Source organism: Syzygium oleosum, unplaced genomic scaffold (genome assembly GCF_021117445.2).
Source record: "Syzygium oleosum isolate NSW1041296 unplaced genomic scaffold, Sole_v2.1 Sole_v2.17, whole genome shotgun sequence".
In the NCBI taxonomy this organism is placed as follows: domain Eukaryota; kingdom Viridiplantae; phylum Streptophyta; class Magnoliopsida; order Myrtales; family Myrtaceae; genus Syzygium; species Syzygium oleosum.
Window position 1 is genome coordinate 6660182 of NW_026607501.1, and position 113670 is coordinate 6773851.

General features: G+C 40.8%; 8 protein-coding genes and 2 pseudogenes across 14 annotated transcripts; 3 read left to right on the plus strand and 7 right to left on the minus strand.

Moving 5' to 3' along the window:
• Positions 1–10285: 10285 nt before the first annotated feature.
• LOC115678939 (pentatricopeptide repeat-containing protein At1g08070, chloroplastic-like) lies at positions 10286–12034 on the plus strand. The gene has a single exon (XM_030602456.1). It carries the CDS (start codon positions 10286–10288, stop codon positions 12032–12034), a length of 1749 nt encoding a protein of 582 aa, XP_030458316.1.
• Positions 12035–12383: 349 nt separating this feature from the next.
• LOC115678762 (uncharacterized) lies at positions 12384–13907 on the plus strand (annotated as a pseudogene).
• A 577-nt stretch (positions 13908–14484) lies between these two features.
• On the minus strand, positions 14485–16628 carry LOC115678995 (uncharacterized). Its single transcript, XM_030602513.2, has 5 exons — positions 16394–16628; positions 16108–16157; positions 15761–15884; positions 15548–15646; positions 14485–15264 (listed from the first exon to the last, which is right to left on the minus strand). The coding sequence occupies exons 1-5, from the start codon at positions 16569–16571 to the stop codon at positions 14645–14647; spliced, it is 1071 nt and encodes a 356-aa protein (XP_030458373.1). The 5' UTR covers positions 16572–16628; the 3' UTR covers positions 14485–14644.
• Positions 16629–18490: 1862 nt separating this feature from the next.
• Positions 18491–45498, minus strand: LOC115678822 (protein IQ-DOMAIN 31). Of its 2 annotated transcripts, none has more exons than XM_056319234.1 (7): positions 45475–45498; positions 22258–22390; positions 21764–22045; positions 21354–21548; positions 20600–20677; positions 19453–20488; positions 18491–18906 (listed from the first exon to the last, which is right to left on the minus strand). In XM_056319234.1, the coding sequence occupies exons 2-7, from the start codon at positions 22342–22344 to the stop codon at positions 18884–18886; spliced, it is 1701 nt and encodes a 566-aa protein (XP_056175209.1). In that variant the 5' UTR covers positions 22345–22390; positions 45475–45498; the 3' UTR covers positions 18491–18883. The 2 variants fall into 2 exon arrangements, with proteins under 2 accessions (XP_056175209.1, XP_056175208.1); XM_056319233.1 differs by lacking the exon at positions 45475–45498 and adding an exon at positions 23443–23548.
• On the minus strand, positions 27298–33262 carry LOC115667513 (probable disease resistance protein At5g47250). 4 transcript variants are annotated; one of them, XM_056319231.1, is made up of 7 exons: positions 33085–33262; positions 32806–32994; positions 31997–32708; positions 31421–31894; positions 30906–31121; positions 27601–30795; positions 27303–27483 (listed from the first exon to the last, which is right to left on the minus strand). In XM_056319231.1, the coding sequence occupies exons 3-7, from the start codon at positions 32691–32693 to the stop codon at positions 27428–27430; spliced, it is 4638 nt and encodes a 1545-aa protein (XP_056175206.1). In that variant the 5' UTR covers positions 32694–32708; positions 32806–32994; positions 33085–33262; the 3' UTR covers positions 27303–27427. The 4 variants fall into 4 exon arrangements, with proteins under 4 accessions (XP_056175207.1, XP_056175206.1, XP_056175204.1 ...); XM_056319229.1 differs by having other exon boundaries at positions 27305–27483; positions 32849–32994; XM_056319230.1 differs by having other exon boundaries at positions 27305–27483; positions 32849–32994; positions 33115–33241.
• LOC115667518 (probable disease resistance protein At4g27220) lies at positions 38106–43841 on the minus strand (annotated as a pseudogene).
• Positions 45499–51608: 6110 nt separating the features above from the next.
• Positions 51609–54948, plus strand: LOC115678915 (uncharacterized). The gene is made up of 6 exons (XM_030602414.2): positions 51609–51784; positions 51987–52077; positions 52795–53152; positions 53712–54174; positions 54259–54311; positions 54604–54948. The coding sequence occupies exons 1-6, from the start codon at positions 51745–51747 to the stop codon at positions 54646–54648; spliced, it is 1050 nt and encodes a 349-aa protein (XP_030458274.1). The 5' UTR covers positions 51609–51744; the 3' UTR covers positions 54649–54948.
• A 1850-nt stretch (positions 54949–56798) lies between these two features.
• On the minus strand, positions 56799–96024 carry LOC115678813 (ubiquitin-conjugating enzyme E2 2-like). Of its 3 annotated transcripts, none has more exons than XM_056318954.1 (6): positions 95892–96024; positions 60566–60698; positions 60423–60448; positions 59122–59211; positions 58929–59017; positions 56799–57198 (listed from the first exon to the last, which is right to left on the minus strand). In XM_056318954.1, exons 2-6 carry the CDS (start codon positions 60688–60690, stop codon positions 57070–57072), a joined length of 459 nt encoding a protein of 152 aa, XP_056174929.1. In that variant the 5' UTR covers positions 60691–60698; positions 95892–96024; the 3' UTR covers positions 56799–57069. The 3 variants fall into 3 exon arrangements, with proteins under 3 accessions (XP_056174929.1, XP_030458115.1, XP_056174928.1); XM_030602255.2 differs by lacking the exon at positions 95892–96024 and adding an exon at positions 61181–61339; XM_056318953.1 differs by lacking the exon at positions 95892–96024 and adding an exon at positions 61144–61330.
• Positions 91904–96024, minus strand: LOC115662202 (ubiquitin-conjugating enzyme E2 2). Its single transcript, XM_030584376.2, has 6 exons — positions 95892–96024; positions 95011–95143; positions 94869–94894; positions 94418–94507; positions 94225–94313; positions 91904–92301 (listed from the first exon to the last, which is right to left on the minus strand). Exons 2-6 carry the CDS (start codon positions 95133–95135, stop codon positions 92173–92175), a joined length of 459 nt encoding a protein of 152 aa, XP_030440236.1. The 5' UTR covers positions 95136–95143; positions 95892–96024; the 3' UTR covers positions 91904–92172.
• Positions 96025–98059: 2035 nt separating this feature from the next.
• On the minus strand, positions 98060–101553 carry LOC115662201 (WRKY transcription factor 72A-like). Its single transcript, XM_030584375.2, has 5 exons — positions 101367–101553; positions 101062–101148; positions 99836–100447; positions 99573–99686; positions 98060–99413 (listed from the first exon to the last, which is right to left on the minus strand). Exons 1-5 carry the CDS (start codon positions 101457–101459, stop codon positions 98463–98465), a joined length of 1857 nt encoding a protein of 618 aa, XP_030440235.2. The 5' UTR covers positions 101460–101553; the 3' UTR covers positions 98060–98462.
• Positions 101554–113670: the final 12117 nt, after the last annotated feature.

A 113670-nucleotide genomic window follows, 5' to 3' on the forward strand; every position in this document is an offset into this window, starting at 1 on the left:
GAAAGTTTTAGGACTTAATTGCACATAATAAAAGTTTTAGGACTCAATTATACTTTCGTAATAAGTTTTAGGACTTTGAATGCACTTATCCCTTCTTTTTATTTTTTATTTTTGGTCGAACGTTCACTCATTTTTGTAAGCGGTACAAGCGATCAATTTTAGGAAAATGTTTTCCAAATTATTCATTTTTTACGAAACGGACGGAGCTTTGGTGTTTTCTCTAGGTGGCAGCTAATAGGGAAGAAATAGTCCTCACTAAGCACAAGTTCCAATTTAGGGAAACAAAACTGGAGTCGAATTGGTAAATATTCAATATTAGGGTCCGGTTAATTGGGCAGGCACATAAGTGGCCTCGAAAAAAAATGGTAGGTTAGTGATATTTTGCCCCATTCTCTTTTAAAAGCAAAGTGGTGCGGCGGAATGTTCGATTTGAGTCATGACCGTTTAGTTGTTTTTGTAAAGTGAATTTGTGTTACGAAGTGTTCGGTTTGAGTCACAATTATTCCGCAACGCCCCCAACCCGAAGGTACGAGCATGGCCATAGTCATAAGGTCGCTCCACACAAGATATGCCGTAAGTAGGCAGATCACACGGCACGAGCCGTTCATAGTATTCTCATGACATAAATCGAACTCGTGATAGACGAACAACTCCTTTACCAATCGCTTCAGTGTTAAATTTAAAGCGCTGTATCGAATTTAATTTGGGAATTTCTTGATGCTTGATCTATAAGGAAAGAAATCCAAATGCTAGATCAAATATCGGGGTGACGTGTTCCGTTGCTCTCCTTAAAATTTTTAATTAGTGCGATTTACTCTTTTTGGTTCGAAATAAGTTAAAATATGGGTAGCTAATAAGATTTAGCAAATCACTGAGGTTTGTCTTAGTAACCACCCTTCCTAGGTGGAGAATTCGATTCCGCACCTTCTTAGGAAATTAGGGGTAGGGACGTTTAGTTTCAAATGTGAGTTTCGACTCCGCAAAGCAAAAGTTTGAGAGTTAGAGTAGGACAGATAAAAAAAAAAAATTTAGCAACAAAATTAGCTCCACAAATCAAACTCGAGGTATAGTCTATCTAGGGAAAATAGTCTTTGCTTGTAAGCTAGCACACAAAGGCATCTTCTTTTTATTCATTCTTCGTGAAATAAACGGAGCCTACGAAATTATCACGGGTTCAACACCACATAGCTACAAACAGTTTTAAAGCCCAATGGTTATGCCACACCTATTTTTAAACAGTGATTTCTCATGTCTGAAAATAGAAATATGCAATCAATAATTAGTAGATCCACTGCTTCTGCTAAGCAATTTGTCCCTATGGATCTTCTAAACGTTGAAAACAACGTATCAATGATGACTATATCTAAAATTGCGCTACGCGACTTTTTTGCCGAGCAATCTTTCACGCGCTAACTAATCGGTCTCTGTGAAACTATATCCGACAGTCACGCTACGCGCCTTTTGCTGAGCAATCTTTCACGCGCTAACCGAAATCGAAACTATCAACGACCAGAGATCCGACAGTATCGAGCCACCGATTGTGAGGAAAGTGCGACGGTTATGTAAATTGATTGTCATTTCGTAAATCAAAGAAAGATACGCCAATCATCAGTCGAGCGATACGATCACGTCGAGCATTAATTCGCTCTAATCTTCTTCACATCTCATTCTACTTTTGGTATGTGGGTGAAAATTTGAACGTTGAACTAAATCCCTAAAACTAAGCTTATAGGTATTAGTAGGATCCTTTCACAAAACTTGTAGTTGCTAATGTAGTAAGTTTATAGCTGAAATTAATGAGCAAGGTTAGCAACATTTATATATTTTTTTAAAAAGGGAATATTTGCACATTCATGCAAATACAATTAATTCAACCAAAAAAAATGGGCAAAAAAGATTAGAAAAGGGGAAAAATATAGACGTAAAATGAACTTAACCACAAACAAGCCGATTGACTTTCGGGCTCAACGTGCAGTGTTACTCTAAACACTAAACAGCGGTCTCATTTGAATTGATAGTGACTGCTTTTTTATCATGCTCTTTGCAAAGCTTTTTAATGCTTTAAAAATGCAAGAAATATAAAATAAAAAGCTAATAAATTAAAAAAATTGTGAAAGAGGGTACTGATATAAAAGGATAATAAATTATAAAAATGTTTCCTTCTTTTTTTATTGGAAATTCTTCTAAAAAATTATATATATTACCAGTTCGGTCCAGGTGGGCGGGTGGGTGGGTAGGCAGTTCCACGCCTAAAACCGGGAATCGGACCGGTCTCCATGAGAACTGCCGGTTCCCGATGGTGCAGGCGGTTTCCGGTTCCTTTGCACACCCCTACATCGGGCGGCAGCGGAGGACGGCAGGTGGCGGGCGTCGAGCGAAGACAGCGGCGGGAGACGGCCGGCAAGTAGCAAGGGCAAACGATGAGAAGAGTTTTTATTTCACATTTTTGTTCCAAAAATAGAAAAATAAAAAAATTTTACTTCTCATTTTTGTTTCAAACCTATTTCTGAAATCAAAATTTGTTCCAGAAATAGAAAAAATGAAATTGTGTTATTCAACGGATTTCTATTCCAAACATGTTCCCGAGAACAGAAAAATAGAAAAACGAAATAATTATCATGTGTGCCACAAAAATCCTAAAATTATGACGCTCTTGATAAATCCGCCCTCCATTAGCTTTTTAAATTGCAGACGTGAGAAAACCCGTGGTTAACAACTTGTTTGATCGGCGTGGGACATAGATCGGACTGTAGAAATTCGGCATAAATGGGCCGGATAAAAAGAAAATGAACCAAGATTGAAAAAAACTACTTTTGCCCTAATCGCTTCTTCATGTTTCGAAAATCTGCTAAAATCGCTAATTTTGCCACAACCTTACCTTAAGATTGTGATAGATCTGTCACAGATGCATTAGTTTGGAATTTCTTATGACACGAAAATTAATTTAAGATGAATGTCAGGGGTATACAAGTTTGAGATCTTTTTGTGGAGCGAAAATTAGTTCGGCGGTAAATGTGTCACGGATATATTAATTTGAGATTTTTTGTGATACAAAATTAATTTATCTTGATATGGCACGATTAGAAATTTGGGATTTATGTGTCACGGGTGTACCAAAATAGAGGAGATTATGGCGGGACAAGGGAGCCGCGAAGGGGGGAATTGAAACCGGTAACGGCCGTTCGTGCACGTGTTGCGCCCAAGCCCCCCACGCGCTGCGTCCGGGGGGGGGGGGGGGGGGGGAGTGGCTGTTGCTTTTTGGTGAATTTTTCGGTTTTTTTGGCATTTTCTTTCTCTCTTTTTTCTTCACTTTTTGCATGCAGGAAATCCGAATTGTCATTTAATAGCCAAGAGAGAACCGGAAAATCGTGAAGCGGTGGAAAATTTTCGTTTGAACGTGTGGGTTCACGATTTTCATGTTCTTTTAGGGTGGGAAGTTTCTTTTTTCTTCTATTGGTTTTCTTTTTCTCAAAAAAAAAACACAAATCGGTGTAATCGAGCTCTTTTTGTTTCCGAAAAAATGAATGATTTGTAAAATATATTTTTTTTTCTAAAAATGATCATTTGTATCGCTCGAAATAATTGATCTATGGAAAATATTTTCATTATCAACAACGATTTATGTCTAAATATTTTCGTGGACTATAAGTGTCTGCCCAATTAACCGTACCCTAATATTGAATATTTACTAATTTGACTCCCGTTTTGTTTCCCTAAATTGAAACTTGTGCTTAGTGAGGACGATTTCTACCCTATTATCTGCCACCTAGACAAAACACCAAGCCTCCGTCTGTTTCGTAAAAAATGAATAATTATGAAAATTTTAGGACTCAATTGTACTTTCGTAATAAGTTTTAGGACTTTGAATGCACTTATCCCTTCTTTTTATTTTTTATTTTTGCTCGAACGTTCACTCATTTTTGTAAGCGGTACAAGCGATTAATTTTAGGAGAATGTTTTCCAAATTATTCATTTTTTACGAAACGGACGTAGCCTTGGTGTTTTCTCTAGGTGGCAGATAATAGGGAAGAAATTGTCCTAACTAAGCACAAGTTTCAATTTAGGGAAACAAAACAGGAGTCAAATTAGTAAATATTCAATATTAGGGTCCGGTTAATTGGGCAAGCACGTAAGTGGCCTCGAGAAAAAAGGTAGGTTCGTGATATTTTGCCCCATTCTCATTTAAAAGTAAAGTGGTGCGGCGGAATGTTCGATTTGAGTCATGACCATTTAGTTGTTTTTGTAAATTTGTGTTACGGAGTGTTCGGTTTGAGTCACAATTATTCCGCAACGCCCCCAACCCGAAGGTCCGAGCATGGCCATAGTCATAAGGTCGCTCCGCACAAGATATGCCATAAGTAGGCAGATCACACGGCACGAGCTGTTCATAGTATTCTCACGACATAAATCGAACTCGTGATAGACGAACAATTCCTTTACCAATCACTTCGGTGTTGAATTTAAAGCGTTGTATCGAATTTAATTTGGGAATTTCTTGATGCTTGATCTATAAGGAAAGAAATCCAGATGCTAGATCACATATCGCGGTGACGTGTTCCGTTGCTCTCCTTAAAATTTTTAATTAGTGCGAGTTACTCTTTTTGGTTCGAAATAAGTTAAAATATGGGTAGCTAATAAGATTTAGCAAATTACTGAGGTTTGTTTCAGTGACCACCCTTCCTAGGTGGAGAGTTCGATTTCGCACTTTCTTAGGAAATTAGGGGTAGGGACCTTTAGTTTCAAATGTGAGTTTCGACTCCGCGGAGCAAAAGTTTGAGAGTTAGAGTAGGACAGATATAAAAAAAAAATTAGCAACAAACTTAGCTCCACAAATCAAACTCGAGGTATAGTCTATCTAGGGAAAATAGTCTTTGCTTGTAAGCTAGCACACAAAGGCATCTTCTTTTTATTCATTCTTCATGAAACGAACGGAGCCTACGAAATTATCACGGGTTCAACACCACATAGCTACAAATAGTTTCAAAGCCCAATGGTTATGCCACACCTCTTTTTAAAAAGTGATTTCTCATGTCTGAAAATAGAAATATGCAATCAATAATTAGTAGATCCACTGCTTCTGCTAAGCAATTTGTCCATATGGATCTTCTAAACGTTGAAAACAACTTATCAATGATGACTATATCTAAAATTGCGCTACGCGACTTTTTTGCCTAGCAATCTTTCACGCGCTAACTAATCGGTCTATGTGAAACTGTATCCGACAGTCACGCTACGTGCCTTTTGTTGAGCAATCTTTCACGCGCTAACTGAAACCGAAACTATCAACGACTAGAGATCCGACAGCATCGAGCCACCAATTGTGAGGAAAGTGCGACGGTTATGTAAATTGATTGTCATTTCGTAAATCAAAGAAAGATACGCCAATCATCAGTCGAGCGATACGATCACGTCGAGCATTAATTCGCTCTAATCTTCTTCACATCTCATTCTACTTTTGGTATGTGGGTGAAAATTTGAACGTTGAACTAAATCCCTAAAACTAAGCTTATAGGTAATAGTAGGATCCTTTCACAAAACTTGTAGTTGCTAATGTAGTAAGTTTATAGCTGAAATTAATGAGCAAGGTTAGCAACATTTATATATTTTTTAAAAAGGGAATATTTGCACATTCATGCAAATACAATTAATTCAACCAAAAAAAAATGGGCAAAAAAGATTAGAAAAGGGGAAAAATATAGACGTAAAATGAACTTAACCACAAACAAGCCGATTGACTTTCGGGCTCAACGTGCAGTGTTACTCTAAACAGCGGTCTCATTTGAATTGATAGTGACTGCTTTTTTATCATGCTCTTTTCAAAGCTTTTTAATGCTTTAAAAATGTAAGAAATATAAAATAAAAAGCTAATAAATTTAAAAAAAATTGTGAAAGAGGGTACTGATATAAAAGGATAATAAATTATAAAAATTCAATTTTTTTTCTCGATCGCTATTTAGTTCCCTTGCTTGCTTATATAGTTGTGAGTTGAGTTGAATTTAGTCGCCTGTTAAAATAAAATAATATGAATAAATATATTTCAAAATTTCGGATGGAATTGCTCGGTCACCATTCGAAAATGCTCAAAAATTTGAAATTACCCAAGGTGATGTTAACTTGATATCTTTTTTTTTTTTTTTCAGTCGAAGATGTTAACTTACTTAAAATCCATAGAAAACCCGATTTAAGGAAATTTCCTCTAATAATTAAAATCTAAATTATTCTGATTCTTGCATTTTAAGAGGTCCCCTAGACACAATCAAACCCTAGATCACATTCACTATCAAATCCCTATGCACAAAGAATCACTTTTTTTTTTCGAATGTCTAATATTGCATCTGATGCTAAGGGGCCAAAAAAGAAGAAAAATTTAGATTTTGTGAACTCTATTCGATGGCAACAGAGTATTTTCTCAGACGATCGATAATGCTCCTGCCAGCAGAATAACATGCAACTTTATTGTTAATTATTCATTATTTAATATTATATCCCAAAATGTACATAATAACAGAATCGAATAATTTAAGTTCTGGAGATTTGATTGATTTTATTGCCTTTTTGTCATCTCATGCTTAGGTCATTTTTCACATCATCTTATTCTCTTTCATTAGTGTTGGATGTCCCAAAAAAATTCAACTATACACTTTTTAAGAGCAATGCTTTTTGCAAGGAGCATTCTCAAGTTGACACCCAACCCACTGGAATCCAGCTTTGGGGCAATGATTTAGGATATCCACAAGCACACTAATTTCACTTAAAGGAGACGTGGAAAGTTTATAAAGATTGAAAAGCCATTACATTGCACTTTAAAAATTCTCCAGATAAAGATCGCGATTTTTGCATGAATAGGGTTGGCATTCAGATATAAAAAATGTGAAAATAGGAATAAGAAGTGCCAAAAGGGGGCCATATTGATTTTAGGGCTAATACCACGAAAAACCCCAAACTGATACATCTGTGACAAATTTACCAAAAACTAATTTTTTGACCACCAAAAACCCCAAACTGGTACACCTGTGACAAATTTACCCTATGTTAGTTTCCACTAAATTTTGCCGTTAAATTGCTGAATTAAATGACGAGTGTACCAGTTTGGGGTTTTACCCCTCTGTTTGTCACATGTTTACCACTTTGTGATTTTTCATTATATTAATCCAATTTAATGGATGATAAATTTGTCACAAGTATATCGGTTTGGGATTTTTTGTGGTCAAAAAATTAGTTTGGGGTAAATTTATCACATGTGTATCAAATTAGGGTTTTTGGTAGTCAAAAAATTAGTTAAAGATAAATTTGTCACAAATGTATCAATTTGGGGTTCTTCGTGGTATTAATCTATGATTTTATTGATCCATTACAATCACTGAGCTAATTCCCACAAAAGGGTTTTATTTGAATTGGTGAAAGAAAAGTTTACACCCCAAGAAGAAAAATCATGGGGGGAGGTCTAATGATAATTAAATCATGAAGATGTCTCTCTAAAATGCATTTGGTTTCTATTCTTTATAAGCTGATGATGGTTTTCAGAACATAACAACAAGAATAAGAATAAGAATATTTCTAATAATAATAATAATCATATTTTTATTAGTATTATAATTATGCTAATGATGATGGTAAGACAGTCTTGGGCTGATTGCTATCACTGTCAATGAACTATAGGGGCATCATTCATTAATAATTTTCAGCCACCAGAAGAATAGTTGTCCTTATGTGGAATTGGTTAAATAAAAAACAATAATAAAAATTTCCTCCTTTTTTTTTTAAGATTCATGGACAAGAATATTCTACATTCCCTCTTAATTATTTAATCATCTACACAGCCACTAGGTCACTGACAGCCGACTTTTCGATTAATAAATCCCCCATAAATCAGATGAGCGAAAGGCAAATGGACAGAAAGAAGCACGTAGGAAAAGCATCACCTTTATTTAATTAAACAAAAAATAAATAAACTAATAAATATATAGTTTAATTTTTTTTTTTTGCATTTTGATTGTACCTTCAGAATCTTTCTGAAAACCCTAGTGGTGGGAATTTTGCAGTTTAGTGAAGCGCAATTGGCTGCAGCAGAAGTGAATTTTGCCTATGCGGGAACTAGTCATGGTCAATATCATGCGAGAGAAATTTTTATTATTTTTCAGAATTTTTGTACTACAACTCTATTCGTTTCACGAAAATGAATAATTTAAAAAAAATTCCTAAAAAATGTCATTTGAAATAATTAGTCAATAAATAATATTTTCATTAAATATTTTTTATACATTCATTTATTAAAGCGATACATAAATAATCATTTTTAGAAAAATATTTTTCAAATCGTTCATTTTCCGTGAAACAAACGGAGCTTGTTTGAAATATTTAACAAAAGAAAAATATTTCCATGGACGGTGATAGTATTTTTCATTCATTCATTTTTTGAAAGAAATATATAAGCGATTATTTTTGGAAAAATATTTTTTAAATTATTCAATTTTCACGAAATATATAAAGCTTAAGATTTTCGAACGGACATTTTTTGGGTATTGCACTTTAGGATCAATCAATCTGGTCTAGTCATTTAAAGTACAAAAGGCAGTCGTAGGTTTGCACTATCTATTATTGTCTCAGACCACATTATCATGCGACCAAGAATGCTGGAATCGGACACACCAATGGTCTTTTTGCTAATTATTGTTTGCATGTTTCAATGAATGATTGAATCTGTAAGTCAACGTGTGATTTCATTGTGATCAAAAGCATGGCCAAGGTAATTTGTTGTAGTAAGTGAAATTTGAAGACGACGGCATTCACTCTTTGGCTCAATCGCTGTCCTTTCTCATTTCCACCGTCTTATCGACATGGTTTTTGTTATCGAGCTCGTCGAATCCATTGCCCAATAAAAAGTTACATCAGGACATGAAAACTTCATATCGTTGTAGAGCAATTCTTGATTAATTGGGTATTATATTCGATCAATACTTCGACTTGTCATTTTCTTTATTACGTTTTTCGTCGGGAAATGCAATTCGATTTGAAACCTATGTCATATCGGTTATTCAAGAAACTTCAAATTGGCGTCGGTAAATTAGCAAGCGTTTTTTTATGCTACGTGAACTGCATCTTGTCGTTAGCCACGAGCAAACCGGGCTTCACTCGTGGGGGGTAGGAAAAAGAATGTTCGAGATGAAGCGCTTCAAAAAAATCATTGCTGTCATTGACGTCATCGCGGAAATCATTCCTTTTTTCCCGTTCTAAACAAATCCAAAATCAGCCCAAATCGTACCTTAACCCTCATCACGAATTCACATTGAATTTTTTCTTGTTCTTGGTCATCTAATTCGCGTAGATTGAACATTGAATGCAAAGAATAATGAGGAAGAAGATGAATGGGCCGCTTGAGAAGCCCAAAGCACCATCGATCCTTCCTCAATCGCAACCAACCGTTAGGATCCGTTTCTTCATGGGCTCGGGCTCGCTTGATTGTTTGCCCGAACCGAATTCTACTGCCGGTTTGACAAAATTTGCTTGCTTATGAATAGTGGCCTCGTAGGTTTCATCATAGAATCGCACATCTTGCTGCCCCATTCAAAATCTTAGCAAAATATCAGATATGGCGCGACATATGACGTGCCGGGTCGGCGATTCTCGTCTCGGATGAGACGCTAGCGTCGCGTGTTGGTCTATGCCGGACTTGCTCGGATGGGCGAGCGCCGAGCTAGGTCTAAGGATGATCTCGAGGAAGCCCAGCCCGTGCAGTTTTGTTTGCTCGAGGCGGCGATTTATGCGTGCTTTAGCGGTCTCAAGACAATTTCCTTGAAAAATTCACTCGTTCCTGAACTCGGGACATGACGGATTCCTATCTAGATTGATTTTACCTCTTGTTTTTGTTTCTTCTAACTTTTGCAACTCACATGTTTTCACCCTTTTATTTTTAAATCAAAGCTCCGGAAACTTTCACGACACTTAATATCAGTACGCAAATTCATATATAATAATTTCTTGAAATTCAATTGATATTTTATATTTCGTGGGAGAAAAAACAAGCAGTTCTTGAGTCTTTCTAATTTAGGAAAAATGGCACAAATAGTTAATGTCGGTCCAATTTGCAATATGTGATTCCTCAACTTTGACATTCTATCGTGTCTTTCCATTCATTTACCCTTTGGACCTGATCGGCCGAGCGCATCATGGCTCAATCCGAACTCGGTCTGTACCGTCGTCTTCCAGAAGTCGAAGTAGAACGACCCAAGAAAGAGGTGGAAGCCAAAGAAATGAGGGGCCGACATGGCAGGTCGCCTGAATCCTGATGCCACCGAAGCTGCCGTGCTCGCGCTTCTCCAGACTGTTGAATCCGAGCGCCGTCAAGCGCCTCGACCCGTTTCAAGAAATCGCCTCCCGCCTGCGATCATGCAGGCACCCGACCCGCCTCGGCCAAATCCACGCGCACCTGATCACCACGGGGCTCATCCTCAGCCCCGCCATGGCGGGCAAGCTCGTCGCGGCTTTGTCCTTGAGCCCGTCTCCGTCCGCGGCTTCCGCGGCTTATTCCGTCGCTCGCGGAATCGAGGGTCTCGACTCTTTCACGTGGAACGCTGTCATTAGGGGTTACCTGGAGAGGAACGATCCTAAAAATGCCATCTTGGTGTATACCCAGTTGAGGGGACTGAACGTGGCGGTGGACTCTTACACTGTTTTGTTTGCGATCAAGGCTTGTGGGTCGATTCCCGCGATTGATGGAGGGAAACTGATGCATGCCCAGATTTTTAAGCTGGGTTTTGCGTCGGAGATCATCGTGCAGACCGCCCTCCTTAATATGTATGTGGTGTTCGATGAAATCCAGAGCATGCAAAAAGTGTTCGACGAAATGCCTCTTAGAGACGTAGTTGCTTGGAACTCTCTTATTGCCTCATATATTGGACGGAACTACCCTAAGGAAGCGCTTGAAGTTGCTCGCGCTATGGTCTGTGACAATGTTAGCGTGAATGAAGTGACTGCAGTGAGCATTCTCTCTGCTTGTTCAGCGCTAAAGGCCTCGAGAGAAGGGAAATCTGTCCATGGTTATTTGCTAAAAAACGATGTCGATCTGGATGTCTTTGTTCAGAATGCCCTGATAGGGATGTACTCCAAATGCTGCTCTTTATCGAATGCTTGCAGGATTTTCCATTCGATGGCTACGAGGAATGTTGTTTCGTGGACTACAATGATCGATGGCTATGCATGCAACGGTTATTTTAATGAAGCATTGTCTGTTTATAGACAAATGGAGTCTGCCAATGTAAGACCGGACGAGGTTACTCTGTTGAGTGTTATTTCGGTGTGCTCGGAGTTGGGAAGCTCTGAACTCGGTGAATGGATTGCTCTAATAGTTGAGAAATGCGGACCTAAAAGGGAGAGGACCGCTCTGGCTAATGCACTTATGGGAATGCATGCAAAATGTGGTAACGTCCTGAAGGCCTGTCAATTGTTCGATGGGATGAAGGAGAGAACACTAATAACTTGGACCACTATGATTCAGGCTCTAGCAATGCACGGGCACGGCGTGGCTGCTTTGATGAGGTTCGTTCAAATGCAGAGGCAAGGCTTAAAACCTGACGGGGTCGTCTTCCTCTGTGTACTATTCTCTTGTAGCCATGCCGGTTTGGTAGAATATGCAAGAAAATGTTTCGATCTAATGATAAAGGAATATAATATCAAGCCATGGATGGAGCACTGCGGCTGCATGGTGGATCTATTATGTAGAGCTGGGCTAGTTGAGGATGCATTTGACTTTGTGGCGAATATGCCAGTTGAACCAGATATGATTCTCTGGCGTATGCTCCTCCTGGCTTGTCAAAGCCAAGGACGCCCCGAACTGGTGAGTCAAATTATGCATCATGTACATGAATCGAGGCCTAAAAGTAGCGAGGACTACGTGCTAATGTCGAATCTGTGCGCTTCGGTGGCTGAGTGGGATGTCGTGAAAGAAGTAAGAGAGGAGATGAAGCAAAGAGGAGTTACTAAGGAGGTTCCTGGTAGCAGTTTTCTCGAAGTAGACGAAAGTGTGCATAGATCCTGATTCCTGACAAGATTGAAAGCTCGACAATCACTTAAAAGATGAAAAAAAAAAAGCCTGAAAATTTGGCTGTGTAAAGAACATCGGTTTAGGGATTGCAATTCGGAACATGGATGCTGTTTTGTAGTTACAGCAGAATTAGTTCCTTTTCTTTTGTGTTTACAGATGCAATTGGCAAATGAATTTACTCAGAATCTCACTCGTTCGACACAACAAGTCCATTCTTCAAGATCATATGGTTCCCTCCCTCCATCAGTGCCTTATGTTCTTTCTTGGCCCGCTGTAATTCTAACACCAACCAGCAGCAAAAAGGGCAAATGCGAAAGAAAAGAAGGGTCAAACATTGTGGAGAGGGGGGTCAATGCTCATCCTGAGTTTCTTGTTTCTTTTTCGCCTTATTTCACATGAATTACCTTATTTCTTGCTTTTCACGTATATTTCTTGAACCGCATCCGACACGACCATGCCCATTCAAGAACTCTGAAAGGCAGTAAGAAACCTTTCCTTTTTTTAATGCCATTAAAATTGGTGAAATATCAGTCAACCAACTCAATTATGAACAGATAAGTGGAAGTCAACGCCTACCAGAACAAAAAAAAAAAACAAGCAAGATTCTTTAATTTAACGACATATTATAATCGACCCTATCAAATTGCGTGATTCTGTTCCATGTTATACCCCACTTTTATTAAATTGTTGGCAGAAACCAAAGAAACAGATTAAAACTCGGTCTGAAAGCGACGGTCTTTCCGAATCCAACACCAACACCAACTCCAACACCAACACCAACATCCCTAACTGGAATTACTACGTTCTCCTGCTTCACTTCAAAGTCACTACTTACCTGTCTGATTGGTTGATTAATTTCGACCAAAGTAATGCTCCCAAGATCCAATATATACCGTTCACTATCCACAAGTGCCTAAAAAACAATTCTCTCTCTCTCTCAAGAAAGATGGCAAGCACAACAATGTTTCCACATCTCTGTGAGGCATGGCAGCCTCAAGTTTCTGTGCCCGAGGAGACCCTTTCGCAACGCGATGAGTTCTTGATCGAAATCTATGCAAATTTCGTGTATGTAAGGATCGGGAGTGATGATGCTGATAGCAGCAATAATCCACATATAAGCCCCACCACTTACAAGCCCTTCAGGCACAGCCGTGACCATCTGATACGAGACGCCACATCCTGGTCGACCATCTCCAGCATGCTCTCCCAGGTGGACGTGCCATACCATGTTCAGCCGCTCATGATCAGGAAAATCCATGAAGCAGCTCGGTCGATCGCCAATGCGTCAGTAAACAAGGACTTGAGGACTCTTCCAATGGTAGTGTCCATAAGGGTAGTTCAAGAAGTCAATGGAGAGACATTGCCTGTTCCTGAGGCACAGGCCGAACCGATGAGCGCTAGTGCAGGCGTATTGGGGGCTGCGAGCTGGTCATCGATCCAGGCTTTAGAGAAAGTCAAAGTTGGAGGGTCGGAGGAAAAATGCGTGATTTGTTTGGACCGCGTTATGGTTGGATCAGAAGCCGTTCAGATGCCCTGTTTGCACAACTATCACGAAGAATGCATTGTGAATTGGCTGCAGAGGAGCAATCTCTGTCCATTGTGTCGGTTTCCAATGCCTATGTCATTCGCAGCCTTTCTTGACAAGGAGTAGTGGCTTTAATCAATTGTTTGACATTGATTTGAATTCGGGAGCAATATCTGCACGTATAGTCCTTTTCAAGTTCCCGTTAGGTTGCTTTCGACCAAAAAAAAAAAAAAAGTTCCTGTTAGGTTTCTTTTCTTGCAGTAATCTCTAAGGTCAATCTCAATCATGAGGTTGTTGGCCTTCATCTTTAGTAGTTGTTCAACAGACAATTAAAGTTTAGCATTATTTCTTTTTTGATTGGCTAAGGTATTCCTACACACAAGTTTTTCATTGTATTCTGGTCCGTATGGGCAAATTGAAATGCTTTATAAGCCTTTTCTTGCGGTTCTTGGTCTTCTTAGTTTGCGAGAACAACAGTTCCCTCTGATGAATCCGATAAGGAGATTTTCGAAGTCCCGAGATCCTGACAACACAGAACCCTTGAAAGGTTCCCTTTTTTCCGTATGATAAAGAGACTTTGAACATCCATGTTTCTGGCAAGTCTCATACCAAAACGAAGACTCGTTATGAAGTCTGTTCTGCTATGTGATGAGATATCTAGTAACCAAGTTCTCTTCTCAATCATTTAGGTAGTTAGCTATCTATCTGTCTAGTCTCTTTCTACTATTATCAGACCAATAAATTGGTTGGCCAGTTCCATCATGGCCTGGTGATGTTAAAAGATTGGCAATTGGATAGACTATCTAATATAGACAGGTGGATCTAATTCAACAAAAGCTTCCATGCTGATGTCAAAAGATTGATAAGTTATCAATACCAGTTTTCTGAAATTTCATAAATTGGACCAGATCAGTGTGCATAGCAAATATTCTTCCTGAATGCATATAACCATCGCTCTCCGCCAGAAATGAACATAAATATATGGCTCGCGATAGGTCGATAACATCGACAAGGAAATAATGGGAAAAGTTACTGGTCCTGAGAATGTCTCAAAAAACAACTTCTAACCAAGCTGGATTTTAATAAGCTGTGAACCTATAGACCATGACATTCTCATAATGCTGTCCGGGATTCACTATCTGCGAGGGGAAATTTGGGTGATTCACTGCATCTGGGAAGCCCTGAGTCTCCAAGCAAAGACCGGCGTATTTCATGTAAACAAATCCGCCTTTCCCTACCACGTGATCAAGCTGATTGCTTGTGTAAAACTGCACTCCGGGTTGATTGCTCCACAGTTCCAACTTCCTCCCTGAGAGGTTATCTTGCACCACGGCGACCTTCTTCAAGTGCTTGGTTCCGGTGTCATCTAGCACGTAGTTAATGTCATACCCATAGGGAAGCTCATTGATCCGGCTCCCGATCGTGCGAGGTTCTAGGAAGTCGTACGGCGATCCTCGGATGTCGCGGATTTCACCCGTGGGTATAAGAGTATCGTCAACTGGACTGACTTTCGACCCGAAAAGTTGGATATCGTGAGAGAGGATGTTGCCGCTGTTTTGGCCTGCGAGGTTCCAGTAGGTGTGAAGGGCGAGATTCACCGGAGTCGACTTGTCGAGTGCCTTGGCCTCCAGTTTGACTCCTAACTTGTTGTTCCCAATGAGCATGTAGGTGACGTATACAGACAGATCACCGGGAAAGCCTGCGGAGCGAAAAAAAGTCCAACCACATCTCATTTGATCTCTTTAGGCATAGCCTTTTCAAGGATATTGTACTAAGAACCAAACTTAGCAGAAATTATGGATTGGAGTTCAGATCATTCATCGCCAGTCACATAAACAATATGTATATCAGCACCTCAAATCGGATAAAAGCAAAACAAAAGTAATGATTTGGTTGAAAAGCAGACTAGGATTCAAGTTAAGTGGTTGGAGAACATACAAAACGTCTAGAACATCATAGAAAAATTGAGAAAAGGATTTTACCTTGTTCACCATTATAGCTGTCATAAGTAAATGTAACATGACTCTCTGTGTCATAACTATGCACACTCCAGATAACATCGGAGAACCCTTTGCTGCCACCTGATATTCAATTGTGAAAAAGTTTCAAGCCCGAACAACAGTTTACGCCAAACTAAATTAAGAGACAAATCACGGACAAGAGAGTACAGTAGGTGAGGGAAAGATATGAGCTACCATGAAGAGTGTTATTGCCATCATTGGCTACCAATTTGTAGACAGTCCCATTCAGAGTGAACCGAGCCCCTCCGATCCTGTTGGCAACACGTCCGACTACGGCTCCAAAGTAGGTAGTATCATTCTGCAGCAGATTCAACAAATATGGACCCGTCAAAATAGTATTTTCTATCGATCCGCCAGCTTTCTTGACTGCGAAGGTTCAACACGAATGCGCAGTAATTGAGTTGTTGAAAATTCCGTGCCATTTAGTATACACTGATTTTGGTCAATCCACACAACTGATCTTATCAAGTCACTGATGCCAGAGAAGTCAGTGATGCAAAAGACGATGGGCAAGGCCATACCTTGTAGCTCTCGAGCGAATCGAACCCAAGAACGACATCATCCCATTTACCTGAGAAAGAGAAGGTGTGAAAAAATTGTCTGCAGCGCACCAAAAACAACCGGCAACATTCGAAACAAGGCACACGGCCCGGACCTCGGAAGGCCATGTGAAAGCAATTACAAGAGACAATGGCAATGGCGTATCAATGCCCGCTAAACACACGGCAATACGGCATTATTCAAGCAAGAACGATGAACCTGAACACGATCAAACTAGAGAGAGGAAGAGGGTGTGGTAAAAGGTACCGTTCTTATCGGGGAGAACAAGAGAGAGCATGGTTGCGCCATAGTTCGTGAACTGCACGGTGAAGTACCCGCTCCTGAGCTCATACACACCAATGCCCTGATGGTCATGTGCACACACACCACCAGCAAGCAGGAATGCCACCAGAAGAAGGGAAGACAGAAAGTCAACGTTGCCCATCTTTGGAGACCGTAGAAAGGCAAAAAATCAGAGAGATAGCATAGAAAATTCTTATGAGTGATACACTGCTGATGATGAGGAGGAGATAGGAATGAATAAATAGTGCGGGTGAGTAAAGAGATAAGAGATGGGATTCGGTTGAGGTAAACATTCGTGCTCTGGATAAGGATAAATAAGCAAACTTTATATGGTAATCTAATCGAAGCGCGCACGACGACGACGACGACGACGATTAAGTGCGTGGCAGGATTCTTGCGATAGCTACTGCCTACTGGCCGGTCACGTGTTTTTACTTTGGCAAGAGGAGGCATTGAAAAATCGTGATTTGGATGGGGCCAAAAAGCATGTTCCGGAATGCAAATCATTGAGTCCTTGTTCGTGCCTTTTTTCTCCGAAGGATGATGCGTTTTCTTTTCTGTCGTGACACGTGATACTCCTAGGACCTCGAAGTTCAAGAATTGGGTTCGCAACGACATTATCAAGCGCATGACAAGTCGTGTTTTTTCCCGAAGAGCACGTGCAATGAGATGAGGAATGAATAGAGAGAGATAAGCACACGGAGGAGGGTCCGGCGATGTCGAAAAAGGCAGGCGCCTCGAGTTCGATCCCCCCCGCTCGGCACGTTCTCTTGGATCGGGTCTAGATTAGGAAAGCAGAACGGAATTTGGTGAGCAAAAATTGGCTTGAAACCCGTATCTCTCGAATGGGTTAGGACTGATCTATCGAGAAATTGGAATTTGCACGTTCATTGTTCGTGGACATGGATGGCTTCAGGGCAATTATCACTCATTGATGATTCGATCACATCTCATGTTGCATCTTCAATGTTTGGATTACGGCCTTAATTAGCCGATAACCCATGAACACTCGGCACAAAATCCTTTTGATTTTTCTTCCATGCTCACCGAATTTCAAAGTCGAAACACACCAATTTGGAAGATTCAAGAATTTCTTTGGACGAAAAACTTGAAAATCTCAAGAGGATAGGGTTTGATCTTAGTGCAATTTTCAATTGTTTGACCGGATTTGCTTAAAAAAGAACAGAAATCTCAGAAGATACGGTTTAGACAGCTGTCTCTAACTCCATGCGTTTGAATATATGCACACATAGAATTTATACACGTAGGCTTATGTAGCATGAAAGGTGCCCTAATTTTGAAAAGGCAAATGTTTGCGAATGAGTAAATTTCAAATGTAAATGTAAATCTAAAAGATACTCCAAAGTTAGAAAAACTAAACAAAAAAAGGAGCGAGCACGCACAAAAGAAAAATGAAAATTGGGAGAGACTCGTCGTTATTGTCGTGAATCTCCTGCATTAAGCTCTGTTTGTCTCACGGAAAATGAATAATTTGAAAAAATATTTTTCTAAACATGATCACTCAAGATAATTCGTCAATGGAAAATTTTTCATTATCGACGACAATTTATGTCTAAATATTTTCAAGGACGATGAAAATAATTTTTATCCATTCATATTTGTAAACGATATAAACGATACTTTTTTAAGAAAATGCTTTTTGAATTATTGATTTTTTGCGAAACAAACAGAACATTGAAGTTTTATGGATCCAAGACCAACTGTTCCAAAAATTGTTAGATAAATGCATGATTTAATATTTAAATATTATAACACAACACTAACGATGAAGATAGATATAGAATCATCGAACAACAATATTAATCCAATAAGATTTCTAAGCATGAAAAGTCACTAAAAAAAAATTTCTACATCATCCGACAAAGGTAACCGAGGGGTGGACCTCGCTACAAGAGCCTCCCGACCCAACTTAATGCCCCGCTCGGAGTCATATGCCCCCAATGATGTCCTATCGACATTGCCTGTTACAAGGATCTAAGTCCGGACTTCTCACGAGATTTTGCAAGCAAAGAATGTTTAACAGGTGAAAAGAGAATCTAATTTCGAATAAACCAAGCACAATAGAAACATCAGTAGAATTAATCATCAAGCCATGCCACACGTTACAGACGAAAATGTTCGCGATGCCTAACATCAGCAGACCAACAGAGGTAGCTAAACAGATGCACAACTATACAAATATGCAATGTATAGCACCATAGTACAGACCAATAATGAGTTCAACACTAATTTGAGACATTTAACATGGTGAGACTCCAAAAACCATGATGTTACCTGCACTAACAAATCCAACTCAAAAGTCTAGAGAACCAGGAAACCAGACGCCGTGAATCAAGCTTCAGAACTAATACTTCTTACACCAGAGAACACGAACCGAAATCTGCACACAATGTTGCTCCTCAAGTTAGATTTGAACCGCAGTGTTTCTGAAAGTCACCTTCTCCACTCAGCCTTTCCTGTGAAATTAAACAATAATTACTATCCCAGATAAGTAGCTAAGGAACCAAAAAGAAAAGATTTCTAGTTTCGGAGTTTAATGATCCATGCATTCAGATAAGTGTTTAGGGGGTGGGGGGGAGTTCCCTAGGATCTTTACTATTCACCTGGCTTTCGACAGGCTGATTTCACATAGATCAGTAAAGGACAATAAGAGAAGATTGCAAGATTAGTTTCTCTAGAAATCCTTCTTATCAAACCAAGCAAATATCATGAAAATTTAAGTCTGTAAGGGTGACATGCATTTGGGACCACTTCTCCCTTGCCATCTTCACTAGCATAATGTGATTTCACTTAGGTAAAAGATTTGGAAAGTACACAGCCAACTTCACTGATAGGATTGCCTTACACAGAGAAAATATGTAGTTCCAAAAGAGAGTTGAGAGCAAGCATTCTTTAAATTGCTTCATCTATCCTTCAATCAAATCCAGCATTCCAACAAAACAGAATGAGAAACAAACTACTCGAGTTGTCAAAGAAATAAATAGTAATTCATAGTTTCATACCATTCGCATCTCTTGATGATCTGTCGCTTTTATTTCCACCTTTGCCACTTCCCTGATTAGGTTTCTGGGTTCTCGGTGACTGAGAATTGATTTTACTGTTAGCTGGGGAAGGTAGAGAGTGACGTCTTGACAGATTACTCTTCTCTGCCCCGTCCTGCCCAAACATCGGAGAACCTTGCGCTTTCAGTTTGGCCTTTGCAGATTGAGTTGCTGCCATATAACTTGGAAGCGCTGGACTGCTACGTGAGCCATTCTCCTCATATTCTTGCTTTGAGGGTGTGGAAGACTTACGGCCTGATCTACGTTGCTCATTGCTCACTGGATCATCCCTCTGGATGGCGACTTCTTGGTTTTTGGGTTCCTGATGCCCATTCGTTACAGGACCGCTGTCATCATCTACATCGTTCTCCATTGAAGCATTTGAGTCATATACTGCTTGACCATCAAAAGGAATATCAGCTCTGTCATTTATTTCCAATGGTTCCTGAATCTTTTCTGCATCAGGCAAATTTGATGAGGTCAAGATTGTCTCACTCTCCATTTTCTCATCAGAAGTTTTGTTGTTCTGCTCAAAAACATCATCTCCTCTAGTGATGGATGGCCTTTCCGAACTGTCCTTGGGCTTTACACTTCCAATTTCAGACTGGATTACAGTATTCTCTAAAACAGGATTATGGACCTTTCTCAAACTCCGTTTGACCTTTTGGATCTCATTTTGTGGACTATCCTGCGAAGGATCCGTAGAATGGCCAGACACCTTCCGTACATTGCGTTTGGGCATCTCTGTGGTTGCGTGCGCTGTGTCAACATTGGAAGCAGGAGTTTTCTGGACACCACGCTTCGTCCTACGAGTTTCAGTTTCTGAAATTTGAGAGAAACCCTGCTTTTTCTGAGATTTGGAGATTCTTTTCGGTTGGGGAACTGGTTTCCAGAAAACAGACGCTGACCAGCATGCTAACCAACTCGGAATTGAATTTGGTTCCGCAGAATCATAATTGAGGTGCAGAGGCATGACAGTTGGTGATGAAGCAACAAGCTACAACATCATGCAGTGGTTGCTCAAATGGAGAGCATATGGGAACGAAATCACAAGAGTACTTGAAAAAAGCAAACTTGCAATTCAATGCTATACATGATGCCGTATTACCTTTCGAATGAAAGCATTTGCAGAAAAATTGGCAAGCTGAGTACTTAAATCAACTTTGGCAGAATCCCCAGACATGCCCTGTCAGATAATTTATGAGGATGTAAGTCAGTCATCTATCATCATGAACGCAGGAGAAAAATAAAAAGGCAGCAGAGGAGATTCAAAAGTAATGTACTAAGCATATCTCTCCCGCACCCCCCCCCCCCCCGGCCTCCTTCCTCCTCTCTCTCTCTCTCTCTCTCTCACACGCACATACAGTTAAATCCTTCCAAGCAGGCACTTGTGTCACACATGACTGTTCAAAGAAAAGACAACTTAAAGTACCTCCAACTAACCTGAGAAGTGACAAGACAGTAAACAAGTAGCAGACACCCAAAGAAGCAAGTTGCAGACATCACTGTTTGCTATAATTATGTACAGCTATACAAGACTGTTGGCATATTATCATTCAGCAATGCGAAGTCAGAAATAGGCAGATATATCTTAGAGTGAATGATCCAAGCAGTTCACAGGATAACAAAGATTTTAATCTGACTGTCATGACACGTCAATTTTACTGATAAACACTATGTTAACTTCTCTTTTGTCTATACTGGTTATTAAAGCCAACCACTCCAAGGCATGTGAGGCATAAAGCCCCAGAAACAGTATAGTCCGATAGGATCCATTTTTGTCACGAGTAAAAGACATATCCAAATGAAGGAAAAGGAGCTATTCTATCATCCGTTACGGGCATTGCTTCACCCTGAAGTACCTGAGATATCAGTAACCTGTGTACTTCAAGCCCAATGCTAGATTGCCTGACATTTCTCCCTCGAACAAGTGCCTGCAATTTAACTATTCCCAGCATGCAGCACAAAGTAGCAACTGCCTGTCTCCGAACCAAATGCCCACGGATAAGTGCTTGCAACCGAATGATGCCCTTGAGAGCTCGGAATGCACGGCGAGCCTTCATCATGACAGCAAAACAAAATCCATAAACAAGCCTTATCTAAATAAACAGTGACTATTAAAAATAAAGGAAGTTTTATTGAATAAATAATCTATATAGAATCCAGACTACGTTTCATATTCAGATAGTTATCCATTCTTCAACTGCAACGAATGTCTACAGACAGTAGGGATGACCGGATGAGTAGAGAAGACAAATGTCAGAAAAGATACCAAATAACCCCTGAAAGCAGCTTGCGTCTTTGTTGCTGCTATCTCTTGCCTGATTATTTCTGGATTTTGAGGTGCATCCTGAGTTATACTTAGTTGAGCCATGTCCATGTCCTCGTCGGTCTCAATCCCTCGATCTTGGAGTAGAATTTCCTCATTCTTTCTCTCTGATTCTTGTTTCCTGCTATTCCAATCATCACTTTCAGTATTAGGCTGAGAAACCACATGATAATCAGCTTCAGGTGCCCTAGCACCAACCAGGACCGCTGCGTCATTTGTAATTTTCTGCACAGTATGGTAGCGGCATAAAAGTTCAAAAGAGAAGAAATAACCAAGTTACTTTAGTCAGATGAAAAGAACACAAGTTTGTGGCAGGAACTGACGTGTAACTATCATTCTTTTATTTAAAACACACAAGAAAGTTGGAACATAAGGAAATAGGATTTTCAACAGTTTAACTAAGAAGTTACAGGATTTGTTGTAGCAAAAAAGAATACCTCTCTTTCTTTAACATTGTGTTTTGATGTTTTTTTCCCAAATAACAATGTCTTGATCCATCTTCCAGGTGATTTAGCTCTACCCATGGCAGGAAGGCAGGAACCGATGCAGCAATAACCTGAACCTTAGCTCCTGCACAATTCGAAGTAAAACAGCTCAGGCGTGCAGAAATATTTGTGATACATGCCGGTTTTCATAAAGGAAAAGCCCCAGCTGGAAAAGTTGACGTTTCTGCTCATCACTGAACAAGACGACCAGAACAAACCAAATTACTCATCACGAAGAATAATGGTCGAGAAATTTAAACTAGCGTGCAAAACAGGGACCTACTAGGACTGTCAGCACTACAATCCCGACTCCCGCTTGACCTTAAAACAAATCCCAAATCCTGACTCGAAGCTTTGCTCATTTTGCTTTGTCGATTTCACTGAGCGGCCACATATTGTAAGACACTTGACACAGTTAAAAATGGGAACATACTAGATCTCCACCCATCACCATGACCTACATCAATTCGTTCTGCACTCCCTTCCACTTTCAAAACGGATCCGAATGATGGCAACCTAATCGCCATGCCCTTCGAGGACTGTCGATTCTTTTGCAGGGCCGCCACCATCTTTGCCCCTATTCTATTAATGGGTCTAAAGCCGCCGAACTTAAAACAGGTCCACCTCTCACAAGCACAGTTTCTCATTTCAAATTTAATCACCCCAGACCAACCAACAAATGCACCTGTCCTGGTGATCTCTCAGGCAACATCGAAATGACTTCGAAACAAGAAACACACAAGTGACCCCTAAAAAAAGGCAAGGACGCACCAAACGGAGCTCGGCAGAGCGCAACCCAGCAAAACCCAAGTCAAACCACGCACCGGGGGACGACCAAATCAATCGAACGAAACTGCGAATCTAACTCGGAAGCCGAAACACAAGCCCGGAAAACCGCACACTTCCGGCTCGAAACCCGGAAACGAAAATGGCCAATGCAGCTGAAAACCAAGCCAGATCTGCACTTACCTGCCCGTCGCGCTACCCCAGAGCGCACCACCAGCACCACCTAGCATTCCTGATACAAAGCCACAACCAAAATCAAGAAAGACGCCGCAACCACCATTTTTGACGCCAAGAACGTTTTATACAACCGCGTGCACGCAGAGATAAAGAAGGGGAGTGAGTGAGTGGTACCATGAATGGCTGAGCTTGCAAATCAAGGAAGCCTGCGATCTAGCTGCAGCATCAGCCCCACTTTCGCTTCTCTCTCCCTCTATGTCTCAGTGAAGCTGGTGGAGTTACTACTGAAATTTTTTGAAAAGAATATCAATAAATAAAGGAGCGGTCCTAAGGTGGCCTCGCGCTCACGGTAAGCCCGGTGTGCTCCCGCGACCTTCCCCGCGTGATGGCCTTAGCCGCGGGCCCCCCGGCCGGAACAGGCCAACCGGGGCACGACGCGTGGCGGTTGCGGCGGATTTGATCTGGGCTCGAGCGCAGGGGAACGACAGCCCGGTGCTTTTAAAGTGTGTGCTTTTTGTTTCGGGACACCAAAGTGCAAGTTACTTCGGCGCAAAGTGTTCGGCTTCTTCGGTCCGACGGCACCGCGCGAATTTACGTGTCTGCCCCTTCGCCGCGGGGGTGGACTCACTTCCGCCCGACTCGCGCTTCGAAGGGCGTGGAGGGCACGCGCGGCGAGGATTGCCGTGGGGGGGCGCGCGTGGGAGAGCGTGTCGCGGAGGCGATGGTCGCTGCGAGTGGGCCGAGGAGTTCGGTCAGGACGGAGATTCGCAGCGGCGAGGAGCGCGTGGGTGGTGATGATGACCGGCGTCAACTGCCTCGGTCGGGTGCCGGGTCAGATCGGGTCGGGGCATTATGGTCATCCGTCGGCCTCTCCTCTCCATTTCCTTTTCTTCTTTTCTTTGTTTTTTTTTAAATTTTTGTTTAACAATAATATTTTTTTGCTTTGTATTTCCACGTGGATTGTGATTAGGGGATCATGGAATTTGGTTTTGAAGATTAGATGTGTACGGTGGAAAATGATGGATTACTTTTGAGAGTCCACTGTGTGTGCATGTTATTGCTCGTTGTATTACCACGAGATCTTTTGAAGTTACGCAAATAGAAGATTTGTCATTATTGTCGCGCTGGATGAACGTGGTCATCGAATATACATACATATAAATATATATATGTAAGTTTGACTCGAATAATTGGATTACCCAAGTAATTGCATTTTATTTTCTCTGTTGGAGTATAAAATATTATTCAAAGTTTAAAAATTCATGAAAAAAATTATATGTGAATCTGCACATGAAGACCTATAAATTGAGAGAATTTCAAATGCCTAACAATTTTAAAAAGTCATTACGTAAACTGCAAGATTTGCAAAACAAAAGAGTCAAAAACTAAAAAAGTAACGGTCACTATAAACATGCGCGAAACGCATTATGATAGCTATACTCTCAAATCACGTAATTCTTAGGGATGGGTACGTGGCGGGGTGAAAAACATGCCCCCCTTTCCTGTTAGGGCCGAGATGGGTGCTGAGGTAGTTTTCTCTTCTCGGGACACTGAATCCTCACGGAGCACCGTATTATATTTGGCATTCGTCTATTATTATATTTGGCATTTTTAATTATTATTATTACAATAATTATGTGAAATGATAGAGTAATCATAAGAAATGGCTTCATGGGCAGGTTTTGAAAAGGAATAAACTCATGAACTGATTTTGTAGAGTCAAACAAGCTCTAAATATCACAAACTGTGGATGCGAAACAATTTGAAGACGGAATACATGGGAAACGATTGTCCCGCGTTGCTTACCTAGAAAACATTCAAGCTTGCATCTCCCGTGAAAACGAAGGCTCGTATGAAGAAGAGATTATTCTTATAAGTCCTTTTTATGTCTATATTTGTTTTTATTTATATACAATAAGAACTACACAAACAGGGCGGATTCATGGGACAGGGCAGAGCTAATGCTAGCTCCACCTTGCCTCTTGTCCCGCAGTGTATCCGTAGGCTCGTCAAACAAGTGAGTAGGGCAAGATTGGGGTTGGGTCATAAACAAGTGAGTAGGGCAAGATTGGGGTTGGGTCATAAATGATCCAGCCCAAATTAACTCATCTAATTGCAATGCACATTTCTTGACTCATACTCGACCCTAACTAATATCCGATTGATACCTGAGCAAACTCGGGATTCATTTTTTTTAGCGTTTTCTCTCCTTAAATTATTACCTTTGTAGAATGAGCGACTCCAAGAACGGACTCGTCGAGTTAGTGAGAGAGTTCGAGTATCGGGTCATGAACAGGAGTGTGAAAGGGGTGGTGAAAGTTTGGCCCGGGCCATATATAAATCATGAAACGAGTTCGAACTCTGGTTTTGGGTCGTAAACTTATTGATAAACAAAACCGCACCATAGATTGCTCTCCATGTGAATATGGTTGCATGCATAAGACGAGCAAGTATTTGGACCCAAACTAACCAGCATCTTGAACAGTGCGAAGTATCAAATATATTCTAGATGCTGAAATAGGGAGGCTTTATGAACATTCTGATTTACGCAACTGACTTGAACTATATGCTGAAACTTTCAAACTCTCAAGTCACATTCCTTTGAGAAATTTTCACGAACACTTGGCGGTCAAGTACGACAAAGTTGAAACAAATTTCATCTTCCAGCTCTAGTCATCTTCTCTGAACTGCATAGTCAAATTAACCCAAGATAGAGTCGAAGAAATATTGTCTTCCTATACCAGCCATCTACTCAGAACCCACCTTCCAGACCCAGAAAACTAGCTTAAGAAAAACCAAAGCAAGCTTGATCTACGGAAATCTCATGGTTGAATAAGAAATAATCCAAACTAAAACAAAGCAGCGATACCACGTGGATTATGAATACATATCAATCATCAACAACAACCAAGCACACATGCTATGAACAAACAATCAATAGCCAAGCACGCTGCTGACTTAGGAATTTCATCAAACACATTATAGGCGCTGAACTCTCTCCTGACCTATCACACTTACAAGTTTCACAGATTTATCTGAGAGGGCTTAGTTGAAGAAAAATCACGAACCTGACGACCAATGCAAGCGATTCCCAAATATCAACAGTTTGATTTCAATTTGTTCTCAATAACAGGACGATTCTAGCTGTTTTTTTTCCATATCAATAAACTGCAACAATGCAATTTTGAACAAAGCTCCTACCCTTGGCCCGAATTTCAAACATACACATCATTAACAAATGGAAGAGAAAGAACGTGAAGCTTGCTCATGGAGTCACAGACAGGGAATTAAGAAACCTAATACGAACTCAAACTCAACGTCAACACACATGAATCTTTGAAAACCATATCTGTATAATACAAAATGCCATATCCGATCTACTGAATCATAGATCGGAGTTGTGAGCTCGCGATGCGTGTGAGGGCAAAGCAAACTTCGATCCTTCAATTTTCTACCATGACTAAATTCGCCGAAGCCGCCGTCGCCGAGCTAACCAAGATCTCCTCCGAGAAGGCGGCATTCGGCCGCTCCTTCAGCGCCTACTTCCCGCACTCCTTCGCCCAGGTCTAGCCCCGCCCGCCAAACATCTCCGAGCTCCTCCGCCAGCGCGGGCCGCGCCTCAAGACCGAGCTTCTCGAGCACAAGCTCGTCCGAGAGACGGCGTCCCTCATCCCGGTGCTAAAGGGCGTGATCTGCTCCAAGAACGCCAAGACTGCCGAGTCGAACGAGAGGCTGAGCACGAACGGAAGGTGTCCGGGGCTCGGCTTGACGAAGAGACAAGAGGGAGCAAAGAGCGAGAGAGAAGAGACGAACGAGTCCCAAACGGGTTAAATGGTTCATTTTAAAACCCATTTAAATCCATTTATTGTAGGCCTTTTTAATTTAAAACTCATAACCCATATCTTAATTTTAAGTTGACCCATTTATGATCCACTTCCATAAATTTGGATTAAAATACGGGTCGTGGATCATCTTGACAGTCCTAGATGTAACTTTATTCCATTTACTAAAAGTAAAATATGCGACGACATTCAAAATACCGCGCGCTATGGTGTCCCCTTTGGCAACGAAGTACGGCATACGAAGAAAGTAATTCACACGGTGACTTGAGTTTGCAGGAAAGCATGCTTGAATAATTAAAATAGCAGCTGAAGGCCTTTCAGCAGACTTCTTCGAAGGCAGCATCGGGGGATTCACTTCCACTCGTGGTTAATTCTGCAAAATCCAGTGTTAGTTCTAATCCTAGTCTCTATAGTTGCGTGACTATAAAAAGAAGAGCCACATCTTCATAACGATTTTTAAGGAATGAAGTAAATTATATTGATTACTCACGTGAATTGCGTTGTCTTTCTAGAACACAGGTACTACCACGGAAAAGGAGATGAGATTGAAGAATAGCCCGAGCATCGGGATGATCCCATATCAGCGTCTTCCACTTTTCCTCACCTTCCACCTCAATATACGGAAGGTCCTTAATATCACGTAATTGCAATTGCAAAGGAATCATGTTCAATTCTGGGCAATTGAACACCACCAAACTTTCCATGGAATCGCAAGTTATTGGGACTTCACATATGCTCTTCAGCCGGGGTAGATTGCGGAGGCACAAGTGCTTCAGCTTTGGGAGTGAAATTGAAGATTGGATGGATGAAGGGGCGTTGTTTACAGGAGTCATTATACTTCCTACTTGGCCTTGTCCCGCTCCGCTAATCATCTCCACCATTCCTTCGCAGCCAATGACTTCGATAGTTTGAAGATTTCGAAGATGGGGCATCCACTCATGCGGAAACAGCTTTCTCATGTTATCACAACCTTCTAGCACTAGAGATTCGAGAGAAATATCTTCGACTGGCATGTATGGTGGAGGACCTCCAATTATCTCCTCCACATTCTCACAACAGAATACCGTAATTTTTCTTAGATTAGGGAAGTCAGGCAGCCACTCAGATTCCACCACTCTCTTCATTTTATCACATCCCCAAATAGAAATCACTTCTAGACTAGGGAAGGCTGGGGGCGGATGTGGTGGTGGTGATGTAACTGCAACCGTTATCCCGACCATTTCCTCACAATTACTTATATCAATCTTTCGTAGATGTGGAAGGTAGAATTTAGGCCCATGCCCAAAGAGATACTTCAGTTTCGGACATTGATATATTTTCAAATCCCTAAGGCTTGGGAAGTAGGGAGGGGTAGGGGTTGGGGCAGGGGCAGGGGCAGGAGAGTCATGGATGTCGATTATTTCTTCATCTTGCCCTCCACAAAGCACCCGCAAGTTTTTCCAGTTTATCATATTTAGCTTCTCAAGGTTTTCAAGCAGACCCATGTCAAACAAATTTGTTGCACCATCGTATTCGATCGCTATCAATGTCTGCACATCCTGGGGAATCAAAATACAAATGCCACTGTATTCCCCTCCAGCGCTCACAATAGCATGACTCCACGTATCAATGTAAACACTCCTCTCACAATTCCCAAATCGAGCATCACCACTTACTTGCACATAAATCTCCGTTGCTTCTCGAATGACGTCGAGCCTGTAATAGCGAGCATTATTCCCCTGCTTACTAACCACCCTCGCAAACTTGTTGAAACCATCCACATCTTCAAAGCGGCACAAAAGCGTCTCCAATGCCCACAATTCTGTAATGTCTTCTCCATTTACCGTCTCGACTTTAAGATGTTGCAAGTTCAACAAAGCCCCCAATGTTTCTTTGGGTAATCTCTTTATTTTTGTATTAGATAGGTCAAGATATCTCAAGTTCACCAACATTTCCAGACCCTCGAGCGCTTGAACCTCGAAACAGTTACAAAGGTCCAACTTTATCAAAGATTTGAGCTTCCCTAAATAAGGAATACGGCGCAATTTCACACATCCTCGAAGCAATAGTGCTCTCAAGTTTACCAAGTCTGAAATGGAATCTGGAAGTTTTCTTAGGTAGTAACAACTACTCAGGTTTAGAACCTTTAGCCCCTGTAATTGTTTGAAGAAAGAATCGGGGATGACCACATCACACCACTCGTTTGCATTCAATAGAAAAGTTGATAGTTTAGGACAATTCGGTGATATGTTCAAGGGAAATTGTCCAATTTCATTCTCCATTAGAGAAACTTTCTCCAATGCATCCGTCCAATATTCCTCGGATGGTATCCTCTCCAACCCCTTTCTTGCTTTTACAAGCGAAGTCGCACTCATGACGTGCAATGCCATGTCTCTAATCAAATCGTGCATCTTCATCTCACTCCCATGATCTTCCAATAGGCAAACATTTTCCAGTTTGTTCAGTATGGTGAGGCCTCTATCGTATTGTTTCTCCCTCGTATCCAATCGATCAATCAATCCTTGGTCAATAAAGAGTTCTATTAACTCGAACTTACCAATCTGTTTATCTTCTGGATAAAGTGCACAAGATAAGAAACATTGTTGAACTTCATGATTACTAAGGCGATTGTAACTGAATTCTAGTTTCACTAAGACCTCCTTTTCCATATCCGTTTGCCCTGATTCTCTCAATTTCTCCAAGCAATCCTTCCATTCAAACACGTCGGTCACTCCTTGCATGCTTCTTGCCATCGTGATGACGGCTAGTGGCAAGCCTGCACATTCTTCAACAATGGACTTCACAATCGCTTTAGTTTCCAAATTAAGGGCCACTTCATATCCAAGCTCCTCCAAAAATAAACTCTCGGCTTCTATATGAGATAGAGGTTCAATTTTTATCATTTCTTGACAATGCATCTGACGGCATACCTCAAAGGATCGAGTGGTTAAGACCAACTTAATTCCATCTGCTCCTACTGGGATTCCCACCTCTTTAAGATCAAAGCGTTGCCACACATCATCGAGGATTATTGTAGATTTGCCTCTTTTCGTTAAACAATCGTGCAACATTGCTGCTCGTTTCCTCACATCCTTTTCTTGTAGTATGCCCAAACCTAGTTCCATCCCAAGGGTGTCCTGCAACCTTTGTGTGTTGAGATCTTGTGACACGGTAATCCATAACACGTGGCCATAGTTTGCTTTTTCGAGGAGTCTATTATGTATATGCACCATAATAGTCGTTTTACCAACACCCCCCATTCCATAAATGCCTAATTTGGATATTTGATTCCCTACTAGGTACTCCAAAATCTTTGTAGTATTTCTCTGAAATGCCTCACCCACCATCTTTTCTTCTAACAATTTACTGACTTTGGTCTCTCTTACCTCAAGTAGTCCTTTGCCTTGTCTTTTCCGGTCTTCTGCTTCACGCATCAGTATATCCACTTGTTGATGTAGTAGCAAACAATCCTCATTTGCTGCTTCAGTACAATCATTTCTAACCTTATCCACAATCACCAACCAATTCGCAACTTCCATTCTCAGCTTCTTTAGGGATAGAGATGCGGCAAATTCTAACTCATCCCTTATGCTCGCTTCTTTTCTATAGAGTAGTTCTAGTTTTCTTTTCAAAGCTATATTCTCTTCAAAGTTGTTGCTTGTGTTTGGATGACTCGTCATTGGCGCACCGTCATTCCTATCTAAGTCTGCAATTTAAAATTTTCATTAGTTAGAGCCTCATGATAGCATTCTTGCTACCCCATAATAATGTAACATTGTGATACACAAGCATTAATTTTTGTAAAGAACCATGGACCTGCTAATGATGATGGGCCACAAGGTAGAATCTGAGGTGGTGAAGGAGCATTATTTGGAGCTTGGGATGATGATGGCATACATGGATCCATGTCCATTAGAGCTTGACATGTGACTAATTGGTTTTTCCATAATGATGGCACGGTTGGATTCTGATGTACTGTCTTGAGATTAATGGATTGATGTGGAACACTTTGACATTGAGGGGGCACCGAAGCTGCTTGCAATAAAATATTCAATTGTAAGATCAATCAACAATTGGGACTTCCAAATCAAGCCATGGGTCCAGGTAAAACAAAATATCTACAGTGAAAATCAACATCGGCAAAAGTTAAATATTTTGATGAAAGAAACGGTGCAATAAAAAGGAAGTGATATTGGACATATGGAGATTGGAGAACCCCCGTTGATATCTTGCTTAAAAACACATCATATGTTAGATTTCGAAAAAATAATCTGGGTATATCTATGGATCTAACGAAACCATAGTAGCAATGTAGAATAATCCAGACACACCGTGTGATGATGATGGGCCTATTGTATTTGTAGACGCCTCTGGAACTAGCGAATCAACGATTGTCGCCTCAAAAATGTGAGAGTCACTTGTATGCTGTGATGCAGTGGAGGGATCTATGTCCATTGGAGTTCGCACAGGAAACCGACGAGTATCATCCCCATCTTCCTTGTCACACCTTGGGGGAAGCTGACCAGGATGCTGGACAGTGTCGGTCGGACTTGTGTTGCTGCGTACAGGAATCACTTCCACTGCACACGATTGACCACAATCCTGCAAACGATTTGCACCGTCCACATCAAGGGATGAATCAATTTGTAACGATGATCCCACGGTTGGATTATGCAGTTCATTCGTTTGTATTTCCTCGGAAGTGTTTACAATTACATCACGAGATTCAGGAAGATTCTCTGACGGAGAGTGGAGAAGATATGACAAGCCTGTTGAATATTGCGGTGAATCTGGAGTGATTCCATCTGCAAATTGTTCGTCAAAGCTTATTAGATATTGTTCATTTGAATATTGGGGAATGCTGGTCGGAGTTATGTTACTGAGTAGAGGAGTGGGTAAAACATCACCTCCAATGAGCTCCTGCAGCCTATTTGACATACTGCTGTCGCCAAGGACCTGATCATTTGGGAACGATGATAGCCCTCTTGAATTTTGTTGTTCCCTCCCTGATTCAAGATTAGTTAGTTGCTCAAGAAGGGCTGGTAGCTCACGTGGATCAAGAGAAGATAAAGCCGGCGAGTACACCGGAAGTTGCTGGAGAGCTGCATCAAACCCATGGTTCGATAGATCAGGTTGCTGGGTGGTATCTAGATTATCCAGAGGCATATAACCAGGAGGCAAAGACACTTGATACTGAGGGCATGCTGAAGCAGTGCCGGTTCCGGTTGGCCAATTGCAAGATGGTTGCTGTGGTGCGCACCCGGGTTGATTCGAGTTCTGCGTGTCATTGGGATTCGACGCGTCGTCACCTTGGAATACAATTTGACTAGGGCCAAAAGCTGTTCTTTCCGTTTCTTCCCCCGATGTGCCTCCCGTGCTTACAGCCAACATGCTGCCTTTACCATTAAATGTCTGCCGGGCTTCTTCTTTCACACGATCATCAACTTTCTCACAGTCTTTGATACCATAGCCCGGCTTTCCAGCGAGGTGCGCCCGGATCCTTGTAGCACTTCCGCTATACTTGTTGCCGCAAAACCTGCACTCCCACTTGTTGTTCTCCACGGCATCCACATACTGACGAAAGGGATCCGACTCTCTAGGCATTCTTTTTGCTATTACCTACCGAGAGGACATGACATGAAAAACAGAGACAAGGCCAAGCAAAAGCATAGAACGGTTAAAAACAGACAAGATCGATAAAAAAAAAGATGGATACAGAAACACAAAGGATTCCCAAGTCATGTTAACAGTTAGCTGACCAGATAGACTTGATACCGATGCAAAATCCTTGAATCGTCCTCCTAACAGAGCTAAACCACCTGAGTTGTGTATGCCCAAAGTACAGAGATCTCTCTCCTTATTTCCACCAGGAACAACAGCACAAGTAGAGAGAGACGCACGGGATCTACACGGAGGAAATTAACAAAGGAAAATTAGATTATACTTATCGAAAAAAGGAGGAGAATTTCTGGATTATCTGAGCAGGAGAACGCACCATGGAAGGAGAATCTCAAGCGGCCCTTACACATTGAGCATGGATCCAGAGGAGCATCAAGAGGACTGCAGGGTAATGGTCTTCCATCTCTTTGTGGTCAAAAGGAGTGGGCGACGGTCTTACTCAAGAAAACGCGTTCGCTTTTGAGTCCATTCGAGCTCTCGGCCGTAAGGAAAGCGACGTGCAAGTGCAGCCAAGAAACTTCGGAGCCCGAAATAGTACTAATTATACAAAGATTTTAAAAAAGCAGTGTACAAATGAGATGGAAAGCTATCATTGAACGTTAAAATATGGTTATTCGATTAAAAAAAGTTAAAATTTGGCCCGGGTGATTTAAAAAGAAATATTAACTTACTAATCTTTAAGGAAGATTATCGGGACACCTACATTTTTCGCTCAAAGGCCTCGTGCGCATTTTCATGAAAATTAGCGATCAAATCCGCCAGTAATTTGACTCCTGATAAAAGTACATTTATAATGCCGCATTCTCAATCTCTATCGTATTCTTTCGCGTTCAATATCGCAAGTCCTTTATGATGAGATGACGAATTCTTGTGAACCGACCGGTTACTCGACCGCGACCCCGGCCCTGAATTTTCCAAGGCAAATTTAAGCGGGGAAATTCCCATAAAAGTTTTTGGACGCGGTCCGCTCTCCGAATTCCAAGTCCTCGCCGCTCCCTCCTCCCGGTTGACCGAAACGGTGGACACGGGGCCACTTTCAACACGGACATTCATGCGTTTGTGAATGATGGAAATTAGCAGTGGGAAAACACACGCGAGGAACAAAAAGGCGCGCCACTTTTCACCGAGTTGCTTTAATAAAGACTCTCGCCTCTCCATTTTTTTCTTTACTTTTTTTTTTACTTTTTAACAATAATATTTTTTGCTTAGTATTTCCACGTGGACTGTGATTAGGGGATCATGGGATTTGCTTTTGAAGATTAGATGTGTCCGATGGAAAAATGATGGATTACTTTGAGAATCCACCGTCTACACATGTTATTGCCGTTGTATTCCAACGAGATCTTTGGAATTACGCGAATAAAATATTTTGTCATTATTATCACGTTGAGTCATCGAATATATATATGTTTGATCCGAATAATTAGATTACGCAATTCGTGTCTAAGTAATTGTATTTTTATTTTCTCCACTGGAGTATAAAATATTATTCAAAGTTTAAAAATTTATGAAAAAAATGATATGTGAATCTGCAAGTGAAGAGCTATAGATTGCGAGAGTTTCAAATGCCTAACATTTGTAAAAAGTCATTGCGAAACCGCAAGATTTGCAAAAAGAAAAAATCTAAAAATAAATAGTAATGGTCACTTGAAACGTGTGCCAAATGTATTATGATAATAATAAGGGTTAATATCACGAAAAACCCTAAACTGGTACACTTGTGACACATTTACCCCAAACTATTTTTTTTACCGTAAAAAACCCCAAACTGGTACACCTGTGACAATTTTACCCTGAACATACCACAAAAAACCCCAAACTAAACACACATGTGACAATTTTACCCCGAACTAATTTTTAATATTATTTTTTTATTTTTTTGAATTTTTTCTTTTTTCTTTTCTTTTTCTTTTTTTTTCCTTCACCTTCAACCTTTGGCCGGTCGCCGGTCCGGCAACCGACCAGAGGCGGAAGCCGGCGAGGGCCGCCCTTGCCGGTGTCGGGCGAGGGCCGCCCTCGTCAAATCCGACGAGGCTGCCCTCGCCGGATCTAGCGAGGGCCGCCCTTGCCGATGTCGGGCGCCCGCTCGCGAGGCTCGCCGGGCGAGGCCGCGGCCGTCTGCCCGCCGCCCAGCGTCGGCGAGGGCGAGGCGAACCCTTCGAGGCCCCGCGAGCTCCCAGGCCGGCGAGCAGGTCGCCTCGCCGGATCCGGCTCGGACGACCCTCGCGTCGGGCGAAGGGGCGTCTCGCCGGATGCGAGGGCCGCCCTCGCCGGCGGGCGTGGCGCCCGGCGCCGGGGCGGCCCCGTCGCCGACCCGAGTAGCGGTCGCCCTCGCGAGCCGGTTCGCCCGAGCGGCGCGACGAGGTCGCCCTCGCCTCCACGGCTCCCCGGGAGTTTGAAAATGAAAAAAAAAAAGAATAAAAAATAAATAAAAATTCGAAAAAAAATAAAAATAAAAATATTAAAATTTTAATTCATGGTAAAATTGTCACATATGTACCAGTTTGGGGTTTTTTGTGGTAAGTTCATGGTAAAATTGTCACAGGTGTACCAGTTTGGGGTTTTTGGTGGTCAAAAAAATAGTTCAGGATAAAATTGTCACAGGTGTACCAGTTTGGGATTTTTTATGGTCAAAAAAATAGTTTGGGGTAAATGTATCACAAGTGTACCAGTTTAGGGTTTTTCGTGGTATTAACCCTAATAATAATACTCTCAAATCATGTAATTCCTAGGGACGAGCACGTGAAGGGACGAAAAACATGCCCCCGTCCCCATGAGGACCGATGTAGTTTTCTCTTCTCGGGACATCGAATCCTCGCGGAGAACCGCATTAAATTTGGCATTCGTTTTTTTTATTATATTTGGCATTTTTCATTATTATTATTACAATAATTATGTAAAAAGAGTAATAATAAGAAATGCCTTCATGGGTAGGTTTTGAAAAAGAATAATCTCACGAACTGATTTTATTGAGTCAAACATGCTCCAAATATCACAAGTTGTGGATGCGAAACAATTTGAAGACGGAATACATGAGAAACAATTGTCCCACGTTGCTTACCTAGAAAACTTTCAAACTTGGACATCCCGTAAATACAAGGCTCGTAAGAAGAAGAGATTGTTCTTAAAAGTCCTTTTCATATCTATATTTATTTTTATTTATATACAATAAAAACTACACAAACAAAGCGGATTAATGGGACAGGGCAAGGCTAATGCTAGCCCCACCACACCCTACCTCTTGCCCCATGGTGTACCCTATTCCCGTCAAATAGGTGACTTGGGTCGAGTCATAAATGATCCGATCCAAATTGATTCGTTTAACCCGTTTTGACACATTTATTTGCAATGTAAATTTCTTGACCATACTCGACCCGACCCATATCTTATCCATACTCAACCAAACCCGACATCCATTTTTTTTTAGCATTTTTATCCTTAAATTATCGTCTTTGAAGAATGAGCGGCTCCATGAACCGGCTCGTTGAGTTAGTGAGGGAGTTCGGGTTGGGTTATGAACATCGGCGTGAAGGCAGTGGTGAAAGTTTGGCCCTAGCAATATCGGGCTATGGTTTTGGGTTAAATATAGACAGGTTTTGGGTTAAATATACTGATAAACAAAACCGCACCATAGATTGCTCTCCATGTGAATATGGTTGCATGCATAAGACGAGCAAGTATTTGGACCCAGACTAACCAGCAACTGGAACAGTGCGAAGTATCAAATAGATCTAGATGCTGAAACGGGGAGGCTTTATGAACATTCTGATTTACACAACCGACTTGAACTATATGCTGAAACTTTCAAACTCTCAAGTAACATTCCTTTGAGAAATTTTCACGAACACTTGGCAGGCAATTACGACAAAGTTGAAACAAATTTCATTGTCCAGCTCTAGTCATCTTCTCTGAACTGCAAAGTCAGATTAACCCAAGAAAGAGTCCAAGCAATTTTGTCTTCCTATACTGGCCATCTTCTCAGAACCCACCTTCCAAACCCAGAAAAATGGCTTAAGAAAAAACAAAGCAAGCTTGATCTATGGAAATCTCATGGTTGAATAAGAAATAATCCAAACTAAAAAAAAGCAGCGATACCACGTGGATTATGAATACATATCAATCATCAACAACAACCAAGCACACATGCTATGAACAAACAATCAATAGCCAAGCACGCTGCTAACTTAGGAATTTCATCAAACGCATTATAGGCGCTCAACTCTCTCTCAACCTATCACACTTACAGGTTTCCCATATTTATCAGAGAGGGCTTAGTTGAACAAAAATCATGAATCTCACGACCAATGCAAGCGATTCTAAAATATCAACGGTTTGATTTCAATTTATTCTCAATAATAGGACGATTCCAGATGTTTAAATGTATCAATAAACTGCAACAATGCAATTTTGAACAAAGCGCCTACCCTTGGCCCGAATTTCAAACATACACATCATTAACAAATGGAAGAGAAACAACGTGAAGCTTGCTCATGGAGTCACAGACAGGGAATTAAGAAACCTAATACGAACTCAAACTCAACGTCAACACACATGAATCTTTGAAAACCATATCTGTATAACACAAAATGCCATATCCGATCTACTGAATCATAGATTGGAGCTGTGAGCTCGCGATGCGTGTGAGGGCAAAGCAAACTTCGATCCTTCAATTTTCTACCATGACTAAATTCGCCGAAGCCGCCGTCGCCGAGCTAACCAAGATCTCCTCCGAGAAGGCGGCATTCGGCCGCTCCTTCAGCGCCTACTTCCCGCACTCCTTCGCCCAGGTCTAGCCCCGCCCGCCAAACATCTCCGAGCTCCTCCGCCAGCGCGAGCCGCGCCTCAAGACCGAGCTTCTCGAGCACAAGCTCGTCCGAGAGACGGCGTCCCTCATCCCGGTGCTAAAGGGCGTGATCTGCTCCAAGAACGCCAAGACTGCCAAGTCGAACGAGAGGCTGAGCGCGAACAGAAGGTGTCCGGGGCTCGGTTTGACGAAGAGACAAGAGGGAGCAAAGAGCGAGAGAGAAGAGACGAACGAGTCCCAAACGGGTTAAATGGCTCATTTTAAAACCCATTTAAATCCATTTATTGTAGGCCTTTTTAATTTAAAACTCAAAACCCATATCTTAATTATATGTTGACCCATTTATGATCCACTTCCACAAATTTGAATTAAAATACGGGTCGCGGATCATCTTGACAGTCCTAGATGTAACTTTATTCCATTTACTAAAAATAAAATATGCGATGACATTCAAAATATTACGCACTATAGCGTCCCCTTTGGCAACGAAGTACGGCATACGAAGAAAGTAATTCATATGGCAACATGAGTTTGCTGAAGACCTTTCAGCAGAGTTCTTCGAAGGCAGCATCGGAGGATTCACTTCCACTCGTGGTTAATTCTGCAAAATCCAGTGTTAGTTCTAATCATAGTCTCTATAGCTGCATGACCATAAAAAGAAGAGCTACATCTTCATGACGATTTTTAAGGGATGAAGGAAATTATATCGATTACTCACGTGAATTGCGTTAGCTTTCTAGAACACAGGTACTGCCACGGAAAAGGAGATGAGATTGAAGAATAGCCTGAGCATCGGGATGATCCCATATCAGCGTCTTCCACTTTTCCTCACCTTCCACCCTAATATATGGAAGGTCCTCAATATCACGTAATTGCAATTGCAAAGGAATCATGCTTAATTCTGGGCATTTGGACACCACCAAATTTTCCATGGAATCGCAAGTTATCAGGACTTCACATATGCTCTTCAGCTGGGGTAGATTGCGGAGCCGCAAGCACTTCAGCTTTGGAAGTGAAATTGAAGATTGGATGGATGAAGGGGCGTTGTTTACAGGAGTCGTTATACTTCCTTCTTGGCCTTGTCCCGCTCCGCTAATCATCTCCACCATTCCTTGGCAGCCAAAGACAATGATAGTTTGAAGATTTCGATGATGGAGCATCCACTCATGCGGAAACAACTTTCTCATGTTATCACAATCTTCTAGCACCGGAGATTCGAGAGAAATCTCTTCAACTGGCATGTATGGGAGAGAACCTCCGATTATCTCCTCCATATTCTCACAAAAAAATAACTTAATTTCTCTTAGATTAGGGAAGTCGGGCAGCCACTCAGATTCCACCACTCTCTTCATTTTATCACACCCCCGAATATAAATCACTTCTAGACTAGGGAAGGCTGGGGGCGGATGCTGTGGTGGTGATGTAACTGCAACCGTTATCCCGACCATTTCCTCACAGTACCTTATTTTAATCTTTCGTAGATGTGGAAGGCAGAATTTAGGCCCATGCCCAAAGAGATACTTCAGTTTCGGACATTCATATATTTTCAAATCCCTAAGGCTTGGGAAGAGGGGAGGGGTAGGGGTTGGGGCAGGGGAGTCATGGATGTCGATTATTTCTTCATCTTGCCCTCCACAGAGCACCCGCAAGTTTTTACATTTTTCCATTTTTAGCTTCTCAAGGTTTTCAAGCGGACCCATGTCAAACAATTTTGTTGTACCGATCATTTTCGATCCATGTCAATGTCTGCACATCTTGGGGAATCAAAATACAAATGCCACTGCATTCCCCTCCCGCGCTCACAATAGCATGACTCCACGTCTCAATGTAAACACTCCTCTCACGATTCCCAAATCGAGCATCACCACTTACTTCCATATAAATCTCCGTTGCTTCTTGACTGACGTTGAGCTTGTAATAGCGAGCGTTATTCCCCTGCTTACTAACCACCCTCACAAACTTGTTGAAACCATCCACATCTTCAAAGTGGCACACAAGCGTCTCCAATGCCCACAATTCTGTAATGTCTTCTCCATTTACTGCCTCGACTTTAAGATATTGCAAGTTTAACAAAGCCCCCAATGTTCCTTTGGGTAATCTCTTTATGCGTGTACCAGATAGGTCAAGATATCTCAAGTTCACCAACATTTCCAGACCCTCGAGCGCTTCAACCTCGACACAGTAAAAAATATCCAACTTTATCAAAGATTTGAGCTTCCCTAAATAAGGAATACGGCGCAAGTTCATACATCCTCTAAGCAATAGTGCTCTCAAGTTTACCAAGTCTGAAATGGAATCTGGAAGTTCTCTTAGGTTGTAACATCTACTCAGGTTTAGAACCTTTAGCCCCTGTAATTGTTTGAAGAAAGAATTGGGGATGACCACATCACACCACTCGTTTGCATTCAATAGAAAAGTTGATAGTTTAGGACAATTCGGTGATATGTTCGAGGGAAATTGTTCAATTTTATTCTCCATTAGAGAAACTTTCTCCAATGCATCCGTCCAATATTCCTCGGATGGTATCCTCTCCAACCCCTTTCCTGCTTTTACAAGCGAAGTCGCACTCATGACGTGCAATGCCATGTCTCTAATCAAATCGTGCATCTTCATCTCACTCCCATGATCTTCCAATAGGCAAACATTTTCCAGTTTGTTCAGTATGGTGAGGCCTCTATCGTATTGTTTCTCCCTCGTGTTCAATTGACCAATCAATCCTTGGTCGATGAAGAGTTCTATTAACTCGAACTTATCAATCTGTGTATCTTCTGGATAAAGTGCACAAGACAAAAAACATTGTCGAACTTCATGATTACTAAGGCGATTGTAACTGAATTCTAGTTTCACTAAGACCTCCTTTTCCATATCCGTTTGCCCTGATTCTCTCAATTTCTCCAAGCAATCCTTCCATTCAAACACATGGGTCACTCCTTGCATGCTTCTTGCCATCGTGATGACGGCTAGTGGCAAGCCTGCACATTCTTCAACAATGGACTTCACAACCGCTTTAGTTTCCAAATCAAGGGCCACTTCATATCCAAGCTCCTCCAAAAATAAACTCTCGGCTTCTATATGAGATAGAGGTTCAATTTTTATCATTTCTTGACAATGCATCTGACGGCATACCTCAAAGGATCGAGTGGTTAAGACCAACTTAATTCCATCTGCTCCTACTGGGATTCCCACCTCTTTAAGATCAAAGCGTTGCCACACATCATCGAGGATTATTGTAGATTTGCCTCTTTTCGTTAAACAATCGTTCAACATTGCTGCTCGTTTCCTCACATCCTTTTCTTGTAGTATGCCCAAACCTAGTTCCATCCCAAGGGTGTCCTGCAACCTTTGTGTGTTGAGATCTTGTGACACGGTAATCCATAACACGTTGCCATAGTTTTCTTTTTCGAGGAGTCTATTATGTACATGCACCATAATAGTTGTTTTACCAACACCCCCCATTCCATAAATGCCTAATTGGGATATTTGATTCCCTACTAGGTACTCCAAAATCTTTGTAGTATTTCTCCGAAATGCCTCTCCCACCATCTTTTCTTCTAACAATTTACTGACTTTGGTCTCTCTCACCTCAAATAGTCCTTTACCTTGTCTTTTCCGGTCTTCTGCTTCACGCATCAGTATATCCACTTGTTGATGTAGTGGCAAACAATCCTCACTTGCTGCTTCAGTACAATCATTTCTAAGCTTATCCACAGTCACCAACCAATTCGCAACTTCCCTTCTCGGCTTCTTTAGGGAAAGAGATGCAGCAAATTCGAACTCATCCCTTATGCTTGCTACATATCTATCGAGTAGTTCTAGTTTTCTTTTCAAAGCTATATTCTCTTCAAAGTTGTTGCCTGTGTTTGGATGACTCGTCATTGGCGCACCCTCATTCCTATCTAAGTCTGCAATTTAAAAATTTCATTAGTTAGAGTCTCATGATAGCATTCTTGCTACCCCATAATAATGTAACATTGTTATACACAAGCATTAATTTTTGTAAAGAACCATGGACCTGGTAATGATGATGGGCCACAAGGTAGAATCTGAAGAGGTGAAGGAGCATTATTTGGAGCTTGTGATGATGATGGCATACATGGATCCATGTCCATTAGAGCTTGACATGTGACTGAATGGTTTTTCCATAATAATGGCACGGTTGGATTATGAGGTGCTCTCTTGAGATTAATGGATTGATGTGGAACACTTTGACATTGAGGGGGCACCGAAGCTGCTTGCAATAAAATATTCAATTGTAAGATCAATCAACAATTGGGACTTCCAAATCAAGCCATGGGTCCAGGCAAAACAAATATCTACAGTGAAAATCAACATGGGCAAAAGTTAAATATTTTGATGAAAGAAACGGTGCAATAAAAAGGAAGTGATATTGGACATATGGAGATTGGAGAACCCCCGTTGATATCTTGCTTAAAAACACATCATATGTTAGATTTCGATAAAATAATCTGGGTATATTTATGGATCTAACGAAACCATAGTAGCAATGTAGAATAATCCAGACACACCGTGTGATGATGATGGGCCTATTGTATTTGTTGACGGCTCTGGAACTAGCGAATCAACGATTGTCGCCTCAAAAATGTGAGAGTCACTTGTATGCTGTGATGCAGTGGAGGGATCTATGTCCATTGGAGTTCGCACAGGAAACCGACGAGTATCATCCCCATCTTCCTTGTCACACCTTGGGGGAAGCTGACCAGGATGCTGGACAGTGTCGGTCGGACTTGTGTTGCTGCGTACAGGAATCACTTCCACTGCACACGATTGACCACAATCCTGCAAACGATTTGCACCGTCCACATCAAGGGATGAATCAATTTGTAACGATGATCCCACGGTTGGATTATGCAGTTCATTCGTTTGTATTTCCTCGGAAGTGTTTACAATTACATCACGAGATTCGGGAAGATTCTCTGACGGAGAGTGGAGAAGATATGACAAGCCTGTTGAATATTGCGGTGAATCTGGAGTGATTCCATCTGCAAATTGTTCGTCAAAGCTTATTAGATATTGTTCATTTGAATATTGGGGAATGCTGGTCGGAGTTATGTTACTGAGTAGAGGAGTGGGTAAAACATCACCTCCAATGAGCTCCTGCAGCCTATTTGACATACTGCTGTCGCCAAGGACCTGATCATATGGGAATGATGGTAGCCCTCCTGAATTTTGTTGTTCCCTCCCTGATTCAAGATGAGTTGGTTGCTCAAGAAGCACCAGTAGCTCACGTGGATCAAGAGACGATGAAGCCGGCGAGTACATCGGAAGTTGCTGGAGAGATGAAGCAATTTCATTTCCACGTGCTGCATCAAACCCATGGTTCGATAGATCGGGTTGCTGGGTGGTATCTAGATTATCCAGAGGCATATCACCAGGAGGCAAAGACACTTGATACTGAGGGCATGCTGAAGCAGTGCCGGTTCCGGTCGGCCAATAGCAAGATGGTTGCTGTGGCGCGCACCCAGGTTGATTCGAGTTGTGCGTGTCATTGGGATTCAACGCAACGTCACTTTGGAATATAATTTGACTCGAGCCAAAAGCTATTCTTTCCCCCGATGTGCCTCCCGTGCTTATATCCAACATGCTGCCTTCACCATTAAATGTCTGCAAGGCTTCTGCTCTCACATGAGGATCAACTTTCTCACAACCTTTGATACCATTGCCCGGAACTCCAGCAAGGTGTGCCCGGATCCTTGTAGCACTTCCGCCATACTTGTTGCCGCAAAACTCGCACCTCCAGTTCTTGTTCTCCACAGCTTTCACATACTGACGAAATGGATCCAACTCTTTAGGCATTCTTTTTGCTATTACCTACCGAGACGACATGACATGAAAAACAGAGACAAATGCCAAGCAAAAGCATAGAACGGTTAGAAACAGACGAGATCGATAAAAAAAAAACAAATGCATACAGAAACGCAAAGGATTCCCAAGTCATGTTAACAGTTAGCTGACCAGATAGACTTGATACCGATGCAGAATCCTTGAATCCTCCTCCTAACAGAGCCAAACCACCTGAGTTGTGTATGCCCAAAGTACAGAGATCTCTCTCCTTATTTCCACCAGGAACAAAAGCGCAAGTAGAGAGAGACGCACTAGATCTACACACAGGAAATTAACAAAGGAAAATTAGATGATACTCCTCGAAAAAAAAGGAGGAGAACTTCTGGATTATCCGAGCAGGAGAACGCACCATGGAAGGAGAATCTCAAGCGGCCCTTACACATTGAGCGTGGATCCAGAGGAGCATCGGTAATGGTCTTTCCATCTCTTTGGGGTCGAAAGGAGTGGGCGACGACCTGACTCAAGAAAAGGCGTTTGCTTTTGAGTCCATTTCAGCTTTCGGCCGTAAGGAAAGTGATGCGAAAGTGCAGCCAAGAAACTTTGGAGCCCAAAATGGTACTAATTATATAAAGATTTTAAAAAAGCAGTGTACCAAATGAGGTGGAAAGCTATTATTGAACGTTAAAATATGGTTATTCAATTAAAAAAAGTTAAAATTTCGCCCGAGTGATTTAAAAAGAAACATTAACTTGCTAATATTTAAGAAAAATTATTGTTGAAACCTAAATTTTTCGCTCAAAGGCCTCGTGCACATTTTCATGAAAATTAGCGATTAAATCCGCCGGTAATTTGACTCCGGATAAAAGTACATTTATAACGCTGCATTCTCGATTTCTATCGCATTCTTTCGCATTCTTTCGCATTCAATATCGTAGATCCTTTATGATAAGATGACGAATTCTAGTGAACCGACATGTTACGCGACCTGACCCCGAATTTTCCAAGGCGAATTTAAGAGGGGAATTCCTATGAAAGTTTTTGGACGCGGTTGTCCGCTCTCCGAATTCCAAGTCCTTGCCGCTCCCTCCTTCCGGATGACCGAAACGGTAGACTTGGGGCCACTTTCAACACGGACATTCATGCGTGTGTGAATGAAGGAAATTAGCAGTGGGAAAACACGCAAGGAACAAAAAGGGAGGCCACTTTTCACCGAGTTGCTTTAATCAAGACTCCCGTCGAAAGCATTCACACCGTGTGAATCTAGAAACCTAATACGAATTCGGACTCAATGTCAATACACACGAATCCCCGAAAATCATATCTGTATAACACGAGATGCCATATCCAATCTATCGAATCTGTGTACACCGAAAAATGACCAAGTCGTCGGCGTGGATGAGCATGGGGCTAATGCATGGATATTACCGTGCACGTGACGCATTGTCGACAATTATTAAGATCGACATCGATATTAGTACACGTCGATATTCACCCTCGATCGGTTGTCGATATACGGCGACGAGTGATTAACAACGATCGGCAAGAGTATTGATATGATCGTAAGTTGTCAAGGTGCTAGAAGCAAGACTGAATACATATGGAGCCTCGAAATATGGTTACCAGTTCGAAGTCATTGGGGAACAAGGCAATTGAGGCCGTGGAACAACTGGCATGCGTTTTTGGAGGAGCATCCGTCCGAGAATAGGATAGTGGCGTCGTGAGAATATGGGCACGGAATCCACAGAGATGGAAGAACGTGGATATAGGGGCTGAGAACTGCTCAAAAGCAGTACTATCACTCATCTACCGAAGAGCTCGCCGCACATATCAAACAAATTTGCTATCTTTCGTGCGATTTAGAAACCAGAAGCAGACAAGTGACCCCTAAATAAGGCAAGGATACACCAAATGGAGCTCAGCAGAGCACAACCCAGCAAACCCAGGTTAACCACGCACCGGTGTCGACCAAATCAATCAAATCGAAAAAGCGAATCCAACCCAGAAGCCGAAACACAACCCCACAAAACAAAGATTCCAGCTCGAAACCGCGAAACGAAAATCGCCAATGTAGCTAGAGACTAAAGCCAGATCTGCAATTACCTGCCCAGCGCGCTACCCCCGAACGCACCAGCACCACCTAGCATTCCTGATACAAGCCACAACCAAAATCAAGAAAAGACACCACGACCCCCATTTTTGACACCAAGAACGTCTTTATACAACCGCGGGCACACGCAGAGAGAAAGAGAGAGATAGAGAGAGATAGAGAGAATGGTACCATGGCTGAGCTTGCAAATCAGGGTAGCCGGCGATCTAGCTGCAGCGTCAACACCACCTAGCATTCCTGATACAAGCCACAACCAAAGTCAAGAAAAGACACCACAACCACCATTTTTGACACCAAGAACGTCTTATACAACCGCGTGCACGCAGAGAGATAGAGAGAGATAGAGAGAATGGTACCATGGCTGAGCTTGCAAATCAGGGTAGCCGGCGATCTAGCTGCAGCGTCAACCCCCCTTTCGCTTCTCTCTCTCTCTCTCTCTGCGAAGCTGGGGGGAGCAAGAAAGCTACTGAAATTTTTTAAGACAATATCCTAAATAAGGAAGCGGTCCTAAGATGCCCTCACGCTCACGGTAAGCCCGGCGAGCTTCACCGCACGATGGCTTAGGCCGCGGACTCTCCCAGCTGGCGCCCAACCATGGCTGGACGCGTGGCGGTCTCAATGGATTCGATCTGGGCTCGAGCACAGCGAACGACCTCCGGGGCTTTAAAGTGTGTGCAAATAAAAACGTTGTCATTATCGTCGCGCTGGATGAACGTGGTCATCGAATATGCATATATGTTTGACCCGAAGAATGTGGTCATTATTGTATTTTTATTTTCTCCGTTATAGTATAAAATTTTATTCAAATTTTTAAAATGTCGTGAAAAAAATGATATGTGAATCTGCGCGTGAAGGCGTATAAATTGCGAGAATTTCAAATGCTTAACGTTCGTAAAAAGTCATTGCATAAACAGCAAGATTTGCAAAAAATAAAAGTGCGCCGAATGCATTATTATAGCTATACTCCCAAATCACGTAATTCCTTAGGATAGGCACATGGCCGGGGCAAAAAAGCATACCCCACTTCCCTGCAAGGGCCGAGGTAGTTTTCCCTAGTCGATACAACGAATCCTCGTGGAGCACCGCATCATATTTGGCATTTTTCATTATTATTATTACAGTAATTATGTAAAAATACGATACAGTAAGGCTGCGCATAACAATTTTGAGAATCAATTTTTTTTTCTTCTTCCTTTTCTTGGTTTTTAATTTAGCTTCTAATGTCCGGCCCGAGGACCGCCCTCGCCGGATCCGACGAGAATAAAATATTTTAATAAAAAATATTATTAATAAAAATATTTTACTGGCCATTGGTACCACTGTGCCATGGCCATAAAAAAAAAAATATATTTTTAATAAAAATATTTTAATAAAAAAATTATTAATAAAAAAAATATTTTACCCGCCATGGCCGGTGACTGTGCCATGGCAAAAAAAAAACAAAAATATTTTAATAAAAAAAAATTTTACCGGCCATGGCCAGCGACCAGGCCATGGCCAAAAAAAAATAAAAATGTATATTTTTAATAAAAATATTTTAATAAAAAAATTATTAATAAAAAAAATTTACAGTGCCATGGCCAATAAAGAAAAAAATATATTTTTAATAAAAATATATTTTACCATCCATGGCGACGATCGTGCCATGGCCAAAAAAATAAAAATATATATTTTTAATAAAAATATTTTAATAAAAAAATATTTTACCGGCCATGGTTACTAGTGCGCCATGGCCCAAAAAAATAAAAATGTATATTTTTAATAAAAAATATTATTAATAAAAAAATATTTTTTGTCATGGTTGGCGACTGTGCCATGGCCAAAAAATAAAAATCTATATTTTTAATAAAAATATTATTAATAAAAAATTTATCGCCATGGCCATGGTAACCCGCCATGGCCAAAAAAATAAATATATATATTTTTAATAAAAATATTTTAATAAAAATATTATTAATAAAAAAATATTTTATTGCATGGCCGACACTGTGCCATGGCCAAAAAAAAAAGAAAAATACTTTTAATAAAAATATTATTAATAAAAATATTTTACCGGTCATGGCAAGCGAGTAGGCTATGGCCAAGAAGGAGGAAAAGAAAAAGAAAAGAAAAAAGAAAGAAATATTTAAATATTTAAAAATATTATTAATAAAAAGAAATTTTGTGGCATTACCAAACCCATTTCTGTCTTTTTCTATTCCAGGGATGAAATTTTGGCCGTTAACAAACGCCTTAAAATGCTCGAATCAATTCCGGTATGTAATAAAAAGAATCATTTGGCGAGAATAACCGTTCGCCGCAGTAATCGTTATCAATGCGCATTAATAGTAAGAAATGGCTTCATGGGTAGGTTTTGAAAAAGAATAAATTCTTGAACCGATTTTATTGAGTCAAACAAGCTCTAAATATCACAAAATTGTGGGTGTAATTCTCTAAAAAGCCCCAATATTAGGTCCAGCCCTAATTATGTCCCGAACTTTTTTTTTGTTTAGAAAAAAACCTCAAACTTTATGCTTAGTCCAAATCTTCCCCGAACTTTTCTTTTTTTAAAAAAAGCCTCAAACTTTAAGTTTATTCCAAAATCTACCTCGAACCTTTTTTTGTCTAAGATAAAAATCACCAATTTTTATTTCAGTCCCAAATCTACCCCCATAGCACTTGTCCAAAAATCATAGTTAGTCGCCTTTAATTTTCATATCCTTGAACGGTTTCATTTTTTAGATAATTTTCCATATCACCTTGCTGATGTGGATTTGTTATCAATGTAGAAATGTCACGTCAAGTTGAAACCAAACCACAATGAAAGATTTGAGAATGGTTTGAAAGTTGGTGATTCTTTGTTGGACGAAGCAAAATTCATGGCAGATTTAAGACTAGACCTAAAGTTTGGAGCTTTTTTCTAAGGCAAAAAAATATTCAGGGCAGATTTGTGACTGAACCTAAAGTTTTGGGTTTTTTTTAGACAAAAAAAAAGTTCAGGGTGGATTTAGGACTAGACCTAAAGTTTAGGATTTTCTCTTAGATAAAAAAGAAAGTTCGAGGCAAAATTAGGATTACACCTAAAGTTTATGATTTTTTTAGGGAATTAGGCCCAAAATTGTGGATGTGAAACAGTTTGAAGACAAAATACATGGAAAACAATTGTCCCGCGTTGCTTACCTAGAAAACTTTCAAACTTGAATCTCTTGAAAAAACAAGATTCGTAAGAGGAAGAGATTGTTCTCAGCTTCCGTTTTGTTTCGCTAAAAATGAATAATTTAAAAAATATTTCACTAAAAATGAGCCTGCATCGCTTACAAAAAATAAAAAAATGAAAAAAAATTCATCGTCCATGAAATTATTTAGACATAAATTATCGTCGATAGTGAAACTATTTTTCAATGGCTAAAAATCATTTTTCACATCTAAATTTGTTTTATTTATGTACAATGAAAACTGCACAAACAGAATAGATTCACAGGGCGGGTTGGGGCTGGGCTAGCCCAACCTTGCCTCTTGCCCCATAGTGCACTCTAGGGGTAAGTGGTTCCAGATTTCTTACAGGTTTCACCTGAAATCTACTTTAGAGTACAGGTTCCTCATTTTTTGGAACTTAGAACCTACCCGTCGGAACCTGGAACTTGGAACATACCCTATCACAAGTTCAAGGGTTAATAGGTTCCTTTTTATTTTTAATTAAGCAATTGAATAAGCTTATCATTCACTAAAGAGAATATAAAATACTAGTTTTCCTAGCATTACGGTTCAAATAAATACAATTAAAATGAAAAGTCATTATGTGAATCAATGCAAGGGGTGAGCAGTTCTATATTCTGTATAGATTCCACCTGGAACCTACCCATGAGAATAGATTTATTAGTTTTTGGAACTTGAAATCTACCCTATCACGGGTTTCAGGATCTATTCAAGTTCCACCTTTATTATTAATTGAACAATTGCAGTGAATCATCACTTTTAGTGACCACCACTTGCTGCTATGATCCACTAATCATAACTTATATTTAAATACACAAAGAATATGAAACATTAACAAGTCATAAAATAAAAGCTCAGACTAGTAATTCTAAATTATACACTCATCATCTAACACCATGAAACATTGCAGGATTATGCGAAGGCATGGACCAAGAAAAAACACAAAAACTTGTTTGGGTTTCAGGTTTCAAGTTCCACCTACCTAGAACTTGGAACCAACCCGTTGAAACAGATTCCCAAATTTTTGGAACCTGGAACTAGATGTGTCAAAATGGGTCTTAAACCGATATATGACCCATTTAAAAATAAATGGGTCATATATGGGTCACTTTAATTTTAAAGAGTCAACCTTAAATGGGTTTTAAATTTTAAAGCTTAAAGATAAATGAGTTGAGTTTGGAACCCATGTCCAACCCACCTACTAGACCCATCCACACACTCTCTCCCTCTTTACAAAAATGTTTAAAAAAATCGAAATTTAATTATTTTTTTCTCTTTTTTTAATTTTTAATTTTTCTTTTCTCTCTTCTTTCTTTTTTTTTTTTTTATTCCGGCCGGCGGTCGGCCATGGCGACCGGCCATTGGGGCGGGACGACCTCGCCGAGGCCGGCGAGCTCGAGCTCGCCGGCCTCAGCGAGGCTCGAGCCTCGCCGATCCCGCGAGCCTCTAACTTGCCCGATTCCGGCGACCTTGAGGCTCGCTCTATCTCACGCGAGGCTCCAACCTCGTCGACCCGGCGAGACTCGAGCTCATCGGCCTCGGGCGAGGCTCCACCTCGCCAGATCCGGCGAGGTCGAGCTCGCCGGCCGAGGCCGGCGAGCCTCGAGTCTCGCCAGATTGGCGAGGCTAAAGCCTCGCCTCGAGGCCGGCGAGGCCTCGGCCTCACCAGATCGGCAAGAACGAGTTTCGCCGCCTCCGGCGAGCTCGTCCTCGCTCGTGGTCGGTCGCCTGGCACGCGGCCGGCAATCGGCCAAAAATAAAGGAAAAAGAAAAATAAAAATAAAAATAATTAAAAATTCGATTTTAAAAAATATTAATTTTTTTTTAATTTTCTTGGATAATGATTTTATGGAAAATTTTTTCTAGAAATGTCGCATTTTTCGTAAACAAACAAACCTCAATTTTAAAAAAAATTATAAAATTTTTTCACTAGCTTTGTATTGTATAAAATGTTTTAGCAGTATAATTTAAAAAAAATCATAAGAAACAAGTATTCCTAGATTAGGTTAAATATAAAAGTGTTTTAGCAATATGGGTCGCATTGTATGGGTTGGGTATGGATCGGGCTGGTCGGGTATGGGTCGAGATATTTACACTATGAATAAATGCCATCAAACGGTTTAATGGGTCAATTTGGGTGGATTTGGCGACCCAACGTAAACCCGACCCGACCCACCCGTTTAATGCGCCTACCCGAACCTACGCCGCATACCTGGAATCCGAACTTACATGTTCCCATCGGCCAATTTTCGTGCTCTACCTGAATCACGCTCACCCCTAATGTATTCCACCCGATACTTCGCGTTGCTCTAGGGGAAAATTTGCCCCGTTCGGGACGATGCCCCCACGGGGTATGGATTCCCCTTACGCCCCTTGCCGTCCCCTAGCAATCCGTTCGCTGACACGTGGAGACATCACGGGCCAAAATGGGCCTAGCACAGCCCACCGATGCCCTCAAACGGGCCCCCAAAAACCGCAAGCTAACTAAAAAGTCCAAGCCCAAGTTCCAATCCAACGGCCGTCCGACTGGCCCACAGCGAGGAAAAAGGGATCCAACGGCCGTGATTTCGAAATTTGAATTTCGAACTTTGGCGAGCTTTTCCTCTCTCCCGGGCCCTCCATCGAAACGGCACTCGGGGCCCCATTTGAGCTCCAGCAGTCCAACGGATCACTTCCGCTAAATCCTCCCGTAACGCCGTTTGAGGGAACCCCCCACCCCGTCCCAATCCACACGTGTCGGCAGCGGATTGGTCGTGGGAGGGCAAAAGTAGGCGTGTTCACACCACGGGGCATCCGGAGCGGTTTTTGACAGGAGGGACAAAAACTTTCCCGCCTAAAAATAGGAAAAAGCGTTTTCCTATTAAATTTAATTTTGAAAAAATTTGATTTAACAGAATTGTTTTTTACTTCTTTTGGTTAGTTCTGGAGCGCCGAGTTGTATAAGAAACCGCTCGTTGAAACCTTCAAGCAAGCACAAAGCGACGCGATCATTTCTCAGTTCCCCCCGTCGGAGCGAAAGAGAAGATCCGATCGGAGGCTTGCCGGAGAGAAGAGTGAAGGAGCCGGACATGGAAGAGGCTGCCGCCAAGGAACAGTCCGCCGGTTCCGGTGATCTCTCTCTCTCTCTATCTCTATCGATCTCGTGTTCTTGCGACGGCGGTGAAGTCGAATCGCGGCGTTCTTGCGACGGCGGTGAAGCCGAGTCGCGGCGTTTCCCGGCGGTCCTTTTTTGCTTGTTTTTTTTTTTACTTTGCGTCGGTTGGTGACGGCGGCGAGTTTGTTGCTTCTTCTTCTTCTTCTTCTTCCTCAGGGAAGCCGAAGCTGCTTCGCTACGGGCTGCGATCGGCGGCGAAACCGAAGGAGGAAAAGCAGGAGGCGGCGAGTTCTTCTTCGTCTCGGAGGTCAGTTTTCCCATCGATCTCCTCTCCTTTTTCTGTTCGGGGCTTTGACGGTAGTTTGGGGGTGTCTTCTCTGTCTGTGTGTGGTGTGTTTTGAGTGATTGATTTTCCAGAATCGGACCGAGTCTGAGTGCGTTCGCCGCGCGTGGAGATCGAGCTATCGTTTGCTTTTTGCTTGTTTCGGTTAGGTTTTCTGTAGGATGTACGATTTCCGTCAGTTTGAGCAGGATCGTTTGATCTTCGAGTTGCTTCGTTTGCGAACGGGCCGTGCGGGGGCTGGTATGCTGTGGCGCGTTCTGGAATTGCTCTTGCGCTCGTCGCGACGATGGAGGGAGGATTTTGAGTTACGTGTTAGATTGAATAGCTTGAAAGGATGGGAGAGTATATTGCATGAGATGTTACAATTTAATGGTGCCCGAGGACTAGTCTTTCTTCAGACAGCGTTCGCATGATTTTCTGGGCGTTTAAGTTACATATGTGCTGGTCAAAAACTTAATGAGTCGGTTCGTAAAATTACTTGATACTTGATCATCAACTCTCTTGCGTTTGCTAGGAATCTTGATTGGTTCATTTAATGCTGATTAAGACATTTTAATGGGCGACAACCATGATAAGCAAAACAGAACCATACAATATGCTTACTTGTAGCTGAATTGAAACTGCCGCTCCACCATCTACGTAAACTGCTTAGTGATGATGCTGCGACTGCACTGTGTTTAGGACTAGACCCACACCCTCGGTGAGTAAAAGCATGGGCATTCTTGATCTCTCTGGGAAGGAGAAATCTGCGAAGCCACCCAGAAGGCTCTCCATCCCTGCTAAGTCTGGTGTGAATCCAGCTCCTAAATCGGGTGGCAATGTGACTCCGATCTCCGAGGCAAGGGTGAGGAGACCTGCGAATGGTCAAGCAAAGAATGAAACGCCGCTTTCTAGTGTCTCCCGACCATCCGTGCGGAAGAAGTACAATCTCCTCGCTTCAACATCATATTGGCTATCGCAGATCAATCTCTCGGAATCTGATAACAAGCACTCCATTTCTCTTGGCTTTTTCAAACTCGCTTCTGAGGCTGGATGTGAGGTATGCTATCTTGCGTTATTTGGTCATATAAGGACTTTCAGATATTCTTTTGATTAGGACCAATAATTTCTGCCAAGGTGTCTTTAAATGAATCCTGTAACTGAGGTTCATTTCAGGCGATTTGACCCTTGCAATGCGCTTGATGCTTTATTGATATATGAATGCAACTGGTCCAATGAGGCTTTGTCATCTATTCCAATCTGATAATCTGGGACTAGATAATTTGCACAATGGACAGCAATTGACGCTAGTGATTTCTTCAATAATATGACATGCAGCCACCTGGCGCGTACCATAAAGCTGCAGATGTCAGTCACGGACTTTTTTTAAGGAAACATAATTTTGACTGTGTATTCGTATTAGTTATATCTATCATCTTTTCTGATTGGGACAATTGCATTTTGCCGGAAGAAACACATTTTAATGTAGAGTAAACCACTGCATCTTCAGACAGTAGCTTGCACAAATGAAAGTTTTATTTTTCTGGATGGACAATCAGAGGGCATATTTAGATAATTTTGACAAAGTTGACCTTGTTTGTTGATTCACAAATTTGCAGCCCGTTCAGAAAATGCGGGAAGAGCTCAAATCTTATGCACAACGTCACAATCTGGCTGAATTTGGAGAATCTCTGAAGGAGTTATTTGAAACTTACAATATTGGGGAGAGTATAGAGCAGATGCAGGTGTCTCAAACCTGTTCTCAGGAGCCAGAAGAGGAAACTAGGATATCTGATGATGATGTCAATAGCTCTGTTTCAGTGACGGGGGCTAGGAAGCTTAAACCTAAGTCTTTGAATGATGAATCTGCTCAAACTTCCCCAGTAGCAGATTCAGCCAAGGACTCTAAGATCAAAGCTGCCACTAGGATTAGAGAACCTGTCAGCAAGAATTCTGCTAACTCCAAGACTTTCAGAGATAGAGAAACTCGAAACCTGCAGAAGAAGCCCCAGAAGTCAGTTAAACAAGAACTCAACAAAGAGAAGGTGAAGAAGCCAGGAAGAAAATCGGCTGCTGAAGAAGGTGAGAAATCTCAAGACTCGCCATTGCTTTGAAGTTATTTCATACATGAAAAAAATTTAAAAAGTCAGCTTGCCTTCTTAACAGGTCAAAATAAGGGTTTACCTGCAGAGGACAATGTTGAGAACAAAGAAAACGTGGTAAACTTCTGTTAATGTTTGCCATCAGTCTTGCTCCATCTGATCTTATGCATAAAATGATCTTTCTCGAGTATTTGACAGGCATTGCTAATGCTTAGATTGTTCCAAAAACATATCATAGTACCATTTCGGTCTGATGATGAATTAGGCTTCTGTTAAATAGCTTCCCCTTTTTCACTTGATGAAATTTTCTGTATGTATGTTGAATCTCTGGGATTCGAGGTGCTCTTTGTTTCTTTGTTTTCTTTTGATCTATCTTTTTCTAATGATGAGAACCATGCTTCTGTTTTAGGACACAGCTTCGGTGAAAGAGGAGGGTCTGTCCGAGGCTGTTTAAGCAATACATCGCACAGAAGATGCTTCACTTCATGTCCAATCATCCCGCAACGCGGAACTCTTTGCTTGTATAGATAGAAGTTTCTACAACGAGTGTGTCAGTGTGGTTTGAAAACTGAAATCATCTTTCCTTTTGCTGATTTTATATGCAATTCCTATAGGTGATATCTAAGTGTATTCAAACATTCGGACCGCTCTTGTCGCAGTGTGGTTAACGTTTGCTGGCCTGAGGCCTTGTTTGAGATGTGGTTTTAGATTCGTTGAAATGGCAAGATGAGAGGAACATCTTGCAATTCTTTTATTTTTCTATTTTCAATGTAATAAAAAATATAGTGTTGTTCCTAAAGGCAGTTGCGTGGTTTCGAGAAAATATTTTTCATCGAGAAATTCATTTTCCTAACTTTTGAGTATCATATATTTTTTAATCACAAATGTTTTTTGCTGACTGATCATTTTTAGCAAATTGAATATGTAAAAGTTTAGAAAGCTGATTTGCAAAAAAAAAATTTCACTCAAACATGCCCTTAGGGGTGTACGACGGGAATCGTCCTAATTGAGAACCATCCGAACCAGACCGGACTGGCCAAATCTGGACAGTTACAGTGGCTTTCACTCGTGAATTTTTTTTTTAAACTCAAACATGCCCTTAACTTAGCAGGCTCTCACCAGATGTTAGTCAACAAGAGCTACTCCAGGTTGCGTAGAAAAGGCAATAATTTCATGACATGAAGTAGATCTTTGAAAATTAACAGCGAAGGAAGTTACTAAGAAGCGGCTCGAGTTTTTACAGACTCAAGTGCTTGCTACAAGATACTTCTTGAAAGTACGTCTTCTTTTTCAGAGCAGAAGATTAAAATGATTTTTCGTCTTTGTTAAATTTTTTTGGTTCTCAACACAATATATGCTTGATAGAGTAGCTATAATGACGAATGCCATTACTAATAAACTAAAGGAATGAGGGATGTGTTGTGAATAAACTTTTTTGGATTATTGACGTCATTTTTCATAATATATCGGACCAAACTTTTATCTCATGAAAACCCTTTTATTTGGAAGAGGAAAGTTATAATGACCAATTCCATCGGGCCAGACTTGACTGGTCATTCCGGTCCTCGGTTCCCAAAAACTAGGAACTAGTCATCCCGGTCCGATTCTCGGTTCCTAGGTGGGATTGGACCGGACCAAAAACCGATCACCCATATACTACACTCGATCCCAAGATCTACAGCTTTTGTTATTGCCAAATATTACTTGAACAGTACCTATTGTTTTGTTTAGGCTCCATGGAAAACAATTTTTTTTTCATTTTTCTGCGTTTGGTTCGTTTAGGAAATTGAGTTTGCGAAAAATATTTTCTTAATTAACAGAAAACCTATGCTTAAACTAAAGTTAATGATTTTCTCTTTAAAAAATAAAAAATGACTAGGTATTAGTGCTTGATTCGAAATTTTACGCTCGGACACAACAACCCGATTCCCGAGTCCTTGTTGTCTAGGATCTAGTCTCCAGCACTCGAGCTAGGGCCATCAAGGTTGAGCCCATGACTCTGGTGCCGATGCTTGAATCCGCGGCGCCAATGCCCAAATCCATCAAGGCTAAACTCGAGACCCCGGTGCCCATACTCGGGCCCCTGGCACTCGCGCTCGGGTCCATCAAGGTCAAGCCCGAAGCCCTGATGCCCATGCTCGATGCCCTGACACTTGAGCACAGGTCCCACCTAATGTGAGATCTTGGTACACGAGCTCAAATCCCCAACACTCGGACCCTGGTCCACAAAGGCCATACCTAGGTCCATCAAGGCCAAGCCCGGGACTCTAGTGCCCACGCTCGAGTCCATCGAGGCTGGGCCAAAGACCCAAGTGCTTGTGCCCCAATCCTCGAGGCCTAGGTCGACGTCCATCAAGGCCAAACTTGAGACTCTAGTGCCCGTACCTAGTTTCCCGACTGCCCGTACACAAGTTACTAGTGTCCGAATAGTATATATCTATTTAAAAAAATTAAATCAAATTTTCCATACCAAAGGTCGGAAATATTTTCCAGTTCATTTTCAGATTTAAGCCAAAACACCGAAAAATATTCTTCCTAAAAACATTTTTCAGAAATTTCACATTTTTTGTCAAACAAAGGAGCCTAAATATTACTTCAAACATCTGCAATCAAATAAACCCATATATTACATTACCTTCACCAATACACTGCTGATAGTTCAACTCTACCTTTTACAAAATTAAAATTCTGGCCAAGCTTGGAAAGACAATAGCACCACAATAAATGATTTTTCAAACAATGACATAACAAAGCATTGAAGTGTGGCATTTTACTATAGGATACAAGTTACACACCCCTTGTTTCGATTGCGGATTACAATCAGCGAATGAAAACCCCAAACTCGACCTCCTCTACTGCTGCCCCTGGATCGAATTTAATCGGCAGTCCAGCTCTGCTCCACTATCTCCCTTACTCTCCGGTTGTATTCACGCTTGTTCTCGCTGAACATTCGAGCGGCTTCTGAGTTTGCAGGAGAGTTCGGATTGGGATCACACAGTAAAGACTGCAACAAAGAACAATGATATTACCAAAAAGGGGCATTGCTTGAGGATAACCGAGTAAATTATAGATGAAGCTGTAGCATTAGTAGAGGGAGGTCAAAGCAGAAATATATTGGTGATTCTAAGCCAACCATGAACCAGAACCTTAAGAAGAATCTTGACAATGGTTTTACCCTTTAGCAAAGTATTTCAACAAAGACACGGCCAGCTTAGACCTACTTTTGGCTAATAATGCCAAGAAACAGATGTAAGTTTCATCATTCATCAGAATAATCAACTTAAAGACTGCAACAAAGAACAATGATATTACCAAAGAGGGGCATTGCTTGAGGATAACCGAGTAAATTATAGATGAAGCTGTAGCATTAGTAGGGAGGTCAAAGCAGAAATATATTGGTGATTCTAAGACAACCATGAACCAGAACCTTAAGAAGAATCTTGACAATAGTTTTACCCTTTAGCAAAGTATTTCAACAAAGACACGACCGGGTTAGACCTACTTTTGGCTAATAATGCCAAGAAACAGATGTAAGTTTCATCATTCATCAGAATGATCAACTTAATGAAATAAATTCTCCTCCCACGGAAGAGGCCAATTCTCAAGTCTCTAAAAGTAAGTACCATCTGATTGAGTGAGCCCTCTGCTCACTCAGGGCTCACTCCAACCACTAGTACTTATGTCCCAATATCTCCTAGGACTTGAAAAATGTAAGCCAAATCAAGTTTAGACTGAAAGAATGGGCAATTGCAAAGCTTAAGCGAGTATTCGTGCACCCACCACATGTCGGCATACAACACAAGTGAGAGCAAAAAGGCTTAATTGCCAGAAAAAATAATTACCAAGCCACAAAGCTTCAGGTCGCGGCCAAGAAGAGTCCATATTAAAAGATGAAGAGAGGCAGCATACTATATCTCTACAAAATTTTTGCTCATCCCGAAATACCACTCTCTGGTAATGAAAGCACAGGCAGAGCTTGGGTAATTGGTTTACTGCAGCACTAGATAAAGTTTGGCCTTATCCCCTTTACTGTCATAGCATTTCAAATAACTGTATTTTCAGATTTCTAATAACAAAGCTGATAGAAAACGTAAAAAGCTCAAAAATGAAGTACCATAACTGTTTTTTGGATTGCCAAAACTTATTATTTTTATCATGATTATCCTGATTGATCAGTCAAAACCAATCTTGCTCTAAACTTTAATGGCCAAAATCATGACCTATTAAGCACTGTCAATATCACTAAATTTTAAGGCCAAAGTGTCAGGCAAACAAATATTAGATGTGGAAGCTTCTAGAATTTAATCAATTGCACGTGATCATTCAGAAATCTTTACTTCCTACAGGCAACATACATTCCACAACTCTAGTACCAGATTTTCAGGTTGATTTCCCACCGCCATGCATCATTAAAATTGAAGTGTATGAAATATGCTAAGGGTCTCATTGAAACATGTATACTGTCGACAATGGAAGTTAACCAAAAACAAAGAGCGCATATCAAAACCAAGAACAACTCATTGAATATCTATGCATTGTATGGCGAATGAGACGAAGACAATAAATGAAGCCACTAAATAAAGCTATGTGTACCATAGAGTAATAGCAGAGTTCATGCATATAGAAAACACAAGATGCCAAGTTCAAATTCAAAACCAAGATATCCATCCAGTACATGTTCCAGTTGCTTTCTTATAGAAAGCATGCTACTAAAAACAGGAAGATTTATAGTACCTGGATTGATGTAAGTATTGCTGCAACATCATAGATAGGACTCCACTGGTTTTGCAATATATCCAAACAGATACTTCCATCGGCATAAACTATAAAAATTTCAATAATGAAACAAGCCCATCAGTATCATTTTACATCATGAGAATAGATGCTCACTCAAGGCAGCTTGTAACTTGATTTTCCTGCAACTTACTATTTGGGTGAAACATTCGAGAAACAAAGCGTACTGTCGGAGGTTTATTTGGATAATCTTCTGAAAACTGAAGAGTCAACTTGAACGTACCTGGAAAACTCTTGCAAATTTTTAAATGTAGAATCAACAGGTGCAGAATACTACCAAGAATGTAGGGAGTAAAACCAACAGAAGCAACCAGAAAGATAATATAAAGAGAATGAGACAGTGGATCGTCTTCCTTTTAGTTCAAAGAGGGTTCATCATGTGGTCACACATGAATAAATGCGACACAACCATGGTCATACCTGTGTGGAATACTTTTTTTCACATTACTATGATTATCTCATCCTAACTGTTCAATAATTTGTACTCAAACAATAGTGTTAAGAAAAGCCATTATAATTTGCAAAAAGTATTCTTCCCAAAATGAGTCATAAACTCATTAGCAATCCCTTACTATCTTTCACATTTAGTTCAAATGTAATATTTTCTTTGGCGTATGACCTTGAAGTACCTTTTTTTAATGATCTTTCATGTATTGCACCTTCAATATAACCAACATTTTATGACATTTTTATTGAGAAGCTCTCAATCAAAACTTTCTTGTTAAAGTTCGTGAGAAATTAAAAACATGAGTCTTCTTTAGTGAAAAAAACAAATTAACTAAATTCTACTCTGAAAAGAAACCTGAACTAGACAAAAAAGGTATCAAAACGAATAAAAACTACACTTTGTGAAACAATTGGCTCTATACTTAAAGGATGCAAAAATCATCAACAGCTCATTAACCGGAAATGGTCAAGCAAACGAACGAATTTCCTCAAAATTACTTTTTAATTTTTTTATTACAATAAATCTTATGGCAAACGCACTTTTGACTTTCTTTAGCCCATACGCTTGAAACTTTCACCACATTATGTACATTTGCGAATAGTTTTTTGTAATTATTTTAAATTTGTGTAATAGTCTCAGTTTTCACAAAATCATAAAAAAAATAATTATGCTTTGCTTCTGCTGAAGTGTAAATAAATGCGCCCTATAATTGTCGAGAATTGTACAACCTACATGAACCTTATCCCACAATATAAGGAAACTAAGATAACACTATTTCGCCAAACCACCTCATAGATTGAAAACTGTCAACATGCCATGTCTTTAAAGCCCTCCTTTACATAATAGTAAGATGTATTGTTACTAGAGCAAGTAAACCGCAACCATAATCTCTACACATATATAATCTTGCAACGAAAATAACTGCGCCACATTCTCAATATGAACGAAGGTCCACATAAGCGATGAACAATCAATGGAAGGCTTACCTCCATCCCATGGAGTATCGTCAGGACTGCAATACAACCACAGAAGAAACAACAAACAGGTTATCCAACCATACTGATGATACGGGAACCAAATGAAAGGAAGCAAATTTATTAGAAGAATCTAAGACCACGAATCAACATACCCGAATATCACGGCATTCCAAAGCATAATGTTATTATCTTGGGGCGCCCCACTAATGCCTGCCGGCGGGTCCTGTTGCAACCTCTTGAAATCCCTCATCAGCCTCTTCCTCGAAGGAGTTGACATGGCGGTCACTGCCCACGGATTCCAAACAGCAACCCCATGAAGCAAAAACAAAAATTCACAACATTTCCAAAGTGAAACACGGAATTCAACCAAATAGGCTCCACTCGCTAGCTGGAAAAAGCTAAATTTCATCCTCAAAAGTCCGAAAATGAAAACAATTCAGGTGACACGCGCTAAAATTCACCTCAATTCTCCCGAACTTTTTAAACCTTACAAAAGCAAGTAGCAACATCCTCCAAGCAAAATAAAAGTTCAAAACTTCAAAGGCGAAATTCCAATAACCACGCGCACAAATCAAAACCCAGACAGCAAAAACGGAATTCAAGCTAGGGTTTCGGCCGGAACGAGCCCAAACATCCTCGATCCACGAAATCGAACCCTCAAGGACACCCGGGAACGAACCGGATGCACGAGGGAAACCTAGAAACGGCAATCAATTCACGAATTGCGCACCGAAAGCCGAAATTGAAGCTGCGGAACCGCGTCGAACCTGGCGAAGGAGCGCGAACGACAGACGTCGAGGCCGGTCGGAGCCCAGCAGCAGCAGCAGCAGCACAAAGGGAAGAGCTAGGGCTTCCTGTATGGCCTGGCGATCGGAGAGAATCGACGCGACGAGAGAGAGAGAGAGAAGGGAACCAGCTTCGCTTGGTTTATGCGGAGAGAGAGAGAGAGAGAGAGTGTGTGATGTGATTGGGTTACTGTGTGCCGGCGTCGCAGGCAATCATCTTCCTCTCGCCCCGCGCGCCGAATCTGGGCCGCACATTCATTTGGGCCTCCACGGAATCGGCCCATATCACAACGACAGGCCCATGATTCGCGTGAAGTTGTCAATCTTCTTATTAAGGATTAATACCGCGAAAAACCCCAAATTGGTACACCTGTGACAATTTTATCTCAAACTAATTTTTTGACCACAAAAAATTTCAAATCGATACACCTGTGACAAATTTACCCTCAATTTATTTCCATTAAAGTTTACTTTCAAATTGCTTTGTTAAATGACAAACTGCAATTGACGGATATACTAATTTTATATTTTACCCTCCGTTTGTCACATGCGTACTAATTTATGATTTTTTTGTGGAATTAATTCAATTTAATGAAAACTAACAGAGGGTAAATTTGTCACAAATGTACCAGTTTTGGGTTTTTGGTGGTCAAAAAATTATTTTGGGGTAAATTTATCACATGTGTACAAGTTTGGGATTTTTCATGGTCAAAAAATTAGTTTGGGGTAAAATTATCACAAGTGTACCGATTTGAGATTTTTCGTGATATTAACCCTTATTAGGTATTATTATTATTATTATTATATTTTGTGAGAGCTGCCACTTTCGAACACCAGAGAGAAGATTTGCTATGCAGTAGGTAGGCTCTCTGCACCAGCTCCCACCACCATAAGATCTAAGATCACCTCCAACGATATCGAAACCCTAACTTCGTCGAGCAACCAGCTACTAGTGTTCATCAACGTATAGTGGCACGACGCGGCCGTCAATCTGGGCCAATTCAAGGAGTCGAAATTCATAACAAATAGATCATAGCTGAGCAAGCTCCAATCAAGAGCTACATGTATCATGTTATTATCATGTACGTATATGATGAGACTCGCTGAAGCGATAACCCTTATCAGCTTCCAACATAGTCTCAATCTTTGTTATAAGCAATCCGTTAGCAGAACGGTACAAAAGAGCATAAACTAAAAGAGGAAGAAACAAAGACATATCACTGAGGCGCACCATATTGCATCTACTTTTCTACTTGTTTCCAATCGAAAGATGGATATTGCATCTACTTGTCGAGCTCCTGTATGGTGCCTCGATCCTCTGCGATGTCAAAGAAAAATATCTATTAGTTCGTAAGACGTGTATTTGGCAGAGGGAAAGATCAAATTATAAATAAGTTACATATGTCCTTTTCTTGGGAAAAAGTGTCAAAAAAGTCTTAAATCTTTTGCATTTGTGCCAATTGAATCTTAAACCTTTTTTTTTTGTCAATTGAGTTCTAAACCTTTTGTTTTTGTACAAATTCAGTCATTCGGGCTAATTTTGGCCGGATTTTGCTAATGTGAAAGCCGGTCGCCGGCGTTGACTTGGACAATTTTTAATAATATTTTAATATTTTTTTTTGAATTTTTACTTATTATTTTATTCTTTTTCTTTCTTTTTTCCTCCCCCACCCTCCCTCCTCCAGGCCGATCGCCCTACCGGGACCGGACGAGAGGCCGGCGAGGCGCCCCCGCCCTCGCTAAAGCGCTAAGGGACATAGCCTTCGACCTTGCGGCCTCTGGCGAGGTCGTGCCTCGCCTAGCCATGGCGAGTCTCGCCTTCGCTGTCGCTGGTGTCACGCCCCGAACCCCACCGGGCTCGCGACACCCCTTCGACAGTCGTATTGAGTGCGATGTCCCAGGACGCGTTGCCGACCCAAACGAAATACCCAAAGTCGTACGCAAGCGGAAGTGAAATTTAAACAACCCTGAAAATAAATAATGACAAAGGGATAACACCAAAACAATAATTTCAAATACACAACATCAAAAGGGAACAGTGGTTGGGTATCCTACTTCGCTATACAAAAAAGGGGCATCCAAAGATGAAACAAAGTATCAAATGCCCAAGGTCACTCCCGGTCTCTGAACCGCACGTGACAACTATCTGTCACTCCAATCCTGAAAATATTCAACAACGGGGGATGAGATAAATCTCAATAAGTAAACAACATATACCCTAACATGCAATCTACCGGCCAACACAATCAATTCCACACAACATACTTACCTCGTCTCGAACTACGTGCCAACCCTGCATATTAGTCCAAACATGATAATGCAATAATAGCTCATAACCATATCACAATCACTCGGGCGCCATACATACTTGCATTCAACCAATCCAACCAAACACCCATACGTGCATTCAACCAATCCAACCAATCACATTATGCACACGTGTTCAACCAACTTTCACGACCCGCGTCAACACGCCTCTGCGTCCTTTCTCACGCCCGCATAAACACGCCTCAAAGCCCTCCGATCAATCCGGGCTCGGTCCCGCATAACCACGCCTCAGGACATTTCTTTCTTTCCCATGACCTGCGTAAACACATCTCAGGTCTAACTTTCCTTTCACGGACCACCGTCAACACGTCTCAAGTCCGTTCTCACAGGCACACAAGCCACACAATTCAATCAATTTCCAATGACCGCCGTCAACACGTCCCAAGTCAAACTTTCCTTTCATGGACCACCGTCAAGACGTCTCAAGCCCGTTCTCACAAGCCACACAATTCAATCAATTTCCAATGACCGCCGTCAACACGTTCCAAGTCAAACTTTCCTTTCACGGACCACCGTCAACACGTCTCAAGTTCGTTCTCACATGCACACAACACAATTTGCCATCTAACACATCGTACAGTTCACATTCAAATCACCAATTCCCTTCCTAACCCGCCAATCCAACACTCAAGCCGGCCCAATCAAACGTCCATTTCACCCACAAGTGCCACGACAATCCGATCATCATACTCATATAAATCAGCCACAATTTAAGCCCCACAATCATCCCAATTTAATCTAACAATTAATCACATTCAAATATTGCCCATAATCCACGTTTAGCCCCTAAACCAGTACTAATCACATCCTAAACAAGCCTAAAAATACCCATTTTACTAAGTATTTAGGAAGTCACTTACTAGATTTTGGCTGAAAATCGGCTCGGGCCTAAATGCAGGCCGGGCCGACCGGCCAACACGGGCACGTGGCGCGGTGCCGGGCGCGGTGGCCGAGCGCGCGCCCGTCACGGCGAGCCGGCGGGCGACGTGTTGGGGTGGCGGGGGCCGGCCGTCGGACACGGCTGGGGCTGCCGCCATGGGTTGTTGGCCGGCCGGCCGGCGGCACGGCGATGGCGGCGATAAACACGACGCGGCGGCGCTGGGGTGGTGATGGCGAGAGGAGGGCTGGGCGGTGCGACGGCGGAGGCTCGGCGAGCGGCCGGAGCGACCAGAGCCGCAGGCGCGGCGAACTCGATTGGAGGAGGGAAGGGAGTGGGGGGTTTGGCAATGGCGCGGGGATGATCGGGCGGGAGGAAAAGAGGAAGAAAGAAGGAGAAGAAGAGAGGAAGAGGAAGAGGAAGAAAAGGAAGATAGAGAAGGGGAGGGACGTTGCATGGATGAGGGGAGGAGGGGGACGCGGGCAGGGGGGACGGGCTCGGAGGAGAGAGAGAGAGAGAGAGAGAGAGAGAGAGAGAGAGAGAGAGAGAGAGAGAGAGAGAGAGAGAGAGAGAGAATATCCTAAGTAATAATCGCGATCCAACGGCTCTCGTTTGAATCCGAAATCGATCTAACGGTCCACGATAATCCTAATTAATAATTTAGGAAAAAGGGCCAAAAGAAATAACCCAAAACACACTACGAGAGAGGTCTACTAGTCCAAATTCGCACCCGGTCAAAAATTCACTTTTCACATATTCCGGGCAATATCGAGGCTGGCCACAATCATATTGACACCGTCCAATTAAATTCGTCCCGGAACTCCGAGAAATTCGACACCAAAATTTGGGCTCTAAATAACGGTCAAATTCGATTGAGTGCGATTCTAATAAATCTCTAATTTAAAAATAATAACCCGAGAGTGATCGCTCCGGCGAGATTTTATTATGCTCGCACCTGGCGAAATACACGTTTTATAATTCCCAAAAATGGGCCGAAATTCGAATGTCACAATGGTAGGCGAAACTCGCCGTTGGTTGGCGAGTCTCATCGGCCTTTGGCCTCGCCGTCGATCGGATCGACCGGAGGAGGGAGGGTGGGGAAGGAAAAAAAAAAGAAAAAGAAAAGAAAAAATTTAAAATAATAAGTAAAAATTCAAAGAAATATTAAAATATTATAAAAGTTTAGGGATCAATCCAAAAGATTTAAGACTTTTTTGACACTTTTCCCCCTTTTCTTGTTTCAATATGAATGAACCAACTTCATTTGTGCCTTTTCAGATGTAGTAAGGGCAAAGGAAGAAAACATTGACACGACAAGGCCCTAGATCGATAATTGACTGTGGGAAATGACAGTTACATTTTTTCAGGCTTGCGGCCCGGCACCGCCGGGCCATCACATGGTTATTTGATTGGGAATCACAAGGGCATCGGTGTTGAAAAGCAGTGTGGATGCGTATGATCAAATATTCCATAAGGAAGTGTCTGGCCACGACCTCGATTGGACTTAGACGAGATTTTGCGGGGAAATTATGTGATGCGAAACAGAAGTCAATAAGACCGGCCAGACCAAGACAAAGGAAAAGGGGGAAATTCTCTTGATGCGAAACATTACATGGCAAGCAGTGAGCAAAGGGTTGGGAAGTCACTTTCAAGAAACATCAAAGAAAATTGTCGAATTTCTCTTTGATGGCCCTAAGCCTCCCCTCACATGCAAATGCTCCGGCAAATTAATAATGAGCTCGCGAGCTAAACTTTCAGGAGTTAAATCGAGAATCCTTTTGCGGTTTGCTAAAGTCGAGCAAAGCGACCGAGGCAAAAACAATCGCCACAGCGGAGTGATTGCGAAGGAGCGGCTCGGACAACGAGGTAGACTTCTAGAATGGCGAAACGTGCGAGAGATAAATCGAATTACGCGGCAAACAAGGGCAGAGTGTTGGTGAATTATATACGTGAAACTGAAATCAGCCGAACTTCCTAGGAAATGCTTACCCGTATGCCAAATGATAAAATCGAGAGTCCCGGTAAAGGACGGGGCAAATTCTTGTCTAGATTTTTGGTTAACATTTTTTTTGTCTTGTCATCGATTCGTGATTCATTTTGTAATCCCGATGAACGTTTTACTACATACTTTAGTCGATGCTTCGCAAGGGATCCATTTTGGGTTTTGGCATGCTAGACTGGTAATGTGTTTGTAATGAACTTGAATTTATTTTTCGTTCTTTTAGATTCTTGATCATTTCGAAATACCTAAACTATCAAAAACATCTAAATATTAATGCCAGAAATAATTCTTTCATTGATTTTCAAAGTTCGAAAAATATTTTAAAATTCTAGCATGGAAATGAAAAAAATAATGAGTCTTTTGGCTTTTGAAGAGCGTAAGCACACGTACAAATGCCTGATTAGTTTAAAATCGGTCAACATCGGTAATCATCAACTTGTCACAGATTTCTGCTAAAGTAATTATATGCTAATATTATCAAACATTGAAAATATTAATTTTCAACACTTAATTAAATTACTAAAATAGATCTAATTAGTCTATAGTTTCCATATCACATTCTTTTCGTCAAGAAACACATAGGTTTTCCCGCCTCATTATTTCACCATGTTACTTTGTCCATCCAAATTAATCATCAAGCTACAATATTGACTGACGCGAGTTTATCCACCTCCACGAGGTGATGGCATTATACTCTAGCGATATATAATGTTTTTGTTTCCAATCCAACAACTAGAAATCTTGCATTAATTGAGATATCTATACCTTATTTTTTTTTTCTCTTTTTGGGAAAAAATCATATTTTTCACCTTAGATGGATATTATGATGAAAACTAATATTTTCATGCAAACCTTCTAGATTAAAAAATCATGTTATTGCAAAGTTGAAGATTATTCAGGAGAAATGTATTGCCCAATTCATGTGAAAGTTATTTCTTATATTACTCAAGGTAAAATACAGTGACAAATTAAAATGAGTGAACAAATATTGATATTGTAGGCTACCTAAAATAACCGTAAAGAATTTTTTTTAATAAATTTATCAATTATATATTTGAATTTTGCTTTGTTAATAAAAGACATATTATATAATCATATGGATGTTTAGAATTTATAAAAAAAATGTTTATGATTAAAATTGTAGACTAACAAAGGATGGGCAAAATTGTGTAACCTATTTCTCAAAGGGTAAATATTACAAATGGTCATTGAACTTTGGTCTAATGTATAATGTTGTCTTTGGACTTTTAATTTGTTCATTATGGTCCCTGCAGTATTAAGAAATGTACAATGTAGTCCTTTTGATTGCTCAAACAACAAATTACGCTATTTGATTACGTAGATTGTTATATGCTTAGTTGGAGCACTAAAAATGATGAGCCCACATGTTTACCTTTTTATCCATCTACTTTGGAAAAGGAAAAAAAAATAGGGCATTCACATGCCCATCGTTATATGATGATGCGGAATATTACATCTAGATTCGAGATGAATATCTTATCTAAAGAATCCGCGCGTGACCTTTTTTTGTTGTCAACCGTTTAAACTTATTGGATTGGAAGTCCCATTAGCAAATTTTTTTAAATTGAATTCGCGGAAGAAGGACATTGAACATTTTTATATAGTGTTGGGACTGTATCGAACATTTATTAGTAGTTCAGGGATTATATTGAACAAATTAAAAATCTAGGAATGGCACTACGCATTAGACCAAAGTCCTGAAACCATTTATGGCAATTTACTTTTCTCAAAGGATCGGGTAGATCGCATGTAATGTTTAATTGGATCAAATTAGTTTATTGTCACTTTTTCAACACTTCATGACCAACCAGAAACCAACTTTCAGAACCAAAGAGCACGGCAATTCATTTCTTCGTGCTAAATGCCAAGACATAATTAATTTTAGTTCAAAAAATTAAGACATATCAATGGATTGCAAAATCCGTTATCCAGATTGCCTCTAAGAGCGACACGTATGACTCTAAATTGCAAGCGATTGATCATTCTCCCCTCAAGATATTACTTTTCTTGAACTCTCCATCCATTTTGCTTCCAACTAGGATTTGCGTTTGCCTCATTCAATAACATGAGTTTTGGTCAACAAGAAAAAATTAGTTTTAATGAGCTTTAATGTTACAAATTAGCAATTAGTGAAAATTCTAAATTTTTTTTTGAGTATTTCGTTGAAAGTTTTGTATTATTGTCTTTGGGTATTATGATAATGTAGTTTAAGGATGAAATAGAAGGAAAGTGAAAACAATGTTAATCAGTGCGTCCATAACCATAAGTGGCATAGTCTAATAGTTGTAGTCCTAATTGGTAAAACCATAATATGTAGATATGCAGACCAAACTTGGTTTATATATATATATATATAGTAACAGTAACCCAAATTCTATCTTAATTATCTTCATATATTTTTTGGCCGTATTTAGTGGATCGGATAAAATTTAGATATAACAACCTTATCCTCTGTAGTGTTTCTCAAACTATCGTAGTTATTTTTTGTCGCTGTCGGATAATTGCAATAGAGGCGACCCCCATAGGGGAAGTCACAAATGGTGGCCACCGTGGCAACAGTGGTTGATCACCGTGGTGGCCGTTGCAATAGACTAGGTTCTTTTCTTTTCTTTTTCCTTTTCAAATTTTAAACTGAATTTTTCGAGAAAATAAAAATACATAATGAGATTTTCTGTCATCTAGGACATTTCTATCTTATTTAAGCCGATCATATCTCGATCTGTGTCCTAACAGCCAAAAGTGGAATGTCGCGGGTGTAGGTGTCGGAATATATCCTTGCAAGCCGAGATGGGCGTGTGAGGCTATCATGACGATGGTGTTTGGCATTCACATCTTAAGCTCCATGGCTTTAAATTGTTACCTTAAACACGAAACAAAAATCCCAAATTTCCTTAGATAAATCAGCTGCGCTTGGTTTATGCGTAGAGAGAGAGTGTGTGATGTGATCTGCTTATTGGTGTGCCGGCGTCGCAGGCAGTCTTTCTCTCGTCCTGTGCATCAAATCTGGGCCGCCCGTTGATCTGGGCCTCCACAGAATCGGCCCATATCTCATGAACAGGCCCAATGCGTAATAAGAACACTGAAATGGTTGACTGTGACTCGTGTATTTCGACATTGTCTTTACGTTTAATTATTTTCTTCTCTAGAAAGTAGCCGATTGGCTTGCCAATCTTGGTATAAAGAAGCGCTTGAACACTATGTTCTACTCACAGGCTCTTAGCCTCCTAGAGAGTCGATTCATGCTTCGTTAGGCAATAAAGTAAGAATAGTAGATTTTAGATGTTAATTTGTTTTCTGTTTACTTTTATTTACCCAAAAAAAAAATCACGCGGCTTTGATTATAACCAGAAGAAGTTATTGCACGCGCCCGGTTCAGTTAGCACAACACGTGGAGTCCACACGACCCAAGAATGACATGCATTGGACCCATATGATACGGATGCGGTCCATAATTTTCCTATAACTAGATATTAAAAAGCTTAGTCATTGCAATAATAGAGGAACTGAAGAAGGATGTGGCATGACGTGAACTATTATACATGTTCTGATACGGTTTTGGTGGAAAAATAATGTGAATGAAAGATCCTACTTGAAATGAATTGGGTCCATGGATCTAAGAAACAGTGAGAATTGTTGTTCTCTCTAATCCTATGTGCTTTTCATAGCATGTCTATCCCCTTATACTTAAAATTACTATTCAAAATGTTAATAAAAGTGAATCAACCATGTAGGATATCAATTCCACTAGCCGTGCTCGTACAAATTGGATTTAGAAGCTACATACATATAACATATCTAACTTCATATTTGCCAGATGAATTACGAGAAATATCAAAAGATCACAGATGTTGATCTCGGCCAAATCAAAAAGTCAAAAGTAAATCAAAAAATCACAGCTGAGCAAGCTTTTAAGCAAGAGCTACATGTATCATGTACGTATTACCTGGCTCACTGAGGCGACAAGAGCACAAACTAGAAGAGAAACAAAGAAAAATTATATCATAAAGCCACGCCATATTGCATCTACTTGTCGATCTCCCATATGACCCCTCCATACTCTGCAATGTCAAAGGAAAATATATATTATTACACGAGACATGTGTAGGGCAGAGGGAAAGATCAACTCGCTAGATAGAGATCAACTCGCTAGATAGACAATAACTTGATACATAGTATCACAGGTTATATCTTAGACTACTTCAAGCACGAGCAAGCAGAACATGTTCCCAAAGAACGAACCAAATTTGCACATCAGCAGCAGCACCACAGCAAATCCATGTCATTCTTCATCAAAACTAAGCAGTATCTTGTAATTTTCCAGGAAAATAATTGCACCACAAAGCCTAATTAAATAATGTACGTAATTAAGTCCTGAACTATATTCAATTGTTCAGCTGAGTCCTAAACCTTTACCAAAAGAGCAAATGAGTCACTACAAAAAAATTAGGTTTTAGCGACGAATTTTGCCACGAAAAATTTGGCAAAATTCGTCGCTAAACGAATTTGCGACGGAAAAAAATCCGTCGCTAATATGCCGTCGCAAAATTTTGCGACGAAAAATTTCAATTTTCGTCGCTAATTATTCGTGGCAAAATTCGTCGCTAATTTGCCACGAACTTTATTCGTCGCAAAATTCGTCGCTAATTTACCACGAATTGAGCCACGAAATTAAAAATAGTCGGGGAAGTGGAGCGAGAGTTTATTTTCGTGGCTAAATCCGTGGCTAATTAGCCACGGATTTAGCCACGAAATTAAAAATAGTAGGGAAAGTGAAGCGAGAGTTTATTTTCGTGGCTAATTAGCCACAGATTTAGCCACGAAATTAAAAATAGTCGGGAAAGTGAAGCGAGAGTTTATTTTCGTCGCTAAATCCGTGGCTAATTAGCTACGAATTTAGCCACGAATTTTTTTTTCGTTGCTAATTCCGTTGCAAATTAGTCACAGACAATTTTTCGTCGCAAATTAGCGACGAATTTTTTTTCGTCGCAAATTCCGTTGCAAATTATCAACAAAATTTTTTTTCCTCGCAAATTCGGTCGCAAATTAGCGACGAATAATTTTCCGTCGTAAATTAGCGATGAATTTTTTTTTCGTCGCAAATTAGCGACGAATAATTTTTCGTCGCAAATTAGCGACGAAAAAATTTTCGTCGCTAATTTTCCGTGGCTAAATCCTTGTCTTTTTGTAGTGAGTCCTAAACCTTTATCAACTAAGTCCTAAACTTTTATCAAGAAATTGCAGTTCATAAAGTGAACAATTTTAGGATTTGATTGTATCTTTTGATAAAAAAAATTACGACTTAATTGAATCAAATAAAAAGATGAGGACTTAATTGCGTTCCTTAGATAAGTTTGGGTCTTGCTGTGTAATTTTTCCATAGTTTTTCTTACCAGAGGAGAGTGAAGATGTCGGGCTCGCAGTCTAGGTTCCCACCGAGGATCATCCAATCACCGCCACCCTCGCTGTTGTTCGGAGCCGTGAAAGTGACGCCCGTGCATGAGAAGTACACGTCCAACACAGGCACCCACCACGGTCCCGAGCGCAGCCTCCTGTTGGCTTTTGCAACCACGTCGATGGTCACCATCCCGCCCTTCAATGAGCGCACCAGGCCCCTAATGCCCAAGTCATTGACGATCGGCAGCGTCGACAGGGCCTCGGCTCGGACTGTTGTCATGTTGCGGGGGCCCTGAGTGAAGGCCGGAATGCGGGAGGGACGAGAGAGATTGAGTTCACCTCCGAAACTCAAGAGGAGCTTCATGTGGGTGTACTTGACGGGGATGAGCTTACTGGGATTCTTGACGGAGAGAGCGATGTTCCATCGGGTGGTGACGTGGGGGGTGGAGATATTGATGGACGAAAGTGAAGAGCCCGGGTCGAGCCTGAACTCCGGTGGCATTAAAGCGGGTATTGCCAGGAAGATGACCATGGCGAGGCCGAGAATAGCGGGTATGGCAAATACGATACAGTAGCCGATGATCGGCTTGTACCTGTGGGACGGCCGTGGCGGCACCGGTGAACGTGACACCGGATTGTTATTTGCAGCGGGTGGAATGGCTTGGAGGTTTGTCATTTGGAATTCTTGTGTGGAGTGCTTTTCTTTTTCTGTAAGTATGGGTGAAGTTTTGCGACTACAGAGCAAATTAAAGGGCGGGGTGTCGAAAGGTGGTCTCATCGACTTATGCAGGAGGCTGCATGCTTCCGTTTCACTTGCTGCCAAAAAATATAGGACGGACTTCAAGTCGTTAATTTCCTACTTGTTTCCTTTGGAACCCCCTCTCTCTCTCTCACTCTCTCTCTCTCTCTCTGTCTCTCTCTCTCTAATGTTTCGCATCCATCCTCTCTCTGAGTCAACGTGAGTTCTGTCTCTCTCACGTTAGAAAGAGAGGAATGGAATCCATTTCCTCTCCTCTCTCTCTCTCTCTCTCTCTGATGTGATGTGAGTTCACATCAGAGAGAGAGAGATTATGTTGACTCACGTTACAGAGACAGAGAGCTCTCTCTCTACCATTAGGGTCGCATTAGAGAGAGGATGGATCCAAAACATTAGAACGCAGGAATCAACACTAGAGAGAAAGAGAGAGAGACAGAGGAATGGGACCCATTTCCTCTCTCTCTAACGTGAGTCGACGACATTAGAGAGCTTCTCTCCCTCTCTCTGACTCTCTCTACCAGTAGGGTCCCACTAAAGACAGGATGGATCCAAAACATTACAACGCGGGAATCAACTTTAGAGAGGGAGAGAGAGAGAGAGAGGGGGAGAGAGGGAGAGAGAGAGTGGAATGGAATCCATTTCCTCTCTCTCTCTCTCTCTCTCTAACGTGAGTCGACATTAGCGAGAGAGAGTCCGATTACAGAGAGGATGGATGCGAAACATGAGAGAGAGAGAGAGAGAGAGAGGATCCAATTGGTCCCGCGACTCCCGCCCATTAGAGAGAGGAAACACTAGAGAGAGAGAGAGTGGGAAACTAAGGATTTGAAGTCCGTCCTATATTTCTTGCCATTAGAAACCGTAAATCGGGATGTCACTTTTGCAGAGGCGCTTTAGCTGACCCAGCGATAGGGACACGAGCGAAACATTGGGAGACTTATTCTTGTCGGAACTTTTAGTCACGTGTTCTTATATGCAATATTCCTGAATTATTCGTCTACTTTTTCACAGGTATATACTTATATCACAAATTTGCCCTTTTGTAATAAGTCATGTGCTGCCGCGCGGTCGGAGCTCCGAGCAAAATTTGTTTGGAGTCAATGCCAAAGAATCCTCCTGGATAGTTGTGTAACACTATTCTATTTGATCAAGTATTCTTGTTTTACCGAAAAAAAATGAAGGAGAAGGAGACACCAAAAGATTTTGAAATCTTAGGCTCTGTTTGTTTAATGGATAACGAATGATTTAGAAATTATTTTTCTAAAAATGATCGCTTATATCGTTTAAAATAATTAATTAATAAAAAATATTTTCATTATCGATAATAATTTATGTCTAAATATTTTTGTAAACAATGAAAATATTTTTTGTTCAGTCATTTTACTAAACGATATAATTGATTATTTTTAGGAAAATATTTTATGAATTATTTATTTTCCGTGAAACAAATGTACCGTTAAGTTTTCTTAACAAAAGGAGTTCCATAATATTATTGAAATGAAGTTTGGACCTAAGCAAGTCCTTAAAAGGCTTCATCTCGATCCACGTTCGGATGTCGGGATCACCGGGATGTGAAACTCTTAGAGTGGATTCCATCTCCTTAGGGAAGACAAAAATACAGGGGGAGCTTGGGATGCAGAGCTTGCTAACACCGGCACATAAAAATGAGGAATGTATCTGTTGAGCTCGCTGTTTCTATATGTCAGACGAATAGACTGTAGAGACCCCTTCGAAACCCATCGGCGCTTTTCATCCAACCTAAAAATATGATATTATAAAAAATAATAGACTGAATTTGAATAGTGAGATGATCATGAATTGTCAATAAATTAAGAATTTTCTAGTCATTCTTATTTTATTTTCAAAATTCATACATTTTAATGTTATTATCACCAAACTTAAAATTACTTTATGTAAAAAACATGAAAAGAACGGTCTAGAGAATAAAAGAATGAAGGGGTCTCTTGACAAATTTTGAACGAGATTTATTCTTGCCCAAATTCCATTATTTATTAAATTGATAAATTTTTTTTAGCAATCTATAAGTACTTGGAAAAGTGAAGTAAAACCATTCTTGACATTACTAAGACCTAACGAGGAAAAAAAAGAAGGTTTTCCCGCATCATCGTTTCACTACTTAACTTTGTCCATCCAGGTTCATTCATCAACTACAATTTTGATAGATGTGAGAATTTACGTCACACGAGATGATGGTCTAGGGTTAACTACTATTTCCTTTTCCAATCATGCACCTAGAACTCTCGAATTGATTGCGATATGTGTTCCTTATTTTTTATTTTTATTTTTTTGCTTTTGAAATACTCTAGCGATCTCCAACAAGATCAACTTCTTCCTACCGAATTACTTCCCCTCCATCCTGAGAAATTCCAAGAAATTTGGCAGCAATTTCGTACAAAACGCGTTCGACCAAGCAAACATTACGTGGCAATCAGCAGCTCCGGGGGCAGTCACTTTCGAGAATTAAACTGTACGCAGCATGATAAAACGGTACGCAGCTCCGTCCATGAACAGTGCTTCGGTCAGAACCAAAGTCGAGCACGGCGACCGAAGCAACGCCATTCGCCAAGCAGCGGCTCAAGGGGGAAAGACTTGTGACTTAAACTTTGGATCCTTTAGTGGCACCAGAGCCTCACCCTTCAGTGGAACAGTGATAGTGATTAAATTTAGGAAAACTTCATTTATGGTAATGATCCGATCCGATGAGGGCGGAGAGTGATTACGAGAGTAAGGGGCTTGGATAAGAAATGGCTTCCGGCAGGCTTTTAGGATGATGAAGGGGGCGGAAATGAACTGAATTGCGCACCAAACCAGGAGAGAGAGTTTCCGAATTGTATATGTGGAACTGGAGTTGACTGAAAGAGGTGCCTTTTAACATAACGATAATGTTTAGCATTGGAGCTCCGGTGTCAAGAGTGCTCATGTGAGAGTACCATTAGGATGAGTGATCTTATGGGAAAGTACTTGTATGCCAAAAAAAAAACTATGAAGCTCGGTAAGAGACGAGCCAAAGTGGATATCATTTCGAGTGAGTTAATCCAAGAATGTCATAGTAGATGCGTGGTTCAAGGACTAACCATGTGAAAGTTTGTGGGCTTGTAATGACACAGTTCAATAAGGGCGAGAAGTGATCATTCGAGCGAGGGGCTCGGACAAATAACGAATCTCAACAAATTTCTAGAATGGTGAAAAGGGCTGGAATTAACCAAATTACGCACCAAAATGGGGAAAAGCATTCTTAAATTATATACATGAAACTAAAATTAACCGAACTCCTAGGAAATACTTATCTATACGCCAAATGACAAAATCGTGAAGCCCAGTAAAAGATGAGCCAAAGCAGATAATATATCAATGGAATTAATTCAAGAAGGTCGCGCTTATCAATTCACTGCATTTGTACAGATTTTTTTGTTAACATTCGTTTATTATTATTATTATTAGGATTAATACCACGAAACCGCAAACTGATATATCTGTGATAAATTTATCCTGAACTAATTTTTTGACCACCACAAACTCCAAATTAGTACACCTATGACAATTTTACCCTCCGTTAAATTGAATTAATACCACAAAAAATCACAAATTGATAAACATGTGACAAACAGAGGAGTAAAACCCCAAATTGGTACACCTGTCAACTGTCACGTGTCATCCAACTCAGCAATTTGACTGTAAAATTTAACGGAAACTAAAAGAGGGTAAATTTATCATAGGTATACCAGTTTGAGGTTTTTGGTGATTAAAAAATTAGTTTGAAGTAAATTTGTCACATATGTACCAGTTTGGGGTTTTTCGTGGTATTAACCTTTATTATTATTATTATTATTATTATTATTATTATGTCATCGAATCGTTATTCATTTTGTAGTTCCAATGAATGTCTTACTACGTATTTTAGTTGATGCTTCGCAATAGATCCATTTTGGGTTTTGGCATGCTAGACTGCTTATGTGTTTATAATGACTTACATTTATTTTTTGTTCTTTTAGATTCTTGATCATTCCGAAATACTTAAACTTTTAAAAATATCTAAATATCAACGAGAAATAATTCTTTCATTGATTTTCAAAGTTTGAAAAATATTTGAAATTCTGGCATGAAAATGAAAGAACAATGAATCTTTTAGATTTTAAAAAGCGTAAACACACGTACAAATTATATTTTTAGTGTGTCTCATATGAAGTTGATGTCGAATCAACCGACTGACCGACCTCATTTTCATTACTTGAACTAAGCAATAAAGTCAATATTGAACAGAACTGTTTGCTCAAATTAATTTTTTTCTCCCGTAAAATCTTAATTAGTGAAGTTCACCAAAAGTACTTAAATCTTATTAAACATTGAATATATCAACATTCAACACTTAATTAAATTACTAAAATATATCTAATTAGTCTATAGTTTCCATATCAAATTATTTTCGTCAAGAAACATACTGGTCCGTGGTTGCGGTGGCGACGGCGGTGGCAATGGTATGCTAAGTTGATCGCAAAAAAACTAAACTTACTTGGCAAGATCTACAAAAGCCAGAGCTCCATCTCCCTCTGTTATTCCTTTGTCCACTCAGAAGGTCCATAGGTTTTCCCACATCATTATTTCACTGCGTAACTTGGTTCGTCCAAATTAATTATCAAGCTACAATATCGACTGGCGTGAGTATATACATCACACAAGATGATGGCATTATACTCTAGGGATATATGATGTTTATGTTTCCAACCCAACAACTAGTGCTCTTGCATTAATTGAGATATCTATACCTTATGTTTTTCTTTTTTTTGGCAAAAAAAAACATATTTTTCACCTTAGATGGATATTATTATGAAAATTAACATTTTCATGCAGACTTTCTAGGTAAATAATCATTTTATTGCAAAGTTGAAGATTATTCATGTGAAAGTTATTTCTTAGTAAAATACAGTGACAGATAAAAATGAGTGAACAAATTGTGATATCGCATGCTACCTAAATTACCTGTTAAGGAATTTTTTCTTTTAATTTATCACTTATATATATGATGTGTTAATAAAAGACATTATACAATTAACATATGGATATTTAGAAGTATAGGAAAACGCTTATGATTGCATTTATAGATTAACAAATGATGGGCAAAATTTTGTTACCAATTTCTCAAAGGTTCGACAATAGATAACATGTAATGTCTAATTCGATCAAACTGGTTTGTCCTTACTTTTTCGACACTGTGTGACCAACCAAAAACCATCTTCTAGAGCCAAAGAGCATGACAATTCATTTCTTCAGTCTAAATGCCAACTACAAAACATAATTAATTTAGTTCAATAAATTGAGGCAGATCCATGGATTGCAAAATCCGTTTAATCCAGATTGCCTCTAAGAGTCACACACATGACTCTAAATTGCAAAGGATTCACACACATGACACACATATCAATACCATCAGTTTTGATAAAAAAAAATTGTTCTGATGAGCTTTAATGTAGCAAATTAGCAATTAGTGAAAATTCTAATATTTTTTTTTGTAAATCTTCCTATTAAATATTTTTTTGGAAGTTTTGTATTGTTTTCTTTCAGTATTATGATGATGTAGCTGATTACATATAGAATATCCCAGGCAAAAGTACACGCAGCAAGTGTCATAAGCTTTGTGTACGGCGATCACTTTGGTGTCATAACTTTTTTCGGATCACTTTGGTGTAAGTCGGACAAAGAGACCACTTTAGTGCCAATTTGGCCGGAATACGACGTGGCATTTTTATTAATTTTTTACGCCGACGTGGCTGCTTGGGAGAGGCTGAGTCGTGTGTACGATCAGCATTTTTAATTTTAAATAATTTTTTTAGCGTGTACAGTCAGCATTTTTAATTTTAAATATTTTTTTTCCTTTTTTTTCTTTTCTTTTTTTTCTTTTCTTCCCTCGCCGGCCGGCCACCGGCGAAGCCCGGGAAGGGCTGGGCGAGGGTGGCCTTGCCCATGGCCGGCGAGGGGCGGGCGACCCTTGCCGGCGACAGGCGAGGCCGGCCCTCGCCGGCCCAAGCGAGGGCTACCGTCGCCCGGCGCCGGCGGGTGACCCTCGCCCGATCTAGTGAGGGCGACCCTCGCCGGCGTTGGGCGAAGGAAGCCCTCGCACAGGCGGGCGATGGTCGCCCTCGCGACCCTCGCACAGGGCGGCGAGGTCGCCCTTGCTGAGTCGGGCGTGGGCGACCCTCGCCGGCGTCGCGAGGCGACCTCGCCCGCCCGGGCGAGGCTTCCTCGCCGAGATCCGGCGAGGTCGCGGCGTCGGGCGAGGGCGGCCTCGCTGGGCGCCTCTTTGTCGCCCGGCGAGTCGGCCGCCCTCGCCGGTCATGGGCAAGGCAGCCCTCGCCCAGCCCTTCCCGGGCTTCGCCGGTGGCCGGCCGGCCGGCGAGGGGAGAAAAGAAAAGAAAAAAGAAAGAAGAAAAAAAAAGGAAAAAAATATTTAAAATTAAAAATGCTTGTACACGCTGAAAAAAATTATTTAAAATAAAAAAAGCTGGATCTGTACACGCTCGGCCTCCGACGAGCCACGTCGGCGTAAAATTAATAAAAAATGCCACGTCGGATTTCGGCCAATTGGCACTAAAGTGATCTCTTTGCTCGATTCCCGCACCAAAGTGATCGAAAAAAGCTTATGACACCAAAGTGATCGTAAATCTTAGCTATGCACTTGTGATATACTTTTCCCAATATCCCCTTATCATCTAACAACAACAATCATGAACTATCTATTTATTGTCGAGTGATTACCAGCTCTAATTAATGGCAAGTTTCTCCACATTAAGGTTAGTACTTTCTAAAAGAATTTGGTAAATTAGAGGCTTTGTTAAGAAATGCATATACAAGTTTGCAAACGATAAAAATGTTAGCAAATACTTGGCGCTTCCGACCAAAACAAGAAAAAAAAACGAAGCTTGCCTAGCCCGATACTTCCGCCTAGGGAGAAAGAGCCTAAGTCCGAGCCTGTTAACACATCCAGTTGAAGTCACTTTCATTTGAAAGCTCAAGTCAATGAGTTAAGGGCCAGTTAGGATATGTTAAGTGCTCTACATCACACAAATTATTCGATATGGGATTTTTTTAACACAACTCACACGTATATCCTAATAAACACGTTGACGATGATTTCCCGCGATTGACTTGAGAGCGTCCACGAAAGCTGATTGGAAGTCAAGCTTGTGAAGATTGGCTGAGCTGGTGGCGGACAAGCCACGACATGGCCAAGGCTGTGAGCTCGAGGAGCCGGACAACACATTGGAAGCGGCCACGGAGGTGGTTGTGTGTGCCATCACACGCGTGGTTATCAAAATGGACACGTCCTCGCCACATCTTTGCACCTGAATGTCCAAAATGAACTACAGGACCGGCTATCCAGATCTGATGCAGGTGTCCCAAATCTGGTCTCGGGAGCCAGAAGAGGTAACTAAAAGCATCTGGATGGTGATGTCCATACTTCTTCAGTGACGGGTTAACTAAGAATCCGCTCCAATTTCCCCAGTAGCATAATAAGCCAACGAGTCTAAAACCAAAGCCCCCGCTAAGAATAGAGAACGAGTTGGTATGAATTCTGCTAACTCCTAAGTCCTTCGGAGAGCTAAACTCAAAACTCGCAGAAGCCAATTAAAACTTCAATCGCGCTAGTATTGCTCGTTTCTTAGTGAAAAATCTCACCACCCTCCTAAACCATTCCGTAACCACCGCCGGTCGACATGGTTTCCGAACCTTGTTCCGAGTACAGGAGCATGAAATTGCTCCAAAATCTCTTCTTTTTGTCCGATAAGCAAAGCTCATATTAGGCGAATACATATTCCTGATGTATCAAGATCAGTTCAGATGAGAGCTTATTGTATGCATAGCTAAGCAGACTTTCAGTCTACTAGCTCACTCACCTAAAGTGAACACTGAACTCAGGTCAACACAGTGGCTAGTGGCTACTGCCTGGAAGTTTGAAGCTCCAAGCCTGAGAAGGAGGCTTACTGATGCTTCAACCAGAGAAACACCCTTTACTTAACCTAAGCAGTATCGCCGAATACTACTTTGAACTGAAGCCTTTCACTAAATGTTGCTTTGAACTGCACCAGCGATCAAACAAGCCGATATTACATTGACTTCTACACCAATTGTTTGTTGACAGTTCAACTTACCTTTTACAAAGTTAAAAGTCCGCCCGAGCTTGGGAAGACGACGATAACACCATCAGTGATTTTCAAACAATAACATAACAAGCATTCGAGCGTGGCGTTTTACTGCATGATACAAGTTACACGCCCCTTGTTTGGATTGTGGATTACAATCGGCAAATGAAACCCCCAAACTTGACCTACTCTACTGGTCCCCTGGATGGGACTTAATCAGCGGTCCAGCTCTGCCCCACAACCTCCCTTACTCTCCGGTTGAATTCACGCTTGTTCTCACTGAACATTCGAGTGGCTTCTGAGTTTGCAGGAGAGTTGGGATTGGGATCGCACAGCAAAGACTGCGATAAAGAACAATGAGATTACCAAAAAGACCGATTGATTGAGCAGCATGACGGAGTAAATACAGATGAAGCAGTAGCATTAGTAGGAGGTCAAGGCAGGGAAATTTAAGTGATTTCTAAGCCAACTACGAGCCAAAATAATAAGCACAGACTCGACAGCGGTCACCCTTTAATAAAGTATTCCACAAAAGACATCAGTTCATGTTCAGTTTAGACCTACTGTTGGCCACTGGTGCAAAGATACAGATGTAAATTCCATCATTCACCACATCAATCAACTAAAGGAAATTCTCCTTCCCGATGTAAAAGCCAACTAAGTCTCTAAAAGAAGGTACCAATAACATAATGATAGAGAGCATACCCTCTGCCGGTCCAACCACTAGTACTTGGTCACAATGTCTACAAGGACTTCAAAGATATCAACCAAATAGCATACCCATATTTCAATTGAAAAGAAAAAAAAATTGGTGGAATTGCAAAGCTTTAGGCAAGTATTCATGTACCCGCCACATGTCGGCATATGACACAGCTCAGAGAAAGGGGGCTTAATTTCCAAAATAAGAATCACCAAGCCACGAAGCTTCAGTTCATGGTCAAGAAGAGACTATATTAAGAGACAGAGAGAGCTAGCAGAAACTTTTACTAGTCATAAGGAGCCAGCAAATGAAATAACTGGCTTTTGGATCGCACAAACTTGAATGATTTTAATCTTGATTATCCCGTTTAATCAGTAAAAGCTAAACTTGCTTCAATCATGCAAGAAACAAGCACATTGCCGAATTCATTGCCGAATTCATTGCCGAATTCCACACAACACTTCAATGGCCAACTGTGTCGAACAGAGATATACAAGAATTGCTTTCTAAGATCAAATTTAATTTGATATAATCACACCTGATCATGCAAGAAACAGACCGGATGCACGAAGAAAACATAGAAACAGCGATCAATTCACGAGTTCCGCACCAAATGCCGAAATCGAAGCTGCGGAACCGCGTCGAACCTGGTGAAGGAGACCGAACGACAGAACTCGAAGCCGGTCGGAACGCAGCAGCAGAACAAAGGAAAGAGCTAGGGTTTCCTTATGGGCCTGGCGATTGGAAGCTGCCGAGCGGAGAGAATCGGCCCGACGAGAGAGAGAGAGAGAGAGAGAGTGATGTGATTGGGTTACTGTCTGCCGGCGTCGCAGGCAATCATTCTCTCCTCCCGCGCGTCGAATCTGGGCCGCACATTCATTTGGGCCTCCACAGAATCGGCCCATATCGCAACGACAGGCCCATGATTCGCGTGAAGTTGAATAGTTTTCCTAAATAAATTAGTCGTTTTTACAACACTGGGGTCCATTTTCTCCTTCTTCTTCTTCTCCTTATTATTATTATTATTTTGTTAGAGCTGCCACTTTTGAACACCAGAAAGAAGATTCCCACCACCATAAGATCACCTCAAGTGATATCAAAACCCTAGCTTTCGTCGAGAAACCAGCTACTAGTGTTCATCAACGCATAGCCGCATGATGGACACAACCGTCGATCTCGAGCCAATTCAAGGAGTCGAAATTTATAACAAAAAGATCACAGCTGAGCAAGCTCTAAGCAAGATTTACCTGTATCATACTATTATCATGTACGTATATGATCAGACTCGCTGAAGCGATACCCTTATTAGCTTCCAACAGAGTCTCGATCTTGCTATAAACAATCCGCCACCAGAAGTGTACAAAAGAGCATAAACTAAAAGAGGAAGATACAAAGACATATCACTAAGGCACACCATATTGCATCTGCTTGTCTCCTTGTTTCCAATCGAAAGATAAATATTTGCATCTACTTGTCGAACTCCCGTCCGAAGCCTTGATCCTCTGCGATGTCCAAGGAAAATATCTATTAGTTCGTTAGACATGTATTTGGCAGAGGGAAAGATCAAATTGTTAATAAGTTACATATGTCCTTTTCTTGTTTCAATATGAATGAACCAACTCATTTGTGCTTTTTCAGATGTAGTAAGGGCAAAGGAAGAAAACATTGACACAACAAGGCCGTAGATCGATAATTAACTGTGGGAACTGACAGTTCCTCCAGCCATGCCGGGCTGCAAGCCCGGATTGCAGGGGCCACGTTGTTCTTGACCAGTACTAAGGGAAGTAATACCATCTCGACCAGTCATCACGAGCGCAACCAGGTGGTGACGGCTCCATGAAGGTGATGATATTAAGCATCGACAGCTTCTCTTTTCTTTCATTTTGTTCATCAACAATTGCCACGATGATAGTAATGCAAAACTAAGCTGGAACTTGAAATTTTTTCTTACCAGAGTAGAGTGATGATGTCAGGCGTGCAGCTCAGGGTGCCTCCGAGGATCATCCAATCGCCGCGACCCTCGCTGTTGGTGGGAGCCGTGAAGGTCACATCCATGCAGGAGACGTACACGTCAAACACAGGCACCCACCACGGACCCAAGTGGAGCCTCCGCTTGGCTTTCGCCACCACATCGATGGTCACCTCCCTGCCCTTCAACGAGCTCACCAGGCCCTTCACTCCCAAGTCATTGATGATCACAATCTTTGACAGGGCCTCAGCTCGGACTGCGGTCACGTTGCCGGGGCCTTGAGTGAAGGTGGGAACGAGGGAGGGACGAGAGAGAGCGAGTTGGCCATTGAAACTCAAGAGGAGCTTCATGTGAGTGTACTTGACGGCGATGAGCTTACTGGGGTTCTTGACGGAGAGATCAATGTTCCATCGGGCAGTGACGTGGGAGGTGGAGATGTTGAGGGACGAAAGGGAAGAGCCCGGGTCAAGCCAGAACTCCGGGGGCATTAGGGCCGGTATGGCCAGGAAGATGACCATGAGGAGGCCGAGAATAGTGGGCACGGCAAACGGGATACAGCGGCCGATGATGAGCTTGCACCGGTCGGACCGCGGTGGCCCTGGTGATGGTAATGGTGATGCCGGATCATTGACAGCACGGGGTGGGACGGCGTGGGGGGCTCTCATTTGGAATTTGTGCGTTGTGTGTCTGTTTTTCTGTAAGTATTTGTGGATGAAGTTGTGTTGGGACACAGGAATATGAAGGAGGAGAAGCAGCTTTGTATAGACAGAGGCAAGAGAGGAGAGAGGGTTGCTTCCTCTATTGATATTGATAGGGGAAAAAATAAGGAAAGGGGTGATGTTGAAAAGTCTTCATCGAGGGACTTACTTCCAGTCTGAAAGTATCCCCCGGCGTTTAAATTCCCCTGGAGTCATCGGGGGACGTTGCTTTCAGGCGTTGCTTTCAGAGGGGGGCGTACCCGGGAGTCATCGGGGGACTTTGCTTTCAGAGCAAAAGTTATTTGCTTTCAGTCTGAAAGTATCCGGGAGACATCGGGGGACGTACCCGGGAGTCATCGGGGGACTTTGCTTTCAGTCTGAAAGTATCCGGGAGACATCGGGGGACGTTGCTTTCAGAGTGAAAGTTAAATGCTTTCTGTCGGAATTCCAATTGCTTACTTTCAGTCGGAATTCCAATTGCTCACGTTCCTCCTCTTGCTTGATTTGAAACTATCCACATCCCAGCAGTGGCTCCGACGACGAAGACATCCGTGAGTTGACCGGTACAAGTGAAATGACACGTCGAATCTTTAATGATATCACTGGACGGAGAATTAGCTAGAGCCAAACTCGATTAACGACTGAATCGATGCCTATGTTAAGTTTGGTCCTATTTTACGAGACAAAAATAAAGTTTGGACCATAATTGAAAGACGTCATAAGCGAAGCTATGAGCCTTTATGTCGGTTTGTTTCACAGAATTGCAAAATTCAGGTTAGTATAAGCGCTTTGAAACGGAACGGCCTCATGAGATGAAGTGAGAATTGATGTTAATGCCGCTTGGATTTATGGAAGAAATTATGTACAGATAGAACGAGAATGATAAGTTTCGGATAGATGTGGCGTGGTTTTTGGATTTTCTGTAACATGAAAATCAGTCTGGGGTGGGGTAATGTGGTATGAGTGTACCAATTAGGGATTTTTTATGACATGAGAATTAATTTGGGGTAAATGTGTCATGAGTATATCAATTTAATATTTTTAGTGATATTTGAAGGGGGTGTATCGCAAACCAAATCAGAACGATCATGCAGAGAATAGAAGAAAATTGAATGATGCATGAGTTTACCCAGGTTCACCCCCGAATAGGGTTACGTCCTGCAAAGGAATTTCACTATGATTTAGGTTTACAACCACAGCCACTCGTTACAATGATCTCTCATATGAGTATAATATATATAGGACTTCAAATGGGCCAAAAACCCAAACCTATCTGAATCCCTTTAATCCTACAATAAACGGACCAGCAAACTCGATGTTGTTGCGGGGGCGCTGCCCTCGCCCGCTCACCAGCGAGCGGGGCCGCCGTCCGCCCACCGGCGAGTGGAATCCCCGCCTGCTGTCCGGTCAGCGGGATCCCCATGTCGGGGGCGCTGCCCCCGAACCCCCGCATTCCATGTGCAGGAGTCACATGTCGTCGGATCATACTTCAATTTTCCTAAGCTCATATGGGCGTACCCGGTATGAGAAATAAGGGTCCTCGAAGTATTCGCCAACTCCAACAATATTAACTCTTTAAAAGAATAAACTCAGTAAGTAACTCAAATGAGTAACTTAATCACACAATTGGCGAGTCAGTTTGATACTATCAATCTAAAAAAAGGTTGGTAAATTAAAAGCATTGCTAAGTTAGCAAATACTTGGCGTTAGTAACTTGCGCTCTTAGTGCGTGCAGGGGAGGAGGCCGCCGCAAAGAGTTTGGTGCTCAACCTCAAATTTTGGCCGAAGTCGTTAACGCCTGGACTGCAGCTCCGCCGCTAACGATGACGATGATCGAATTGAAAGCGGCTGCCAAATCAGATTGAAAGTAAAGTCCGTGAAGACCGGACGCACTAGTGGTGGACGTGCCGCGACACGGCCCTAGCCGTGAGGTTGAGGAGCCGGACAAAACAGCACGGAAGGTGGTCGACCCCAAATTTTGGCCAAAGTTGTCGAACTTCTTCGACGTCCGGATGATTATTTTCCTATAGCCGCTGCCAGCTCCGCCGCTAACGCTGCCGACGATAGACTGGAAAGCGGCTGCCAGAGCGGGTTGGAAGTAAAGTCTGTGAAGACTGGACGCACTGGTGGCGGACATGCCATGATCCGGCTGCCTTGGCCGCCGTGAGCTCGAGAAGCCGGACAGCATCACGGAGGCGGCAGCGGCGGCGGACAGAAAATATGTATTATTTCATGAATCGGCCCATATCTCATTGGCAGGCCCAATGACTGAGCACTAAGAACACCGAAATGCTTGACTATTATCCACGCGACCAAATAGCTGGTCAAGAAAGAAATTCCTTCGAAAGCTCGAAGACATCTTTGTTAATGCCTAATCTTTCAAATTCGAGTATAACCGAACATTTTATATCCGTATTAGTTCTGCGCAACACCTTGAGATAATGATAGAAACGCCCCGGTAATTTTCGATTAGGCATGACGTGAATAAGGAGGAGAGCTGCACGAGGAAATACGATTCTCTTGTGACAAGGAACGTACGATCAACGTAAAGCAGATTTGACATTGTTTTACCCGAATTATTTTCTTTTCTAAAAAGCACACGGCTCTAGTTATAACCGGAAGAAGTTATTGTAAGCACCAGGTTCAATTAGCACAACACGTGGACCCAAGAATGACATGCATTGGATCCATATGATTCGGGTGCGGTCAATGGTTTTCCTATAACCAAATATTAAAAAGTTTAGTCATTTTTGTAACAGAGGAACTGGAGAAGGACGTGGCATGACGTGAACTATTATGTACTGTAGAACGTTTTTTGTGAAAAAAATATGAACGAAAGATCCCATTAAACTAATTTGGGTCCATGAATCTAAGAAATAGTTAGGATTCTTGATCTCTCTAATCCTTTGTGCTTTTCATCATAAGTTCATCCCCTTATACTTATGAGTATTGAATATTCATATTAATGTTTAAGTTAGTTACTTCCGAAAGCCTCGGGTCCCAAATAATAAGAGTTAATCAACGACGCAAGATATCAATTTCTCTAGCTATGCTCGTACAAGTTGGATTGGGAAATAATCTGAGCCCCATACATGTAACGTATCTAACTTCATGTTTGCCAGATGACTGATCATGGACAAGAAAATCCAATAATATCAAACCCTCGCTTTCGTCAAGAAACCAGCTCCGTTGGTCATCAACGCAAGAGTTACTCAAATCCAGCCGTTGATCTCAAGCAAATCCAAAGAGTCGAAAGTAATATCAAAAGATAACGGCAGAGCAAGCTGTTAGGCAAGAGCTACGTGCATCGTGTGCTTATTTTTATGGTCAAACTCGCTGAAGCGACGACCTTCTCAGCATCCGACAAAAGTCCCTATCTTGTTAAACCATACAATACGCCAGCAGAGTACAAAGAAGCACAAAAGAGGAAGAAAGAAGAATATATATCACTCTGGCACACCGTAGCGGCATCGACTTGTCGAGCTCCCACATGAGGCCTCCATCCTCTGCAATTTCAAAGTAAAAAAATGTATTATTTCACGAGACGAGTGTATGGCAGAGGGAAAGATCATCTCGCTAGACAGACAATAACATGATGCGTAGTATATCACAGGTTATGTATCTTAGACTACTTCAAGCACGTGAAAGCAGAACATGTTCCCAAAGAACGAACCGAATTTATACATCAGCAGCAGTACCACAGAAAATCCATGTCATTCTTCATCAAAACTAAGCAGTATCTTGTAATTTTCCAGGAAAACTGCACCACAAAGCCTAACTAATGTAATTGAGTCCTGAACTTTCCAATTGTTCGATCAATTCCTAAACATTTACCGAAAGAGCAAATGAGTCGTGAATCTTTAGATTATTTCAATTAAGTCCTAAACTTTTATCAAGAAATTGCAATTCATATAGTGAGCAATTTTAGGATTTGATTGCATCTTTTGATAAAAAAATTAGGACTTAATTGAAGTAAGTGAAAAGTTTATGACCTAATTGCTTTTCTTACATGAATTTGGGACTTGCTGCGTAGTTTTTCCATAATTTTTTCTTACCACATTACAGTGAAGATGTCGGGCTGGCAGTTCAGGGTCCCACCGAGAATCATCCAATCGTCGCCACCGGTGCTGTTGATCCGAGCCGTAAAGGTGACGCCCATGCACGAGAAGTACACGCCGAACACGGGCACCCACCCCAGACCCAAGTGCAGCCTCCGGTTGGCTTTTGCAACCACGTCGATGGCAATTTCCCCGCGCTTCAACGTGCTCACCAGGGCCTTCACGCCCAAGTCATTGACGATCGCAATGGTCGACAGCGCCTCGGCTCGGACTGTGGTCACGTCGCGGGGACCCTGAGTGAAGGTGGGAACGAGGGAGGGACGAGAGAGAGGGAGTCCGCTTCCAAAGCTCAGGAGGAGCTTCATGTGGGTGTACTTGACGGGGATCAGCTTACTGGGATTCTTGATGGTCAGAGCCATGTTCCATCGGGCGGTGACGCGGGAAGAGGAGATATTGAGGGACGAGAGTGAGGAGCCCGGGTCGAGCCTGAACTCCGGCGGCATGACAGCAGGGATTGCCAGGAAGGTGACCATGAGGAAGAAGAGAAAAGTGGGTATGGCAAACACCATGCAGTGGCCGATGATCTGCTTGTACCTGTCGGGAGGCAGCGGCGGCGATGGCGATGGCGGTGCCGGGTTGTTGTTACTTGCGGCGGGTGGAATGGCGCGGAGGTTTGCCATTGGGATTGTGTGGAGTGCTTTTTTGATTATGGGTTGTGCAGTCTAAGACAGCTATGAGAGGAGGCAGCAAATTATGAGGGGGCGATATTTTGGTGTGTGGTCTCTCCTCGGTGGTTGTTATTTAAAGGGAAGAAGAGGTGGTGCTAAGAAATTACATGAGTTAAGCCACGATTATATTAATCAGTTTTAGTTGGCCCAGCATGGACGCAGCCGGCGAAAGAAGGACGGGGACGGACATAGGGACTCGTGAAACCGTTGACCGGTAGACGAAAACACTACGCTCCGCAAGCACCTTGGACTTCGACAATCCGCAAGCACCTTGGACTGCGACACTCCGCAAGCACCACCTTGGACTTCGACAATCCGCAAGCACCTTGGACTTCGACAATCCGCAAGCACCTTGGACTGCGACACTCCGCAAGCACCACCTTGGACTTCGACAATCCGCAAGCACCTTGGACTGCGACACTCCGCAAGCACCACCTTGGACTGCGACACTCCGCAAGCACCACCTTGGACTGCGACAATCCGCAAGCACCACCTTGGACTTCGACACTCCGCAAGCACCACCTTGGACTTCGACAATCCGCAAGCACCTTGGACCGCGACACTCCGCAAGCACCACCTTGGACTGCGACACTCCGCAAGCACCACCTTGGACTTCGACAATCCGCAAGCACCACCTTGGACTGCGACACTCCGCAAGCACCTTGGACTTCGACAATCCGCAAGCACCTTGGACTGCGACACTCCGCAAGCACCTTGGACTTCTACGCTCTGACAGCAACGTGGTCCAAGTTGCTTTTGGAGCGTAGCGTTTTCGACTACCGGTCACTTCACTTTCTTTCCAAAGATCTACAAATGCCAGGGCTCTATCTCACTCTGTTAGTCCTTTATCCGTCCAAATTAATCATCAAACTACAATGTTGACTGATGTGAATGTATATGCTACGTGAGGAGATGGCATTATACTCTAGGGATAATATAATGATTTTGTTTCCAATCCAACAACCAGAACTCTTGCATTAATTGCGATATCTATACCATATGATTTTTTCTTGTTTTGGCCAAAAAATTATTATTTTCACCTTAGATGGATATTATGATGAAAACTAACATTTTCATGCAAACTTTCTAGATTAAAAAATCATGGTATTGCAAAGTTGAAGATTATTCATGAGAAATGTATTGCCCAATTCATGTGAAAGTTATGTCTTATATTACTCGAGATGAAATGGAGTAACAAATAAAAATGAGTGAACAAATTTGTGATATCGTAGGCTACCTAACATACCTGTCAATGAATTTTTTTTTCTTTTAAATTTATTGTTTATATATCTATTTATGATGTGACCCACATGACTCTAAAAAACAAAGGATTCACACACATGACGCACATATCAGTACCATCAGTTTTGGTTAAAAAAATTAGTTTTGATGAGCTTTAATGTTGCTAAATAGCAATTAGTGAAAATTCTAATTTTTTTTGTAAATCTTCCTATTAAATATTTTGTTGGAAGTTTTGTATTATTTTCTTTCAGTATTATGATGATGTAGCTGATTACATATAGAATATCCTCCTATCATCTAACAACAACAATCGTGAATTATCTATTTATGGTCGAGTCCATGTATTTTTACGTTGATTGTACATGAGCTAAGAATTTCTCCTTCATTTTGTTCAAACGAAGAAGATTCATATAGAATAGGATGCAAAACCATGCTAAAAAACACATTTCCATTTTACAAAAATAAAAAAAAATAAAATAAAAAACAAAGCTCGTGTAACGAATGAGTATGCTACTAGTTTTGAGTAATATAAAAATAGGACAATTCTACTATCCTGTTTCCAAAAAAGAAACAGATTTTTTCCGTACTAGTAGATTTCTAAAAGAGCTAGTTAGGTCGAAAAAAAGTTACCGGTTAATTGATTTCTTGGTAACTTATTGACAACTTAATGACATTTTTATGAAATTATTCATTCCTTTTTACAGTTTGCAATCTATCAGCTTTTCTTAATTTTTTACTAACTTTAGTTTGTATTTTTTGCAAATGCCTCGAATTTACCAACTCTTGTATGAATTTATCAATCTTTATTTGTGTGATTACCAGCTCTAATAAATGGTAAGTCACTCAATTTTAAGGTTAGTATTGTCTAAATGAATTTGGTAAATTAGAGGCTTTGTTAAGAAATGCATATACAAGTTTTCATACAATAAAAATGTTAGCAAATACTTGGCGCTTGAAACTCGAAGCTCACCTTGCCGCCGCAAAGAGTTCGGTGCTCTAACCTCAAATTCTGGCCAAAGTTGTCTCCGACACCTCGATGATGATTTCCCACGATCGACTTGAGAGCGTTCGCGAAAGGGGATTGGAAGTCAAGTCTGTGAAGACTGGCCGAGCTGGTGGCGGACGAGCCACGACACGGCCCTGGCCATGAGCTTGAGGAGCTGGACAACAGCACGGAAGCAGGCCACGGAGGTGGTGGAGAAGCAACAATCTGCTCTAATTTCCCCAGTAGCATAATCAGCCAACGAGTCTAAAACCAAAGCCCCGCTAAGAGTTGGTTCGAAATCTGCTAACTCCTAAGTCCTACGGAGACTGAATCTCGCAGAAGCAAATTAAACTTCAATAGCTAGTATTGCTCGTTTCTCAGTGAAAACTCTCACCACCCTCCTGAACCATGCCATAACCACCGCCTGTCGACATGGTTTCCGAACCTTGTTCCGAGTACAGGAGCATGAAACTGTTCCCAAATCTCTTCTTTTTGTCCGACAAGCAAAGCTCATATTAGGCGAACCATATTCCTGATGTATCAAGATCAGTTCAGATGTAAGTTTATTCTATACATAGCTAAGCAGACTTTCAGTCTACAAGCTCACTCACCTAAAGTGAACACTGAACTCAGGCCAACACAGTGGCTACTGCCTGGAAGTTTGAAGCTCCAAGCCTGAGAAGGAGGCTTACTGATGCTTCAACCAGAGAAGCACCCTTTACTTAACCTAAGCAGTTTACCAAATATTACTTTGAACTTAAGCCTTTCGTTAAATGTTGCTTTGAACTACATCTGCAACCAAACAAGCCGATATTACATTGACTTTTACACCAATTGTTTGTTGACAGTTCAACTCTACCTTTTACAAAGTTAAAAGTCCGCCCGAGCTTGGGAAGACGACGATAACACCATAAATGGATTTCAAACAATAACATAACAAGCATTCAAGCGTTGCATTTTACTACAGGATACAAGATACACACCCCTTGTTTGGATTGTGGATTACAATCGGCAAATGAAACCCCCAAACTTGACCTACTCTACTGGTCCCCCGGATGGGACTTAATCAGCAGTCCAGCTCTGCTCCACAACCTCCCTTACTCTCCGGTTGTATTCACGCTTGTTCTCACTGAACATTCGAGCGGCTTCTGAGTTTGCAGGAGAGTTTGGATTGGGATCGCACAGCAAAGACTGCGATAAAGAACAATGAGATTACCAAAAAGGCAGATTGCTTGAGCATGACTGAGTAAATACAGATGAAGCAGTAGCATTAGTAGGAGGTCAAGGCAGGGAAATATGGGTGATTTCTAAGCTAACTATGAGCCAAAATAATAAGCAGACTTGACAGCAGTCACCCTTTAACAAAGCATTCCACAAAAGACATCGATTCATGTTCAGTTTAAACCTACTGTTGGCTACTGGTGCAAAGATACAGATGTAAATTCCATCATTCACCACAGCAATCAACTAAAAGAAATTCTCCTTCCCGATGTAAAAGCCAATCAAGTCTCTAAAAGAAGGTAACATTATGATGAGAGCACGCTCTGCCAGTCCACCTACCAGTACTTCATCTTGATGTCTAAAAGGACTTCAAAAATATCAAGCAGATAGCAAACCCAAATTTTAATTGAAGAGAAAAAAATGGTCAAATTGTAAAGCTTCAGGCAAGTATTCATGTACCCACTACATGCCGGCATACAACACAGCTCAGTGAAAAACGGCTTAATTTCCAGAAACAGGATTACCAAGGCACAAAGCTTCAGTTCATGGTCAAGAAGAGACTATATTAAGACAAAAAGAGTTAGAAGAGACTTTTACTCGTCAAAAAGGAGCCAGCAAATGAAATAACTGGCTTTTGGATTGCACAAACTTAATGATTATATCTTGATTATCCTGTTTGATCTGTAAAAGCTAATCTTGCATCAATTATGCAAGAAACAAGAACATTGCCGAATTCATTACCTATTCAGCACTGTCAACTCCACGATACTTTAATGGCCAATGGTGTCGAACAGAAAAATATAAGAACTGGTTTCTAAGATCAATTTAATTTTATATAATCACACATGATCATGCAGAAATGTTTCTCAAGCAACATGCTTTCCGTATCTCTAGTTCTAAAATTTTCAGGTCGGTTTCATGCTTTAATTTCATTTTTTGAACTATGGATAAAAGTGAAAAGCATTCAATATGTCACGTTAGTATAAAGGCTTAAAAAAAAAGATGTTCAATGGTTACAAGAAACATGTATATGGTTGACAGTGAACGTTGAATGAAAGAGAGGAACATACAAAAGCCACAAACAACTCAATAAGCACACACACTTTGCACGGAGTAAGAAATAAAGACGGTAAGGGCCAGTTTGTTCAATAAAGACTCTCTAGGAAATTGTTTTCGGACGTTCTAGTGTTTGGATAACGAAAAACTACTCGATCGCCGGAAAGAGTTTTCTATGGACTGAAAACAAGAAGCTTAGATTTCTAGCAAGAAGGAAATCATTTTCCCTAATTTCTTGCTTCGTTTTCAAGTGAGAAAAATAGGTCTCTCTATGTCTATTTCCTATCTCTCATCAATTTTTTTCATTTTTTTTTTGATAATTCTCATCTATGTTTTCATAAATCTTTTCTACCATCTCCCGAGTATAATTAATGCTCATGTTCCTTTACATTCTCAAACAACACAATCATATATAATATTATACAAACATAATTTCATAATTTCTTTCCTAATATCTCTGTAATTCATGTTATTTTGATGGAATACAGAATAAACAGAGAAGATGTTGATTTCATTTTGAAGGTCATTACATTTCGTTTTTAACAATACAAGCTGCCTCAGTGGATTCGCTTATTATCAAATAACATAAAACCAACTTTTCAAACTTGTTTTCAGCACAAACAAAAGCTAGAAAATGGTTTACTTCCTCTGCAATTAAATTTCCTTAAAAAGTTTTTCAACGACAAGAAGTTCTCGGTGAAACAGACAAATCCTAAAGGATGAAGCCATTTCAATGTACATAGAAACACAAGATGCAGAGTTCAAATTTAAAACCAACAGATTCATCCACCATTATCCAACTAGCTTTCTAGTATAGATAGTAAATAACGAAAATACCTGTATAGATGTGAGTATTGCTGCAACATCATATATCGGACTCCACTGGTTTTGCAATATATCCAAACAGATACTTCCATCGGCATAAACTATATATTTTTCAAGAATAAAAGAAGTCCATGAGAATCATTATACATGATGAGAGTAAATGTGAACTGAAAGCAGCTTGTAACTTGTTCCTGCAGCAACTTACTGTTTGGATGAAACATTCGAGAAACAAAACGCACTGTCGGAGGTTTATTTGGATAATCCTCTGTAAACTGCAGAGTCAACTTGAACGTACCTGAAAAACTCGAGCAGATGTTTTCATGTAGAAACAACTAAAGTGGGATATTCTCATGTAGACATCGAATATAACCAATGGAAGCAACCAGGATGAAAAGACAAAAGACAATTAGACAGTGAATCATCTCCCTTTAGTTGAAAGAGCGTTCTTGATATGGTCCCACTTGGATAAACACAACAAGGCCATGAATATAAAAGCCCGCAATAACCATAATAACAGTGATAATTTATTACTAGTGCAAGAGATCATTGCCACAATCTCTGCAAATACATAATCTCACAAAAAAAAAACAAGAGCACCACAATCTCAACACAAATGGAGGTCTACATAAGCGAAGAACAATCAGTGGAAGACTTACCTCCATCCCATGGAGTATCATCAGGACTGCAATACAACCAAGAAGAAACAACAAACAGCTTAACCAACTGTACTGATGATATGGGAACCAAACGAAAGGAAGCAAAGATAATTGAAGAATCTAAGAGTTCTCTCCAACGTACCCGAATATCACAGCATTCCAAAGCATAATGTTGTTATCTTGGGGTGCACCACTAATGCCTGCCGGTGGGTCCTGTTGCAACCTCTTAAAATCCCTCATCAGCCTCTTCCTTGCAGGAGTTGACATTGTGGTCACTGCCCACGAATTCCAAACGGTAGTCAACTCAACGAAACGAAAAAAAGGCAGTTGCAGGCCATAATGTATAAACTGTGCTGGATGCGATCTGAGGGAGCTAAAAAGTTCTGTTTTCATTTAGTCAGTCACACTACTACTACTATCCTAACAGCTACCGATTCCCGAAGAAAGGTATGTTTGCATGGAGCTAGAGTCTCTATTCAATTCATCCCTATCCCTAAACGAGTAGATGTCATGCGGAACCCTGAACTCCATAATTCTCTGGTGGGTTCATAATGGATTAGGTTTGGACGACTGAGAAGACATCATCAACTCCACCCTTACGGCATTAGGAGATGACAAATGCGAAACAACGAATACAACCTAATAGGCTCCACTCAGCAGCAGACACCAGCTGGGGAAAAGCAAAACTCCAACCTCAAAAGTCCAATACCCTTGAATCCCCTAAATTTCCACGAAATTTTAAACCTTCTAAAAGGAAGCAGCAATACCCTCCAAGCAAAATTACAAGTCTAGACATCAAAGAACAGGAATTTTTAACAGACGCATGCACAAGCCAACACCAGACAGCAAAAAAAGGGAGAGCTTGAGCTAGGGTTTCGGCCGGAACACGCCGCCCAAGGATCCCTCGATCCATCAAACCGAATCCTCAAGGTCCCACGAAGGGATGGCTAGAAATCGCAATTGAACCGGCAAATTTCACAACACAAAAGCGGAAATTGAAGCCACGATGGGGCTGCGCCGAACCTGCCGGAAGGGAGAGCCGATGAAGAACACCCCCTCTCGAAGCCGTCCAACCCCCAGCAGAACAGAGGAACGAGCTAGGGTTGCCTCTGGCGATCGGGAAGGCCGCCGAGCGAGGAGAGAATCGGTCCCCCACGAGAGGTGAAAAGTGGGGGGGAGAGATTTTTCTGCGAGCGCTCGGTCCAGGGAGAAAGATCGAAGGAAGCTTCGCTTTGGTTTATGCGGGGAGAAAAAGAGAGAGAGAGAGAGAGAGAGAGAGAAAGGAAGAGAGAGAATTGATGTGATAGGCGGCGTCCGCTGTTGCCGTGCGCCGGCGTCGCACCCGATCTTCTCCCTCGTCCCTTGCGGCAGCTGGTCGGCTGGGCCGCGCCCCATTCATTTGGGCCTTTACGGAATCGGGCCCATAGCTCACCGTGGCCCGAATGGGTGCTAACGGTCGAAATCCTCCTTGCAAGTGTCTGTTCCTCGATAGGTCGAGCCGAAAATAGTTCGACCCAAATTGATCCATTTAACCCATTTTGACATGTTCTTATGGAATATATAATCAACTCGAATCATATTGCTAAAACGTTTTCATACTTAACTTAATCTTGGAAAATCCATACCTAAATTGAGGTGAGAGCGCGAGAGTGAGGGAGGGCGAGAGAGAGTGAAGAGAGAATCGTAGATGTGGGTTGAGTGTAAGCAAACTGTGAATCCATTTAACACTCATATTATTTTGATTTTTACCATTTTAAATCCATTTATGACCCATTTACTGAATATAACTTACTCACACGGTAACTCAACCCATCAATATGGATTAAGAAATAGATTTATGATCCATTTTGATAGGTCTAATCATAATACGAGTGATCGGTTTCAAGAGAAGAACCCTAAACCGATTGGGTTCTTCTCGGTTCCAATATCGAATTGAGTAGTCCTAAAATCTGAGTGCCCCATTTTTGGTTCTATTCGAAAATTGGGCTTCACTTTCCATTTTTCAGATTTTTTTAAAAATCAAATAATAAAAATAATTTACTTAATAACAAATGAACATCGGTTAGTTTTTTTCTTCTGATCACATTGTCAGTTCAAGTGGCCTTTAATAGCATATGTCAGTTGTAGTTTTGCAAAACACTTTTCTTTGTGGTTATTATTAAGGATATCCTCTACTAGTTGACATTCCACTAATTAAAATAATTACAAAGTCACATGAGACTAAAGAGCGGCCCAAAGGGAGACTCGAAATTGAGACCTCTTGATTCTTGAGGCAAAAGGGCTAATCGTGTTATCAGTTGCGGGCCAACCAACTTGGGTTCGCCATTCCTTAACTACCATGGATACGACACAGAATTGTCAATCATGTTGAGAGAGCTTAGCAGAAACCTAATACGTTCACCTAAGGAGATCGTCAAGATGGAGCCCAATCCAAACCTGTTAATATATCCGGTCGGACTTGCATATACTTAAAATTATAAGTCAATTGGTTGTGTGCAAATTATTATATATTAACTACTCCACATTACACCAATTCTCCGATATCGGATTTCTTAGATTACAACTCATTCGTATTTCTCAACAATCTTCCCCTCGTGTGTAAGCCAAGTATTAGGTTTACTCCCCTTAATTCAAGTATCTTTATATACCAATATGTCGTAACTTGAATCTTCAACTCCCGCCTTCATACCGAATCTCTTTCTTCGAAGGTTGTCATCAGGGTTACGTTGCTACCCCAAAATGCCCAACTTCACTCATTCATCTGACCAAAACTAAGAAGGCTGTGCAGAAATCACGTTGGTCAAATTCTTATCACCAATCAACTATCGGCTATGATATCAGTTATTAAGAGTCTACAATAGAAACCCGATACCTTAAATGGAGAGATCAGCAAAAGAGAACCTAAGTCCGATTGCGTTAACATATTTAGTTGGAAGTTAGTATGAAAAAGACACCAAAAATTCTTTTTATCAACAATTTGAGACACATAACAATAATTATTGAAATTTCACCATGGAAAAAAGAATCGATCTTTTGAGCACCAATCAATAGATTTCTGCATGTATTATTATACGAGAGAAATGATTGAGTAAGAGTCTTTAATTTACTATGAGAATAACAGCACGTTCTCAACCACAAAAAAAAATAAATAATTATAAATTATTGTGAGTACCACTCCTTCAAGAATTTGTGGCTCACAGCTCACAATGTAGTGTTACTCTCCCAGTGACCCATGGACTCTTACACTAGCAAAGCCCCTTGTACAATATCTCTTTGCCTGTTGAACCATCACGATGGTACACCAATTTGAGTAAATTAGAAACGACCCTTGCCTTTTGAAATAAAGCTACAAAACACTGCAACTTAATTTGAAGGACCAATAGGCCAACGATTTTCCACCTCAAACAATAACAAATCACCAATGTAAGTCTGCAAAGTAAAGAAACAAATCGTTGTTCCGGCCCTTCTCTGTGAACAAAAGCTGTTTGCTCGGAACAGCTACATATTTTATCATGCTGCACAACTTTCTCCATCACGATACAACTAAAGTCACCGAAATATGCACAACTAATGAAATGCCATCATCTACTTAGCTCACAAATTTGTGCGATCCCTGTTATCGTTTTGGGACGTGGATGCACTTTTCGACAAAGAGAACGGCAACGAAGGAGGTGCAATCACAAAACTTCCGGGTTGAGAAGCACTCGTCGAGCTCGATTTGTTCAAGGAACTCAATGCACACCTGTTTGCTTGTAACGCCTGGGGGAGGAGAGAAGAGGCCGTTGAAAAGGGTTCGGTGCTCCACCTCAACTTTTGGCCGAAGCTGTTGCTGTCTCCGACCCCCTGATGATGATCCCCTATAGTCGCCGCAGCAGCTCCACTGCTACTGTTGCCAATGATCGACTTGAGAGCGACTGCCAAAGCGGATTGGAACTTGGGGTCTGCCGTGATTGCCATGGTTGCGGCGGCAATGGTGTCTGGTAGAGATTGTTGAGTAGGGCTAGGGTTATTCTTGATTTGCAAGTAGGGTTGATAAGCTGTGTGGTTCTTGTTTTGGAGCTGAGTGGCGTAGTTAAGAAGCCCATTGTTAGCCCATGACATGGGAAGATAATTATCAGATGGATCGGGCGAACTAAAGCTTAAGCTTGTGGAAGAGTATCTTGACGTTGTCGAAGGGTAAGTATGGGAGGAGTATCGATTGAAATGCGACGAAGTCGACGATGCCAATGACAGGTTCGAGGAAGTGAGGTCAAGAGTGATTGTTGGGCAGGTAGGAGCAGATGACATGGCCAAGCTGGGCAGGTAAAATTGCTTCGATTTCGAAGCATCGGACAGATAAAAGTTAAGCCCGTGAAGGTCGGCCCCAGTAGTGGCGGATGTGCCATGACTCTGTCCTGGCTGTGAGCTTGAGGAGCCGGACAACAGCATGGCAGCAGCAGCGGAGGTGGTGGAAGCCATAGCAGTGGCCGACATTGGAAGCGGGTGGTTATGCGCGCCTTCATATGTGGTTATCAAAATGGACATGTCCTCAGCACACCTTTGCACCTGATTGTCCACAAAGGAAGATCTCCAATTAGAAGGGCGAGCTATAAGTTCATCCTATAATTTCTTACAACGTGATGAATGAATGACTTAGGTTTATCCAAATATTTTCAAGTCTTTACAATTATGATTTGTCAATATGGCGAGAGTAAATTAAGCTACCTGTTTTCTAACAGGGCAGGATGGCGCCACCGTACACCGATAGTACGCTCGAGGGCATGGGTTTCCTTTTGCAATCTTTTGGCCATACTTTCGCCATTGACATCCGTCGTTTATCTGTTGAAGAAATACCATAAACTTTTCTAGCTCAGTTTGCAACATTCAACTATACAAATAACTTGATCAAATAATCAACGAAGAACAACTGAAGAGAATATGTCTCCCGACAAATGTACAATAATATAATTAAGCTCCAAATTACTAACCGTCGCCGTGTCGCATTGAGCCCGCACTGAAACCCTAACTTTCTTGGGCGGGTTTTGCTGGGAAACCTCATCATCCCCATCTGATCTCATTGTTTTGAGGACTTTGCTAGGTGGCCAAGTCTGTCCGGCTTCTTCCTTTAGATGATCTTCAAAGCTAGTCGCAGGACTACTCTTGTTGTTATTATTATTCTTCAGCAAAGCTTCGACCAGACTCATTCTCGATGCATCGGATAATTTGCAGTCCAATGAGAGACCCAAGTCTTGATCTTTGCTAATATTCTCTAAGAATAGCAACTTCCCCTCGCGTGATGAAATCGATGACTTGTTTTTCTCATCATCTTTCTCTGAGTGCTGGCTTGAGGTGGCTCTTCCCAGGCTGAGAGAAACAAGCTCTTCAGACTCTTCAGTTTGTTGCCTGTCATCGTTACCATTAGCGGCTGCTTCATTATCTGAAGGTTTCTTTTGCTCCTGATCGGGCTTGACGATGTCGAAGAACTGCATTTGGAGGGTCTTGTACTCTTTCATTATGCGGTCCAAGTACGTCTTCAGCCTTTGATTTTCTTCTCTCAACTCACCCATTTCGGCTCGGGCGGATTTAAGCGGATCTTGTTCCTAAAGATACGAAATAAAAACCAAATGTAAGCTATAGTAATTAAGAGTATTCATCTTATAAAGTGAAAGGGAACAGGTAGTTCAACAAAACTCTGAATTGTGGTTTTTGAGATGTGCGTCTTAATTGTAAGATTAGTATATCCAAATCGGAAATAAATTGGATCTCATACAAGTCATTGTCCACGTTCTTTCGCAGCTGGACAAAGAGGGTCAATAATGACAGAACTCAGGATCTTTGACAAGGTTTAATATTTGGACAGACAAGTCAACTCCTGGACCTCTTGAACTATTGAATCTCAGCACCTTTTGTTTGAAGAAAGATGTGTTCTTTTTCCTCCAATTTTTTCACCGCAAAATTCATCCTTAGCATAAATCAGCTTACATCCGCGCTTTTCCACCGGTAATCGGTAGCTGGAACAGGACAGCGAAGAAGATGTTTTTCCGAGGATTTATTTTGGATAATATTTGAGGGACAACCTAAGTATATGTCCCTCAATATCAAGAATTTTCTGCCTTGTAAACTTAAACATTACCAAGATCTGGGAATCTGTAAACCTAGAATCCATGATAACACGTCGAACATATCGAGCCAAACATGTCATAGATCAATTTACCTGCTTACTGGTGCTTATGTTTTTTGGCTCAGGAGAAGATCGCTTTGAATTATCATTCCTCTGCTGGTTCTTTTCTCCATCTTCTACCTGAAAAGTGAAAACGCAAGAAGTGCCTTAGTATACTGCATGAATGCATGGGTTTGACGATGTGCCATCCACCACGAATGCATGGTTTGCTCGTCACTTCCTCATCATGCTGTTCAAGCGACGACAGAGACTAAAGAAAGCCAGGTCCCGAAATCATATCCTATTCCTCCGGCAGCAAAAATGAAATGAATTATCAAAGGAGGACCATCTCTTTTTACCTTAACAACGCTGCTCATTCCGCAGCAGTGTCCACCGCGGCCGTCAGGCTCAGCTCTTTGCTCTTCCATGACCATTATCACTTCAGCCTTCATGGCTCTTCTTCTTCTTCTTCTTCTTCTCTCTCTCTTCTCTCTCTCTCTCTCTCTCTCTCTCTCTCTACTTATCTTTTTTTCTTCTTCTTGTGGCCCTTCTTTTCTCTATCCTCTCATGAACGGGACTCTCTCTATTCCTTGATATAGGCCTCAAGCCTGAGGTATTTGACTATTCTTAGCTTGCAGTACTTTTTTGCATCCCCATCAAAAATACAAGTCAACCCAGCTCAGCCCAAATTGCAACTCGGATTTGATTTTATATAGAAATAGTTGAAGAATCCAATTTCAACACATTTGAACTTGATGTCAGACTAGATCCAAACTCATTCAGTTCTTTGAAAAATAAACAGATACGACTATAGAGAACTTTAAGCCGCAATGGTCGGAACCCCCACCTAACCCTAGCTACTAACTTCGTGGAAACTTCATGTCATACCATTTTTAGAAACTCAAAAAACAAGTAGAAGAAAAGTCAAATGGCAATTGGTCCACGGTCAATGTTTTTTCTCCACCGCCGCACGGCCGCCGGTGACCGGAGCTCTGGCTTTTTTGTCTTTGGATCGGTTGCCCCTTTTGATTAATCTAAACGGGTGTGAAGAAGAATACTTTATGCAACCTCTTTGTTAGGACAAAGCTTGGGGTTTAATTATGCTGCACATGAAATTTTTTAAGCATTGCCATATGGTGTTGACCTATCTATCCAAACGTAACCTTCATTTTTATTTCGAATCTCGAGTTTTGATCTAGCGCGAGACATGCATCATGCGACGCATATTATTAATCTCGTTCTACAATTTAGTATATGGTTCTTTCTTTAGTAGCTAAGAGTATATTCCCTTATATGTGTTTCGGTTTCAAAGTTATCTCATGACATAGTATACGATTCTCATTCGACATTTTTCCTTAGAGTGGTTCAATAAACTTTCCTATAACTCGATTGCAACGAATGCGAATTACTGTGAATTCGTGAATTTCGATGTTTATGATTTTATAGACTCCGCGGTCCGTGTGAATTATAATCCTAAGTTGAATCTAGAGGACCACGTTCGTGATGTGGATGTGCCTATAAATTATTAGGAGATGCAAGAATAGCGGCAAGACTTCATTTCAGCCGACTAATCTTGGGATTTGGGACCGTTGATGTCTGACAAACTTTATAATTTTTAACATTTTTATTTGAAGGATTCACATCTATCTCATCTAATGGAAGGTCAACTTTACCAAAATGTATAAACTTCTGATCATATAATAGAAAGTCACGCTATCTTATCTTGTCAAAGATGATATTTTGGCCGATGGCGATATATTTCTCGACTGGCGTGAAATTGTTCATTATTATTATTATTATTGTGTATTTTTTAGGACGAACTATTCGTGCATGGAGAAGGGATTGTCAAAAGTTGAAGGAAAGCTACTTCACAAGTTGAAGAGAAGAATATAGACGCGAAGAGTAGAATTGACCCCGCAATCTTCATGCGACATTTCTGCAAGAGCGAAGAACGTAATTGTCCATTTTATCGGCAAAAGAGGAAAAAAACGAACTAATGCATTTTTGCATTTGACCATTGATATTTGAGATATGTATAAAGAGCACGAAATTGTCCATCTAGCCAGATAAGGACATTACAAATGTCATAACTCTCATACGACGCTTACTTTGATGTTGTAACTTTTCAATCATTACTTGAGTGCCATAATTTTTCAATCGACTATTTTAGTGCTATAACTTAAAAAAAAAAGAACGTTCCCAATATAAGTTCTAATGTCATGTTGGATTTGTCGACAAGAACCATTGACGTCACTCAAGTGAATATTTTTTTAAAAGTTATAATATCCAAATTATTGGTTGAAAAGTTATGGCACCAAAGTGTGAGCCCTACGAAAGTTAACGATAGAACTTTTGTGTCTTAACAAAAGGAAGGCCTGTGTAAGATGGATTTTTCTTTTCTTGTGTAGCTATTAATGGGGCAATCGTGGGTTGGCGTGTACATACCATATCGAATAAGCCATTCACAATTTGATCAAAGGCAAACCATCTATCTTGAGATCAGAAAAACTGTAAATCATGAGGAATTATCTTCTTGTTGACCTAATCTGTGAGATTAGGTCCAGTAAGAATTGAACTTCCCATGTGAAGTGTAATTAAAGTCCTGGTTATTTACCGTTCGACCACCGATTACCAGGTTATTTTTAAGCATAATCTTCAGAAAATATAATCAAATACCAATAAGCAAATAACAAAATGGGATAGTTCGAATCTTCTCTTAAATGTCCTGCATATGTGTGACGATCCATGATCCTAGTGAATTGTTTTAAAAAGGTGACAGCCAGATATGATCTAGGGTTTTCCAAGCCATGTCATACAAGGAAGTGAAATAATATTATAAGGTCTTAGAATATATAATGAGGAGAGTGGTCATAAAAATATATAATTAGAAGAGTTGCACATTGCCATCCCGTTGCGCTGGATAGGAGCGATTAACTTAATAAATACCCCGAAAATTTTCTTTAAACCTTATGACTTCCTGATCAGATCATTTAATTAAGCTTTTCTATAAGTCTAGTTGAAATTATTTCATGTCGCCACAATGTCAACTGTAGCATTAGCCCAAGAGTGCATTTATACAATGTCTTGTTGTTATAGCATGTGTCACCTATATGTAGCTTTCTATAATTCACCTCCACGCACAGTATTGATTCTGCCATAGATCGTAAAATTCGATGAGCCCACTGCCAAACTCTTCTATAAACTTATGTTGTCTTTAACATTTAGATATTCTAAGGCTTCCCCTCACGTGTAGACCAGACTTTTCGGTCTAAGATTGAAGAGATGATTTGAATTCGGTACCTCCTGGTTCGATACCACGTAAGATTTTGCGGGACAGCTATTAACTGTTCTGAAAGTTTAAACTGTTGGATGAAGGCGCAGTTCAACATTAGAACTTTGTAAGATAGATAGTCACAGTCTGGCGTATGTAAATTGATGGTCCGCTAAAAAGGGGATATTCCTTGATTAATTATTTATTAAGCCAATTGGGTCGGCATTGCATATGGCTTAACAATTTTGATGAGTGGGACATGAGAAGACCTTTAGGTTATCGCTTCCACTAATTGTTCATTATGCACAAAGGAGGTCAACCCAATTAAATAGCACATGCATACCAAATGGGTCGACCCAATTGATGCAAATTCAATTCTAGTCTTTTCTAATTGGGAAACTTGACTTATTATAAATAAATATAATATTATATATATTCTTTATAATGTGTTTTGTTTTCCTCAATGGAGGGTTTGCATGCAAGCATGCATGAGGCATTATCCTCAGCTAAAACGGTCAACGAAAAAAGATACGCAAGTGGATTTACTATATACGAAAATAAAATGGAGTTTGCAACGTCAACCAAATTCAACGAACTGGTCAATCTATATTCTTGAAACAACAATTCCACAAGTTTGGTATTTGCTAATAATACTAATTCAAAGTAAATTTATCAATGTTTAATTTTATATATCATATAATAAGACGTGCCCTTGGTCAAACCACATAATTTTCGTGCAAGTCAACTTTCTCAAAAATTTGCCGCTAGATACGTTGTTTAGATTTTATTGAAATGTCAAAATTACGAGATAATGATGCATTATTTAATATTTGCGGAATTTCGGGTATAAGCTGCCCGGGATAGTAATTAATTTTGACCGAAAAACAAATTCTGATTTAGGAGATTTGACATTGGAAATAAGGAGTTTCGAATGAGCTTCCTCTCCGCAAATGTTGGTACTGTCAACATGATAACGTGAAAATGAGTATGATAATTCTAGTAATTTTTACGAGCCATCTCATCCGCCTTAGGGATGATCGGTTCCCGGTCCGATCCGATTTCAAGGTGGAACCAGGAACCATACCAAGAGGACCAGTTCTTAAATTGGGAACTAGGGAATGGACCGATTGGTCCTAGAACTGGGAACTGGACCGATCACCGGTCCGATCTAATGGAACTGGTCACTTTTCTTTTCCCACTACTTGATGCCATCTCTTCTTGTTACCAACTACTTTTTTAGAAAAAGATCTAAGTAAAAGGACTATAATTATGTGCTCATGTATCTTCTACAATAAACAAAAATTAAAAAGTAAATTCATAAATTGTAGATCAAAAACAATAAACTAAACCCACCAATTATTGAGAGATGAGGATTATTTTACAACCATGAATGATCAAACATCAGTTATGATCCTCAAATTGAAAAGACTAACCAAAAATCGTATTTCACTTAGGATTTAGTTCACATTTTACTAATTTTTTTGAATAAATAAAAAATAAAACAAAGTATATGTAGTCGGTCCGGTTCAGTTCCCTTTGGATTCGGGAACCGGACATCTCCGGACACCGGTTCCACTTTTAGGAACTAGGAACTGGACCGACACCAAACCGGTCGGTCCGGTCTGGTCAGAGCGATTCTCGGTTTGGGCGGTCTATCTTGCACACCCTTAGTACGCCTTCCTCCTGTGGGATGACAATCGGCATTCGGGGATCGTATTCGTGTCGATGTCGAACTATATAAGGGTATGTTACAAAATAGGCCAAGTAGAACTTGACACCACTAGTAAATCATGTCGACCTGCTCGACACAAATACGACCCGCGAATTAACGAGTTGACATGACACAATATGAGCCTTGTAACACGGAAATAACAAATTGATGATCAACACGATTGCATGAATTGCTATGACACGAAATCAACCCATCTTCATTTTTTCATAAAGTCTATCTACAGCAATAATGCATTAACGAAATATTATCAAAATGAAATTAAAAAACATGTTCATAGTTAATTATATATAATCAATTTTGATGTAGCTAGCAATAATCGCCTAGAGGGGGTGAATAGGTGATCTTAACCAATTTTTATCAATTTATGCGGAAATGAAAAATCACAGTTGAGTCTGAATAAAATTCAGATTCAAGACAGTTTATAGACAGTGCTTTTGATGTGCAGTATGTAAGATAAGAGATAAGGGATAGAAAACTGCACACAAATTTATAGTGGTTCGGCTTATGGCAAGCTTACGTCCACTCTCCCATGCTGACAGCCTATCGGCTGGATTTCACTATGTAATCAAGAGAAATTTACTGATTCTGAGTGACATCACTCTTGTGTATGATAGGACTCTCTATCTCACACAATCACTCTTACAAAGTAACCCTCAAGATCTTAATTTTTTTTGGCTTAGAAAGACAAGAGAATTGATCGGAGTATGCTCAGACTTTGGACTTGTTGATTCTTGATTCTGTACTTCCTTCTGCTGCTCTTGATCTCCTTAAATACTCATCTACTTCCAAACTAGCCGTTGAACAGTTTTCAGAGGATCATCTTCCAATCTTCACCTTTGACAGATTTGTATAAAAATGATTGAGTAGCCGTTGGATGACAGATTCTGAATCCCACTGATTCTGATCGCCCATACAATCAGAATCTTGGTTTCCATAAGTAGAGCTTTGTCCGTTGTAATGCATACTTGTCGTAATGTTTGATTGTCAATCAATTTGATAGAGATTGAGACAATCAAAACTTTTCTTCTGTGAAATCCATACCAGATCACTAGCTGTTATATTTCGTTATGAGTTTTGCGTCTGAAGAAGTTCTGCGTTTGTGTCTGCGTCTGAATAATTTCTGCGTCTGCATCTGCGTCTGAATAATTTTTGCGTCTGCGTCTGAAGAAATTCTGCGTCTGCGTCTGCGTCTGCGTCTGAATAACTTCTGCGTCTGCATCTCAGAATTAAGATTATGTGGGTCTTCAAACTTCTTATTTTGTCAGCTTGTAAAGTCTAAAAAACTTCCTTCTGAGCTTCTAGAATATATATACATACCTGGAATAAAATAGTTCAGAATAAGTATCAGATTTACAATAACATTGAAGGTTTTGTCAACTTCAAAATCAATAGGAGTTTTCCTCAACAATCTCCCCCTTTTTTATGGTGACAAAACTTCCTTGTAGATTGAATTAATTTGAAATAAATAAGCATATTAAGCGCATGAAGCACATATTGAAATTGAAAGAGCAAACTCTATTGAGATCTGTAAGCTTCTTCTTCCTTTGTATAGAACCTGCATATGATCTGCATATTTAATGTTAGTATGGCAAATCTGCATATGATTTCTCCCCTTTTTTGTCATCAGCAAAAATAATAATAGAGAGAATAAAGCATTGATATAGATTAACCAAACAGTCTAACAAAAGAATTGTTAAGAATATTACAGACCAACTGAAAAAGAGATGGTTATGAGAAAAGTGTTGAAAAGCAGGCTAATTTTTGGAAGGGGTTCAAATGAGTTGAAAATTTTCCAATATGGAGATAGCTTCCTCGATCTTCGAAGTGCATTCACCCATAGCTTTGTCCATGTTGGTTGAACACAGAGCGATGGCTTTCTCAAGATCTGCTTTGTCTTTAGCTGCCTGAAGATGTTGAGTCTTGTTGTTTTCCTCAACAATTTTATGTAGATTCTTCACATCTTATTCAAGTGCAGCTTGCTTATCCTTGATTTCGAGCAGAAGAGAGAGAATGGTCTGATTTTCTGAGAGCTGTTCCTGGACATTTGCTTGTTCAGACTGATCGAACCCTGTTCCTGCTTCTGGAATCTCCCCTGAACAGGTGCATGGTCTGCAGAAATATGTTCTTTAGGAATTGGTTCTGAAACCTTTGAAGTTGGTTCAGAAACATGTTCTGGACCATCAGTATGTCCTTTTTCAAGGTGCTCTGCTTCTGCTTCATCACTTTCATCTTGCAGAAGAATTTTTCGTTTCTTCCTGTACACCTTTAGTGGGATGGGAGAGTCAGTCTGCTTGCTTGCTTGTACTGTTCTTTTTCTCTGCCCTTTCTCTTTCTCACTTGTCTTCCCAACAGATTGTGCCTCTGAAGGTTGAGCATCCTTTCCTTTTGCTGTGCTTATTCTTTCCCTTATATCATCAAACTGCTTCATCTTGGAGAGCATTTTCTCTCCAACAAACATACAAGGTACAAGGTTTGTGCACATCTCAGCAGGAATAGATATTTTTAGGAACATAAAAATTCGTGAGATGAGAGCACCATATGGAAGTTGCCCCTTGTCCTTTTGCAGTGTCCTATACATGTGGAAAATGATGATATGAGGAAGAGAGAAAGATTGACCTTTCAAAATTGCCCAAATAAGTTTGATTTCTGACTTGGATAAGTCAGTCTTGGAGGCTGCTTTGGGCTTCAAACAGTTGATGATGATCTTATGTAAGATCACAGATCTTTTGGTCAAATCAGCATAGGAAAGATGACGTTTAGATCCTTGAGCAAAATTTGAATTCTCTGAAGCCTCTTTGGAAGCATCTTCAAGGCTCACTTCCAGTGGAGTAAATTTGAAATTCTTTGCTCCAATTATCAAAGCCAGCTCATTTGCTTTCAGATCATACTTTTTGTTATCAACAGTAAATTGAATCCAGTTGGGTGACAAAATGGAAAGATTAAAATAAAAGTAGGCAGTCAGTTTAGCATATACATTGGCAGATTGCAGACAAAATTCATAAATCCCTAATTTCTCAAACAAATGCTTCACTGAGATGCTACCCTTTTCAAGGTAGTTGAAGTCCACAGTCCGATGGTTCATGACCCCTCGAGCAAGTAACAACTATAGTAGATATTGTGCTCATTACTTCTGAATAAGCCTCCTGTACATGGCATACCAGATGCAATCCCAACTTTCATTTCAAAACTATTAAAGAATCGAGTATCATCATCAGGAACCACAAATTTGGATGCACTAGTGGTCTTAGGGCTTATTGGAACGAATTTCTTGACAGAGGGCGTTGATGATTCTCCGACTTTTTCTTTTCCTTTTTTGGAAATAGGCTCTTTTGGAGTTGTACTGGCTTGATCGTGATCAGTTTTAGTGCAAAAATGAGAATAACTTTGAATAAGGCTTGCTTCAGAGAGAAAGCCGTTGTCTTTCAGACAGTCACGAAGGATCGATGTAGAAGCATTACTTCTTTTTAACCTTTGATAAGCATTCCATACAAGCTTGATGCTACTGAAGCGAAAATCTGTTTTACCGGTGGTTTTGGGTGGTGACGAATGTTGAGGTGGTGTCGCCTCTGAAGGGACTTGATACTGGTCGGATTCTGAGTCTGAAATTTCCATATACTCTGCTGGTGCCGTATACTTGAAGTCTTGGTTGAGAATACGTGAAGATCTTCTCTTGAAAGGCATTTTGATCACTTTTAGAGCAGAAAGAATTGATCTTTGGAGAAGGAAGAGGAGTAGACGACTTGGAGTATCGAGAGGGTTTGGAGAGAAAAAGTTCGTACTGATAGGGTTTTGAAAAGAGAAGGACCGGTATATAAAAGAGGAGTACAGGTTTTGGAAAGAAAAAGACACTTTTAGAAAATATAATAAGTGAACCCAAATATGTAGGAAGAAAATATACTTTTTGAAGCACAAACAATTACGACAATATATTAAGCACAATTAATCAGATAAATTAGAATACATACCTGATTTGCTTTCGAAAGTGACAAATACAAAAATATCCTACCAAAAATATACCCGCCAAAATTTGAATTAAGGACGTACCTTTCTTTGTGAGTTTGAAAAGGATATTCAGACTGAGAACTTTGAGTTTGAAAAATTCCTGTTTATCAAACACTTCAAGAAAAAGGATAAGTAATGCACAGTTTGTTTCTAATATACTCAAATGAAGACTTATCAAGAGGTTTTGTGAATATATCAGCTAATTGATTCTTAGAATCAATGAATTGAATATTCACATCACCATTTTGAACATGATCTCGAATTAAATGATGCTTGATTTCAATATGCTTAGCACGAGAATGAAGAATTTGGTTCTTTGTCAAATTGATAGCACTTGCGTTGTCACATTTGATTGCAACACTTGATTTTTCAATAGCAAAGTCTCGCAACTGCTGCTTCATCCACAGAATCTGTGCACAGCAACTTCCCAAAGCTACATATTCTGCTTCTGCTGTAGAAAGTGCAACTGTATTTTGCTTCTTTGAGTACCAGAATACCAACATATTTCCAAGTAGTTGACATGTACCTGTAGTACATTTTCTGTCCACTTTACATCCAGCTAAATCAGCATCAGAATAACCAGTAAGAGTAAAATCTGAATCTTTGGAATACCAAAGACCTAACATTGGATAAGTTCCAATGTATTTGATTATCCTCTTTACTGCAGAAAAATGTGATTCCCTTGGGTCTGATTGAAATCTTGCGCACATACAGACACTAAAAAGTATATCAGGTCTAGATGCAGTAAGATAGAATAATGAACCTATCATGTTTCTATATACCTTATGATTAACATTTTTACCATTTTCATCTTTGTCCAGTTCGGATGATTGAGACATGGGAATGTCTGTTTTCTTACAATTTTGCAATCCAAACTTCTTGACAATTTCCTTTGCATACTTTTCCTGGCAAATGAATGTACCATCTTTGGTTTGTTTCACTTGTAAGCCAAAAAAGAATGTCAATTCGCCCATCATACTCATCTCGAACTCGTTCTGCATATTCTTAGAAAATTCTTTGCAAAGCAGTTCGTTAGAGGATCCAAAAATGATATCATCAACATAAATTTGAACAAGTAAAAAATCCTTACCTTTTCTCTTAATAAATAAAGTTGTATCAATCTTACCTTTAGTGAAGTCATTTTGCAGAAGGAAGTTACTTAACCTCTCATACCAAGCACGGGGTGCTTGTTTCAGACCGTAAAGGGCCTTTTTGAGTTTGTAGACACAATCAGTCTTCCTTGGTTTTTCGAAGCCAGCTGGTTGTTCCACATATACTTCTTCTTTGATATATCCATTTAGGAAGGCACTTTTCACGTCCATCTGAAACAATTTAAAGTTATGGAAACAAGCATAAGCTAATAGTAGCCTAATGGCTTCTAACCTTGCAACTGGTGCATATGTTTCATCATAGTCTATGCCTTCTTCTTGAGAATAGCCTTTTGCTATCAGTCTTGCTTTGTTTTTTGTGACTTTCCCTTTGTCATCCAGTTTGTTTCTGAATACCCATTTTGTTCTAATTACTAGATGATTTTTGGGTCTTGGCACAAGCTCCCACACTTTATTGATTCTGAACTGCTGAAGTTCCTCCTGCATAGTTTCGATCCAACTTTCATCTGATAATGCTTCACCAACTTCTTTTGATTCTATTTCTGATATCAACGCCAAGTTGCTGATGTTCTCCTTGTGTTTGGATTTAGTCTTGATACCATCTTCTATTTCTCCAATGATGAGGTTCTTCGGATGACTGGATTTATGTTTCCAGTTTCTGTCAAATTTTTCCTTCTGAATATCATCAGACTCTAAAGGTTCTGATTGAGTCTGGATTGTATCTTCTTTTCCTTCTTCTACGGATTCGATAATCTTTGGAGATTCTTGTTGAGCTTCTGATAACTCTTGAATGCTGGAATATTGTTCATATTCATCTTTGTGAGTCTGAATATTTTCATCAAACCTTACATTCATTGTTTCTTCCACAGTCTGAGAATTCTTGTTGAATACTCTGTATGCTTTGCTTGTAGTAGAATATCCAAGGAAAAATCCTTCATCTTCTTTCTCATCAAACTTATCAGTGCGGTCATTTGGATTTTTAAGAATAAAGCATTTACAACCAAACACACGAAAATATGAAATGTTTGGCTTTCTACCTTTGTAAAGCTCATAAGGGGTTTTCTCAAGAATGAGTCTGAGAAAAGCTTTGTTAATGATATAACATGCTGTAAAAACTGCATCTGCCTAGAATTGAAAAGGAATCTTGCTTTCAATCAACAGAGTTCTTGCCATTTCTTGCAAAGAACGATTTTTTCTCTCCACAACACCATTTTGTTCTGGTGTATAAGGAGTAGAGAAATTGTGTTGAAAGCCATTTTCCTCACAAAAGTTTGAAAAACTTTGATTTTCAAATTCTCCCCCATGATCAGTTTTAATGCAGGAAATGGTATAGCCCTTTTCATTCTGAACTCTTTTTGCAAATTTTGAAAAATATGAAAATGCTTCATTTTTATGAGCAAGGAAGAACACTCATGTAAATCTTGTGAAGTCATCAACAATAACTAAATAATATTTCTTACCACCAATACTTTGTGTTCTGATTGGTCCAAATAGATCCATATGAAGAAGCTGCAAAGCACGATTAGTGGAAACATGATGTATAGACTTAAAAGAGCTTCTTACTTATTTTCCTAGAGTGCAGGCATTGCATAACTCTGTTTTCTTTTATTTCAAATCTGGCAGACCTCGAACCAATTTCTTGTTTGAGATCTTTGAGATTTGTTTCATGCTGATATGCCCCAATCTTTTGTGCCATAGATCTTCGTCCTCTTTGATTGATAGCAAGCAATGAGTGAAGTTTGGATTGACATCTAGAAGATAAATATTGCCATGTCTTCTTCCTGTGAATGTTTGAGAAGAATCTTTGCTTATTCCTGAGCATGTATCTTCTTGAAAATTGATTCTGAAACCTGTATCACACAGTTGGCTTATGCTTATCAGGTTGTAATTAAGTCCTTTAACCAATGAAACATCATTGATTGTGAGTCCTTCAATTTCAACCGTTCCCTTGCCAACTATTTTCCTTTGTTATTTCCTTCAAAGGAAACTTTTCCACCATCCAGGCTTTGTAGTTCAGCGAATATGCTTGGATCTCCTGTCATGTGTCTAGAACATTCACTATCTAGGTACCACTTTCTTTTTCTCTTTGTGGTAACCTGCAAAAGTTACAACAACTCAAGTTTTCTTTGGTACCCAGATTTGTTTGGGTCCTTGAGCATTAGTATAGGCTGTCTTAACAAAGTCTCTTCGAATAGGTCTCTAGACCTTAGGACATTCATTCTCAAAGTGTTGTGGATCTCCACATTTTGAGCACTTGAGAGCACTTCGGCCAACAGGTTTGACAAAATTCCTTTTGAAATGATTTTTATAAGCTTGTCGAGGAGGTCTTTGTCTTAATCTCTCCTTGACCTTTGGAAAATCAATTAAGCTATCACTTTCCTTTACAAATCCGAGACCAGATTTGTTGTAGTAAGGAATTTGGATAGAAAGGATATGCTTCAAGGTTTCTGAACCTTTTGAAAACTTGGAAGTAATTTCTGAAACTTCCTTGTTCAAAACAGCATTTTCATTGGAAAGAAAATCTCGACTTTCCTTGACTTGATGAAATT

Bases quoted from the DNA above. Each gene is read 5' to 3' on its own strand.
- LOC115678939 (XM_030602456.1), top strand. From the start codon at position 10,286: ATGCCACCGAAGCTGCCGTGCTCGCGCTTCTCCAGACTGTTGAATCCG.
- LOC115678995 (XM_030602513.2), bottom strand. From the start codon at position 16,571: ATGGGCAACGTTGACTTTCTGTCTTCCCTTCTTCTGGTGGCATTCCTG. The intron at 16,158-16,393 runs GTACCTTTTACC...TCTCTTTCTCAG, and splicing joins TGTTCTCCCCGATAAGAACG to GTAAATGGGATGATGTCGTT. The intron at 15,647-15,760 runs GTAGCTCATATC...ATTGAATATCAG, and splicing joins TGGCAATAACACTCTTCATG to GTGGCAGCAAAGGGTTCTCC.
- LOC115678822 (XM_056319234.1), bottom strand. From the start codon at position 22,344: ATGGGTAGAGCTAAATCACCTGGAAGATGGATCAAGACATTGTTATTT. The intron at 22,046-22,257 runs GTATTCTTTTTT...CATACTGTGCAG, and splicing joins ACAATGTTAAAGAAAGAGAG to AAAATTACAAATGACGCAGC. The intron at 21,549-21,763 runs GTATCTTTTCTG...GTCATGATGAAG, and splicing joins CTGCTTTCAGGGGTTATTTG to GCTCGCCGTGCATTCCGAGC.
- LOC115667513 (XM_056319231.1), bottom strand. From the start codon at position 32,693: ATGCCTAGAGAGTCGGATCCCTTTCGTCAGTATGTGGATGCCGTGGAG. The intron at 31,122-31,420 runs GTGTGTCTGGAT...TATTGCAAGCAG, and splicing joins AGGCCCATCATCATCACACG to CTTCGGTGCCCCCTCAATGT. The intron at 30,796-30,905 runs GTCCATGGTTCT...TTTAAATTGCAG, and splicing joins TGGCCCATCATCATTAGCAG to ACTTAGATAGGAATGACGGT.
- LOC115678915 (XM_030602414.2), top strand. From the start codon at position 51,745: ATGGAAGAGGCTGCCGCCAAGGAACAGTCCGCCGGTTCCG. The intron at 51,785-51,986 runs GTGATCTCTCTC...CTTCTTCCTCAG, and splicing joins GGAACAGTCCGCCGGTTCCG to GGAAGCCGAAGCTGCTTCGC. The intron at 52,078-52,794 runs GTCAGTTTTCCC...CACTGTGTTTAG, and splicing joins AGTTCTTCTTCGTCTCGGAG to GACTAGACCCACACCCTCGG.
- LOC115678813 (XM_056318954.1), bottom strand. From the start codon at position 60,690: ATGTCAACTCCTTCGAGGAAGAGGCTGATGAGGGATTTCAAGAGGTTG. The intron at 59,212-60,422 runs GTAAGCCTTCCA...AGAGTTTTCCAG, and splicing joins CGATACTCCATGGGATGGAG to GTACGTTCAAGTTGACTCTT. The intron at 59,018-59,121 runs GTAAGTTGCAGG...AAATTTTTATAG, and splicing joins TCGAATGTTTCACCCAAATA to TTTATGCCGATGGAAGTATC.
- LOC115662202 (XM_030584376.2), bottom strand. From the start codon at position 95,135: ATGTCAACTCCTGCAAGGAAGAGGCTGATGAGGGATTTTAAGAGGTTG. The intron at 94,508-94,868 runs GTAAGTCTTCCA...CGAGTTTTTCAG, and splicing joins TGATACTCCATGGGATGGAG to GTACGTTCAAGTTGACTCTG. The intron at 92,302-94,224 runs GTATTTTCGTTA...TCTTTATCGCAG, and splicing joins CAATACTCACATCTATACAG to TCTTTGCTGTGCGATCCCAA.
- LOC115662201 (XM_030584375.2), bottom strand. From the start codon at position 101,459: ATGAAGGCTGAAGTGATAATGGTCATGGAAGAGCAAAGAGCTGAGCCT. The intron at 100,448-101,061 runs GTAAATTGATCT...TCGTATCTTTAG, and splicing joins ACATAAGCACCAGTAAGCAG to GAACAAGATCCGCTTAAATC. The intron at 99,414-99,572 runs GTAGCTTAATTT...GTGGACAATCAG, and splicing joins CCTGCCCTGTTAGAAAACAG to GTGCAAAGGTGTGCTGAGGA.